This window comes from Ochotona curzoniae, unplaced genomic scaffold (assembly GCF_017591425.1).
Source record: "Ochotona curzoniae isolate NIBS_2020 unplaced genomic scaffold, NIBS_Ocur_1.0 contig_46, whole genome shotgun sequence".
Classification (NCBI taxonomy): domain Eukaryota; kingdom Metazoa; phylum Chordata; class Mammalia; order Lagomorpha; family Ochotonidae; genus Ochotona; species Ochotona curzoniae.
The window spans coordinates 4,037,603-4,178,142 of NW_024466340.1; the positions used below are offsets into that span (position 1 = coordinate 4,037,603).

General features: G+C 52.8%; 4 protein-coding genes across 4 annotated transcripts; all 4 read right to left on the reverse strand.

Moving 5' to 3' along the window:
- Positions 1 to 8,797: 8,797 nt before the first annotated feature.
- Positions 8,798 to 24,244, reverse strand: OAS2 (2'-5'-oligoadenylate synthetase 2). Its single transcript, XM_040986959.1, has 10 exons — positions 24,065 to 24,244; positions 21,024 to 21,294; positions 20,034 to 20,212; positions 16,131 to 16,366; positions 15,573 to 15,714; positions 13,578 to 13,751; positions 12,914 to 13,208; positions 11,286 to 11,476; positions 9,348 to 9,586; positions 8,798 to 9,134 (listed from the first exon to the last, which is right to left on the reverse strand). Exons 1-10 carry the CDS (start codon positions 24,242 to 24,244, stop codon positions 8,966 to 8,968), a joined length of 2,076 nt encoding a protein of 691 aa, XP_040842893.1. The 3' UTR covers positions 8,798 to 8,965.
- A 1,749-nt stretch (positions 24,245 to 25,993) lies between these two features.
- Positions 25,994 to 42,423, reverse strand: OAS3 (2'-5'-oligoadenylate synthetase 3). Its single transcript, XM_040986958.1, has 16 exons — positions 42,245 to 42,423; positions 40,849 to 41,131; positions 38,904 to 39,079; positions 38,231 to 38,469; positions 37,387 to 37,540; positions 36,754 to 37,101; positions 35,187 to 35,469; positions 33,622 to 33,797; positions 32,737 to 32,969; positions 32,242 to 32,386; positions 30,444 to 30,617; positions 28,968 to 29,253; positions 28,302 to 28,477; positions 27,740 to 27,978; positions 26,963 to 27,110; positions 25,994 to 26,767 (listed from the first exon to the last, which is right to left on the reverse strand). Exons 1-16 carry the CDS (start codon positions 42,407 to 42,409, stop codon positions 26,756 to 26,758), a joined length of 3,237 nt encoding a protein of 1,078 aa, XP_040842892.1. The 5' UTR covers positions 42,410 to 42,423; the 3' UTR covers positions 25,994 to 26,755.
- Positions 42,424 to 46,520: 4,097 nt separating this feature from the next.
- Positions 46,521 to 53,629, reverse strand: OAS1 (2'-5'-oligoadenylate synthetase 1). The gene is made up of 6 exons (XM_040986960.1): positions 53,390 to 53,629; positions 52,294 to 52,576; positions 49,641 to 49,825; positions 48,532 to 48,764; positions 47,886 to 48,039; positions 46,521 to 46,910 (listed from the first exon to the last, which is right to left on the reverse strand). The coding sequence occupies exons 1-6, from the start codon at positions 53,567 to 53,569 to the stop codon at positions 46,776 to 46,778; spliced, it is 1,170 nt and encodes a 389-aa protein (XP_040842894.1). The 5' UTR covers positions 53,570 to 53,629; the 3' UTR covers positions 46,521 to 46,775.
- A 4,282-nt stretch (positions 53,630 to 57,911) lies between these two features.
- On the reverse strand, positions 57,912 to 87,730 carry RPH3A (rabphilin 3A). The gene is made up of 19 exons (XM_040986847.1): positions 87,660 to 87,730; positions 84,504 to 84,515; positions 81,819 to 81,965; positions 74,356 to 74,485; positions 73,133 to 73,219; positions 72,636 to 72,801; positions 70,876 to 70,914; positions 70,639 to 70,776; positions 70,061 to 70,147; positions 68,223 to 68,462; positions 66,238 to 66,317; positions 64,999 to 65,073; positions 64,355 to 64,464; positions 63,304 to 63,430; positions 62,618 to 62,674; positions 61,899 to 62,053; positions 59,612 to 59,693; positions 58,221 to 58,317; positions 57,912 to 58,042 (listed from the first exon to the last, which is right to left on the reverse strand). Exons 1-19 carry the CDS (start codon positions 87,728 to 87,730, stop codon positions 57,912 to 57,914), a joined length of 2,031 nt encoding a protein of 676 aa, XP_040842781.1.
- Positions 87,731 to 140,540: the final 52,810 nt, after the last annotated feature.

Below are 140,540 nucleotides of genomic sequence, written 5' to 3' on the forward strand. Positions count from 1 at the left end.
GGGGCGTGGGGTGCAGAGGGTGTCTCAGGGCTGGCCAAGGACCTGCAGCTCCAGACTAGTGACATTCGCAATGGGTACCAGCAGGTGGGTGGGCGCTGCCCAGGACTTCTTGGGAGCTGCTTTTACCCATCACAGGCCAGGGCTGGTACGCATCCTGGAGGCCTGGAGCCTCCCTCTGGGTCACTCGCAACTCTTCCTGGGCAAGCTCCCCAGGGTTAAGCCCACGCCTGTACCCCGGGCATGGGAGGAGGGGCAGAGGGTGGCCCAGTGGTTTTTGGCCAGTGGTTCTTTCGCTGGATTGGAAGAGCCGCCAAACGGAGAGGGCTGTGGCGCAGCGTGTTAAACTGCAGCCTTGTGACGCCAGCTTTCTCTATCAGAGTCCTGGTTCCAGTCCCAGATGCTCCAGTCCCGATCCAGCTCCCTGCTGAGGCACCTGGAAAATGGTGCTGCTGGTTCAAGTGCTTGGGCCCCTGCCAACCACACAGGAGTCCTGGATGGAGATCCAGGCTGCTGGCTTCTGCCTGACCCAGCCCTGGCTGCTCTGGGGATTTGGGGAGTGAAAGAGGACACGAAAGTTCTCTCTCTGTTTTTCAAGTGGATCAAAATACAACAAACTGTTTTTTAAAAAAAATTAGTAAGCCACATAAATGCTCCCCGCTCCCCGCCCCCACCCCAAGAACAAATGAATGAACACAGCTTCATTCCCACGGCGAACATCACGTGGCCCCCGGCATGTGGGAGCCCTGGCCACCCACGACGCGGGCGGATGTCTGACGTGGAACGGCCAGCAGAAGGCCCCGTTACATAAACACGAGTCCCTTTCTTCATAAAGCTGAAAGCAATTCAAACGATGTGTGCACATGCGCATACAATATGGCAAAGAAACAGGGAAAATAAATATGGGATTCGGGGGGGGGTGCGGAATCCCACTGGGGGTGCGACGTGGGGGTGGGCACCTTGCGGTTGGATGGAAGTTATCGTCAGGATCCCAGCTTTTGGAAGCAGCGCTGCGGAGAAGCCAGTTAAGTCACCGTCCATGACACCTGTATCCTATATGGGCGCTGTTTCCCGGCTGTTTCCCTTCCAGGCTGGCTCCCTGCTTGTGGCCTGGGAAAGCAGTGGAAGATGGCCCAAGGCCTTGGGACCCTGTACTTGCGTGGGAGACCCAGAAGTCTCGGGCTCCTAGTGTTAGCCTGGCCCACCTCTGGCCGTCGTGGCCATTTGGAGACAATGAACCAGCACTTTTGTTTATTTGAAGGTCAGAAAAACTGGGGGCTCCTGTTCTCTGGTTCATTTTCCAAATGCCCATGCCAGCCGGGACTGGGCCAGGCTGGAGTCAGGAGCCAGGAACTCCATCCGGGTCTCCCATGGGGCAGCAGGGCCCGTCACTCGTGTCGTCACTGTTGTCTCCGTGGGCACACGCCAACAGGAGGTTGGACATGATCGGGGAGGCAGAGTACTGAAACCCGGGGCTCCAGTGTGGCCTGTGGGTGTCCCAAGGGACGTTTCAACCTCTAGCCCCAAATATCTGTCCTAGTTAATGTAATGTCCTAACTAGCGAAAACCTGGGGAGGGTGGATTGTGGATTAGTGTGTATGTGTGTGTGTGTGAGAGAGAGAACCCAGGCTAAAGCACTGAGTAGGGGAGGGGTCTGTGAGTGTTGGGGTGTGCTTGTGGCTTCCATCAGCTGTCACTCCTGAGATGCCAAGACACCCTGGGGATACGTGGGACTGAGTGTGTCAGGTGGCGGGCAGGGCAGGTGCAGAGGCCCTGCAGTGTCATCTCTGGGCCAGCAAAGGGGTGGGGTGGCCACCGGGCTAGGCAAGGGGGTTAGTCCTGGAGGCAACAATGCAAAGGGCAGGAGCGACACAGGTACATGAAAGAACGGGAGGAGAGGAGGAACAGGCCCTCAGATCCAGGGGCTCCTCCCTGCCATGGGCTGTTCTGCCTTCCCTTGTGCCCACGTGGTGGTCCAGCTGCCGTGGATGGTTCAGCTGGGTTTCCTGGACTTGTATGCCTGTGAGATATACCCAGCGATGGTCACTGCCCCTGCAGCTGAAAAAATGTGAGTTTCAGATCGCTCTAGAGAAAATAGGAGCTGTAGGCTCCCAAGATGGGTTGTGTGAGTGTGAGCGACCGCGTGTGCATGAGTGTGTGCCTATGTTGCGTGTGAGTGTGTGTGCGTGTACCTAGATGGAGCTTGTCCACCTAGGGGAGGCGGGGCGGGGTCCAAGGTTCATCTCCAGCCCCGGCAGGCAGCTGTGAAACAAATGCGCATGGGTGCAGCGCGCCCTCTGGTGGCCCATTTTGATAGGTTGGTTACCTTGGGGTTTTCAGAAGGCTACTTTTTTTCCCTTTAATCACGGGGGATCTAAAAACACCTAAAAACTGTTGTTTATTCTCATTTGATTTGAAAGACAGAGAGAGAAAAAGAAGGAAGAAGATAGATAATTTTTTTTTAATCTGTTGGGTCACTTGCCAGATTCCTGTAACAGCCAAGGTGAAGTCTGGAGCCCGGAATTCCAGCTGGGTCTCCCACACAGGTGGCAGGGGCCCAAGTACTTAAATCACCACCTGCTGCCTGCCAGGGTGCACTTCAGCAGGAAGCTGGATGGGAAGTCTGTGGGCATCCCAGGAAACACACACACACACACACACACTATAGGCTCCATTCCTCTGATGCATACAACAGCTCTGTGTGTGTGTGTGTGTGTGTGTGTGTGTGTGTTTCCTTCCTCCCTCCCTCCTGTCTTTCCTCGCTGGTAGTTGAAGTCCATGACAGACAGCTGGCAGGAGCAGAACCCGCAGGGCAGGCTGGAGACCCGCCAGGGGCTGCCCTTACAGCTTAGTGGCTGAGGCAACCTGGGCCAGAGTTCCCTCCTCTTTGGGGGCCTCTGTCTTTTGTCTCTCGAGGCCTTCACCTGGTTGGACGAGGCCCACCACCTCATGGAGGATCACATGCTGACGTAAGGTCCGCTGATTCACATCTGGGCATACCTCCACCGCCATGCCCACCTGCTGTTGGTGCAGATGTCTGGGCTCTGCAGTCTGGCTCAACAGGGACTGAAGATGAATCCTCCCAGCCATTGAAAATCCTTGATGTGCTTGGACTTCAGCCTTGGCGTGGCCACCTGCAGGACACAGGAGGGCTGCTGGGGCTCCAAAAATCACTGTCGCAGACAGCTGTGTCCTAAGAGAAGGTGAGAGAGAAGAGTTAGAAGGTCAGTCTCTTTCTTGGTGTTCCCAGAACCTCTTAGCAGACTTTCCTTTTTTCTTTCAAGATTTATTTATTGCTATTGGAAAATCAAATCTACAGAGAGGAAGAGAGACAGAGAGGAAGATCTTCCATCTGATGGTTCACTCCCCAAGCAGCTGCAACGGCTGGAACTGAGCCGATCCGAGGCCAGGAGACAAGACCACATGGGTGCAGGGTCCCAAGGTTTTGGGCCATCTTCTACTGCTTTCCCAGGCCATAAGCAGGGAGCTGGATGGGAAGCAGAGCAGATGGGACATGAACCTGTGCCCGCATGGGATCCCAGTGTGTGCAAAGCGAGAACTTTAGCTGGTAGGCTATGGCGCCAGGCCCAGCAGATTTTCTTGGTGTTGGCTGGTCGGTCATATGCTCCCTTCAAGTTCATTCCTTGGCAGGGGACACAGGATGCCAGGACTGGCTTAGACCTGTTAGGACCCATTTCCTGGGACTGGGTAGAATTTTGGGAACAAGGACAAAGGGAAGACTGACCGTTGGATCGGCAAACATGAGAGCTGGCACCTAACTCGTCACAAAGATTCCGTCAACCAGTGGATGATGGAAGCTTGCAGAGCCAGCAAGGCCAGCATGGGTTGGTATGGGCCCCCTTAGCAGAATCAACTCGCAGGGTTGGGTTGCCCAGGGACCTGGATGCCTCATAGGCTCCCTGGGGGATGTCACCTGGCTGGGGAGATGGGGTCACCTGGCTGAAGTGCAGGAAGTAGCTGCCGCCAGCTGCTGTCCTCACCGGTGTGACGATCCGGGCTTGTCCCTGGGCTCCTGGCCTGGGCTCTGGTCAAGCTGCTGACACCTGGCCAGCCATCTGCTGTCCGTCTAGAAGCTGAGTCTGCAGGGAAATGGTGCAGGACACGTGGGGAGATTCCTCAGGCAGATGGGGTGCAGAGAGAGGGGAGGGGGAGGGCTCTAGAGTGCAAACTAACCTCTAGAAAGAGGTCAAGGTCATGTAGACTTCAGTTCTGCCTGGGCACACACTCACCATGCCTTGGCACAGCTGTGGTTCCAGTGTCCCCAGCGGCAAGTGCCCCCAGATTATAGAGGAGACAGTGGGAGCCCCTGGAGACCCCAGTGTCTTTGCCCACTCTGGGCAGCTGTACTCCATCATAACCTTGTGCCAGGTGGCCTCACTGTGGTCCTTGCATAAGGATGCTCGGCGGATCTCAAATGCGGCTTGGCAAATGCACGACCTTGGCTACGGATGGGCCTGGCATCACGTAGCCAGGACTGGGCCAGGCAGAAACCAGGAACTCAGCCTTGGTCTGCCACACGAGTGGCATGGACTCAAACCCAGCCCTCCCTTATAGGATGTGGGCGTCTCCAGCTGCACCTTCACTGTTGCACCAAACACCTGCCCCGGAGCCCCATTCTTGTTGCGGCTGAGCGGGGTAGAGACACACCACATTCTCCCTACCCATCCACTAGCTGATTGTTTCCACGCCTTGGCTGTTGTGGCTCACCAGGCTACATCCCCGTGTGCACAAGCAAGTGTCCCTGTGTTCAGCTTTCTGGGGGTCTATACTCAGGCCTGGTCTATACCACGGCTGGGAACAGAAAATGTCTGTTTAACTTTCGGAGGAGCCACCAAACTGGGGTTACATCCTGTCGCATTCCCACTGGCCGTGCAGAGTTTCATGTTTCCCTACTTCTTTCAATCAGTTGGTAGCTTGTTTTACAACTGTAGCCATGCCACTGGGCGTGAAGTTGTATCTCATTGTGGTGTTCCTTATTGGTTGATGGTGTATCTTCTTTGTCCAATCCCAATGTACATGCTGTGTTGCAAGTGGAATGTGAAGAAGTTCTTATATTCTGGATAGATATATGAACCCTCATGGATATGTGACTTGCAGATAATTTAATCCTACACTGTGGGGTTCTCTTTTCAGCTATATTAATAGTGTTGTTGGACCCAGAGTGATGGATCAATGGTGAAATTCTCACCTTACAAACACCAGAATCCCACATGGGTGCTGGTTCATGTCCCAGCTGCTCTACTTCCCACCCAGCTCCCTGCTTGTGGACTGGAAAAACAGTTGAGGATGGCCCAAAGCCTTGGGACCCTGCATCTGCATGGGAGACCCAGAAGAAGCTTCTGACTTTGGATTGACTCAGTTGTGGCCACTGTGGCCACTTAGGGAGTGGACAAGCAAATATAGGAGCTTTCTCTCAGTCTTTCCTGCTGCAGGGACCCAAGCCTTTTCAGTCTTCCACTGAAATCCCAGGTGCATCAGCAGGGAGTTGGATCAGACGTGGAGCAGCCAGGACTGAAGCTAGTACAGTGAGGGTGTTGGCACTGCAGGTGGGGACTTGGCCTACACTGCCACAATGTCTTCATTATGAAAAAGGAGAATGATTTGAGAGTGCAATGACATAAACCCAAATTTGAGAGATCCACGGGCGACATCCATTTCTCAAATACACACACAGCGTGATTTCGGAAGAACCGCATGGGGCTAGTTCACCGAGAGTTGTTCCTGAGCCGGGGCTGAGTTTGTCCTCCTGTCCTCCATGAACAGCCATGGAGCAGGATGGGGAGGGAACAGGTGGGTTTCGGGCATCTTCCTCCCTGGATCTCGGCTCAACACAAACCTCTGTTCCCCGATCACAGCCTAATGACTTGACCCACGGGTAAGCAGTTTCTAGAACTTTCCTGCTGCCCACTCAGGCTGATTCTATTCTCTCAAATGCCACAGGAGGGCAGCAAGCATGGGGCGGCAGAGAGCACAAGCTCAGGAGACAGTATGTTAGACAAGGGGGCGGTGCTGAGAGGAGGAGGGCTAAGCAAGGATGAGTGAGAGCAGGCCGTGGCTGTGGGGTGCACCTGCTTCTCCTCCCTTCTGGCCCTGTGGTCTTGGCGAGTCCTTCCACCTCGAGGCCGGGTTGTTACAACAACGACTAAATGACACTTACTTGTATGGAACCACACAGTGCACACCGACAATTAACTCTCCTAATTTCCTTAGGAAGCGGGTCCTAGGCTTCCCCAGCTACCTTGTTCATCTGCTAGGTCTTTCCTAATGAGATGCCCTGGGCTGGGCAGCTTTGATAACAGGACTGGAGCCTGAGGGTCCAAGGTCACGGGTTCTCCTGAGCCCCCTTTCCTGGGCTTGTAGGTGCTGTTTTCTTGTGGGATCCCTGTGCACACATTTCCTGTCTGCTTTCTCTCCTTACCCAGCTTAGAGACCCTATCCTTTTGACCACCTTAATCTTAATTGCTTTAATTGCCTTAATTGGTTTAAGCATAATGATCTTAATGACCTCTGTAAAGGCCCTATCTCTAAAGGCAGTAGATTTCTAAGGCACTGGGAGTTACAGCCTTAATATGTAAATGGAGAGGGGAGGTGCAGGGAGAGAGGGAATGTCTCCAAAGAGAAAGGGCAGGTTAAAGAATGGCAGGCATTTGCCCAAGCCCGTCTGGCAATCAGGAGGCCATTTCCACTTAAATCCATCACAATGAAATGCGATTTGCAATCTGACCCTTAGCTGTACCAGCCGAGCATCCTGTGTGCTCGATGGCCAATGCGGTCATTGACTGCTACAAATCTAGAACGTTCCCATCTCTGTGTCTTGTCGGTGCTCTTGGTCGGTGCTGCTTCATGGCCCATACTGGCACCCCCACCCCTGGGAAGCTCTGGTCTGCACCCGGAACTCAGGCATGTACTGTGGGAATCCAAGGAGCCGACTTCCCGGAGAGTCCAGTAACCAAAGAACGCGGCTTTGAGTTCCTGTTGTAACATTAGCTCCCCTACCTGGAGTCCCCTCTACTTGGGGTCTCCCCTGACTAAGGTCACCCCTGCCTGGACTAACTGATAAATCCCCTTTGGCCATCATTGAGAGGTCACTTGATTGTCCATAGATCAGAACCAGCACTGAGACACCTGTCAATTAGCTGCAGATCAGAACTGCGATTCCTGCAAGCCAAAAGCATTTGGAGTTGTCTTTCTTTGGAAAGGCTCCCAAAGCCAGGAGGCTGGGTTTAACTCAGAAGAGGAGGAGCCTGAGAGAAGGACCCGAGGCGGTGCTTGGCACGACAACACCCCTCCCCCCGCCCCTTGACTGAAGGGCGTGTGGTAGGGAAGCGTGGGGCAGTGGCTGGGAGTCTGCAGCAGACCCGGCTTCCTCTGAGATGACAGCTCCTCTGGCTGGAGTTTCTATGAAAATGCGGGTGCCGGAATAGGTGGGAAGGCAGATGAGTCACATGGGAGAGAGTCCCGAAAGAGACCCAACAGTAGGGAATTGAGCATATGTTAAAGGTAGTACATCTTGCCTGTGGGCAGGTGGGAAGACGTGAAGGCAGCCAGTCAGTCATTTGGAAATAAAATAGAGCTGGGCTTCCATGTGCTTTCTTAAAAAGCTCCAGATGGATAAAAATATGAAAATGTAAGAAGTGAAACAAATAGAGCACTGGAAGTGAGACCTCTCTCAGCATGACTTAGAACTCAAAGAAAAGGACCATTTAATCACTGGAAGGAGGACCCTCAGCAAGGCTGTAGAGAGACTGGTCTTGTGGCACAGCTGACTAATCCACTTCCCATGACACTGGCATCTCACAGTGGGGCACTGGCTCAGGTTGTGGCTGCCCTGTTTTCCATGTGTTACAGCTCCCTGCTCATGTGCCTGGGAAGGCAGTGAGAGATGGCCTGAGTAGTTGGGCCTCTGCTGCTCCACCTGGGAGATTTGGACAGAGTTCCAGGCTCCTGGCTTTGACCTGGCCCAACTCTAGCTGTTGTGTGTCCATTTGGAGAGTGAGCCAGCAGATGGAAGATTCTGAGTTCATCCTGGAATCTGGGAATCTGTCCCCTTGCAGGCAAATGGGGCTTTGTAGCAGTGATTACGGGTTCTGAGTTGGGGCGTTTAGCCTGAACTGGGTGGGTTCACTGTACACCCAAGGACCCCAAGGAAACAAAGGCAGAGCAGCCAGAGGACGTGTGGTGATGGGATCAAGAGGGTGCAGCGATGCAAGGATGAGGGCACCAGCCATGGCACGAGGGCAAGGAAGGCAGGGAGACGCTCATGGGTGAGGAGGTCAACCCTGCTTAAAAGGACCCTGGCGTGGATGAAGAAGTCCAAAGTGCACCTGGTGGGATACACCAAATGCAGCTTGGCAGCAGGGGGTGGGGCAGACCCTGTGGGGTACCAGATGGAACCTGCCTCAAACCATCATCTTTACCAGGTCACGAGTAGCTGGCGACCGTTCTGGGCAATGCAGTGGAAGAGTTTGTGAGATGAAGCTTCTGGTCTGTTGGTTTATCCTGCTGCCCGGAGGAGGTGCCAGAGCAGCTGCCAGGGCTGTGCCTACCAAAAGGAATGACCGTAGAGGGTCCTCAAAGCCAGAGGGGGCTGTGATGCCCTCCACCTTCTGTCTCCCAAGAGGACCTCTGTGGTTGTGACCATGGAAGGGGTAGATGACAGACATGCAATGGGTAGAGCCCAAGAGTGCTATCCTGACAGTTCCCACACCAGGGGTCCACACCAGGGGCCCACACCAGGGTCCCCCCCCCAGAGGTCAAGAGTGCCGAGATGCTGGACAAAGTGTGCCCCAGCTGGTGCTGGCTTCAGGATCACTTTAATGAGGGAGGGAGCAGCCAGTGGTGTGCTTCCTGGGGCTCGGGGATTGGTTCTTTGTGGGCTGCCTCAATGCTGAGCTGCTGCAGGAGGTGCCCGGCCCTGAATCCAGGCTGCACCTGGAGGGCTCTGCTCTTACACCACAGCCACGGGCACTTTCCATGGCTGGACTGGCTGCCCGGCCTCATTTTGGAAGCAAGGGGAGTGAAACCACTGTCTTGCTTCCTTGGCCAGAAGGGGCCAACACCAGCGGTCTCCTCCACCCACATCATGTGTGGGCTCGGCTGGGTCCAAGATCACGGGCCTGAAAGAAGAGTTAGGGGTATGTGAGAGGGATCATTTTCAGAAAACTCTTTCTCCTATCTCCCCCAGATGTCTGTCCCTAGCCACTGTGACAGTTTGGGCTGGCAGCACAAGGAGTCCCATGCCCAGATGGGAACACACACATCGCCCCCAGGACTGAGGGGGACATCAGGTTACCCAGGTGAGGGGGATGAGGTGGCTGGGTCTAGCACACCTGGTTTTCTTGAGCTGGGCCAGTAGGAAGGTCTTCAACGGGTCCTTCTTGAAGCTGTAATTGACCTTCCAGAACACACAGAGGTGTTGGTACTGTGTCACCAGCTCCAGCACCGTCCGGAAGCCTTCCACAGCATTGAAGTCTTCCTGGCTGCCGGCCTGCTCCCAGGCGAATACTGTGAGCAGGTCCAAGGCATACTTCGGGGGCAGAGAGCCTGCAGATTTCAGTTTCCTCTTAAACTGAGGGAAGAGACAGGAGAGCAGTGTCTAAGGTTAGACAGACAAGTAAGACAGACAGACAAATAAGACAGCCAGCCTGGGGGACCAACCGGGCAGGGGCAGGATGGCATTTCACAGCGCATGTGTCAGTGAGGTTGTAGGGGGTGGGGGCCAACACACACAGGAGCTCTGCCCTGGTAGGTGAGTGCACCTGGCAGCCGGAAAGCTGCCACACCAGGTTTTTCATTGTCTCTGGCTGCAGGTGCTTTTCCAGAACAACGATTCATATATAATGGCTCCCCAGAACACACCAATGGGCCTTGAGCTTGCGATGCCTGCATCTCATAGCTAACTTTGAGTCCCAGCTCTGCCTCCAGCTCCAGCTTCCTGCTCACGACACCCTGCCAGGCACTGATGAGGGCTCCTGCCACCCACTGGGGAGACCTGGGCTGAGCTCCCAGCTTCAGTCTAGCCAAGCTCGCCACTGTGGGCAAATGGAGAGTGAACTACCACATGGATGCTATCTCTCTGTCTCTTTCTGCTTTTCCAATACATAAAATAAAGAAAAATTTTAAACAATAAATTATAGAAAATGTCATCATGAAAAAATGATGTATGCATGAGGGTCTGGCATGTAGCCTAGCAGCTGAACTGCTTGTCTTGCACATACCAGGATCGCATGTGGGTGCTGGTTCTAATCCCAGCAGCCCCACTTCCCATCCAGCTCCCTGCCTGTGGCCTCGGAAAGCAGTCAAGGAAGGCCCAAAGCCTTGGAACCCTGCATTCACGTGGGAGACCCGGAAGAAGCTCTTGGCTCCTGGCCTCGGATCGGCACAACTCCAGCCATTGCAGCCACTCAGGCAGTCAATTACTGGAAGATCTTCCTCTCTGCCTCTCCTCCTCTGTATATCTGATTTTTCAATAAAAATAAAATAAATATTTTTTAAAAACCTTGCATGGATTTAAAACAATTTCTTTTGCCCCCAAATAAACTGATCTTTTAAATTGCATTTAAAAATTAAGTTTCTTAAGTACTTTCCCAAGATCACAATTGACCAGAAGTCCCATGCATGCCAGTTAGGGGTCCGGGGTCTCTCCCATGTGACCCCTTAGTTCCCACCGAGGCAGCGTGGGCACCATGATCTCTAGGATCTGGAGGAGGATGCTGGGCTCTCGATGTGGCATGATGCACCAAGGTCTCTTCATAGCCCTCAGCCCCCAGGCTACCTGCTCCTTTGCTGGAGGAAGACCACCACACAGCCCAGACTTCTCCCGTGGGCACAGAAAGACATCTCGGGAAGCGCTCACACTGAGCTTGATGTTCACTGTGGGAACACCAGTGTGCAAGACACTGGCCACTCATGCAGGGAGGTCAGGCATGAAGGATGTTGCAGGGCCAAATCCCACTTGCGGCCTCTGCCTGCTGTGCTGGACGTGGATGGCTAGCAGCTGGTGCCAGCGCCTTGCAGGCATGCAGATCCAAGCTTGCACCCCATCCCCCATGGGCAGGATGATTTGGTTTTAGCCATTGTGCTGGCAGCTCTGCAGCTGGATTAGAGATGGGAACTGTACGGAGAGGCCACATTTGAAGGAGCAGGTGGTTCCCTAGAGCAGCTCCACCAGTGGGCACAGGGCATGGGAGCGTGGTTGGCTTTGTGGTCACAGCTCACTGGGGGAAGATCACAGCTAAGGGCTGGGATAAGCACCCCTGGGCCCGCACCTGCTGGTACCAGTGCTGCACCAGACGAATCAAATCCTTCAGCTTGGCAGGCCGGGATGTGATGAAGTTGCATTGTAGCTCGGTGAAGCAGCTGGCGAACTCTCCACCCAGGAAGGCAGTTGGGGATTTATACAGTTGGAGGAGTTCTGTGTAGACTTGGGGGTTGGGCGTGGTGCCAGCATTCAGTTGACCTAGCGAGGGAATTCCAGGGGGTGAGAGGGAGGGTGAATATTTCCATCACACTTATGAATAGCAATCCATTCTTGTCACGTATAACATGATTCTGAGAAACGACTTTAAGTGGTATTCATGTATTCACATTACTGATGAGCATTGCAGAGTGAGGAGATGCTCAGAGAGGGAGAGAGAGCATCTTCCCCTACTGGTTCACTCTCCAAATGCCTGTAATAGCCACAGCTGAGCCAGGCAGACGCCGGGAGCCTAGAACTCTATCACCCATAGGGACCCAAGTCACCACTTGCTGCCATGAACCACAGACTTCAGATACTCTGATTTGCAACACGGGAATCCCACGCAGTGATTAAGCCACTGTGCCAAACACCAACACCTTTACGCTTTGCAATATTTATTTTTGTTTAAAAGGAGATTTTTTTTTTTTTTTTTTTTTTTTTTTTGCGTAAGATGGAAGGCAGATGGAGTTGGCACAGTGGCTCAATAGGCTAATCCTCCACCTTCAATTGCCAGCATCCCATATAGGTGCTGCTTTGTGTCACAGCGGCTCCACTTCCCATCCAGCTCCCTGCTTGTGGCCTGAGAAAGCAGTCGAGGACGGTTCAAAGCCTTGGGACCCTGCACCGCGTGGGAGACCCAGAAGCTCTTGGCTTCAGATAAGCTCCACTCTGGCTCTTGTGGCCATTTTGGGGACCATTTGGGGCTATTATGTGTGGAAGATCTTTCTTTCTGTCTCTCTTTCTCTCTGTCAATCTGTCTTTCCAATAAAAATAAATACGTCTTTAATTTTTTTTTTTTTTTGGTTTTTATTGGAAAGGCAGATATACAAAGGAGAGACAGAGAGGAACATCTTCTGTCTATTAATTCTCTCCCCAAGTGGCCACAATGGCCGGAGCTGAGCCGATCTGAAGCTGGGAGCCAGGAGCTTCTTCTGGGTCTCCCACACTGGTGCAGGGTCCCAAAGCATTGGGCCGTCCTCGACTGCTTTCCCAGGCCACAGGCAGGGAGCTGGATGGAAAGTGGGGCTACTGGGATTAGAACCAGCGCCCACATGGGATCCCAGCGCATGCATGGCAAGGATTTTAAATGCTAGGCTACTGTGTCTGCTGTTGAATCCCTCCTACTTTCTTTCTTTGCCTTCTGTAACACATTGACAAACACTTCGTGAGCACATGCAGAGGTGACCTTGGGCAGACATGGCGGATGACACCACAGGCCTGCCACAGGGGGCTCCTGGTCATCTTTGAGACCCTTTGACTGAGAAGTGAGAGCAAAAATGGCACCCTGGTTGTGATGTCAAGGCCATCATCAGTGCTGCCGATGACAGCTGCTGGCCCCAGGATGCAAGTCATTTCTATAGCCTATGATCAATTCATGTGTCCCTGCCAACAGCTGCCACCTCCCTCTTCTGGGAACCCAGGTCCCGGACACCCTACCCAGTGCGTTAAAAGCAGGCAGCAGGTCCACGCGGATGTATTTGTCAAGTTTTTCGGACTTCAGAGAAAAGCTCAGCATCCTTGGGTTCTTCCGTTTGCAAACCTCCAAGGTCATTTCCAGCTGCTTCTCCAGCTGCTCCTGCTTTTTGTAACTCTGCAGCTGCTTTTGGATCTCCTTGAGGACTGTGACCTGCTCAGTTTTCTGGAAGTTGTAGGTCTTCAGCAATTCTGGGAACACAACAAGGTTGGCATCCAAGCTGTTCTTCAGGGCCGTGCCTTGGGCCACAGAGCCTCCCTAGGGGAAAGAGAGGCAGCTTGGGAATAGAGCCTGTGTTGGGGGCTTTGTAGCCTGGCTCCTTGGGGCTGGCACCTGCTGGGCCATGGAGTAAGGTCCATGTTAGAGTCTATTAGTGGATGATGTGTTTGCCAAAGGTAGTTGATGACTGTTCTGGACACACACACACACACACACAAAACCGACAGGCCAGGTTGAAATGATCTCAAGCAGAAGGTGGGACAAACACAGCAGCAGAGGTCACAGTGGGAATCCCTGAGTCCAGGGCTGTCCAACCACAGCCCCTGCTGGAAGCCTGAGTCCCAGAGGGTGACCGTGACTGCTCAGCTCCCTCTCTAGCTATTCCTCCCATACAGGCACCAGGCTCACCTTGATGATCTTCTGGATCTTGGTGCTTGAGCTGCAGAAGCAGTTTTCTTGAAGGAACTTGCAGATGAGCTCAATGGCTTGTTCAACCTGATCCAGGAAGCGCTGGTTGGGCTGCAGGAAGTCCTTGATGAATTCGTCCAGCAGGTGGCTTGGGGTCACGAAGAGTGACTTTGACTGCCAGAAGCAAGGAAGGCATGAGACCCAGGGGTGAGCACCCCCCTAGCCTCCCACCGAAGGCTTCATTCCCTGCTTGTGTCTGTTCCTCCACTAGCCCTGAGGCACCCACCCAACCCATCATGAGTCCCTGTACAGACACAAGAACACGCCTGAGAGTACAGGGTGGGCCCTAGCCCCTCCGAAACAAAACCTCTCCTGGTTGTCCTCCCTAATGCTCCTGAAAGAGACCCAGGTCCTCCTCCCAGCAGGCGTGTTGGGACCCTAACCCCACGTGGCCCTTGGGTTTCCACATCCACTTGTGGCATCTCCTGCAAGCAGGCACCAGCACCTCTCGGTTCTTCCTTCTTGCTGGTTGCTTCTGTGTTTTCGCACTCACGGCAGACAGCATGGATTTTGGATGACCACGCCTGACCCTTTGCCAAGGCCAACTTATGCTAAACTCACAGTCGTGGCAGCTTCCTGTGGCTGCTGATTCCTGTGATCCCCAACCCCACGGGCTCAGTAGGTATATTTACATCCTCACTGACACCCCAGAGTTCTGCTCAATTGGCCCACACTTTTCTGTACGAATGGAATATGGAGCCCACCTCCCGTCCCTAGGAATATGGATTCAGGCCATGTTGGTGAACGGTGGAATCCACCTGGCTGGCTTGGCTTCCCACAACATACCTGTCCCTATTCTGGGTTCATCGCTCTAACCTGGGAACAGACACCTTGGCTTGCTCTCCTCATCCCTCCCCACAAACAAGCTCTGAGTGTAGGAAAATCCCACATTGAGAGCTTCCCTTTGGGGCTTGAGGGTGTGGGAAGGAAACGGGGAAACCCTGTGCACCTGTTTCCCTTGAGTTTGTGCCCCTACTTCGGCTTCTTTATCCTTCTTTTCCCACACAGCTGCTGAACGAGCTCAGAGCTCTCACTGCACTTGTGGGCATGAGCCCCGCCCACTTGCTCTGGGCTCAGCTTCTTTCAGAAACAAATGGCAACATCCCCTCTCGCCATGCCCCACAGGAACCCCTCTTGACCTTTGCTCCCTTTTGTACCCCATAGTCATAAGAAGTGGACACTGTGTGCTGTGTTGGGAGCTGGGCTGTGTTCACCTGAGAGACACTGGAGGTGCAACCTGTTTGTTCAGAAAAGGGGTCTCGGGCCCAGCAGCGTGGCCTACCGGCTAAAGTCCTCGCCTTATATGTGCCGGGATCCCATATGGGTACCGGTTCTGATCCCGGCAGCTCCCCTTCCCCTCATGCCCCCTGCTTGTGACCTGGGAAAGCAGTCGAGGACAGCCCAATGCTTTGGGAACCTGCACCTGCGTGGGAGACCCGGAACAAAGATCCTGGCTCCTGGCTTCGGATCGGTGCAGCACCAGCTATTGTGCCCACTTGGGGAGTGAATCATCGGACAGAAGATGCTCCTCTCTATCTCTCCTCCTCTCTGTATATCTGACTTTGTAATAAAAATAAATAAATCTTAAAAAAAAAAAAAGAAAAAAAGAAAAGGGGTCTTTGCAGAGATAATCAAGTTAAGGTGAGGTTGTGAGGGTGACATTGAACCCATGATGGGTGTTGCTTGTGAGAGAAGAGATATGGAGACAGACGTGCCCAGAGTGAAGATGTGAATACCACGGGCCGGAGGCTGTGTAACAAGCAGGTGCTGCCCCAGAACTGCGAGGGAGTGTGTTCCTGCCATAGAAGCCTGGTTTCTGGTATGGGCTGCAGCAGTCACAGGAAACAGAACGGTCAGGGATAAGGCTTAGACTGAGCGTCCGGAGGAACCCTGGGGGCAACCTGAGACATACTGCACTCAGGAAAACCCACTCACCACAACATTCCAGGCTGGCACCTCCGAGCGCAGATTGGGAGCAGCAGCCAGCAAGGATTGGGCCTCCTTAAGGAGTGGAAACCATCTGTTGGAGTCTCTGATCACATTGTTGGTGGGGTCAGTTGGATCCAAGATGACTGGCCTGTGAATTGTATTAATAATAACCCCAGTTGAGCCGCTTGTGGGACAAGACACGTGCTTGTGAGGCAGAGGCCTGTAGCAGGCCCCTGGACTCAATGCCTGGGCTCCTTGCAGGTGTCTGAGCCATCTGGTGTCCTTGGCCTGCCAAGCTCTGCTTTATTGAGATGTGAAAACAGCCAAGGGCTCTTTTCTCCCTGTCCACCCCCTTTCTTCCCTTGGCCTCTTCTTTCCACACAGAGGAAGGCCCTGGACAGAGCTTGTGTTAGGGACCAAAGAACCACAGTCCACTAAAAAGGCCTTGTCTTTCAGACAGATGCCCAAAGCAGCTGCCATCCCACAGGTGCACTGCTGGGTGCGTGGGCCCCAGGCTGGGGGCAGGGGAGGAGGGGCCAGGAGAGGGCGTGGGGCGCTCGGTACCCGGTAGCCTGCAGCTGGTGCAAGAGAATGTTCCTGATGGTTTCATCCTCAAAGTCGTAGTTGACTGTCCAGTAGACACACAGCCTCTTTGGCTGCTGGATGAGCCTCAGCACAGTCTTCACACCTTGGGCCATATTGAAGTCTTTTGCTCCACAGCCCTGCTCCCAGGCATACACGGTCAGCAGCTCCATGGCATACTCAGACGGGAAGCAGTCATTGTTCCACTTTTCTTGGCACTGTGGGAGAAAGAGGCAGAGGGCAGAGGCACCTTGGGGACCCCATTCCTCCTGGTGTCAGGAAATCAGGAGTCACAGTGCCCCCAGCTAGCACGTTTCAAATTTCAAGTGTGGACACTAGAATTCTCTTACACAATGGATCTTCAACAAGGTTATGGGAAATGCATGTTAAGAAGAATCTTGTGTGGATTTCAAAGAATATTTTTGTCTAAGAGGAATTTTATATTTAAAAATTAACTGAGGGTGGGTCTCAGGATGGGGTGTCTCATGCCTGGATCCTGGACGGCCGCCATGTGCACATGGTGAGCCGTTCCCGGGCCTGCTGGGTTCTGGGGGCTGCTTCCTTCGGGGTGAGTAGACCGAGGGGGGGAGGCCTCCGGGACTGGGCAGGTCCGGGACCCACCTGCCACCTTCATGGGGCAATGAATGGGATTGGGGAGGAGCGCGACCTTGGGCCTGGGTTATTTAAACCTCCAGCAGCCTCCTGGGAGCTGGTGGGTCTCAGGACGGGGCGTCTCATGCCTGGATCCCGGACGGCCGCCATGTGCACATGGAGAGCCGTTCCCTGGGCGGCCAGTGCGCCATTTTGTGCCAGGCTCCGCCTGCTGGCCACCCGGCTGGGGAGCTCTAGGGATTTGGTTCTTTGAGTCGCTACTTAATTGGCTCCAGGTTGAACCCATTGTGATTCTTGGACCTGAAACAGGCAGTAACTCTTCCTTTGTAAAACTTGTAATCACTAATAATGCTGAGCACCAAATATCAGTCCATGCAGAAGCTATGGCTTGGGGCTTGTCCTGCAAAAGTAGTTCCAACAACTGGCTAATGTGTCAACTGGTAAGGGAACAGAGTAGATTAGGCAGGACTGAGCAAACCTTAGCCCACAAGTAAAACTAGAAACCAGGAGGGAGCAAAGGTCATGCCAAGCTAGGCTCTTGTACTGACTGGTCTGCGGGAGCCAGGGATGCTAAGCCACAGTGTCTAAGGCAGAGGTCGGGACAGGGGAGGGGCTGTGCCAAGCTGAGTCAGAGCATCCATTGGGAGGCAAGTGATCGATGGCTGGGAACAGAACCGGTTGGGGAGCAAAGGGGACAACCTTAGCTGGGCTGAGGTTCCCACCAAGAGGCACATGGCCTGGAAGGGGAGCTGTGTTCTGATCTGGATACAGTTGTAAGTCTCCCTTGGCACAAGTGTGGACTGGGATTGAATGCACCAAACCGGGCCGGACCCCAACATTCCCTGGTGTCCTGGAGGACCAGAGCAGATGTGGGATGGACTAGGCAAGGTCTCAAACCCCTGCTGAGCCATGTGTGAGCCACATATGGGTACGGACAAACCATGGCTGGGCTGGAACATCCAACAGCAAGAACCAGATTGGGTGGAAGGCCAGTCAGGAAAAGCCACAGTTCCTGCTATGACAGGAGGTGGACTGAGTAGGGTTGGCTCATGGACCCACTGGTAAGCGTGAAACCTGGCATTGGGAGAGGTTCTGATGGAGGAGCCTGGGCAACTCCTCTGGCAGGACACAGACCCAGCAGGTAAGCGCAAGAAGCATGACAGGAAACAGCTCAGAAAAGGCCATGGAAAGCTACCCACTGGCATACAATTGGCAGACGTGGGGGCAAGACCATGCTGAATCTGTCCACATCATCCACTGGCAAATCCAGGCACCAGTGTGGGTCGAACCAGGTTCTGTCATGACAAAAACCAGTGCACAATATGGAATGCCAAGGTGAGGTTGCCTGTATCGGAAGGGACCACAGCGCCCAACCAGCCTGAGAACAAGAAAGGAAGTGGGCAGAGCCAGCAGGGGAATAAGAGAGGGTTCCTTTGCTGGACAGCTACTTCCGCAGGAGAGCATGGGCTGGGATGGGGGCAGACCAGACTAGGCAGAGCTACCACACCTGTGCACCTCATGTGGACTAGATCAGGGAAAAGCCGGGCTGGGCGGATTATTCCTACTGGTGCAAACAAAATTAAAGTGGACGAGGTTTGTTCGGGCTTAGATGCAGCATCAACTGGAATCTGGGAGTGGGAGAGGCCTGGGAGGGAAATAGTGGGCTCATCCCTCTTGGCTTACCACTTCCACAGGAGGACATAAAACTAAGACAGCGGCTGGGGTGGAATGGGGTGTGGGACAGACTGGATTACTGCTACACTTACTGGCAAACCAGGGTAGGGGGCGGGCCTGGTGGGGGTTATTGTGGGTCGCTCCAACTTGGCTGCAGCTCCCACTGGTTTATGTGAGGGCCAAGTATGTGCTGGGCAGAACCAGGCTGGACTGCAACACCCATTGGTTCCAGTGGAAGTTGGGAGTGCAAACAGAACCAACCCAGCAATTGCAACCACCAGCTGATTGGAGCGATGGACGGTGCCAGGCCCTGTACTTGTTAGCACATACAAGAAGTTTCTTTGGAGATCTTCCTAATCTAAATGCTGGAGTCAGAACCCTAACCAAGAAAAGAGAGAAGACAGAACGGGTCAACCAACCATCTCAGCTATGATGGACTATGTCAATCAGTGGATTTTTCAAAGACCTCATAGTGCTTGGAGTGGCAAGATTGACAGCGATTCATATCTGTGGCAATATCAAAACCACTTGAGCAAGAACCTCAGAGCATGCCCTACATCCGGGACCTGGGGAGGGTGGGAAATTGGGTGGGCCTTCTCCCTTAATACCCCCCTTTAAACATGAAGGTAACAATATGGAAAACATATTAGTATTATCTACTTTCCTGTAGCCCTTGAACCTTCTTGCCCTAATTAACTGTGTAAAGAATGTCAAAATAAATTTTATAAAAAAAAAATTAACTGAGAGACAGCTGGTACTTCTGGCTCACTCCCCAAATGTCCACTATAGCTGAGGCTAAGAACCCAAACAGTCTTTGCAAAAGCCGGCTGGAGGGGACCTATGGACTTGATGTGTCACTGCTGCCTCCCAAACTTTGCATTAACAGGAGGCTGGAGTGAGGAGCCACAGCTTGACTCCCAGCACTCTGCTGGGAATGCAGGCATCTTAACTAGGTCAAGGACTCACCCCTCGCTGTATATTTTCACTCAGCTTCCCTTGAACTTTGAGGTCCCTTGATCTTGCTCACAGGAGCCTAACTTGGTACCGTCATTTTGGAATGTGATTTGGCAGTACTTATAGCCATGTGGCTGTGCATATTGACATGCATGTCATAGCTTATAAACCAGCCATTCCAATCCTGCATTTACCCATGAGACATGAATGCTCATGTACTCACACACACACATCAACCTAAACCATAACAGTTCCAATTTGACGTCAACATCAAGCAGTAGTAGAATGAATAAACACGTGGAAGTTGAACACAGTGGAGAACCACGCAAGGCAAACCTGCCATCCTGAGCCAAGAGCTCAGACCCAGTGTCAAGTAGGCTGTGCCTCGTATGGTTGTATGTATACCCTTCCTGAATAAGTGACAGATTCTTTGGGAGGTTTATGGACTGATGCGTGAGCTGGGGTGTGAGAGTTGCTCCCTGTTTTGATAGAGGTGTTCCTGGTAAGGATGCAAGGAAAATTAGCATGGAGCTGAATATCCACAAATGTTTCAAGTTTGCTGGATGTAAGAGATCCCAGTCAAGTAGAAGTGAATCGTCACTATCATTATCATCACCACTGTCATGTTTACAATTTGAAAATTACCTTTCGATGCCAGTACTTTACCAAGAGGATCAAAAGCTTTAGTTTCCTGGGGTAATTGTTAAAAAACCTCTGCTGGAGTTCCGTGAAGCAGGCTGCGAACTCGCCGGGATTGGCTTGTGTCTCATCCAAGCATCTTTTGAGATCTCGGTAGACGCAGGGGCTGGGGTGTTCGGCAAAACCTGATGTGACAGATACAGGGATGTTGGAATCATGGCCCCTGGTCCCTGAGACTCCAGGGGTGCTCAACAGCAAAGGTCAGGTATGCTGTGATGGAGAACATGCATGTAGCTTTTAAAATCCCATTTTCATTACTTTCTGAAGCTCCCTCACTTTCATGTAAAAAGGTGTTGATGGAAGACATTTGCCTTGTTGGAGAACAGAATGTAGCCTGAAGTGACCACGAAGGACACGGTATGTTGTGGACCTAAAACGTGGCTTTAGAGATAGACAGCCCAGGCTTAAGTGACTGGCAGGACTGTTGGGACACTGGCTGAGACCGGAGACCTAGGACTGGGATCTTTGCTAGACAGCTACCTGTCTGGGTGTTCTGGCAGCAGGCAATGGGACATGTTTGCACTGTGACCTCCCGACCCCACCCCACCCCAGGTGCTGTCTTTTGTCTCTGCAGCTCAAGCCACCATGCCTCTTTGTCAAGACCCTCAAAAGTGGTTGGTGGTCCAGCAGGAGTCTGGGCTCTGGCGCAGGCATCCTGTCTCTTGGCCGGGCTCCAGGTGACTTGTGAGCCAGTTACAGATGGAGCACCCCTGGGTGATACTCCAGGTCTCCAGTGCCTTCTGGAGGTGGGGCAGTAGCTCCAGGGCAGAGAGGAGGCCTTCCCTAGGGACACCAAGGGTCCCACTTCAGAAAGCCCTGGGGTCTCTCACTCCAGTCTGGAGTGCCTGCCTGGCTCACTGGTGCCCCCCCCCCCCACCATGGGGCTTTTCTGCTGCACCCCTCACCCTTCCGTCAAGCACCCAGAGCTGAGCTCACCCAGAGCATTGAAGGCAAGCAGCATCTCAAAGCAGATTCTGTGATGCTTGGTGAACACCTCGACGAAGAACCTGCCCTTGCTCTCGATCACCTTACAATTGTTGGTAGGGCTCTCAGAGCTTTCCAGTTGCAACTTCAGCCAGTTTGCGATTGTTTTGAGGTCGTCTTGGTGCTTTTTATAATCCTGGAATTCTGTCAAGCATTTCAGGAAGAGGACGAGGGTCCCACTGGAGTCTCCTTGCAATACTGTCTTTCGGCCGTAAGACCCACCCTGCCAGCAAGCGAGAGGCACATGTGAGCTCCTGGCCTCCTCCAGGTCTGAGGCTGTGGAGCCTCTGTCATCATGTGAAGGTCAACAAGGTGCCCATCTGTTGGTCTGAAGACCCACAAGCACTAAACTGGAGGCTGCTCAAATAGCCAGGAGCAAGACCCTGGACAGATGGTGTGTGTTCACAAGGTGGGGTACGATAGAACAATGAAAGTTCACATGGGAAGTCCCACATTCCAGAAAAAAATTCCTCCCAGGCAAATGGGGATGGCAATTTACTATACATTTCTATAAAGCCAAATAAAACAAGACAAAGCAAAACAGGGCCAGCTTCTTGGCGCAGTAGGATAAACCTCTGCCTGCAATGCTGGAACCCCAGTACGGGTGCCAGTTAAAGTCCTGGTGGCTCTACTTCTGATTCAGCTCCCGTCTAATGCACCTGGGAAAAGCAGCAGAAGATGGTCCAAGTCCTTGGGCACCTGCCACCCACGAGGGAGACCTGGATTAAGTTCGGGGTTCCTGGCTTTGCATCAGCCCAGCTCTGGAATTTGTGACCATTTGGGGAGTGAACCAGTGGATGGAAAACATCTTTCATTCTGTAATCCTTTCAAGTAAAAGAAATAAATATATTTTTTAAAGATTTATTTTTATTATTTTTTTTATTGGAAAGGCAGATATACAGAGAGGAGAGACAGAGAGGAAGATCTTCCGTCCGATGATTCACTCCCCAAGTGAGCGCAACGGTCGATGCCATGCCGATCCGAAGCCAGGAGCCTCTTCCGGGTCTCCTACATGGGTGCAGGGTCCCAAAGCTTTGGGCCATCCTCGACTGCTTTCCCGGGCCACAGGCAGGGAGCTGGAAGGGAAGCGGGGCTGCCGGGATTAGAACGGCGACCATATGGGATCCCGGGTGTGCTAGGCGAGGACCTTAACCACTTGCGCCACCGCGTCGGGCCCAGAAATAAATATTTTTTAAAAAGCTTTAAAAAAAAGCCGGACCTAGCATGATAGTTAAGATCCTCGCCTTGAATGCACTGGGATCCTATATGGGCACCGGTTCTAATCCCGGCAGCTCCACTTCCCATCCAGCTCCCTGCTTGTGACCTGGGAAAGTAATCGAGGATGGCCCAATGCATTGGGACCCTGCACCCGCGTGGGAGACCCGGAATGAAGATCCTGGCTCCTGGCTTCGGATCGGTGCAGCACCGGCCATTGTGCTCACTTGGGAAGTGAATCATCAGACAGAAGATGTTCCTTTCTATCTCTCCTCCTCTCTGTACATCTGCCTTTCCAATAAAAATAGTAACATTTTAAAAAGCCAGGCAAACTTCCAAATCAATGAAATCTATAGGAAAGCAGCTGCCTGGGACTAAAGGCTCTAATTGGCTAAGGGCCCACGGCTCTTGTGGGTGCTGGGCATGCTGTGTTACCCCATCTGGGGCTGAGTTACACAGTAGTGTGTGCATTGAGCTGTGTGCTTTTTCTTCTCACTCATGTATTTAAAAGTTTGCTGCTTTTCATCTATTGCAAACAAGAGGGAGAGAGAAATCTTCAATCCCCTAATTTACACCCCAAATGCCTGTAGCAGCCTGTCTGGAGCCAGGCTCAAGCCAGAACTCCTCTGCATATCCCATGTGGGTGGCAGGTACCTGTTCCTTGCTGTCTCCCAGGGCGTAGAGTGCAGGGTGAGCAGCAATAGGAATTTGGCATTAGGTGGAGCATGGGCTTGAACCCCAGGACTCTGCTGCAGGATGTGGGCGTCCCCAGCAGCCAGTGCCAAGGCCCGCCCTCACTCCTCTTCTCCCCTTCAATGGGGAGAAATTCTAATCAGGAGATGCAACAGCGTTGACTGGAAGTCAAGTATGCAGGCCGGTCACTCCCATTTCCCGCACTAGCTATGAGACCGTGGGACCTGCTCCCACAAGCCTCATCTGGGCTGGGACAGGGGACGAAGAGGTGTGGGTGGGGACAGGCCCCTTCTCTGCTGAGCTGGTTAATTTCACACCCACTTGGGTAAGATGAAGAACCCAGACTTTTGGCTAAATTTCTGTGAAGGCTAAGGGGTTTGTGGAAGGACAGAAGCAGGACCCTCACTCTGCAATCCTGGCACCTTCCAATGCCCCCATCTCCTTGCAGCATCATCAGCCCTGCCCCCTTTGCTGTTGAAAAGTCGCAGAGCAAACCTGTGTGGTTTTACCAAGGTTCACGGGAGCCCTGTGCTGTAGCAGACTTCGCCTCTGCCTGTGATGCTGGCATCCCATCAAGTGCTGATTCAAGACCTGGCTGCTCTACTTCCAATCCTGGGAAAGCAGCTGAGGATGGCTCAAACATGGAGCCCTTACACCCACCTGGGAGACCCAAAAGCAGCTCTGGGTTCCTAGCTTCAGCCTGGATCAGCCCTTGCTTTGAGGCCATCTGTGGAGTAAATCACCAGATAGAAGATCTCTCCCTCCCTCTCTGTCTCTACCAAGGTCCACTAGCTTCAGTTTATCCTTTGTTCCATGGAGAGCATGGAGACAATCCTGGCAGGAGATTGCAGCTCAGGTCTGGGCATCAGCCACATGCTGGAGCTGGAACCTGAACTAACAGTACTGCAGGCTTAAGCCCCGCGGCACGCCTCCATTGCACAGATTCAAACACTGAGGTTTCAGGTACAACAACCCGGTCTAGGCTGGCAGTAGAGCTGGGGCCTCTGCCAGCTCACCTAAGGACCCAGGCCTGCCCATCTATGGCCGTGGTCCCTCTGGCTGCCCAACCCCAGCCCTGGACTTACCATGGCCACATCCCGCACAAGAAGGGAATACTTGGGCTTCTGCAGGATGGTACAGATGTGCTTCACCAGCTGGTTGATCTGATTCAGGCACTCATTACAGGGCTTCAATTGCTGGACAAACTCGTCCAGATCCTGATCAGGTATAATGGGCACAGGTGTAGTGGACTCCGAGTTCCCCATTGCTGTCTGCCAGCTGCTGGGATAGCCGCTAATGGAGTGGAAGTGAACAGGAGAGGCTCTCTGCTGCCCTCAACTAGGAAACAGAAAGTCAAATTTAGAGGCTTTGGCTCCGCCCCCGCACCCTGAGGCTGAAGAAACTGAAACTCAAGTTTGGCAAGCCCACTCTTGCCCTACCCATTTGTGGTCACCCTCGGGACAGTGCACCCAGGAACTTCAGGGATGCAACGTGCAGCCCCTGGAGTCATGAGCCCAGGGCCCAGCTGTGCAGTCTTCACACCTGTGAGATGTGTGTGGCCTCGAACTACGGCCTGTGCCCGTGATGCACGATTTCCCCAGCTGTGGGATGGGAGGCGATGGACCCAGCCTGGCCAGGGTGGCAGTGACAATCACCGAGGACGCATCTTTACAGGCGCTCACTGGGCAGCTTAGATTTCAGAGAGGGTGAACTCTGAGGACCTGTTGGGTCGGGGGAGCAGGGCTCAGACTCGGGGAGAGCCACAAGGAGGAGGTTTCCAGGCAAACCCAGGCTCTGCAGTGACCGGGGCCTAGGCTTCAGTGCACACACACCTGCAGGGCCCCTAGAGGCCCTTACCCCACCTGGCAAGGATGATATGCGCAGCTGCCACACTCACTCACACACAAGTTGTGTCCCCAGGGGCGGCCCAGGATCCAGCCCTTTTCTGCTGGGCTGGGTTGGGGGGTTTGACTCCCATTTGGTTGAGATGGGGGACCTGGAGTTTGGGCCACGTATATTACAGATCTTTTGTGTGAAGTTATTTTTTTTTAACTGAAGAAGAGAATTATTTATTTTTATTGGAAAGGCAGACATACAGATAGGAGGAGAAACAGAGAGGAAGATTCCCCGTCCAATGACTCACTCTCCACACGGCTGCAATGGTCGACCGCTGGAGCTGCACTGATCCAAAGCCAGGAGCCAGGAACCTCCTCCAGGTCTCCCATGTGGGTTCAGGGTCCCAAGGCTTTGGGCCATCCTCAACTGCCTCCCCAGTTCGCAAGCAGGGAGCTGGATGGCAAGTGGGGCCACTGGGATTAGAATTGGTGGCCATACGGCGAGGGCTTTAGCCGCTAGGCCATGGTGCCGGGCCCTATCCCATGGACTTTCAAGTAAAGTACATTTTCCTCCTGCATGTGGTGGGCCTCATCTAAGCTGTTGAAGGCTCTAACAGAAAAACTGGTGACCTGCCCCCAGGAGGTGGGGACCCTGCCAGCTGGTGCCCATGGCCCTTGCACAGCCAATTCCTTAAACTCAATCTCTCTTCGTGTACATCTGAGCCCTGCTGATGGTCTGAGAGCCCTGACTCATGCTTGTGTCCATTAAGAGTCTTCCCTGTCCTTGGCCAGTGTGCACCACCACACCGAGAGATGGGCAGGCCGGGCGGCAGTCCCAGGGCTCAGAGAGGTGCAGACACTTGGCCAAGGTCACACAGCCAGCAAAGTGTCTGGTCAGGTTCCACTCCAACTTACTGCTTGACTCCAACGCCCATGGTTCACTTCTCAATATATATATATATTTTAAAACAAAAGGCATGTCTTTATTCCATTCTCCTGCCGTCTGCTTTAGCAGGACACAACCCAGGCACCTGAGCCAGCGCCTCAGTCAGGAGCTCAAATATATGCTTTTTGTTATTAGGAAAAAAAATGTTTTTGAATGATAGAAAATTTGTCAGTTGAATATGAAGAATTCCCCTACACCCGTGCAAAACATTCAACATACTCTGTTCATTCTCTTTCAAATTTTTTTAAAAAGTTATTTTATTTAAAAGGCAGAGTTTAAAAAAGTGAGGGAGAAAGTGGGAGACAGATCTTTCCGACTGCTGGTTCATTCCCCACATGGCTGCAAGAATTCCACCTGGAACTCCCATGTGGGTCTGGGGTCCAAGCACTCGGGCCACCCTCTGCGGCCAAGCCAGCTGATCCGCATGCCCCTCCGGCTAAGTCTCTCAGCTGACAGGTCCTAGGGTGCCCAAGATGCACCCTGCAGACTGCTGGGTACCACTTCCCCCCTGCATCCAGGCCAGGCGTTTGTAATCAGTCATTTCACATACTGTCTCACGGCAGACATCACTAATCGGTTGGGTCATTTTTCTCAGCTGAATGCGCACCTGTCAGAATCCTTCATAGTGGTGCAGGTGGTCACTGCAAGTGGAGGGTGCTGGTGTGGATGGACAGGGGGATGCCAGGGAGCAGGGAGGCATTCTCAGCAAGGAAGAGGAGAGGGAGGTGATGGAGAAGCTGGAAACACAGGTGGGTATCCAACCACAGGACCTGGGCCTCAGGGTGCAGGCCATGGAGGCTGCTGAGGTCCCCGATAACAGGTGATGTTTAAGGCAACTCCATGGGACTGAGGGCCAAGCTGGGAAGTGAAAAGGTCAGATGGAGCAGAGCAGCAGCCCTCCCTGCTACATGCACACTGAAGTGCAAGCCACAGGGCACACTGCACCTTGCCCACCCCAAGGGCCGGTGTCCGTCCAGTGCAATGGCTGACAGTCTTCACACAGCGGGCTGGGAGGAGGAGTCAGAAAACACAGGGATTACTCTCCGACCTTCCTGTAGGAGCTGAGCCCCTTGTACCACCAGAGATAGGAAACGGAGCCTCAGGGGCACTCCTGGAGGGGTGCCTGGGCCCCTGCCCACTCAGAAGGAGCATGCCCCTCCCCTGTCCACATTGCCCATTCCTTTCACATCACCATCTCTCACCTTCACTGGCCACGGCTGGATGGGGGTGCCGTCCCTGTCCGTACAGCACAGGGAGGACATGCAGTTGGCCGCCTCCTGGGCCAGCAGGTCCCAGCGGTCATTTTGGCCCAGGATGCCTGTCGGGTCGGCTGGATCCAGGATGATGGGCCTACAATTCCCAAACATGGTCAGTCTCATTTCCAGTAACTTCTGGGCATCTGTCTGTTGTTGGCTGAACTATTTTCTCCTCTCACCTAACATCTTACAGGGGCTCAGGGCGGGACTGAGAGAACCCTCGGGGCTCCGGATCCACACTCGGGCAGGGTCAGAGAAGGAACTACGGTGAGCCACTTTGTCCCATGCTGCACCCACACAGACATTTTTAATCCATCACAGCACGGCTGCTCACCCTTTCTGCATGCAAAGCAGTCATCGTTAGTCACTCCTAGCATTGGTTCCCACAGGCCCTCACACGAACTGATGAGGGTTTTCTTTCCAGCTAAGTGAATCATGACCTCAGATTCCTTTCCAACACAGCCTTGTGGAAAGCTACCGGCCGCTGACTGGAGCCACCAGCAGGAATCCACAAAAAGTTTTCCTGTTATCTGGGTACCTGCTTCAGGGGCGGACTGAATCACCGGGGCTTGTACTTGGGGTCCTGTGCTTGGCCAGGTAACCCTGATTTGCAGGAGTGCAGGGATCTGGCTGCTCCTCCAGCCCTGAGAAGAGGGCATGGGCAGGAGGGAGGGACCTCAGACGGGAGGGGCTGCACATGGGGGGGAGGGAAGGGGTTCGAACCTAGGCTTCTCCAGCTGCAGTTTCAGGAAGTCGCTGATAGCCTGATCCTTTGGGCTGTAGTTCACAGTCCAGTAGATGCACAGCTCGCGGTACCGGGTGACCAGCTCCAGCACGGTGCGGAAGCCCTCGGCCATGCTGAATTGCACATCCCGCCCAGCTTGCTCCCAGGCGTACACTGTCAGGAGCTCCAGTGCGTGCTGAGGGGGCAGGGCGCCCCTTCCCTGGAGCATCTTTTCGCACTGAGGGGACCAGGAGAAGGAAGAGGAGGTATTGAACATGCAGGCAATGACAGGGTGTGGGCAGGAGGACCCCTCTCGCCTCCCCTAGAATTGGCAGAACAACCTCTACCATATTCCATGTGTCTTGTTATACACTGTCCTGGGGTACATGGCTACGTCGCCCCAATTTCCAAGTAAGAAAGCTAAAGTCCTCCAGGCCGGGACAGAAGCCTCTTCCTGCTCCACCAAGCCAGGGTCCAGGCATGTGGTCCAGAGGCGGAGCCCGGGGTCCCTGTGCATGCGTATGTGTGTGGGGAGGGGCAGGGGTGGTCCCTGAGCTGCACCTGCCGGTACCAGTGCTTCACTAAGCGGATGAGGCTCTTGAGCTTGGTGGGCCGGGAGGTGATGAAGTCACGCTGCAGCTCGGTGAAGCAGGTGGAGTACTCGCCCGGTTGGTTGCAGCTGCGGATGAGGTCTGTGTAGACCTTGGAGCTGGGCTTCGAGCCGGTGACCATCTGGCCTGTAGAGGGGAAGAGGGGGGAGATTACTGCCACCTCCCTCTTTGCTACAGGGGCCCTGGTGGGACCAACTACTGGATGACTCCTGGCCCCTTGCACTTAAGGGTGGTGTGCGCCCCCAGAAGCCCAGAGGGTGTTTTCAGGAGGCACACAGATGTGGCACAAGCAGAAAGAGGCTGATACCTGGTACGTTCAAAGGGCACCGGGCACACAGAAGGTGCCTTCATCGGAGGAGTGAAGAAACAGGTTTGTCTGGGCAGGTGGCCCAGCATGGCGGGGTATTGCTGGGACCAGAACCAGAAGCACTGCCAATGAGCAAAAGGCACTCTTCTTCTCTCCAGTTACTTGGCGGAAGAGTGGTGCTGCGATCCCACATTCCCACATCCATAATGTCCACCGGGGGAACAGGGTGGCCCGGCTGTGCCGTGCACAGCCACCCCATAGTTTCTGCTCAGACTTCCCCTGCTCAGGACCGGGCTGAGGCTCTCTCACCTAGCGCATCAAAGGCTGGCAGCACGTCGAAGTCCACGCTGTGGTCCAGCATGGTCTTTGACGTCAGCGAGAAGCTCAACACGCGGGGGTTCTTCCATTTGGAGATCTCGAACTTGACCTCAAACTGCTGCTCCTTCTGGCAGGCCTCCAGCTGGGTTCGAATCTCTGAGATGATCTCGGCTCGCATTCTCCCCTGCTCGTTGAACTGGCTGAAGCAGCTGAGAAACACCACCAGGTCGGCATCCGAGCGGCCCTGCAGGACTGTACCTTTGGCCGAAGAGCCGCCCTGGAAAAGACACGGCAGGCAGTTTTGAGCCCTGGAGTCACGGCCCCCTGCCTGTGGGTTCTGGATGCCAGAGTTAGCAATCTGCTGTGTGACTTGAGGCAGGTCCTGTGCCATCTCTGGTCCATATCTCTAACATGGCATGATGATGAGGAGGAGGAAGAGGAGGACGTTTTGAACCCTTGGGAAGCACAGAACTTCCCATCCTGTCATGTATGGAGGCTGGAGGGGGACTTTGGAGTTTTCCATTCTTTACTATTTAGTCTGTGGTTCTCCCAAGCCTGTGGCAAGCTTTCAATATGACCGAGTGGTTGGCCACCTCCCCAGTGGCCATGACTGACTGTTCGCTGGCATGGAGCTGGCACAGTTGGGTACTTTCTAAGCCCCTCTGTGAGTCCTGGGTAAAACTGTGGTGGAGGACTGTGAGCCAAGCCCCGTCTCAGGTAAGGACCAGGGAGGGGAAGGTGTTTGCCTGGAGCCACACAGCCGATGGCAGGCCTGAGTCTCTTCGCCCACCAGAGCTTGGTCAAATTCTCACCAGAGCTGCCCTGAGTCTCCCTGGATCTCTCCAGCTGTGGACTGGGATTGGGGCTAGTGCTGTGCCCCCTGGGTTGAGCTGCCTGGTTTTCTTGGTGGGAAACCTGTACTTCCCCCACCCTCTGCCCTGGACATCTGAGAGGGGCATACGCTACCACATGACTTGGGCATGGCCAATCAAAGGCACTCTTTGGTTCAGGACCAATGAGATTTGGTTCCAAGACTGTTGAGAAAAAACAAATTGCTCCTGATGGAAGCTTGGAGCTTCCCTGGACTACAGGCTGCTAAAAGTTTGTCCAAGCTGAGAACTGCAGAGAACAGCTGGGTCCTAGTGACCCTGCATGGCTCCGGGATCCAGCTGTGCCTTTGAAGGCTGAGCTAGAACAAGGGTTCCCATGGTGCCAGCCCACATGTGGCATTGCTGCACCTTTTTGGTGAGGCATCACTGGTAGCAAACCAGCCCTTAGCAGCTCCCTAGCACCAGGCCCTCTGTCAGTCAACCAGGAGCACGCGGTAACCACTTCTCTATGCCTAGCCTTGCACTGGCTGTGAGAAGGACCAGACCTCGGCCTGGCCTGGGGATGGGGGGTGGGAGGGAGGAGAAAGGACTGAGTCATGAACTTGCAGGACCCTGCCTGGCAGCAGGGATTCCTCACCTTGACCACCTTGAGTACTCTGGTGGACGAATTCTGGAAGCAATTTTCCCGCAAGAAGGAGCAGATGACATCGACGGCCTTGTTTACTTGCGCCAGGAACTGGCGGTTGGGCTGCAGGAATTCATGGATAAACCTGTCGAGGTCCCTGGCTGGGGTCTGGTAAAGCTGAGCTGCCTGGAGAGAGAGAGAGAGAGAGAGAGACACCCAGGAGGTGTCTTGAGATTGAACTCCCAGCATGCAGCCAAGCCCTGCCCCTCTCCCTGCTGTCCCTCAAGGGTCAGGCTACTACTGTCATCCCCTTTCCAGCCGGGTGGCAGATCCCAAAGTTGCATCCGAGGGACCAGCCTCAGTTTCCCCATTTTTAAACAGCACGAAGAGGTCTTGAGCATTCAACACTAGTTAGAAGACCCCACTGGACAATCACAGGTGGTTAGGACGGCACTGGGGCACCCACGTCCCACACTGGAGCTCTGGGTCCTAGGCTTGGCACTGCTCCTGCCAGTGAGCACCATAGGAGGCAACAGGTACTCATGTGTCTCCAGATGGAGTTCCTGGATCCTGGTTCAAGCCCAGCCCAGCCCTGCTTGCATGTATTTGGGGAGTAAATTGGTGGATGGGAGATGTTTTTTTTTTTTTCTCTTTCTCCTTCTGCTTCTCAAATACACAAACATTTTCACAATCATTTCTGCTATGACCTGGATGTGGTTAGTCCAACAGGGGGTCTCATGTGTTGGAGACTTGGTCCTGGGTATGTCGGGACCTTTAAGAGGCAGAGCCTAGCCTTCTGTCTCCTGGCACTCCAGAAAGAAAGACAGGTCACCAGCTGCCCCCTTGGAGCCTCCTGCAAAAATTCAGCCCCAAAGACGCTGGCTGCATTACACAGGGCCAAGTGATTTTTCTGGAGTAGATTCTCCAAGATGCCAACACTAGGGAAAATTCTGCCGGCTCTCTGTATATCAAGGGCTTAGACTTATGGGGAAGATTGCCAAGAGGGGGTGCCTAGCAAGAAGTCTTCGGGGCTCCTGAAAGGTGGTTCTTTATTTGGTTTCTAGCTTTGCCTTTCAGGATTCACTCCATGTTGTTTTCTCCACATCAGCCATGACCAGACTGGATGCTACTCACGGGGCCACCTGATCCTGAACCATACGTACCTTCCCAACTGTCAGCTGTCAGTCAACCTTTCCATTCTCAAGAAGCTCCTCCCAGGGGCCCGAGCAAATGTAAGGAAAGCAGACGCCTGCCGGGCCTGCCGGGCCTGCTGCGCCCTGCCCTGCCTGCCCCGCCCTGCCCTGCCTGCCCTGCCTGCTGAGAGCTCCGGAACCATGAACTATAACTTTTCCATGTAAAGTTAAGCTGCTTCAGGCATTTCATAGTAGTAACAGCAAACAAACTGGAGCTGCCCATGGCCTAGGTCTCAGGTGGGTTTCCCTAGAAGCAGGAGCGACGATGCTCAGGCTTGTGAGGAATTGCAGTAGTGCCCACAGGAGAAGGGCAGGAAGGGGGGCAAAGATGGGGGTGGCTAAAGAGGGTGGGGAACAAGCTTGGAGAGGTTGGGAGCTGAGCTGAGCAGAGCATCAAGTGCATCCATCACAGCGCTGGTCCCACCCTGAGACAACACTGGGCCATCTGCATCCCCGGCTGGCCCAGAACCACCTTTGTGTTTCATGCAGGTCTCTAAAGAAACCAGCAGCATCCAGTGCTTTCTGCAGCTGCAGAGTCAGGCACCAACAGGCAAGCGGCACCCAGGGGAGACGCACCAATAGCTCGCACCACTCCAGGACCCCTGTCCATCGCTTACCATCACATCCCAGGGCTGCACAGCCGTCCCGTCTCTGTTCATGATGCAGGTGTGCGTCCTCAGGGCTGCTGCTTCTTGGGTCAGCAGCTCCCAGTTGCCCTGGGCCACATTCCAGGTGGGGTCAGCAGGGTCCAGGATCAAGGGTCTAGGGACAGAAGGATGGGTAGGGCATGTGGGAGTCAGCAAGGGAGCATGGTTGGGGTGGGGGGAGGCAAGGGAGGTGCAGCAGGAAGGAGTGTGAGGGCTAGGAAAGGTCTTAGGGCCTCAAAGTCAGCTTGGCCAACTGCAAAAGGGGCCTTTATCAAAGCTATGGCTGGCCCTTTAATTTGAGAGGCGACTTTGTGTTGGGCCAAGATTTCCTTGAAGTCACGCTTCCTCAGCACAGTATTCAAAGGGGGTACAAGAGTGTCCCTTCTGGACATGCTGACTCCAGGGTAACGGGTGGAGGGAAGAGGGGGACAGGGATGAAGACAGCCAACAGGAGGATGTCTGCACCTGGCCTTCCGAAGCCCGCCAAGAAGGTGGGTTTGCACAACCGGGTCCTCAATGCTGTAGTTGACCATCCAGTAGACACACAGCTGCTGATGGCACTGGACGAGCTTCAGGACAGTGCACAGGCCCTCGGCCATGTTGAAACTGTTCTTCCGGCAACCCTGCTCCCACGCAAAGATGGTCAGGAGCTCCAGGGCATAGGCTGGGGGCAAAGCGGAGTGGTCCTTGGCGGCAACCTGCATCCCCCAAAGCCCAAGTTCAGTGGTGGGGGAGGGGATAGCAGCTAATTATCTATGGGAATGGGAGAGGGTGGCAGGTGCAGCAAAGCCACAGAAAGAAACTTGTAGATGAGCTAAGGGAGGCTTATATGTCAAAGGTCATTGCACTTGGGGGGAGGGTGGTCATGCCAGGTCACAGGACGAGCCAGGGCTCACACTTAGCTCGTGCTTCTTGGCTTCCTCTGAGGATTATATGGGGATGCTTGTACAAGAACAGAGGTGTGCAAGACACCCCTCTTGGTACCCTGACACCCATCCTTCCAGTTAGCAGTAGTGGGTGTTGACTGGGCGTCAAAGCCAGTTGGTATTTGGAGTGGCATCTAGGAAAGGAATTGTGAAGGATGCCAAGGACTGAGCAAAAAGCAGAGAAGAGCAAGAGCCAGAGCTTGAGGCTAGGGAGGGGCAGGCCCTTGGCTGTGCAAAGACTTGGACTGGCAGGTGAGAAGGTTCTCTCAGAGGCTTCCTGGGCTGAGCAGGAAATGGGGGCTCCCACTGGGGGTGGCCAAAAAGAACCAGCAGGAAGGAGGCATCCAGGTAGGCGAGGAGTGGATTGGCAAAGGCAGTTGCCATGGAAACAGCTGCTTCCGGGGAGGAACAAGGAGGCTCTGACCTGGCGGTACCAGTGCTTGACCAGCAGGATGAGGTTCTTGAGCTTGGCCGGCCTGGTGTTCACGAAGCTCCGACGTAGCTCTGCGAAGCAGGCCGCGTGCTCGCCATCCTGGCAGCCACTGCGGAGCAGGTCGGTGTAGACCTTGGGCGCGGGTTTGGCACCAGCACGGAGCTGCCCTGGGTGGGAAGTGTGACACACATGGAGTGTGTGAGTCTGAGGACCCCCACCCCCATTGTCATCCACCCACCATCATTGTGCGATTCAACATTAATTATGTCCTATGGCAACCAGTGACCCACGATAACGCTGAGAGACAATCAGAACTACAGTTTGTTAGCATCAAATATGAACTGGATGCATTTTTCAACAACAAATTCTCCATCTCGTCCTGAGAAAGCTGCCTTGCATGGTGGCCAGGGATGAGCTGGGTTCAGATGCAAGCTGTGTGGCTTTGCTTCTCTGGGCATGTGGGTCTCTCCTATGTAAGCAGGCTCACCAGCAGCACCTGCCCATAAGACTGAGATGAAAACCATGTGCCAAGTGCCAGAACCATGGCTGCCATTGATGTCACCTCCCAGGAGAAAATGCCAGAGCAGAGAAAGGAGGCTGTCATGAGACTGGGCTTTTCCAAGAAAGGTAACTTCTAAAGGTCACCCCATAGCAGAGACGCTGACCCAATGCTCTGGTGGTGGGATGGGGTGCGGGAGCAGAGGGGAGGGAAGTTCCAACCTGTGCCTGGCTGGAACTGGGGCCCCGATCCTGCACTGGCTGTGGCTGTGAAGCTGGAACACACAGTGTCCGTGCGCCCAGGAAAATGGGTCTGGGGAGTGACAGCATGAAGTGCCCGGAAGATGAGTAAAAGGCATGGAACACAGCTCAAAGCAAGACATTATCTGTTCAGAGGCCAATTTCTCCAAACCAGCCTCAGGAATATCCCCAGAAAAGGGACCAAAAGCCCAAGTTCCCTACACACTGTGGAATTTACAACAATAGCAAAGACAAACTGGAGCTGGCAGAGGGTTAAAGTCCCAGACGCCAGCATCCCATAGCAGAGTCCAGGCTGCTCCACTTCTGATCCAGCTCCCTGCTAATGTGCCTGGGAAAGCAGCGGATCTTGGACCCCACCAATGTGGGACATCCAGGTGGAGTTCCTGGCTCCTGGCTTCAGCGTGGCCAGGCCCTAGCCAGTGAGGCCATCTGGGGAGTGAACCACAGATGGAAAAAAAAAAATTCTTTCCCTCCTTCTCTCTTTGTAGCTCTCCCTTTCAAATTTAGAAAATAAATAACCTCCAAATAGTAAACACAGAACTATCCAGAATGACAAGGAGAAATGGAAGAATTTCCATGGAGGCAGGAGGTTTCGCTGATAGAAAAAACAAACACTTAAAAATGCATTCCTAAGTCACAGATATCTTGAAGGAAGATAGGATTTGATGGTGATAATTCAGATTTCTCTAAGGTTGGTCAAGTACAGGACTGAGGACCACAAAGGACAGCAAAGGCCCCTGCGTTATGGGCTCCCTGGGTCCCTGTCGCCCCCCAGGGCCCAAGCAGGGCGTTCTTACCCACAGCATCAAAAGCGGGCAGCAGCCTAATGCCCACGCAGCTTTCCGGAGCAGTGGACACCAGCTGCAAACACAGAGCCCTGGAGCTGTTCTGCTGAGGGAAGCGCAGGCTCAGCCCGGGCCCCAGGTCCCCACACCAGGACTCCAGCTGTGCCCGCATGTCGGCCAGGACGCCTGCACAGCCAGTGCGCTGGTCTTCATAGCCCGAGAGGCAGTTGAGGAAGATGACGAGTTCCACGTCACAGTCACCCTTGAGGTCGGTTCCCCGGCCGAATGAGCCCCCCTGTGGAGAGCAGCACAGCTCAGAGAGGGGTCAGGACAGCCAAAGAAGTTCATCAGTCCATCACCCTCCTAAAAACTTATGCTGGGAGTGGGGCCTCAACAGGGCAGCCTGCCAAGGCTCTGCATCCAGGTTGCACCTGCCTGCACCTGCCTCCCGATGTAGAAAGTCTGAGCAAAGTCAGGTGACTGGGTAAGGAAGGGGATGTGGAGTGGCTACCAGGCATTTCAGCTACACGTGCATAGCTGCACCGATCGAGGGCCAGAGGCACACGGGGCTTGCAGGTGCTCTTTGCTGAGCTGTCTGCAATGATCCATGAGTTGCAGGCTCATGGATGGACCCAACAAATATTTACAAAGCACTGACATACTTGTCGCAGGAATGAATCCATGGATGGGCAGAGTCATGTGCCATGATATACGTGAGCGGATCAAAAGTTTCCGCTTACCCTCCAGCTGGGGGAAGGGAAGCAGGGCCAGCTAGAGGGAATGAGAGGGGTTGATAAAATGCTAGAAGCAAACAGAGCAGGAAGTAGGGGATGGTTGTGCAATAGAGACTCAACTAGAGCTGGTGGCCTCCAGAGAAGCGCCAGTGCCTGGGGATTGAAGAAGGGGGGAGAGCTGAGCAGGTGGAGAAAGAGAGGCACAGCAAGAGGAAACAGCCAGACAGGAGGCCTGGATTGTGCTGAGCAGCCCGGGGCCAGCGTGCAGGAAAAGTGGAAGGGAGCCCAGGGCTGTGGCGAATTGCATGCTGGGAAACTGGGGAAGACTTGGAGCCGAGCAGGAGAGGAATCTGATGATTGTCATAATGGCTTTAAAAAGCCATTTTTAAAAAAGTCCAGGGGCCTCCATACACAGCTGGTCCCAATTTAGGGTTGTTTGATTTTTCCAGTGGTGCCAACGTGGGACGCTCCGTTGAACGTGCAGTGAATGACTTGAGCTACTCAGCAGGCCCAGCACGGTGCGCAGGCCCTGGGCCAGGCTGAAGGCGTCCCGCCTGCAGCCCTGCAGCCAAGCTTGACCGTGCCCAAGCACAGGCCAGCTGGGTGGATCTGTGTTCTGAGCACGTTCTCTAAGGCTAAGCCATAGCGTTTAGCAGCTGCAGCGTTTGGGGTGCATTTTCGAGTTCAGATATTTTCGATAGACCACGGGCTCACTGGGATGGCAGTTCACCTGTCAGCATCCAGGCAGCAAAGCAGGCCTGCAGCAGCAGCAGCATCCACGCGACCTCACCACTGCCGGTCCTGCTCCCCTCCTACCGCAGTCCCCACACACCTGCCACACTCACCTTGCTCACCCTGGAGGCCTTGTGAGCACACTTTTCTCGCAGGCAGCGCAGGATAGAATCAATGGCCTTTTTCACCTGCTCCTGGAACTGCGTGCTTGGCTTCAGGTGCTCCTGGATGAAGCGGTCCAGCTCCTTGGAGGGCACCTGGGACAGATCCCAGGCCAGCCCCGCGGTGGAGCAGCGGGTGGCACCGGCTGCCTGCGAGGGGCCTGGAGCTGGGCCGTGGGGCTGCTTGCTCCTTGGCATTGGCTGTACAGCACGGACGCTGTTGCTGACCTCAGGCGTCCCTTGATCAGGGTTGCGTTGGATGGGGTGGCCCAAAGCTGAGCACCCGGCACTCGGAAGGTCCTGGCAGGGGATGGGAGCCACTGGTCACCTGGCTTCCACATCTACCCAGGCTCAGCCCAGCACTCCCCTTCGTACAAGGAAGTAAGTGAGGCTAGAGATGGGGTTGGGAGAGCCATGGCTGGCCCCTACAGGGTACCTGCAAGTGGACCACAGAAAGGCGCCTTTCTAGGGGTATCTAGAAACTTCTGGAAAATGCAGGTGCTCTGTCCCTTGGGTCAGCTAGTGCTGACCTACCCCCCACTGTTCAAGTCCACTAAGCATCGCAGAGGCCCTGCCCCCACTCACTGGCACCTCCCAGGGCTGCACAGGGTCTCCATTCGCCTGCAGAAAGCACGGGTGGTGACAGCAGGACTCCGCCTCCCGGGCCAACATGTCCCAGCACCAGGTGATCCCGCTGCCCACATCCCACGTGGGGTCGGCTGGATCTAGGATGACAGGCCTGCAAGCACAGAGACATAGGGGGTTCTGCTTGGTAGGAGGGTCAGATCGAGGGGTGCTGGGGGCAGGCAGGTCGACCTGCTTCCAAGCCGGACTCTGTGGCTTCTGAGCAGCGCCCTGGGGGGACGCCTGCCTAAACAACAATTCCTGTTGTGACCGGCTGTCCCTCAGTAGTTCATGTGGAACTGTGGTCTCGGTCCTGACACCCAAGATGCTAGGATTGTCTGCTGGGGACTCGGGTCACACCCAGGGATTTAGCAGTGTCATTCCTAATAACATCAGGGCACTTGGAAAGCCGCATGGAATGTGAGTTAAAAGAGGAGTTTGTGGGCTTGGCGCTGTGGCAGAGCAGGCAAAAGCCACTGTCTGTGGAGCCAACGTTCCTATGGGAACGGGTTTGAAAGGTGGAGGTTCCACTTCTGATCTAGCTCCCTGTTAATGTGCCCGGGACCCAAATGGGATGTCATTGTCACAGGTGGTAGCTTAACTTGCCATATCACAATGCCAGCCCCACCTTAGTATGTTTTAAAGGAATCTTTCAGGTGACTATTCTACCATGGGTCTGGGCTATACTGTAGGAATCAGATGTGCACACTTCCCCACCCCGCCACCTGAGCCCTGGGCCAGGAGGGATGAGTTCTCTGTCTCCAGGTCCAAGGGCAGCAGCGCAGGTTGGGGCTTCAGTAGGTACCTGGGCCTCTGCAGCTGGCTCTGCACAAAGTGTGCCACTGCAGGGTCCTCTAAGCTGTAGCTGACCGTCCAGAAGATACACAGCTGCCCATAGTGCTGCAGCAGGCCCAGCACGGTGCGCAGGCCCTGGGCCAGGCTGAAGGCGTCCCGCCTGCAGCCCTGCTCCCAAGCAAAGATGGTCAGCAGCTCCAGGGCGTAGGCCGGGGGCAGCGGAACCCCCCCTGCCACCTGGGGGAACACCTGGGAAAAGGCGGGGCCTGAGGTCAAAGGAGGACGGGGCAGGAAGTTGGGGAGCTCCCTGAAGCCTCAAGGGGGTGGTTGGGGCTGGGGCGGGCCGGACATTCTACAAGATGAGCCTGTATAGGCACCCAGAGTGCCCAGGGTGCCTGGCCTTTCTTTGCTGTAGGAACTCACTTGAGGGGACTCAAGAAGGGAATCAAGTTTCCACCTGCAGCAGGGGAAGTGTCTTGACCCATCCTTCCTGTCCCTCTGGCCCCAGCATCCCCACACGATGCTCTTCTCTGTACCCTGTCCTGGAGTTTTCTATGTACCAGGGGGGACTGACTCACACCATGGCAAGCAACCCAGGTCTCGGGATAGGTGGGCAGCTAGGAAGTGGACATGTCCCCCTCCCTGAAGGCGTCTCAAGCCACATGCCCCCAGTGGCATCTTACCTGGCGGTACCAGTGCTTGACCAGCAGGATGAGGTTCTTGAGCTTGACCGGCCTGGTGTTCACGAAGCTCCGACGTAGCTCTGCAAAGCAGGCCGCGTGCTCGCCACCCTGGCAGCCGCTGCGGAGCAGGTCGGTGTAGACCTTGGGCGCGGGTTTGGCACCAGCACGGAGCTGCCCTGGGTGGGAAGAGCGCTGTGTGGGGGAGGGCACCGAGGAGGCATGGTGTGGGGTAGCATTGGTGCTGAACTCAGCTCAGGGCTCTTGGAGAGAAGCGGCAGAATCTGGGTTCAGTGCTGAGAGGGGAGAGCCTGGAACTTTCCAAGGAGCAGCCAGGAAGAGCTGCTATGCTGAATCCAGTGGGGATATGATGGGTGTCTCTTGCTCCTAAGGCAGGCAGCTCCCAGGGACCTGGCCACAGAGCCATCAGGTCCTGAGGGCTAAATGGAAAGGATGTTTCCCTGGTGACTCGGAGACACTCCGACCTGGCATCGACCTTCTCCCAGGCTCTGCAGGGTGGCCGTGGAACACTGCTCTGCAGGCCCTATGGTGCAGGTGCCATCGGGAACAGAATGCTGGAGAGACACGAGGCCAGCTGATCTGATCTCCTGGCTGTGAGCTGAATGTCCTTGGAGCACTGGCTACACTGGCAGGATACCATGCTGAGTGTCTGAATACAGCTCCCCCTGTTGCGTTTCCACCATCACTCCATGAGGCAGACATAATTCTTTGTCCCACCGTTCAGTTGAGCAAGTGGAAGCCCAGCAAAATTCCACGATTTGCCACACAGTTTCATAACCAGCAAGTGCCGGTGGCAGGGTAGGTGTTCACAGCCCCGTGGGCAGTGGGTATCTTTCCCTGTATCATGCCCCAGGATGTGGTTTTGGGAAAAGTTAACACTCCCCAAAAGACCCTGGGTGGCTACCACCCCAAACTGGCTATGTGGCCCTATACATCTCTGTGCTTGCCTCATCACAGCTTTCTTGGGGAGAATCAATGAAAAAAAAAAAAAAAGCTATGTTCCTGGTCCTAAGTCCTTGCTGAGCAGGCGGGGTCTGGGAAGTTTTGAAACTTCCGAAACTTTCTGAGCACCTGCTCAGACGTGGTGTCAGGTGGAAAACTCCACATTGTGCATCATACACAAAACTATTTAGCCTGCAGGATAATCAAATCACCTCCGGGCTTCATGTCTGGAAGTGTAGAGGAAGCTTAAGTAACTTTCTGTTTAGACTCAGTCCGATCGCCATATTCTGCCTCCCACTGCAGCTCCTGAGCACGGGGGGAAGCAGCAGGTAACGGCTCGGGCACTTTGGTCCCTGTCATCCGCAGAGGAGACTCCGACTCAGTTCTGGGCTCTTGGCCTTGGCCTGGCCCAGCCCCAGACATTGCAGGAATTTTGGAACTGAACAAGAAGAGACTTGGGGAAATCTCCCCTCACTGTCTTTCAGATAAGTCATCAACTGCAAAGTGGAAACACTATAAATAGCAGTGAGCATGCAAATAACCCTTCTCCTGCATTAGATATGCTAACAAACTTGTTCCTCATAGTAGTGCATTTAATTCGGACCCTATGAGAATTTGCTATCATGTTCACTGTCTCTCCTGGCCGTTTACATATGTCATCGCATTAAATTAAGCAGAGACATATTACCAAAGAGAATGCAAAAATTCTCTTGGCATTAGGAGATAAAAAATACAAGGTTTTGCTGGATTCTGCTTCTGTCCCGGGATCCTAGCTGCTGGCCGTAAACATCCACTTTGTCTTTGACAGAAAGGCTGGTGGGACCGCCCTAGGCAGTGGCTGAAGGAAGACATGAGATGTTGGGTGAGGGTCAGGCAACAGCATCAGGACCACAAAGCCATCGAGGGCTGGGGGATGCTTATTGAATAATTGGAATCTGAAGCCCCAACCCGCTTCTGACCCTGGGCTGGGTTGGGAATCCCTAACCTAGTGCGTCATAGGCAGGCACCAGGCTGACATCCATCCAGTTTTCCAGGTCGGTAGAGGTTAGCCGGAAGCGCAGGACTCCGGACACATTTTGCGTGGGGGACTCAAATCTCAGGCCCTGGCCTGGGTCCTGCCCCCATTGAGTCAGCAGCACCTCCAGCTCCCTGAGCACCTCGGCACCATGGGCCCTCTGGTCTTCGTAGCTCTTGAAGCAGTCGAGGAAGATGACAAGTTCAGAGTCGCAGCCACCCCTGAGAGCGGTGCCCCGGCCGTAGGAACCTCCCTGGGAAGAGAAAGTGACAACTTGGTATTCTCTGACCTAAGTGCATGGCCCGAGTGGGCTGCTGGGCAACTGGAGTGAGGTGTCACGGCTGCGTAGAGACTGCAGCCACACAGCAATGTGGGCTCGGGACAGCCAGTCTAAGTGTCCAAGACAGATGATCTTCTGTAAACCCAGGCCTTAGGAAAGTGGATAGTTAAACTTGAACTCAAGCTGTGGGATCATTGATGCTCTGGGTTACAGAGCCAGTGTCCCTGACTTTTGCAGCGATCAGGGTCCTTCTGCCCAGGGAATCCATCTGCCAGGTGCCCAGCTTGAAGTTTTCAGAAAGAAATTCCTAGGGCAGCCTAGGGTGTCTGCCACCTGCCGCTTGCTTCTGGCCTTGGTCAGAGATGGGGAGTGGCCGAGTGAGCTACACAGTGTTAACCCAGGAACAGGGTTTTCTGGGAGCCTCTTTCCTTTCAAATTGGGACACCCCTGATGCCCCCAGGTGATGGTGCCAGGCCCTTTGCTCCCAGCTCCCTGCCCCCACTCCTTCCCGGAGAAGCCTCAGCTCTCCACCCATCTCCTGATTCCTGCATTCACTCCTGGGACCCCTGAGCTCAGCCCAAACCTACCCCCACGGAGCTTGAGTGACACAACGGTGACCTGCATCAGAGATTGAACTCTGCCTGGCCTCTGTGTTCCCATTCAGAAAATGGGCGCTGCCCTCACTCAGTGCCAAGATTAAATGAGTTACCAGCCATTTAACGAGCCACTGCCGGCTTTCACCTCCCAATAAACTGGTATGTTATGACCACAAGAGAAGAATCATAACCTAGGGCCCGGCAGAGTGAGAGGTCAGTTTGGGTGTGAGGGGGAGCCCAGCAGTGAAGGGATGAGAACAGGTGCGGGCACAGACTCCCTGCGTGTGAACCTCGGCTGAGCTGTCTGCAAGGTTCAAATATGCTTCAAGTTCCCCAGCGGTCAAGGCCAGCTGCTGTGAGCCAGCAGGGCTGGTAGGGGCGGCGTGGGTCCGAGACACCCAGGGGGGTAGCACGGAGGATGCTACGGGACTCCGCCCCACGCCCAGGATGGTGCCACTGGCAGAAACCCTCTCCCGATTCCGGCTCTCACCTGAACTGTTTTCCGTACCCGCAGGGACGGAGGCCCCCGCTCCCGTAGGGTTGCTGCGAGGTTGCCTAGGGCACGCCGTGCGAGGCCCGTGAAGTTGCTCAGCGGTTGCAGGCTGCCCACCACCAGCTGGTCCAGGGCGGCGGCTGGCGTGCCGTACACGTCCATGGCTGTGGGCGCTGGCGCCTCTGGCATCAGATACTGGGGCGTGGGCGGCGCCCGGGTTTTCTGCTTTGCCCACTTTCGGTTTCATTTCTCATTCATCTCTTTTCCTCTTGCTCCTCCCCTTTTACCTCCTTCCCTTCTCCCTCCTCCTGCCCTCTCAGCCCCAGCTCACTGGAGTACAGCACGCCCAGACAGGGTGCGGCCACACAGCTATCACAGCCTGAGCTGCCCAGGGCGGCCTCAGGGGCGAGGGGGTCGCGGAGAGAATTGCGTAAGCCGAGCCCCTCCTCCCGTTCTTGCTGAAGGGTGTAGGCCCAGTCATAGGGTGTGCCTGGGCATGCTGTCTGCTCTCTGTCCAAGCCTCCCGGCAACCGGGTAGCAGGCGCTGGTACTAAACGTGGGGAGGCTACCAGGTGGAGGAAAGAGTTGGAATTCAGCCCAACTCCCAGCCCTACCTGCTACTGAGCCAATTCCATCTCCATAGTTTGTGCATTGGATGCAATTCCAAGAAAAAAAAAATCCAACCATTCCCATAACACTGACAACAGCCAGGGCTGCCTGGAATCCAATCTGGCTCTTCCAGGTGGGTGGCAGGGACCCAAACACCTGGGCCAGCATTGCTGCCTCCTGGGATGGACATCGAAGCCCAACACTCCAGGAGGGCCTGTGGGCGTCACAGGCATCTTCATTGTTAGGCCAAACACTGCCTGTAAAAGAAGCTGGTTTCTGGGTTAGCTGCTGTACAGGGGTTGAGCTGTGACCTTCCGGCGTGGCCATGAATCCAGTCATCTTCCTGATTTGCAGGTCACACGGGGGGCACCTTTCCCTCAGGACAGACAGGGATCAAGTGCACCCTTGAGGTCCTGTTGAAAGGACACAGAGCTGGGACTGGTACCATGGCTCAGTTAGCTAATCCTTCCTTCGCAAGCACAGGTAAGTATCCCAAATGGGCACTGATTCATGTCCCGGCTATTCTGCTTCCCATCCAGCTCCCTGCTTGTGGCCTGGGAAAGCAGCAGTGGATGACCCAAGGCCTTGGGACCCTGCACCCGTGTGGGAGACCCAGAAGAAGCTCCTGGAACCTGGCTTCAGATCAGCTCTCTTTCGGCCATGTGGCCATTTGGATCACAACAGACCCTGTTGTACAAACTTTCATCTCGCATCTCAGACATCTAGAAAGAAGAGACAGGAACATTTACTAATGCTGCTTGGATACCCCCGAAACAGGTAATGGGATACCCCAAAACAGGAATCCAACATGAAGTGGAAAGTGGGCAAGCCCTGCCAGAGACGTGAGATCAGACAAAGGGGCACTTGCAGCGCAGCATGCTGGAACCCAGGCAGTCTGCTCTGGAAGATGGCCGACTCAAGTGGCAGCCTGACATCCTGTGTATAACTGCCCCTCCGCGGACTTCATGAAGAGCCCTCCTATTGCCCTTAGCTGGTTAAATTCCCTCTTTGGCTGTGAAAACTGGCAGCTTGCTTCCCCCCAATACCCCACCAGAGCTTAGATAAGTGATGACATAGTCATGACAACTGGGACCATCTGGAAGCAGCAGCCTGACTCTAGAGTGCCTGGGCTGTGACCTAACTGAGGGCTGGCTGGCTCTGGGGAGGGGCACTCCTGCCCACTGCACATTGCATCTCACAGACAGGAGTGGGCGTGGCAGGGGGAGGGGAGGAAGGGGTCTCTCCCTCAGGGTGACCAGGCAACAGGTGCATCACTATTCTTACCACTCCCTGGCACCCACCAGCTGTGGGACCCCAGTGGAGAGTGAGGCGGTTGGAGTCCTCCCCATTAACTTGTGTGCTCCAAGTTCTCTCTCTTTCTGCTTCTGGAACCACCCTGACTTCCTCTATAAGTCCCGCCTCATCTGAGCAAGCAGTTTTCTCTGAGTTTCGTTTCTTCAGCAGGCAGGAGCCCAGAATGGATGGAGCCAAAATTTGGGGGTTGGGGAAGACTCAGAAACTCAGCCGCCTCTATTTTACTTACTTCAGAGAGAGGGAGAGTTCATTTGCTGATTCTCTCTCTGAATGCCTACACATGCTTGTTGGCACCAGTTAAGGCCAACATGGGGAGCCTGGAACCCAATGCAGGTATCCCCAAGGGGGGGAAAGGTCAACTGCTTGGGCTGCCACTTGCTGCCTCCGGGGGCCTGCCTGAGCAGGGAGGTGGAATCGGGCGGTGGGCACAGGGCTGGGCCTCAAACCCAGACACTGAGACAAGGGGATACAGGTGTCTCCAATTGGCATCTTAGCCACTGGGTCAACAGCCTGTCTCTGGTTGCCCGTTTTGTTCTCTGATCCTTTTCAAGGGATGCATGGACAACAGCCAACAGGTGCACCAATAGGGAAGCAGGGTGCTATTCGACTAGAAAGATTCTGTCCAATAGAGGGAAAGGCCAACAGGGGGAAAAGGCAGGGATGGAAAGGAGAACGTAAAGCTATTCATCTGACAAGGGGGTAATCTCCAAAACATACAGGGGACCCTGGAAAAGTGGGCTGGGGGCTCAAGCATGGACTCCTGCCAAGAACACGCACAAACGGCCAACCCGTACACGAAGAGGTGCTGAGCTCCCCTTGACCTCATGATGTAGAGAGCATCCCTTGTGGACACAGGGCCAGCACGGTGGTGCAGCGGGCTAAGCTGCTGCCTGTGATGCTGGCATCTCATACTGGAATGCCTGTTGGGAGTTCCGAGGGCTCTGCCTCTGTTCCAGCTCCCTGCTCATGTGCCCAGGGAAGCAGCAGATGTGGGTCCAGGCACTTGGGCTGTGGGATAGAGTCAGAGGCTCCTGGCTTTTGGCCTGGCTCAGCCCTGCTGGCAGCCATTTGGAGAGTGGCTCAGTGAGTGGAGGACCTCCTTCTCTCTCTGCTCTCTCCTCTGCCCCCGACACTCAGTCTTTCGAGAAAATAAGTCATTGACAAAGACTTATGGCCACCTGCAGTTGTGCAGTTGGCACACAGAACCCCTGGAATACTGGAGCAGGCCTGTGTCACTTACAGGAAACAAAAAAAGACAGAGAGAGAGACACTTGGCAAAACAGTCCTGGATGAAGCTGATCGTGTCATCAGTGGGTTGGGTGGCACCTTAATTAATTGCTAATTAATTACTAATTCAATGAATACACTGTTGATTTGGTGCATTGTAGCATTGTCTCCAAATAGGAAGTACTCAAGTGGGCTATCCATGTGGGAAATGCAACATAGCCCTATACAGAACTTCCCTGTCCAGGTGGAGTGTGCAAGGGTGAGCCCTGTGGCAACTTGACTGGGCTAGTGAGTCATGTCTGCACATAGATGGGGTTTGCAGGTGTCTGGGAGAGACGGACATGACCATTGGAGACCATGTCATCCTGTCTGTTGAGGGCACAGGTGTGAACAGGAACTCTGAGTGTGGGCCACTTGCTCCAGGGTTGGTCGAGGACATTTATCTTTACTGCCTTAGGAATTTGGTGCTTCTGGCTCTTGCAGAAGCCCTCAGTACATGAGGAGGCATGAAGACCGTGTGATCCAGAGGGATGGGGCTTAGGGTTCAAGTCCAGCTGACCCTGATCAAGTGTCCTGACCTCTTAGAACCTCTGGACCCCAAGTTTATCAGCAGAAGGACAAGAAAACACACCTCACAGGGATGTGGGAATTACATGGAGGAGTAGTCATGTGGATGAACTAAAAACTGCCTGCCAGGAGTTTCCTACCTGGGTGGCAGCACTTGGGGCATCCTCCACAGCTTTTCCAGGCACATTTGCAGTGGGAGCTGGACCAGAAGCAGAGCAAACAGGACTCAAACTGGCTGTCATTGGATACCAGCATTCCAGGTGGAGGCTTAACATACTAAGCCACCATGCTGGCTATAGTTCTAGGATTTTTCTGGAGATACGGATAAAGAATGGCCAAAGGCTGCTCATCTTAGGATTAGTAGCAGCTAGAAAAGTGGAAGGGTCCTAAGCTGTCACATTTCATGCAAGGGGGTGGTTATCTGCTCTGTCCATTGCCATGTTCCCAGCAGCCAGAAGCATGGACGTCACAGAGCAGGTGCTCAATGGCATTGCTGTGTTGATGAAAAGGCACACACATACTCACACACACACATTCATAAGTACATGACACATGGTCATTGCTGTCATTTTTATTGTCATTGTTCCTAACCCTCCCAGGGACCCAGAAAAGAGAGGCAAAGGATTGCACTCCTTTCTATCCACTTGTCATCTCCTTGTCTTGTGACAGAATGGGCAGGACTTGAGACAAGGGCCTTCGTGATGGGAAAGGGAACTAGGCAGTATGCAGAGGGTGGGAGCTAGGAACCTGGGATTCCCTGGCCCCAGGGGCGTAATGGAAACTAGGGGCTGCTCCGGGGAGGCGCAGGTGCTCAGAGGATGATGCAGGTCCAGCTGTCCTCTTTCTGTGGAGTGAGCACTGGTTGGTGATGACAATCCACGTCACGGTACGTCCTGCTAACTCCACTGCCATATCCCAGTGTTTCCACGGGCACCTCCACTTCAGGCTGGAAGGTGGGACACACAGTCAGGGCGGGCAGCTGGCTCCTCCCTTGCAACTGACCAGAGTGAGTGTTTCTACTGGGTCTGCCTCTTTGAGCACAGGCTAACAGGTGCCTGATGCTAGGTCAGGGGCCAGCACTCAGCTAGCAACTTGACGGAGCCCATTCCTGAGCTGTCTGCCTTCCTGGCTGGGGCAGGACAGTATCCGAAGAACAGTGCAGGCCCAGAGCTGGCCCCAGGGTGGGCTGAGGTGGCCATTCAGTCTCCATCCCTTCTGACGGCTCCCCATGGCATCCCCTCCTGGCTCCAATTGGCATTGGCCTCAGACATCCTGTGCCCCCGCCCATGGGACTCCATGCCTGAGCTGATCTCTGAAAGACCTCCACCCGTGAGTGGAAAGATCCAGGTCGGGGTCCAGTGCGACACAGCCCCGTTTCTCAGCTCCCCTGACCTCCCTCCCATTAGCCAGATGTAAAGTGGGGTGCCAGTAGGCAGACTGCTTTGGGCGGAGAATTGCATACTGATTTTGGCATCCATGAAATGAATCCAAGCCTCCCTCCCCACTCAGGTGCCCTGGAGCCAGGGGGCTGCCTGCTCTGAGCCCCCTTTACTTATCAGTAAGATGTGTGTGATGGGAAACCTGCCTTGCAGGGTTGTTGCAAGAAATCAATGAACTCATGAACATGGACTTCAAACTGTTCATGAGCATTGTGAAAAACTATGCTGGCATTTAGGGTAATTTTTTTTTTTACCCAAATAATCTTTTCATTCCCTTTTTCTTTTTCCCATGAACTTTTTTCAGGTTTTCCGTCACAGCAGGTGCTCAGAAAGTGGCCACCATCATGACTGACCACAGACGGCTCTTAGTGGGAAGAACTCTGAACCACAAGAACCCTCTGGGAAGCTCTCAAGTGGGGGGGACACAGCCTGTGGCTGCGGAAGCAGGAGTGGTCGTGAGCTCGAGGGGCAGAAGGTCTCACCGACACGTCCCAGGAGTCCACGGGGGTGCCATTCCATTTTCGAAAGCACGGGAAACTCAGCCATCGTTCAGCTGCTTCTGCCAGCCACTGCCAACGTTCTAGGTTTTCACCAGCCGCGTTTCCTGTGGGGTCAGCTGGATCAAGAATCACAGGCCTGGAAAGCAGAGTGCAGACAGAGGTGGTGAGGGACTGGGGGCCTGCCGGGGAGTCTGGCGCAGGCTGGGACTCGGGTGGAAGCAGGGCAGTGCTCTCTGAGGATATGGTGGGCAGGCGGGGAGAATCGAGGGCAGGCACGTCACGCTGGCCTGACTTCCGTGACAGTGTTGTAGGGTGCCTTTATCTCTTACTGAACCCCCAGGAACTCATGTTGCTGAAGTTGTTTTGGTTGATGGCAGCTGTTTTACCTTCCTTCTCTTAGAATCTGGACCAACCTCTTCTCATTTCCAGACAAGCCCAGAACCTCAGTTTACTCATCTGGAAGATGGGTCTCATCAAGCTCACTTCATGCCTCCACGAGAGGGCAGCATCTGGTATAGCAGCAGGTCCCGGGAGAAGCTCAGGATTTGTGGGACCACACAGTCCTTGCATCCACAGGGCTGCTCCTACATGCCAGGGGAAGAGTCCCTTGCATGGGGATTCAGGGTACCTGGATTTGGCAAGCTTCTTGGTCAGGTAGGACTTGATCGTGGGGTCACTGAAGTCGTAATACTTTTTCCAGTAGATACGCAGGGACTGGTACTTCATGACCAGCTCCAGGACGGTCCGGAAGCCCTCGGCCATGTCGAACTCTGTTTTGCCACTCCCCTGCTCCCAAGCATAGACTGTCAGGAGCTCCAGGGCATACTGTGGTGGCAGCGACTTCTTAAGCTCCTTTTTACACTGAGGGCAGAAAGCACAGATAGAAGAACGGGCTGGCTGAGTTATCCTGCAGAGCGCCCACCCAGGGCCAAGCCCAGAGCATCACCCTCCTTTGTCAATAAAGTTTTTCTGGAACACAGCCACACCTATGATTGCTTTCTTGCAATAAGGGCAGAGGTGAATGACTAGACACAGACCAGGTAGCCCGCACGCAGTGTCTGAAGGGGTCCCTAGCCTGTCCCGTACAGGAATGGGCTCTGGTTAAGACCTTGAACTCTGCACTCCTGCTAATGTGGGCCCCACTGCTGGCTCAACCATGGCTTGCCTCTGGTGATGGCCCAGGCTGCCAGAGCCTCATTCTGTTGTATCTGGCTGACACAACAGCATGGCACCTGCCTCATAAGGGTACTAGGGTACGTGGACGGAGCAGTGCTCCTGGCCTTCCAGAGACCCGCACAGAGGCAGGTAAACTTCCCTCTGGAGGAACTCGGATCATCCAAAACACCAGATGATATGTCACAAGTGATTTCCAAGTACAAAGAGCAGCGCGTGCACAGGCATGTGAGGAGAGTTGAGATCGGAAGGGAGAGAAATACACATGCAGCAAACTGAACATGTTGAAAGGCTGAGCCCTCCTTCCCTCCCATACCCCCTCTTCCCTTTCCCTCTCCCTTCCCCTTCCCTCCCCTCCCCTCCATGCTTCCCTCCTCTCCCCTCCCCTTCCTTCCCTTCCTCTCCCTTCCCTTCCCCTCCCTTCCCTTCCATACCCCTCTCTTCCCTCTCCCTCTCCCTTCTCCTCTCCTCCCCTTTCCTCCATGCTCCCCTCCCCTCCCCTCCCCTCCCCTCCATCTGCTCTCCCTTCCCCTCCATGCTCCCCATCTTGACAGGCAGCCATACCGTCTGGTACCAGTACTTGACGAGGCGGATGAGGCTCTTGAGTTTGGTAGGGCGTTGCTTCAGGAAGTTGCGCTGCAACTCTGTGAAGCAGGTGGAGAACTCGCCCTCCTTCCCCTGGGAGGTGCACTCCTTGATGAGGTCAATGTAGACTTGGGGCTCGGGCCTGCAGTTTTTGGTTATCTGACCTATTTGGGCCGGAGTTGGGGGGAGGTTCAGAGCTTGAAGGTGACAGCATTCCCTCAAGGCAGACTCAAGATGCAGTGCCAACTCCTCCCTTCCTCCCAGCTCCCTGGCCATCCCGCTGTCCCAGCCACCCTGGACCTGCTGGCTCCAGCTTCCCAGCAGTTCAGATCCTGGGAGGCTGCGGGAATAGTGCACGTCCCAGCGCTCCCATCTGAGACCTCCCGAATCATGTTCTTGGCTGCCGGCTCCAGCCCCGGCTGTCGAGAGCATTTCAGGAGCCAAGCAGCAGACAGTTTTCTGCTTCCATCTCTCAAATAACTAAAGAATAATAAACACATCTAGCGCAGGGCACCCAACATCATGCACGGCGCCCAACGCTGGCTGGGTGACTGTGCGCCTGTTTCAAAACGGCGTCAGGCTTAGCGGTTCACCACCGCTCTGACTGCCTGCTGCTCTCCTGGGCGTGGGCGACTCTCTGGCCACTTGGTTCTTCACAGCCCTGTGAGGGCCAAGCAGAACCTTCCTGATTCACACCACCCAGTCCAGAGGTGCAGTGAGCCACACCGCTGGGTCTGTGTAAGCGCAACAGACGCTCAGAACCAAAACAACGGGTTCTGCAGCATCTGACTGGTCCCTTTCTGAGCCCCTTCCTCCTCGCCCTCACCCGTCCCCACCACTGGCCTCTGCCTTGCAATTCCCTCTGCTTGCAGCGACTACCCCAGCACCCAACACAGGAGGTGACAAAGAGAAGGCAAGTTTCTCACTTCCTGGTGTTCGCAGAGCATCTATCTGTCCTGGGCTCCCCTAGGCCAGGGAGCGGTTTCTATGGACTTTTCACTTTGATTGTGGTATTCCGAGGTGCCTGTGCCTCAAGTGGAGGGACGGCTCTCATTTTTAATGACCTACTATGTACCAGGCCCTGTGCAAGGCTCCAAGGTCTTCTACAAGCCTTGATGTGTACTTCTGTGATTTAGACAGACATTAAGCTGTCTGCATCTTTCGCTGAGGGTTGGAGTACGGAGATAGGCATTCCAACCCTCACAATGAAGGGATGACCATGAAACCTGTAGTAGCTGTAGGCCAAATTGATGTGGCCTCCTTTTTTAAAATATATATATTATTATTAATTATATTGCATTATGTGACTCTGTTTCATAGGCTCTGGGATTCCCCCAACCCCTTCCCATACCCTCTCCCCATGGTGGCTTCCTCCACCACGTTGTTTCAAACTCAGTCAAGATTCTGTCATTACAAGCGTATACCAAGCATAGAGTCCAGCATCTTATTGTCCAGGTAAATTCAGCGGTTTCTTGGGGAGACCATTTCTGGTCTGAAGGCAGAGATGGCAGAATATCATCCTGATCAATTTAAAGCCACAACATAACATCAATGACAATTTACCACTTTATGGAATTAATTGACATAGTATTGAATAACTAATATGTTTTAAAAATGCAAGTTCTTAACCACATCCTGTGACTATTTCATTGACATTTCAATTTTAGTTTATACACAGAACCGGCTGCTATACACCTTAAAATGGTTATAGGGTACTATTCAGCTGTCTCGTGTCTATTTTCATTTTAGTATTTATCAGTTTATAGTGTTGAAGCATAATTTTGCTGAACTTGGCAGATTTTAAGATAGTCTAAATTGGCTTATAACTCTAACAAGGCACATGTCAACGATTGAGATGCAGAACAGTTTTAGGAGGGGTGTGCAGAGAGACCTTTAATGCCCTAGTGAGGAGTAACTAATCTTTGTGTCCTACCTAGTAAGGTATGTGTGAGTCCATGCTGACCGTTTCCTGTGTGGTTCTAAGATTTCCTTGTTGTTCTCTGTCTATCTATTCTAATGCATGTGTGTGTGTGTGTGTGTGTGTGTGTGTGTGTGTTTGGCGGGGGTGCTCCGGAGCAACCCTGATGGTCATTGCAAGAGAGGGTGTGGATCCAAAGTTGGAACTAAGTAAGGACCAGAGAAATCTCCTCTCCCTAGTCCCGAAGGAAGTTTATTGTTCCATTTCTGTGGACCACCCAGGGTTCCTGGCTGTTGTTCCGATGACCTTGGATTCTGCGAGGAAGGATTTGGGCTTCTTCCATCCCGTATGATAGATCCAAACGGAGGTGGATGACCTCAGAGTTCTCGGCCTCCAAAGGCACTCCAATCCCCGTGGTCTCTTTGGCGGCCCCCCTTTTTTTTTAAATTCCACTGGCTTTGCCACTGATGGGACTAGCAAGCTTTACGGGTGTTCTGTAAGTGCCTTTGGCCTGCCAATTGCGCCTCTTTGCTGTAAAAGTTGAGGTCCGGATTTGGGATGGGATGAAGATGATACTTAGGACAAGAGATGCTAGGCCCTCCCCTTCACTACACCTGTTCTGCAAGGGTGCTTGTTTGGGTCAAATGCAAACTGCGCCAGGGGCTTGAGGGAGGAAAGGGGGAGGGGGCTGTGCCGTGGGCACAGGATGCTCACCCAGGGCGTCATAGGCAGGTAGCACGTCGAACTCCACCTCCTCCTCCAGCTGGCGGGAACTCAGCACGAAGCTGAGCACGCGGGGGTTGTCCCACTTACTGATGGCAAACCTCACTTGGAATTGCTCCTCTCTCTGGCAGGCTTCCAACTGTGTCTTAATCTCCGTAATGAACTCGCCCCGCTTGTCTAGCTGCTCACGAAAGCTTGTGAGGTTTGTCAGGAAGACCACCAGGTCAGCGTCAGACCGGCCCTTGAGGGCTGTGCCCTTGCCCGAGGAGCCACCCTGATGCAGGAAGAAAAGGAAAATATATTTTGGTATGAAAACTTAGAGACATGGTTGCCCAAGAGATGTCTTCCCCAAATCAGCAAAAATGCATCCTGTGACCAATCATTCATTCAATTGGATTTAGAACACACCGCCCCACCCCTTGCTCCACCGTCAGTAATTTTCTCCCCCAAATAGCCACAATGGCCTAGGCTGGGCCAAGCCAATGCCGGGAGCTGGGAAGCCACACCCACCTGAGTCAACGCCTGCTGGCCTCCCAGGGTCAGTCTGCCTACCCGGAAGCTGGACTTAGAGAATTCCTTGAACTCAGGTGTCCAAGGAATGTGGGCCCCCGAGGGACCCAATGCCAGTCCCTACACTTCTCTTTTAATTCCATCTTCCAGTCCCCCTGCATTATTACCCTGTCCATGCTGGGTGATCTTTATGCATTACTGAATCCTCATAGCCCCATGGCATATCAGGAGTCACGGGAAAGAAAACTGGGCCACGGAGCAGTGCTTGCCCTGGGTCTTCCAGCCAGCAGGTGCCACCTGTCTTCAACATGGGCTTTGTTCATCAGCTCCTGAGACTTCGGGAATGCACCATCCCAGCCTCACAGCTCAGCCACAAAGCATTTACCAGGGCTGTGCCTCTCTGATTTGGATGTGGCTTGGAGCAGAGGTTCTTGGGGGGCTCACTGGGGGCGGGGTGCTTGTTAATAACAGAGATGCAGGACTCACCCCAGAGCCCATTCTAACATGCTGTAGAGGTGGACCCATCAGGCCCCCCACGCCCTCTCTCTGGGACCCGTCACCCACCGCCTGGCCTCACCTTCACCACCTTTGACACCCGCACAGGGTGGGAGGCTCCTCGGAAACATCTCTCCTTCAGGAACGAGCAGATGATGTGCACGGCTTCTTTGACCTGCTCCCGGAAACGCGTGTTGGGCAGGAGCTGCTCTTCAATGAACTTGTCCAGGAGCTTGGCTGGGGTCTCCTTGAGCTCCATCATGAAACAGATAGGAAGCAGAGAGTGGCCAGACTGCCCTTGGAGCTCCGCGAGCTTTATGTTTTCCCCAAGTGGAGTCTGGACTGGACGGTGTCCAGTTTCGGTTTCTCTTCTAGGAGGAGCCGCAGCTGTGACCCTAGCATTTCCTCTTAGGGGAGTAAACCCTTGTCTGACCTTGCTGTGGAGTTGCACCTGTCTCAAACTTCCTCTTTGCTGTTCCACTAACAGCCTAGCCTTACTGCAGATGCTGACGACGTTGCTTGCTCACCCCCCAGCCTCACCCCCCTGACCCCGGGGAGGTCAGACAAAGCAAATCTTGTTCTGCCAACAGTGTGGCCGGCACTGGAGGTCCAGGCTGGGCCTCATTCCTGCGTGGGATAGGAGGAAGTTGCTTTCGGAGAGGATGGGGGAGGGGGAGGCTGCAGGGAGGATGGGGAGGGGTCCCTCACTGTTGGAATCTGACAGGTGAAGCACGCCTGGCATTTCGTGATGAGAACGTATCGCAAAATATTTTAAAGAAGTGAGTCAAAAGAAAGGATTTTGAATGCTTTCATCTTAAAAAAGATAATAATAAAAGGTGGAGGAGATGCGTGTGTGTGCCCCGATTTGGGCTTGGCAGGATGCAAACTTGTATCGAAACATCACACATGCCCTATGAGTATGGACAACTTTTGTAGACCAGGTGTAAAGACAGATTGAGGGGAATTCTTGGTTGTTTTTTTATTTGTTTCTTTTTTGATGTTGATAATGTCATAATATTCCATGATTTTCTATAACAATACATGCATGTTGAAAAAAACACACACACACACACACAAAAAGAGCAGTGGAACCAGAAGTGAAAAGATAAACTGGGGGCTGGGGTGGTGGTGGAGGAGCACGTTAAGCCGCTTGCCTTGCTGGTGTCCACAGATAGCTGGCTTGAGTCCTGGCAACTCTGCTTCTAATCTAGCTCTCTGCTACTGCACCTGTGGAGTTGCTGGGTGGTGGCCTCGGGTCCTGGGTCCCTGCCATTGACATGGGAAGCCCAGATGGAGTTCCTGCTTCCTGACTGTGGCTTGGCACAGCCTTGACCACCGTGGCCATTTGGGGAGTGAACCAATGAACGGAAGAGCGTCGTTTGCGCTCTCCCTGCTACTTTGCCTCTCTCTCTTTATTGTTTTATTTTAAATTTTTATTGAAAAGTTAGATATACAGAGGAGAGACAGAGAGGAAGATCTTCTATCTGCTGATTTGCTCCTCAAGCGTCTGCAACAGCTGGAGCTGAGCTGATCCGAAGCCAGGAGCCTGGAGTCTCTTCCGGGTCTCCCTTGCGGGTACAGGGTCCCAGGGTTTTAGGCTGTGCTCGACTGCTTTCCCAGGTGACAAGCAGGGAGCTGGATGTCCCTTCCTGAATGCCAAGGGCTCTTCATTGGTTATGCCCTGGGGACAACTCTGAAGTGTTTGTGATTGGACCCATTTTCCAGATGAGGGAATGGAGACCTAGGGAGGTGGCCAAGCTTGTACAGGCTGGACTTTCCCCCAAACCTCCACTGGTCCCCAGAACTTTATTTCAGAGAAGGAAAAGAAAAATCAGAATTTTTTCAGCTCGTGGCTGCTAAAATGTGTTTATCTCAGTCTGTTGGGGGCCAAGATGGACTATTAGCTTTGTTTTCTATTTCAGCGCACGACTGATGGTGGCCACCTGCAGCCCTGTAGGAAACACCAAGTATTGATTAGTAACACCTGCCCTAAACACAGGACAGAATGGCAGTGCCCAGTGGCTGAGGCCACCCTGTTCCCAGCTGCCACCTTTCGCCACCTGGTGGCAGGTAGCTGAACTGCAGGAGCACCTGATGCACTTCGTGTAGGGTGGCATTATAGAGAAGCCCACGACAAGGACCCGACGATAAATCTCCCAGTTGCTTCTGATACACTGCCTTCTGCAAGCAATGTGGAAAACTACACGTTAGGGACTGAGAAATTGTCTCCGATTTGGTTGGAAGGACAGAACTGATGCTTCTTTCTGGGAAATGACCACCAACCCTGCCCACATGCCCAGCCACGAGATGAAGAGGCTGTGTGGACACGAGTGCCCATCAAGCTCACTTCCAGAATGCAAGACCCACCCCAGCGAGGCCCCGGAAGTGGAGCCTCCTTGCCGGCTGGCAGGTGCTAGACCACAAAGGAGGTGACCTGTGCTGTTACCCCACAGACAGGAGCCCAGCTGGGCAGCTGCTGGCCTGGCACTGCCCATGCCTGATGTCTCAATCCTATGATACCTTTTAGCCTTGGCTGTGCCTGATACTACCGCCCTTGGGACATGCCCCAGAAAGGAAACAGGTATGCCCTCAGATGGGTAGGCATCAGCAGAATGTAGTCTCATGGGAATGGGGACGGTCAGGTTACCCTGAACCCACCTACACTCACACCTGCTCAAGAAGAGGTCTCCCCAGGGGGCAGGCTCCATGTGGACCCCCCTGCTGCATCTCCAGTGCCAGCAACATAGTAGCTGCTCAGTAAGTACCACCTGAATAGCAGTTAAGTTAGGGCTTGGGGGCAGGCACAGCTTCCAGACACCAGAAAGGAGGGATGGAGACCACCGCTTTCCTGGATGTTCCTACTTTATTGTTGACTATGTCATCACAAAGAGAGGCCACTGTACATGCACCACAGGGCGGTGTGTGTGTGTGTGCAGTCTAGTCAGGGGGCTGTTACGTTTGTCGGGGAAAGCGCGTGCCCAGGCTTGGGGCACCGGGAGCTCACTGCATGCCGATTCCAGCGCCAGTGCCAGCGTTGGGCCTGCGTGACAACAGCCAGCATGCAGTCCCCTATGGGCCAACTGTGGGGGCAAGGAGGGCCGCTGAGACGAGAGCCCACAGGGGACCAAGGCAGGAAGACAGATGGGGGTGCGTGTCGGGGCACAGCGGGTTCAGCCGCTGCTTGCTACGCTGGCATTCCATATCGGAGAGCTGGTTGACTGCTCTACTTCCCATCCAACTCTGTGCCAGCACACCAGGCAAAGTAGCCAGGGACAGCCCAAGAGCTTGGGGCCCTGCATCCCCATGGGAGACCCAGAGGAAGCTCCTGGCTTAGGCCTGGCCATTGTGGCCGTCTGGGCAGTGGGCAGCAGGTAGACGGTCTCTCCTGCTTGTCTCTTTGTGAATCAATCAATCTAAAAGCAAGGCAGTTAGCAGCCTGGCAGTTCCTGCCTGCCCCAGCGATGGTAACGGGCGTATACCTGGAAAGTGACCGCCAGGGGGAGAAACGAGTCCTTCAGGGAGCAGGTTGGAGGCGGGCGGGGGAAGCTGTAACTCGGGGCGGGAGTTGTGTCAGCCCTGGTCTGCTCTGCCGGCTTCTATAGAGAATAGAGTGGACCGCGGGGCGGCCCTCCACGGAAAAGGGGTGGGGTAGTGGAAGGGAAGCCTGTTCGGATCCAGCCTCCAGTTCATTGCAATTTGTGAACCGCCTGCAGCCACTGATGCTGGGGTCTGAGCTCTACGGGGCGTTATGTCCTAGGAGGCAGGGCAAAGCGGGTACAGGAGATGGAGACAGAGACTTTGGGGGTTCAGAAGGTGGGATCAGGCAGGGACGTCTGCCTATTTAACTCGTGTGAGGTAGGGAAAGTGTCGGAGCTCAGCCTTCCCCCCATCCCACATTCCGGGGGGACTGGGGCATAGAAGCCCCTCCATGGGACGTCTGCAGGACCCCGGGGTGCTCCCTTGTAACCCTCTGGTCCTGTCCCTGGAGGGGAGCTGACTTAGGAGGCTTGGTGCTTGAGGTTCAGGCTGGTCGGATGGGGTCCAGGCCATGGTGGGCGCCCCCTCCTCTTCAGGTATTGTTGGGACTCCCGGTGGGAAGGAGAGCGTGGCGAGGGGAAGGGTGGATGATGGAGAAGGGACACATCAGGGCGCTTAGGAGCAGACGGCCCGCGGGAGAAGGTGACAGCGGAAGAGGCGGGTGATGTCCTCCCGGTGAGGGGGCAGGGGGTCACCAGCTCCTCCTGGGGGCTGGAGGGGAGCAGGCTGCTGAGCCCTTGGTCTCTGGCCCTGCCCTGGGGGTGTGCTTCAGGGGGTGCAGTGGGGACCCACATATACTCGCCTGGGGCCTTCAGCAGACATGACACACGGAGGGACACTGGGCAGTTACTGACCTCTCCCTTCCCCATCCCTGCTGCTCACTCCCAGGGACCAGAGAGGCGCTGCAGGCCAAGCCTGGGTGCCAGCATCGGGGGAGGAGGGTGGGGAGCAGCAGGTCTTTGGCAGCGGAGCCCAAGGTGGAGGGCGGCTGGGCACGGCAGTGGGTGAGGGTAGGAGAGGCACAGAGAAAAGGGGCTGGGGCTAAGGGCAGCTGGGGGGCATGGTTTCTAGTCGCTGGCCACGTGGTTCTCATTCTGCAACTGGTGCCAGCGCTCGATTCTCTTGTCCTTGTTCTTCAGACACTCGTACCAGTGTTTCAAGCGCTCGCCCTTGGCCGAGATCCCCAGCTGGCAGCCCCCTGCGGAGGGAAACAGCAGAGGGGGAGTGGAGCTCAGGCTGCAGCCACCTGGGGTTCACAGTCTAGACCTCTGCGGGCGGGGGTGTGTGTGTGTGTGTGTGTGTGTGTGTGTGTGTGTGTGTGTGTGTGTGTGTGTGTGTGTGTGTAGGGGGGGGGTCTCTGCGGGCGGGGTGCTCACCGATGTAGTCGTTGGACTTGCCAATGTCGTAGTCCCAGACCGAGATGTCCAGAGATTTTTTTGCCAGGTCGCTGTGTTTGATATCATAGAAAAACTCCTGCATGCAAGCAGACATGTGATCACCAAGAGGTCCCGGGCAGGCTGAAGCTGGGTGTCTGGAGCCAAGGTGGTCCCCGGGAAGCCCCATCCAACACAGGGTCTGTGGAGCCGAGCCCCGTGGCTATTGTTGTGGTGGTGCCAGGGAATTCTTGGAAACCAGCCAGGGCGGCATTCTAGGACGGCCGGCCTGCTCTGAGGCAGCTGAGAGGACTCTGCCCTTGCTTCCAGGAGCTTCCGGAGGGGGCCTTGCAGTTTAGGGAAGGAAAGCAGGCAGAGCTGATTGAGCCCTCACTTTCCAGTATTTTAAAGAAGCAACTTTTCTGCCAAGTTACAACATTCATTTGTGTTTGATGTGGGAACAAATGGGAGCAAGGAAACCTCCTACAATCTACCCCAGGACAACCAGCGGCAACACGGGCCCATGTGTGCAACAGGTGCAGCAGACAACTGCAGCCCGAAGGGGCACTAAGCGTGGACATGTGCAGGGCAGTGCGTCTGTAGGGGATGACGCTCAGCTGAGTCCTGACAGAGGACTGAGAGTTCACCAGAGAGGAAAGAGAACTGGGGGTGGTCCCGGAACAGGAACTTAGGGACCTGAACGCAGCTTCGGGGTGCCCGAGGTGTGTATGTGTGTGTGTGTGGTATGTGTGACACGTGGACGTGATGCCGCTGAGGGCTGACCATCCCATGGAGAAGTTGGAGAGTCCCTGGGGAAGGGCTCCCGCAGGGGAGTGCCAAGGCAGATCCGTGTCGCACGGAGCATCCCTGTGCTCAGAGCAGGTGCAACTCCCAGAGACGCAGGTCTAGGAGTCTACTGCCATTTTTCAAGCTTGAGATCCCGGGGCCTGGATCAAGGCAGCAATGACAAAAACACACAGGAAGAAGTGCACCCACGGGAGACGGGATGGGACCTTGTACAGGACACGATGCACTGAAGGGACACGGGACGTGAGGGACAAGGCAGTGTGGCCGGGTGGATGGTGTGGGCGACAGGGCCATTGTTGTCTCTAGGAACCCCCAGCGTGCTAGACTCTGAGCTGGCCGAGGCACCGGGGACGATTTAACTCCAACACAGCTGTCTCTAGCCAGAGTCCTCCTCTGTGGGCTTTCATCTCAGACTTGATTCCCTCCAGTGACAGGAAACTCACTCCCTCTCCTATAGGGAATTCAGGCTGCTCTACAGCATAGCGTTTGGGGTGTGATTCCCAACATTCTAGTAGGAATTTGTTTCTTTCTGAGAACCAAGGCATGACCATAAAAAGGAGCCCGAGGTGGTGGGTGGGCAGTCTTACCTCGTTAAATTCAGGATTCAGAGTTTTCTTTTTAATCTGCGTCTTGTGTTTGGCCCTCTTTCCCATGTCTGGTTTTAGCCAGCTGGTGAGAGACACACGAGGCCATTAGGGACGGAGCTGGTGACCATGAGAAGCCCACCCCCGCCCCCTGGTCCCAGAAGCCCCAATGGTATCAGGGGAGTGAGTAACTGGCACAGATCGCAAGTTAAGCTGACATCGATAAAGACTTGTATGTGTCAGAGCGTGGGCTTGGTTAGGGCTCACGCTGCATGCGGCCCCCTGCGTGAGCTTGGTCCTCACAGCAGCCCTGGATGGCCACAGCCAGGCCCCCTCATTTCACTTATACAGAAACGAGGGCCCAGAGAGGCTGAGCCACATGCCCTGGGCACACAGCCTCACGGACCGCATTGAGGGCCATGCAGGTGGCGTCTGGCATACAAAGCTTTCTGGCCTCTTGGGCTGACCTCCCCCCTTGGGCAGCTCCTGGGGAGCTGCTGGACATGAGGACAGAAAGGAGAGGAGACGGAGTTGATGGCTGTCACTCCCCTGCTCCAGAATGTTTGGCTTCCCTGTGATCAGGTCAAGTTCGAAATCCTTAGTGTGGCCTCAAGACCCTGAGGCTGCTTGGGTCCCTGGTTTGTCTGGGCCTCAGTCCCCTCTGTCCCCCAGGGCCTTTGCACATGTGGCTGCTGCTGCTTGCCAGGGTGTTTCTCAGAGCAGACACAGGGCATGACGCACAGTGGGTGCTCAGTCAGTATTGGAGGATGGGGAGTGAGTCATTGGAACGAGGCTGGAATGTGAGGATTCTGATCTGGGCTTTTCCTGAGAGCCACCTGTCACATGGGCATAGCCTCGCCATGTTTCAGGTTCTGGAACTACTAGGGGGGCAAATATTTCTCTCTCCTTCACAAAGATGAAACTGAAATTTTTACTAAGTGTCAAGCAAAAATAAATGACCTAGAAAATCAGAATGACCTAAAAACAAATGTGGATCTGATTGGAAGCCGCTTAATGGCTGCTTGTCCTTCACAGCGGCAGCAGCCTGCAAGCCGTCCCACTCTCGGTTTTCTGGGAGGGCTGCATGGAGGGGCGAGGGGATGGGGGCCATGGTTTACCGCTTTGCACGGGGCTGAGCGTTGATGGGATGTGGCACAGTGCTCTGTGGGTCAGGTTCAAATCCATATTGCTCCTAGAAGCTGCCTCCTGCCTGGCGTGTGTGCTTTGTGAACTAAATCCTCACTTGGAGGAAACCTTAAGCCTGTGTTGGGCTGTCCATTAGCCACTGGCTTAAGCGACAAATGCTCTTTTCTGCCGTGGGAGGCAGAGAGGGAGGGAATACCGGGCAAGAGATGGCATGCTGGCTGCTTTGCACCATGAATTAGACCAGGGGTGGTGGTGGTTGGTCATAGCTATTGCAGTAGATGCTTAGCGAGCACTTATCATGTCCCATGCCCCAGGAATAGGGTATCTGTCCCAGCTCAGGCTGCAGGGGTGATGCTGACCGATGCTGCTCCATGTTGTCCAGGAGGCTGTTATCAGGGACCCTGGGTAGCCCCAATCCTGATCATGGGAGATACAGGGCTCCTATCTCCTACGAGGGAGGCTTTGTGCTCCTGGACCTCCTGGATTGAAATGTCTGTCCTGCAGCCCAAGACCCTCGTTGCTCACACTTCCTGTCTTCCCTTCCTCCTCCACGTGGCCCTGGCCTGCTGCAAGGTCCACATGGTCCCCTCTGAGCTTTCTCCTGGCCCTTTCTGGTGCTCCTTGCAGGCATTTCCCCCAGCTTGCCATCGCATCCCCTCTGAGGGCTGTCTCCACTCTCTATTTTATATCGGGGCCCAGAAGGGTTATGCTGCAAGCATAATCCCAAATCCAAAAACACTTCCAGGGTCAAGCATTTTAGGCAAGTCACCCCTGAGTCTCTTGGGATCAGGGAATGACTGTATGTGTCCATTGTGCCAGGGAAGGGAGCGAGGAGAGAATAAGCAAGGAGTAACACTGGCGACCAACTCCTTCCTCCTTGTATCCCCACATCCGAGTGTCTCCCTGTGGATGCCCATGATGAATCCCAAAATACCAGGATTCCCAGGGCCAGCATCAGCAGGCTGCAGACAGGACACAGCCATCGGATCGACCAAGCCTGTAGCCTCGGATGACCACCTCTGAACCCCAGCTCTGCTGTGTGACTTGGGGCAGGCTCCTTCCCCTTTCTGGTTGTCAGTGTCTCGGGGACACTGGCCGCGGCTCTCTCTGGGGCCCACATCACGGACACGAGGCATCGACTCACAGCTTGACGAATGGGTCTGAGTAGCCGTTGGCATCCATGGCCGCCAGGTGCACGCAGCGTATGATGCCCACGATGAGGCCACCCTGCTGAGTGCTGTACATGAGGGACACCAGGATCTTGCCTCGTTCCTCTATGTCCCCGATTCGCTCCACCTGCTACATGAGGATGAGGCGGGAAAGGAAGGCAGTGAGGGTCAGGGAGGCAGGGGCCGGGTCTTGTGGGTGGCGGGCATTAGGGAAAAACTCCTGGAGCTGGACCAGCTCCACTGTGAGTAGCACCATGGACAGCAGACAGCCCAGCCTCTGGGAAGCCAGGAGGGCCGGTCTGAGGCATGGGACAGGGCTTCCTCCTGTCTGACCTGATTGACCCAGGCCTGGACCTTGACCCTGGCCAGGGCTGCACCCTGGACCTGAAGCTTAGTCAGAGGCCCAGGCTGTTTGCTTGATCTCTGGCAGACACAGCTTAGCTCAGACAGCTGGCCTGTGTGTCCCCCGAGGGAGCTGCTCCAGTCACTAGGAACCCATGGGCGTCCTGGCTGCTGTGGGAGGGTGAGGACGCCCCCCACCTGGGAGGCCCAAGGGGACAGTGAGCCAACAGGTGGATGGTGTGGGAGGAAGAGCAAGGCAGGGGTTGGGGGCAGCAAAGAAGAGGGAGACGGCAGGGCAGCCGGGAGGCGGCACAGACCATGACAGTGACTTCCAGTCCCGCCCTGCACTCACCTCCTCCTCATACAGGGCCATGCCGCGAGCCGAGCCGGTGGTCCCCGCACGCTTCATCTTCAAGGAGGGAAAGAGAAGGCAAAGGAGAAATCACCTATGGGGTTCATCTATCTACCCCACGCAGCCCACCCAGCCCACCCAGCCCTCCTGCTCCCAGCATCGGGGCTGAGGTGGGACAGAAGGGGTGTTCCCCCTAAGCTCCCAGGACACCCTGTATGCCCCTTTTCTGCTAAGAAAGCTATTCTCAGCCCCCAGGCATGGTCTGCTTCACCTGTTCTGGCTGAATGGCACAAGCGCCCAGGAACCAACCCACCAGATGGGCCTCTCTGCATGGTGCCTGGGAATCTTTGGTTGGACTCAAGGCTCTGAGGTCTGAGAAGCATAGTATGAAACCAGCCTGCTGGCTGCGCTTTCACTTTGCTACAGAGAGCTTTGCCACTCAGACCAGCACTGGTCAGGCAGGGCTGGTGGAAGGCCGAGGGAGGCCACAGACCCCATACTCCAAGCCAGCATCCGTCCTCTCCCCTCCATAACTCCCATAGCCTTTTGGTCGCTCTCCCCCTGACACCCCACATCCCTGACCCCATCCCCGACCAAGCTCAGACCAAGGCAGGGCAGCGCCCGGGGCAGGCAGGGCAGCGCCGGGGACAGGCAGGGCAGTGCCCGGAGCAGACAAGGTCACTTACGGGGATGACTCGCTCCAAGCAGATATTGAAATTCTTCCTTTGGTTGGGTTTCAGCTTCTTGAGGGAGAATCTGGTCTCACCGATGAACTCATTGTGGCCAAATTTGTCCTCGTCACAGACTGAGATCCTGGCACAGACCCGGGGGCAGGGAGTGGAGGTGGGGAGAGAAAGAGGAAGTGACACTGAGCCAGTGTGGTGGAGGACGCTGGAAGGAACATTTTAGCGCCAAGGTTCTGGGTACGGCTAAGATCAGGGTCAGAATTAGGGTTAGAGGTGGACAGAAGCTTAGGGTTAGAGCTGAGGCTGGGGTGAGGCTTCAGTTTAGGATTAGAGCTACGTCTGTGGATTGTGGTTAGAAATTGGAATAAAGCTAGGGTTGGGGTTAGGGTTTAGAATACAGCTAGGTGTAGAGTTAGGTTTAAGGTTAGAGCCACACCTAGGGTTAGGGTTTGGCTAGGACATAATACTAGCCAGATTATGGCTAAGGCTAGGGTTAAGACAACTGTTTGGGTTATGGTTGGCATTAGGATTAAGGTCTGAATTAGGGTTTTAGACCTAGGGCTGAGATTAGGGACACACACACACACTAAGGTAAGGGTTGGCCTGCTGGTGTTGGTTTGGGTCACTGGTAGACTTAAGGATTAGGGTTAGGGCTGGGGTTAGGTTCAGGACATTCAAATGACTTCAGGGTTGTCACCTCTCTTTCTTTGCTGCAGTCACTCGCACACAGCAGGTGCACACACCCATAGCCTGATGGGCCTGTACTACAACCTCCCTCACAGTAAGATACCAGCACCCTCAGCGCCTGCTATGTAACCTTCCAGCTACTCCTGACTCGCGGACAACGGCCCCATCCAACCTCTGGCCCCAGCGAGTCTGGCGCCTTGCTGCTTCCGACCTTCTTGTGAGCAGAGCCACATGAAGGAGCACACACCCTATGGATAATGGCTGTGTTCCCCTAAGTTTCTTCTGGAAGCATGCACTGTTTGTGGAAAGCTAAGGCAGCAGCTCTTCGGAGGAGCGGGCCCTGGCAGCTGCGCCCCCGGGGTACCTGAGGGTCTTCCTTTGCATGTCCTCATCCGTGATGCCGTGGTAGACCAGCGTCTCATTCCAGACAGGGTTCCGCGTGTTGCGCAGGGTTTTGGTCCGCAATTTGTTGGACTGGAGCCCCGGGAAGAGGGACAGGCAGATGTTGGCCTCAGTGGGGAGCCCGTCCTGGAGCCCCAGCCATGAGCTGGGTTTTTATTTGGGGGTGGGAGGAGGCGAAGGCAAAGGGGCAGGAGCATCTGGAGTATGGCTGCCCCAGGGCATGCTTGGAGAAGGAAGGGGCACCTTTGGGTAAAGTGGTCAAGGCGGGCTCTGCGTCCCCCAACCTTGTACACACAGTCCCTGCCGTAAGCCCATCTGGGAGGTACAAATCTGAAACCCCTTCCTTTGAGGGGAAGAAAATCCCTAATTGAAGGAGGTCTGAGTCCCAGGAAGGAGCTGGGAGGGTGCCTTCTGATGCCCCAGGAGCACCCCCATTGCCTGAAACTCCCTGGAGGAGACGGAGTGTTCCTCGTGTCCTTGGAGTCCCTCCCAGCTCCTCCTTAACCACAGCATGGGCTCTGCCCCCACACCGGGGAGGGGAGCAGCCCTGGAGCAGGTTCTGTGCTCAGACCTTGGGTGCCTGCCAGGGCGCAGACCACGCAGTACCTTGCTGGCTCCCGGCAGGAGGTGCAGCTTCACGTAAGGATCGGCCAAGCCGTTGGAATCCATGGGCTTCAGTCCCTGCAGGAGAGGGCGGCAGGGTGAGGGCCCAGGGCTGGCAGGCAGTGGGCATAGCCCTAGTGTCGGCTATGCCCATCGGCCCACCCCGGGAGAAGAAGAGGCTGCAGCACTGTGCAGAGGGTCCTGGGAGGAGGCAGAGAGGGCCGGAGGGGCAGCCCTGACCGGCTGTGCCACCTCGGATGAGTTCTCAGCCTCTCTGAACCTGAAGCCCTGAGATCTGTCTCCCCATCCAGCCCCCCGCACAGTGCTGCATTTGCACTGAGGCAGATGTGGGGTGAAGGTGGGTCATTGCCCTGAGCCAGCCCCTGCCCCAAGTTCCTGGGGCTCACACACACTCTGTGCACACATCTCACCACGGGGCTCCCCCCAAGCCCTGTCCCCCGTCTTAGCACAGACACCATGGGGGGCCCTCAGAGGATTGAATCTGGTAAGCCAAGTGACCTCAGGCTTAGACTTTCCAGGCCTCGGTTTCTCTGTCTGTATCATACGGTGGATGCATCCCTGCCTCAAAGATGCCCAGGCAGACAAAGTGGCACTGGCCTCTGTGTGTCCCTGGAAGTGGGGCATCATGCACCTGCTGGGATGGCTGATCCGTGGCAGGTGCTCAGGCATGCTTGAGGAAGTTGGGGCTTGGTACAGGGGGCTAGGTGTGTGGCGTGAGGTGTTCCCTGCTCAACTGATCAGCCAGACCTGGCCATCTGAAGAGCAAATGAGCAAGGTCTCTCTCCTTAAGATTAATTTATTTGAAAGGCAAAGTAATGGAGAGGGAGAGACACAGAGAGAGAGATTAGCCAACTACTGGTTCACTCTCCAAATAGCCACAACAACTAGGACTGAGCTGAGCCAAGTCAAAGCCAGGAGAATAGAACCCCATCCAAGTGTGGGTCCAGACACTGAGCCATTCTCTGCTGCTTTCCCGAGCACATGAGCAGGGAGCTACATTGGAAGTGGAGCAGCCAGGAATTGAACTGGCACAGAGACGGGCCTTTAGCACACCGGGGACTCATTCCCCAGGCACTCACTATAGCTACCAACTGTCCTCTTCTTCCCACTGTCATGGTCACTGCCACAGACAGACAAGGTCCAGACAGGCCAGGCAGACAAGCTGGGCCTCCTTCAGAGATCCCGCTACCCCACCAGCCAGGCCCCCTGGCCCATACCCACCTTAGCTTTAATGATGGTGCATTGCAAGGAGCTGTTGTCCTGGTCATACAGTAAGCTGAACTCCAGGGCGCCCAGGGTGGCTGCAGGAACCAACAGAACCCTCATTCAGTCACTCAGCACTTCCTGAGCCATGAAACTGCGCAAGACGGGGGACTCCATGCCTGCCCTGGGCATCCATCCCAGCACACCTGGGTTCTTCAGCACACCTGGGCCCCTCAGCACACCTGGGCCCCTCAGCACACCTGGGGCCCTCAGCACACCTGGGTCTGCTCATCATTGGTGCACCTGCCTGCTGAATGGCTTCCTGTCCTGCTAGACTGGCAGTGCCATGAGGGCGAGGGCTGGCCTGTTGCATGGCCTGCTGCATTCCTGCTGTGTGCAGTGCAAGGCACGCAGTAGGTGCTCACTGACAAGGGGTTTTGAGGAGCTCACGGAGAGCTTACATGACCTTGCCATGGCACTTGCTGTGAGTTTCACAAAGCTGACTTATTTTGCAGAAGGGATACATGAGGCTTAAGCTTTGCTGCCCACTCTGCCAGCAAAACTCTCCCCCTGGGTCCTCCTGTGGCTGGCACCTTCTCGTGCTGCTTCTCCAGCCAAATGTCTCCTCCTCAAGGAAGCCCTCCCTGATCTCTCCATCTAAAGCAGCTCCCCCACCTACCCATCCTCATCCATCATATTTTATTTCCTCCATGGTTCTCTATTTATTTGAAATGAACTTGCTGGTGTGTTGTCTCTGCTGCAATGTTAGCTCAGCTGGGCATTTTTTTTTTAAATCCTGGTGTTCCTGATGGTGGGAGGAGAAAGCAGCATGGGATAGGCTCATTAACAAACTGCCTGGCTAAGCCATGAACAGCATGAGGGTAAGAGGGTACACTCCGTCCACTGGGGTGCGTGGGAGGAGTAGTGGCTGCAGGCCCAGGGTGAGGACCAGGATGAGAAGAGATGGGGAGGTACCTGCAGCGCAGAAATGAACCACAGTGGGCGGAGATGAAAGGGGTAGATGTGCCCTCTCTCCTCCAAGGCTGCAGGACTGCTGCTCCAAGGGCGAGCCCAGGGGGCAGAATGGGCAGTTGACACCTCACCTCTGACCCTATGCCACAGGCCACATGAGCTTGGGCAACTCCCAAGAGCTCTCACAGCCCATGTCCCAGTCTGCAAAGTGGGAGCCGCCAGAGCGTCTCTTCCCAGGTGCCCGTGGAAGACCCTGTGAGCTGCAGTGTTGTACTGTCCATCTCCCAGCACGGTCCGAGGGCTCAGCAGACCCTGTCCCTGGGAGCCGAGGCTGCAGGGGTGCAGAATGCTGGCTGACACAGGCATTCTGAGTTTTGGAAACCTGTGCCCAGGAGGGTCTCAGTTTGCCCTCTGCTGGCACCAGAGCTCCTAAGCTGCTTTCCAGTGGAAAGGGAAGACGTGACGATTGCAGTCATGGTCATGGCTGACAGTCTGTTTCTTCTGGGGGTAGGGGCGTGTTCAGACTGCTTCTGCCCCGATGCACCTGCCAGCCCCACCTTCCTCCAGTTCCCTGTGTGGTCACCAGCCACAGCGGGGGAAGAAATATCTGGTGTGTGTGTGTGTGTGTGTGTGTGTGTGTGTGTACAGGAGAGGGACCCAGTATAGGACTCAAAGACACATGCAATCACGTAGTAAAAGGCCAACTTTGGGAGGTGTGTGATAAAGAGTTGCAGGTCTAGGAAAGCATGTGCACCCAGAAGGTGACCTGGGAGTCCACTGCTATCTTCTGACAGCACAGGGAGGATAGCGCACAAGGCCACCGAGCAGCACACTCCACGGCCACTGAGGCAGCCACGCTGAGGTTAGCAGCATGTTCCCAAAGCACTTCTGCTCTATGAATCTCACAATTGCATTTTAAGAAGGGGTAATCGGGTAATTGGGCTTACAAAGTGCAGCAAAGCAGGAGGTCTAAGAGGGCAGCACTGCCCCGGGGTGGTCCTCAAAGTGACTTTTCCCAGCCTGTCACCTACTTGCTTCATCCGAATCATAGCTGTTGGTTTCCTCGTCCTCTTCCTCCGGGGGCGGCTGTTGGCGGGCAGGGGTCCCAGCAGGCTGTGGGACTGCGGCAGAGACCTGGGAATGGGGGCCCGGTGGATGGGCTGCTCGCTCGTCCCTGGCTCCAGCTGCCGAGAGGCCCCCAACTCCTCCTGTCCTCTCCTCCCTGGGTGGGGCGGCGGTCCCTGCAGAGCCAAGGTCACCAGGCGTCACCTCTACAGGGAGACAAGGCGACAGGAAGGAGGTGGCTGAATCCTGCATCCTCAGCCACAATCAGAGAAGCTTCAAAATGCAGGTTTCCAGGCTCTTCCCAGGGCCCAAAGGTCACGCCATGGAGCTGAGGCAGACACGGGCAAAGTCAACCTCTCAGGGGTGTGGTTCCAGCCAGTCTGGGCTCAGACCTCAGCTATGTGGCCTGGAGCAAGTTCCCTAGTGTCTCTGAGACTTGGTTTTTCTCAGTCAAAGAATGGGAATGATCTGAACGCTCTCACAGTGGACAGTATCATCTTTAAAAAGTGACCTGAGATGCCCAGCATGGTAACTTAGTGGTTAAAGTCCTTGCCTTGCATGCTCCAGGGTCCCATATAGGCACCAGTTCTAATCCTAGTGGCCACACTTCCCATCCAGCGCCTTGCTTGTGGCCTGGGAAAGCAGTCAAGGATGGCCCAAAGCCTTGGGACCCTGCACCTGTGTGGGAGATCTGGAGGAAGTTCCTGGCTCCTCCTGGCTTTGGATCAGCGCCGGTCATTGCGGTCACTTGGGGAGTGAATTATTGGGCTTAAAATCTTCCTCTCTGTCTCTCCTCTTCTCTGTATGTATGACTTTGCAATAAAAATAAATAAATCTGAAAAAACTGACCTGAACAGAGCCTGGCTGGGGCCAGTTTTGTGGCCCATCCACTTGCCATGCCAACACTCTGTTTCAAGGCACAGGTTTTTGTCCCGACTGCTCTGCTTTTTTTATCCAACCCCCTGCTACTGCACCTAGAAAGGCAGCAGAGAATGACTCAAGTGCTTGGGCCTTGCACCTGTGTAGGAAGACCAAGATGGAGCCCCTGGCTCCTGGCCCCAGCCTGGTCCAGTGCTGGCTGTTACAGTCATTTGAGGAGTGGGTCAGTGGATGGAAGATCTCTTTCCTTCTGACCCTTCATTTCATTGTCAATCTGCCTTTCAAAGAAACACACCCAGTACCTGGTGCATTAGAAAGCCACATACCTGTCATTGCTATGATTAGTGGAAACTATACATGTGGTCCCACTGAACATAGATTTAACACATTGCACATGCTATGAGGCAGGTCCTGGTATCATTCCCATTTTATGGATAAGGAAATAGGGGCTCAGGGAAGCTCAGTGACTTGCCTGGGGTCACACCACCAGAAAATCAAAGAGCAGGACTTGAACCCAGGCACCTGTACTCTTCAACTCACATCCATTTGGCATTTTCTCTGTGTGCCATCTAGGTGTGGGGACTACCTGGAGTTCTGGACTCAGGAGTAGGGAGTGACATCCAGGCTTCACTTGGTGAATATCAGGGCACAGGCTGAGCTGAACGAATCCTGGCAGCTCCCAGGGCGGTGGGAGACGGGGGCCAGCAGGCAGGCCAGGTGGGTGTGCTGGGTAAGACACTCCCCACCTCCTCGGGCTCCTGCTCTGCCCCGTCCAGGGACTTCCCCATTCTCTGGGTCTTTGAGGAGCTTAGCGCGAAGGCCCAGCTCTGCCCTAACACCCAGGGCTCTGCACACAGGGCTGGGAGGTTTGGGGGTGACAGCTGAGTGGCAGTGTGGCAGGTGGGGACTGGGTGGGAAGAGGCACCTGTCTGCCCTGGCTGAAGTGGTGCTGGGCTCTGCACAGAGGCTGGGGCAGGTCTGGAGGCTTGGACTGAGTTGGCGCGTCTTAAACCTGCAGGGGAAAGACGGGAACGGAAATGGTTATGACATGACCGTTCCACGCACGCACACAAACATAGCAGGAGGAAGCGTGGAAGTGGCTTGGGGGAGAGGGCTTCACTTGGAGGCAGCACTGCCCTCCATCCCCCCAGCTCTGTCCTGTCTTTCTAGGATGCCGCTTCTGGTCCATGCCAACAGTGCATAGCAGAAAATGACATTGCATTGTGTATCAAAGAAGCTCCCAGAAAGGATTTGGAATGTTCTCATCACAAAGAAACCCATGTTTGGAGAGACAGCAAGGCTGACCCTAGTTTGCACAATGTATAATTATATGGGTACAGAAATATCACATGGTACTCCACAAATAGCTACCATTAGGATACGCTAATTGGAACCACTGAATACATATTCATATGTAAATTTAAAAACAAAATGCCCTGCCTCCCATGCTCTTTCTCAGTTCTTTTTCCAGCACACAGATTGGGATATTCCCATCTTTCTTACCTGCTGGGCTGCAACTGGCATCTCCCGCAGTCCCGGGGCCCTCCGTGTCTCGGCCGGACGAGCTCATTCGTGCCTCGGAGGCCCTGCGCACTGGAGGCCCATAGCTTCCTCTCCCAGGAGCAGAGGCCGCATCTGGGCCTGGAAGGAGACGAGTAAACTTAGTGGAGAAAGGGCCATGGAGGGTGGGGATGGACAGATCCCTGCTCTGGGGTGTATGACAGAGCCAGCGGATCCCACGGGGCTTCAGACCTGGGCCGCTCCTTTCTTCAGCATCACCTGGGAGGACCACTGAATGACAGGATGCCCTGGCTTCCCAGCATTTGCAGAGCCATTCCTTAGGGAATGTCCCTAAATGGACTCATCCATCATGACCAAGAACCACTTGCAAAACCGAGGTCTCTCCACTTCTGTTTTGATCTGACTCCTGTTTACAAACCCTTATTACTTCCTTAGCACACCCACACACACAGAGAAGATTAGAGGAAGTGCAGCTGGCAGTATGTTCATCCTGGTCTACAGCGAGAAGGCTTGGCCGGGAAAAGGGACTGTCTGCTAGAATCCAGGAACTTGCCGGGGAATGCACTGTTGCTTGCTGGCACTTTGGTGATTTTCTGCAAGAGCAGAGACTATTCAGGCCCAGGCAGGAGGACAGCTTGGCAGAATGCCTTTCGGGTGCCAGGCCCACGGTGGGTATCTTGGGAAGTCAGCTGACGGGAGACAGACTTGGACACTTCAATTTGGAGACCTTTCACTATGCAGAAGTACTGTCTATATTTCACCCTGCAATCTTCATTTAGAATAGAAAGCTGTCAGCATTCATCGAAATTATTGTAAGGGTTTTACTGGATCTTAGTGGTCTGTTTCAATTGCAGTATGTTTCATTGTGCTTGTTTTTTTTTTTTTTAACAGCTTTACTATTCCTTTTTATTCATCATCTTAATAATTCATAATAATAGCAGGATCGCAGAGATGCTATCAATAGTAATTGTATTTTTCTTTTACTAATTTCCTTTCTATTTATCTTTACTTTTAATTTGTCCAGCACAACCCAGGGCTAGAAAGGAGCTCCCAAGAAGCCCCAATTCCCCCAGGTTCTGCTGTATAATTTGGTGGTGGCAGTCTCTATTACTTTTTTAAAAATATATTATTTATTTATTTGAAAGTCAGAGTTAGAGTGAAGGGTATTTTCCATTCACCTGTTCACTCTCCAAGTGGCAACAATGGTCCAGGCTGGGCCAGGCCAAAGCCTGGAAGCCAGGATTTTATTTCTCACATGTGTGGTACTGACCCGAACACTTGAGCCATCCTCCATTGCTTTCCCCTGGTCATTAACAGAAAAGTACATCAGAAGTGATCAGCCGGAGTATGATTCGGTACCCATGTGGGATGCTGGCGTTAGAGGTAGTGCTGTATCACTGTATCAGTGCTGTTTTGTATTGTTAGTTTTTATTTCTATCACTGTTATAGCCCTAGCTATTCCACCAGGAATGACCAAAGCCTTCTGACAGCTTTTGTCACACCTTTCATGAGAATTTACGGTAAGCTTGAAGAGCACATAAGACTCCAATCCTAGGTCCACCAACCTAGTTATTGAGGGCCAGTGCTGTGACATAGCAAGTTAAGTCTTTGCCTGTAGTTCTGGCATCCCATACAGGCATCAGTTTGAATTCTGGTTGCTCCTTTTCCAATCCAGCTTCCTGATAATGTACCTAGAAAAGCAGTGGGAAATGGCCCAAGTCCTTGGGCCCCTATATCCACATGGGAGATCTGGAAGAAGTTTTTGGCTTCTGGCTTCAAACTGGCCCAGCTCTGGCTGTTGTGGTCATTTAGGGAGTGAACCAGTGGATAGAGGATCTATGACATTCAAAGAAATATAAATAAATCCTTTTTTGTCCCTTCATTTTTAAAAAGACAGTTGTGAGTTTTAGGCATCCAGTAGGGAGACCGATTGCCTGGGCGCCGTCCTTGGTGCTGAAAAAGACTTTGCATTGTCCTACCTCTAGCTGCAACACGTGCAGAGGGCCTGGGTTCGGGGGCGTGCTGTTCAGAGCCAGCAGATTCAGGATCAGGCTGCTGAGGTTTGGTCTTCTTTATAGGCATAGGCTGTGGGAGGACCTGCTTGGGGAAGCCTTTGAAGAACCATGCTCCAGAACGCTTCCAGACCTGAGGAAAGAGGAAGTAAGGATGCTGAGAGAGGAAGACACAGAAGGTGAGGCATGAGGACGAAGGGAGACTGGAAGCTAGACAGTAATGCATGGAGGAGGAGGAGGAGGATGAAGGTGGTCACAGACTCTGGGAGGACTTTCCTTCCCTCCATACCAGGTCATCCTGCTAGCAGTCACAACTGGGCTGCTTCCTTTTAGACTTTTTCCTCACCCAACACCCACCCAAAACCCCTGGTCTCCAAGCACCACCCACTTCCCAGATTCCAAGCAGAAGGAGCCAGCAAAGAAGAGTGGATGACTTGGGAGCCAGGTGGGCTCTGGCTACTTACCTCTCTCTGCTCAATGCAGATTTTGCAGAGCCACACAGGATGCGGACGGTTGTTGGAGGTTTCCACTCCACATTTAGTGCAGACGTTCTGGGGGCAAAACACAACCCAGCATTCACTCAGGTGGGCCATGCTCCGGGCTTCCAGGGGTGGGGAAAGGGACTCGGAGGTGGGGACACTAGCCAAGCAGTCCCTTCTGTCTGGGCAGATGTTCTGACTTCTTCTTCCATAGGCAAGGACAAGGAGGATAAAATGCTAATTTGAGTCATATTTCCAGTAACAAGAATTGGAATCATTCCCAAGAATGGAATGAAGGGTCCAAGTTTTCCAGAATTTACACAAAGAGGTTCTTAAGAGGAAAGGCCATATATCCATTTTGTTGGTTCATTTATTTCTTTCTCCAAGTTCTCTGAACCAACTTTCGACTGTGACTAAAAATCCAAGTCCCCAAGGATAAGGAACTTATCTGTGTAATACCATGACTATGTGGTGGAACATTGTATTTTTGGCTGCATTTCCTGGCAGTCAAGGCAAATTAAATCTAATTCTCACTCTGGGGTTGACTTCAGCATGCAGGTTATTCAGGAAAGGTAAATGTTCCCCAGAATCCTACTCTAAATGCTAAGTGGGATGACAGGCAGGAGCTGCAAAGTGATATTAGGAATGTATCCAGCTGGCTCCATCACTTGAATGGACCCTGTTTCTTGGAAACAGACATGGTGATAGTTGCAATTCTGCCCTGGAGTTGTCAATTGCCGATGGTTTAAGAGGAGAGCTGAGGGTAAAGAGAGAATATGGAGATTCCCCTTCAAGAGCTGGTGCGCTCAAATTCAGCTGGTTCTAACTTGGCTTGAGGGAGGCTTTATAGGGGTTTTGAATCATAACCCAAGGCAAGAAAACGCTATAAGGATTCTGCATACACACACACACACACACACACACACACACACACACACATATTCTCATTCCAGGCTATTCTCAGGATCAACTATGGATTAGGTCCCACCCTGGGTTTCATCCTGGGGTGGAGCTCAGGTCTAGGAGAACAGAGTGTATCAAGAAGCTAGGGTCAGCATTGCTTGGGAAGCCAGTTGGATATGGGTGCATCCTAACAACCACCCTTTGGAATCCAGCTCCACCCCCACACACATACCCATGGCCCCCAAATTGTAGCTCAGGCCTTCGGCAGGTGCTGAGCTAGGAAGTGAGGCAGGGGGTGAGGATACCTTCTTACAGTCCTCACAGACGACACAAGCAGAGCCCAGCAGCCCCAGCTGTTCTCCACATAGAATGCAGCGGTTCACCCCATCTCCAGCCATGTTCTTCTTCATGTTCTCCAGGCGGTCCACCAAGCGCCTGAAAGCAGAGGTAGGGCATTAGAAACTGTCTTGGACTGGGTACCATCAGCAGCTAGGTAGATGGTCTTCACCATCTTGGAGTCACTAACCCTCAATCATATGATCACAGCCACAGACCTTCCCCAAAGGCATGTGGCCATGGACTTCAGGTACAGCTTGGGAATGTGAAAGAAAGACCCACTTTCACATCTGTCCAAGTCCACCTGTTCTGCCTTCAGATGACGAACTGCATCTGGTCCTTTTCATCTCATGTCATGTCCCCCAGGGAATCTGCCTTCTTGGCTCCAAGCCTGTCGATCTTATTGTCTGCATGTTGCTGTATTGGTGCCAACTCTGATGTTCAAATGGCTTCTTTGTCTTTGGTGATCTCTCATCCCGTTTCCCAGCAGGGTTGTTCCCATTGTCAGGAGCTGGCATGACCACTCATTCATTCACTCACCCACTCACTCACAAACATGGCTGACTTTCTAGACCCCTCTCCCTCTGGCATTCAGTGATCCAAGCAAATCATGGTAGCCTGCTACACCTACCTCCCTCACATTTCTGGAATCTTATCACTTCTCTCCAATCCATCACCATCTCTTTCCTGGGCAGCTATAGCAACCTTTTAAAAGGCTCCCCGTGTTCATCTAGATCCTTCTACAATCTGTTCTTCTCACCACAGCCATGGAGATATTTCAAGCACACAAATGGGATCATTTCATCTCCATCCCACTTAAAAACCTTTGTTTGGCATGATGGGTGCTGTGGCCCAGTAGGTTAAGTCACTGCTTGTAACATTGATACCTGATATTAGAGTGCCAGTTGGTTGCATCTGATCTGATCTGCTTCTGATCCAGCTTCTTGCTCATGTGCCCGAGAAAGCAGCAAAAGATGGTCCAAGTATTTAAGCCCTTGCCACCACGTGGGAGATGCAGATGGAGTTCCAGGCTCCTGGCTTCAGCCTTGGCCAGTACTAATCATTGCTACCACTTAGGGGTGAACCAATGGATGGAAGACTTATTTCTCTATCTTTCACATAAGTCATTCAATCTCAAAATGGCAATGTGTTGGGTTGGATGCTGTTCCACATAGCTCCTGTGGCCCTGCCTGTTTTGGCCCTGGTTGAACCTTGAGTCCCTTTCCCTCTTGGTCTTGCCTTTAGGGTTCTAGGGCTGTGGTTCTCTGGTATATCGCTGCCAGACCGGCAGCAGCGGTGCTCGCTGGGCACTTGATAGAAATGCAAGCTCTGGGGCCTCCCCTCAGCCAAATCCAGTAGTGGAGCCCATCAGTGTGTGTTCTACAATATTTTCTTGGTGGTTCAGATGCATGCTTGAACTTGAGAATCATTGTCCTGGTAGTTCGTTTTAGATCCTGTGTCTGCCTCTGTTTCTTGTACCATGAACGCAATCATAAGCATGTACACACTTGCTATCTCTTTATACTATATAAATGATGTTGCTATCTCTTTATACTATATGTGCACACACACACACACACACACACACACACACACACATTCATACTTTCCCTGCCCAAATCTTCATCCTTTAGAGTACAGCTATGTCCCCTTTCTCTGACCGCCCACCCTATTTTCTCTAACAGGAACTTGCTTCTCCATATGCCCTTGTCAACAACTGTGAGATTCTCTGCATGAGGTAAGGAGCTGATTGGGAAAAAATCTCTGGCTCCACTCCCCCCTTCAACTCTGATTCCCCTGGGCCAGGGACCTTGTCTTTCCTCTCCACATACCTCTTCCCCCACCCCATGTGCTCAGTGCCCAGTCAGGACAATCACACATAATGCCTGAAGCAGTGACTGAATGAATTATGGCCACTTACTTTCCCATCCCCAGGTCCAACCCAACCAAGCATGGTCCGGAGTTCTCCAGCCTGAGGAGGCAGACACAACTGTGCCATTTGGCAATAAGGAATGAGAGGCATGAAACTGCCCAAGGCCACAAGGCTGGAAAGTGCCAGGCTCAAAACCAGAACCCAAGTTTCCTGTGCACGATACCAGGGCTTCTGGAACTTCATGTCAATTACAGAGAGATCATGTGAGAATGCAGAGTCTGGGGAGAGGGCACTTCTAAGTTTGCACATGTCTAGAAAGCTTCTAGGGGCTGCTGCAGGAGGTGGAGGGTCCCTGGCTACAGCCTGGCTCACCAGCCATGTGACCACAACACCTGCAGGCATCCTGTTTTCATCTCAGGTGGATTGGTTGGCTTGTTAATTTTGGTCACTTGTACCGGCTTGCCCTTCCATCAGATGAGAACCTGGATTTCTATTTCTAACACTACAGCGAAAGTGGAAGGACTTTTCACTTTTTCCAGACTGCTTACTCCACCATGGCAGGGGCTCTACTGTGGACACGAGGCTGAGGGCAGGGTGGGGCAGAGAGCCTAGGGGAGGGCATTTGGGCATCACAGCCTTCAGAGGGTCTGAGGCATGTCTTCCCAGCAGGCATCTGACACCAACTCTCCCCTTCGCTCCTGCCCAGTGCTCCGGATTGCAGTGCTATAAATAGCAGCTCTTCCCTCCGTGTGCCATTCAAGAGAAGAGCTGCTGTGCCCAGTGAAGAACCAAAACCAGCCTGCAGGCTCCGGAAGCTCCGCTATGACCTAGATTAGGCAGAATGGCTCCAGGAAGTTGGGGGCGCTGCACTGCAGGCCGTATGCCTTTCCCTGGCTGCCTCTACCCTGTCTTTGTCTCCCTTCCCTGGAAATGATTCCTGTATGATGATGGCAGCGGGCAGTCGCCAGCAGCCAGCCTGCAGTCCGTGGTCTCAGAGCTCCTAGAATCCCATGAGCAGGTGCTGAGCACTCCCCGTGTGTCCAACCACATCAGAAGCGAAGAACTCCAGATGGTCCGCAGCTTCGTGATGCTTTGAGTGACAAGGTGTCAGCTTCATGATGATGTGAAAGCAATCCACCTTTGGTACACGCTGCACTGTGAACTGTGCATTTGGGTATTTTCCCAGGGTGATGATATGTGGTCCCACCTTCTGTGTGATGCTGGGTACCATCAGCAGCGACTGCAGCTCCCAGCCAGGCCCTGACATCAAGAGGAACAGCCATACTCTGCCGTGTGCTGTGTTGGTAAGCATGGTGTTCACTAGGTCAGGGGAATTCTATGCTTTTTTTTTTATTTAGAGTGGGCTGAATGGGAGGCAGCCAGAGGAGCAACTGTAGTCTTTTTTCCAGGTACTGAATGAGGACAAAGGAGTATCAGAGGGGTTACGTGATTCGCCCAAGTGACACAGTTAAGAAGAACAAGCTGGGATGGCATCTGTGTGATCTGACTCCCAGCCCCACACTAAGAGCCAGCACCAGACCGTGCATGCATGGCCACTCAGCTGGTTCTGCCCCTGGCCCCCTCTCTCTCCCACCTGTACTGAGTTAAAATCCTCCCCAGCTGTTCTGTGATATTGCTTCCATAAAGACCTTCCAATGTGGGCTTAGAAAATCCAGATGTTGCTTAACCATGGTTCCTGCCTCCCTGGGCCTCAATTTCCTCATCAGGAGGTGCTGGGCAATATTTGTGTTGACCAAACAGTGCTCCATGGAACCCCAGGGGTAGAACTGAGTCAGCTAGAGTCCGCCCACCCTCCGTGGGCAGGCTTTCCAACCAGAACACAGCTGGACAATGCGACTGTCTGTTCAGGCTGCAGAATCCATTTTCCCTTGGAAGGCTGAGTTCCAGGATTTAAAGAAGCTTGAAGTTGACCAGAGCAAAGTTGACCAGAGCAAAGATGCCGTTCAAGGCCACAGAATAACATACAAGTTGGGCTCATGGGTGCAAGGGGTGAGAAATGCTCACGAGACCTTTCTTTTGTGCCCAGGCTCGCGTGTACCTCTTTTTTTTCCCCTTCTACTGTGTTAACCAGAGAATCAGTAGTCTTGCTCCCCTTGGTTCATACCAGGTGTGTTAAAACACAGATGGTGAGAACCTAATGTGGATCATGCCATCAGGACAAGACACCCACAGCCAACAGTCCTGCCTGAATTCTTAACCCAGAGAGCCTGATGCTGCTCTAAGTTGCTAAGTTTTGGGTCTCTTGTTGGAGAGCAACAAAGAACAACCGAGTTTTCTTTCTGATAAGCTGGTTGATGAATGTAGCCATTGGGAATGCAGGATAGAGGAGAAAGAAGAGGCAAACTAAAGCTGTTTAATGAGTCTTCTGACTGTCATCTCTCCCTTCTGGGAGGTTGGAGACAGAAGGGCTGGGCTACACATGGGGAACAGAAGTTTGATTCCTCCTGGGCAGAATCAGCCCTGGCTGGCTGCCCAGCCTGGGGCTCCCTGGAGCTTCCAGCCCAAGCACAGCTGGCCCCAGGAGGCAGTGCCTTCTGGCAGGCCCCCGGAGGGCTCTTCTTCCTGGGCAATGTCAGGACACAGCAGCCTGCAAGCCAGCTGCAGCACCTGTGGAGTTCTCACAGACAGGTTCATGCAAGCATAAGGAAATCGCGGGCTGGCACACAAGGTGCTCCAGCCCCCAGCTCCCAAAGTGTGCCCCCTACCCCACCCAAACCTAAGTCTCTAGATGAAAACATCTAGGTGCTACAGGAGTCAGCAATCTGGGGAAAGGCACTTGGGAAAGATAGCCCCCAGGGTTACCAACATCATTCCACAATTTAGCCAGACCAGGAAGGTACACCTTGCCCCTGGGACCTGGGACAGGTGACCGAAGCCTTGGATGCTTCCCTGTTAAACAGGAATGATGATGGTTACTTGGTAGACTGAGAGCAGCAGCTCATGAGTTAATTTGGATGAGGTTTGCCGCGAGTTCAGGAAGTGCTTGCGTCTAAGATGGCAAACCTTCCTCACATTTATGAGCCATGACTTCTCACCCCTCCCTGATTGCTGTCACTCAGCTAGGGAGCAAGGCGGCTCAGTCTCACGGAGCTCGAGGCTGGACTCTACAAGGGATGCAAACGCAAGCATCTTTCATATAGCATTGGAAGGAACTCACTTGCCTGGGAAGGCACAACCAACAAGAAGGAACTTGCAGGGGGTCACCCATCACAGACCCCCAAGTGCTGCCGAGGTCCAACAGAATGGACCCTGCAAATCACACGGATTCATCTGATGGCTGGGAACATGAGACCCCAAAGGACCATCCCCTCCCTGAGAGCTTCAGATTCTGCAACAGGACCCACCCCTTACAGACTCCAGTTTCAGTCCTGCTCCAGGTCTGATGTTCCCCTCGGCTTTCATCCATCTGTGCTCTGATCCTTTCCCTGGGAAGTGTGGGAGGAACAGGCATTCCAGCAGGTTCCAGCAAATTTGATACAAATAGCATAAGGTTTGCCTCTGGCAATGCTGCCAGCGAGGGCGGCTACCTGGGTGCGTGCTGGGGAACAACAGCAGCTGGAAGCTTCCAGGACTGTCCTCTAGGGTTCTGGGAAACCAGGCAGAAACCTTGGCATCACATCGGATCTGGGCCATGCTTCTCAAATTCTGCTCAGGGAAAGCCAGGAGCCACTGGAAGTCCAGGGTTTGCCAAGCAAGGCATCTTGGAGCACAGTTCTAGGGCAGGTTTTATGCTTCCTTGCTGTCTGGAAAACTTTACTGTTCAACAACCACCTTCATAGTGAGCATGGCCAGGCACCAGGGCATCCTTGGTGTGCTGGTTCAGCACTTTCTGAGAAGCCAGGGCTAATGCTACCCCCATTTTATAGATCAAGAAGTTGAGGTACAGCAGGATAGAGGAGTTGAGGTCACACAGGCAAGTCAGAGCTGGGATGGGCCCCTTTGATGTGGGGGCCCAGCTTTGAGCCTTTAGACCTTCCCCTGATCCAGCAAGTTTGTAGGGGGAGGGCAAGGCAAAGACAATCACCCCCTCCCCACCCCGCAGCTGGCCTATTATAGAACATTCAAGCTGAGACCTACTCGGTCCACCGGGGTACCTTTGCCTTTGTTCCCAGACAGCCCAGGGTCTAGACCTCTGACTGCAGCTGATTGGAGGAGCCAGAGAATCAGAGCACTTCCCTTGGGCGTCTAGACCCCAGGAGATTCTTAACTCCCCAGCCTCCCTGGCAGGAGGCAATATGGATAAAAATTAGGGGCAGCCTATAGGCCAGCGTTTGCTTGCTGCTTCATCCAAAATGACACAGTCTCCCTGGTATGTCCCAGGCCCCTCCAGCATGAGCAAAATACACACACACTCACACACACACGCATCTATGCAAGCACAAACACATCCCTCCAGCCTGCAGAATCACCCACTTCTGAGATATGTTGTTAAAAAGCACATCAGAAACCCAAATCTACAGGCAAGTCCCTCACATTCAACCCTTTGGTGACCTGCCAAGGAAGCCAAGGAAGGGTCCGGCATGAACCCACCATGGCAGGAAGCTGACATTTGTCACTGCTTCTCTAACCCTAACCAGACTGGCCCCAAGTGAAGTCATCTCAGAGGTATTGCAACCAAGGCACCTACTTCTGGCACCCCTTGGGCCCCATTTCCCTTCCCAGGGTTCATCAGTCCATGCTGAGGGGACACAGAGCAAGGTCAGGATGGTCGCTGTCCAGTTGCTGGGCCGCTGGTAGTGGCTGTCCTTGGCACATGGGCCGGGGAGGCTTTGGGGACAAGGTAGGCACTTGCTGCCTCACCCCCATTTCTCACTGGTGATCCAGTTCTGGGGGCCACATGCCTGGTCTCTTTGCACCCGTGCCGAGCTCTCGCTCCCTCCCCCACTTGCCCTTTCCTGTCTGTGCCTCCCTGACATGCACACCCTGCCTTTCTCACTCCCTTTCCTGTGTGTGCACCTGTTCACACATGATCTCGCTGTCTGATGCACACAGCCCACAACTTCCTTACCAGCCCTGCTCCTCTCCTTCCAGCATCTTCCTTCCACCTACCTAGCCTCGGAATCTTTCTCTTTCCTTCCCTCCTCCTGTTTAACCCACCGGGCTACAACCAGAGCCTGGGGCTTTGCCAGGTCCCAGAGGGCAGTCACTGCTTCCTCTAGTCTCCCAGGGGGGACAAGGGAGCTCAGGGAGGCAGACAGGTGAGGACCCCTGGGGTTTCTCCAATTCTCTTTGCCTCTCCCACACTCACTCTGTGTCCTCCAACTCAGCCTTGGCAGGCCAGGGCATAGCTCCATGCAGCTGTGGTTGGCTGGAACTCTGCGCTCTCACCCACCCCACCCCCTGCAGCCTCTACTGCCCTCCCACGAGACCTTCTCCTCCCCCATCTTCATGGCACTGTCCACTCACAGTCCCTACTCCAAGTAACAAGGGTCTACTTGGAGAGAAGGTGGGGGAGTCACACCCCCTACTCCTCACACCCCCTTACTCCCCCTGCCCCAGTGGCTCCCAAGTTCGGGGCTGGGGACCCTCGGAGCTCACCCAATCCGTTCCTGCTCCATCTCCTCCATCTTCTCCGCTCGTGCGATCACCCGGTTGATGATTTCCTTCTCCTCATCCGTCAGCTCTTCCTGCTTCCTCTGCCTGTCGTGCTGGCCCCCCGGGTGCATGGACCAGCCCGCCTGGAGCCTGCAAGGCAATGGGGAAAAGTATGAGTCTGGACAGGAGCCCTGTAGACAGCGTGGGGAAGCGGTGAGGCTGTGGCCCCAAGAGTTTAGGAAGGCCCAGCTGTCTGGCTAAGAAATTCCTTGGCCTAAGTCATGGCTCTCAGAGCCAAAGTCTGCTCAGCGACACACTGGGACACACACATACACACACTTCCCTCTCGGGGTTCTGGTGAGCTTGTGTTTATTGCATGCTTACTACGTGGTAGGCAGTCTATAAGGAACATTTGCAGGAAGCTTGTGGCAACCTGGAGAGTGGAGGTCTAGAGAAGATTCTAGAGCAATAGTCTTCTACAATGGGGAGAGGAATGATTCAGGATAGATGGTTGGAAGGTCTGGGTCCTGAGTCAACCCCAGCGCCTGCCTGACACAGAAATTTTTAAAGGCAATTTGAACCAGTTGCCACCAACTGTTATAAAATCTCTGGGTTTTATGCAAATGTCTGAAATCCTAGCTCTGGAGGATCCTAGAGCTTTTGTCTCTTTAAAAAGCCAACACTGACATCATCAGCCACATCAGCTACTCAGCTGTCTCATTCTGCCCACCACCTCACAATCCCTCACACAGCATCCCCACGTCCCTACACAACCTCACGGTTCCTCTTCCCCATAGAGCAGGTCAATCGTGCGAGTGACATGCTACACCTGGGCTGTGACCTGTAGGTCAGAAGCAGGGAAGCAGGGCCTGCCCACCCTTGAGGAAAGTCCTCAACACTGGGGCATGGGGGTCCTTTAGCGATTGCCTGAGTTTGTCTGCCTGGGCCTCCCAGCAGGTGGCCTGCCCACCTTGCTGAATGCACCCCAGAGCAGGGACCTCACTTGCACACAGAGTCTGCCAAAAGATGTCCTCTAGTTGCCCGCTCTGTCTCTCATTGCTTTTAAGAGACGAAAAAGAAACCTGTAGGCTAAAGCCCACTGCCCTCCCTTTCTGAAGAGCCCTGGGTGCGACCTAGCCCAGCCACCTGCGTGGGTCTCTGTAGACATGGGTGTTTCGATGGCCTTCCCCTCACTTCTGCCCCCCGACCAGGTCCTTTTCCTCGCTTGCTCTTTTGAACACCCCCACCCTGCACCACTGACTTCCTGCTTTTGCAAGTAGTCTCATGACCCAAACCGAACAGTAGCAAGACTGGGCCTGGGGCCTTGGAGACCCTCCAAAGCCCACAATCTGAGTGTGTCAGACAAAGGACAGCCTGCAACCCACACCTCTGACCCATCCCCACACAACTGTATGGGAAGTGCATGTTGCTGGACACGCCTGTGCTTCAGGCCTGAGCCAGACAGAGAGCCCCTAGGCAGCCCTGCCCAGGACAGACCTCTGCCTCACTCTGCAGGCTGAGCAGAAGGCAGCAGAGGCTGCTGGCTGGCATCTGTCCAGACCCCACCCCCATGTTCTGTCCCATAACACATATGCAGCTGACAAACAGCTCATCCAGCGCTGTCGAACGTCACCGATTGGTCTCAGCGGGCCACTGCAGGCCACCTGCAGATTTTCATGTTTTAATTCCAGCAGTCAGCACAGGGAAATGAGATGGGCTTTTCAAATCAAAGCCTGTGCTCCCAGGGGACTGAACGGGCTGTGCACCAGCAGGGCGTGGAGAAGCTTGACAATGGGTCCTTGGGACAAGCCAGTGGCTCCCTTGCTCAGGGCTCGTGTGCACTGCATGGCCACTCCGCGTCCCCCTGACCAGTGGCAGGATCTTATTAAAGACAGATGTTATTTTCTTCAGGCTAGCTCCTTAGAGGACTGCATTCAACCCAGCAAACTCCTGCTGGGGGTCTTTAAGCCCCAGGCCTGTGGCGTAGAACTAGGGTTTCTCTGATGTCACAACTGACCTCTGGCTGGAGAGGGGCTGGACCTGAGCATCCCACAGCCTGGCTTCCTCTCCTGGCTCTGCCCAGGTCTGGCTGTGTAAGCTCACACACGTTACTCTGTGTGTTCCACTGTGACCCCAACCAACGAAAGACACAAAAGTTAGCAAGGCCAGGAGCTCCAAATCTGAGGAAAATGGGGGTGACCTCAGATGAGGTGCTGAGTCGCAAGGGACAATACACGCTGTCCACAGGGTCAAATCTACTCACCACCATCTCAGATGAGCACGGGCTATCACTGGGGCGGCCCAGGAAAACCACAGCAGAGATAGGACCATGGAGCGGTCAGGAGTCCGCTTGAGTCCCAGGGTCATGGCCAAGAACCAACAAGGGACCCTCGAAGGAACATCTCCTACTGCTTTTTCTTTCTATCAAACTTGCAGGGTTTTTTTTAAATCTATTTCCTGCTCCCCTCCCCCCCCCCGCCCCCAAGATGTGTGTACGTGTGTGTGTGTGTGTGTGTTTAAGTAAACTTGGCATTTTTTTTTTCAAAAGGAAAAATTTGCTAATTTCTTTCTTTACCTAGCGTAGACCCCCATGGGTCTAGACAACTCAGTCTTTGAAGCCAGGCCACCTTGAGCAGAAAAAGTACATATACTCAGTTTGTGGAAAAATAAGCATCAGAAAATACTCACTGTTCTTTATCACTGAAGGACAGCAAAGGGGAGAGAAAGGAAAGAATGAACAAAGTTAGGAAAGAAATCTTATCACAACACCAACACTGGCCTCAACCACCACATCGTTGGCATTGTGGTCATCTATTTCTACCGTTTTCAGCCGGTCTTTAGGCGACCTTGGCACATCTATAGCTGGGATAGTGTAGTGCCCAACTTGGATGAGGTTGGTCAATCAGTGTTAACTCAAGAGTACCTCTGTATTTGAGTGGGGCTTTGGGGAATTAAGGAGAAATCACCCAAGGATAGCATGGTCACCATCATCCTTAGTTTCTGTTACATCTGATGCTGGGGGAGAAGGACCACGCCCTGAGAAACAGAACCATTCAGTGTAGGGAAGCAGGCACCACCAATCTTAGCACGGGGATCTGCATCTCCACTTATAGACATGCAACCACAGGCAGGAAGTACCCTGTGTTTGTGCCTCAGTTCCAACTTTCCCTGTTTCCAGTCTTAGAATAGCAGGTGTGGGAGACCAGCAGCACCTCTTCTTGTATTGTCCCAGTGTGGGAAGCTGAGCCATCTCTCTAACCAGGCAAAGGGCAGGTGCAGTCACTCCGTCTCAAAGTCCCTGCTACCAATTTTGGACACAACCATTAGCTTCAAAGAGGCTGGGAGAGGAAGACATTTGAAAAATCACAAAGGCTGTTAAGTATATCTGGCTGGCCTGCAGCTAATCAAGTAGATATCTCCGTTTATGGGGGAAAGACTAGAGAAATGGGTGTCTTAGCACAACCACATTGCCGTAGAGTGGGTGGCCTGTGTGATTCGCCCATTAGCATTTATTAGGAAAGTAATTGTAATATCGCAAGGAAGCGCAGCGGCCGTCAGGCCAGCTGGATGTGCGTGGAATGCTGAAGAGCACGTTAATGAACCGCCATCCAGACGGTTGGAATAGCTCTAATGGAATTGTGAAGCAAATTGTTTGGCTTCGTGTCAACCGCAGGAAACTCTGACGGATGAGACTCTAATTAAGTGACATTTCTTAAATGAAATAAATATTTTACCCCAGCCACCCTTCAGGCAACTGTTTATCTTGTGGAGACACACTTTTTAGTTGACGGACTAGCCTCTGAAAATAAAGTTTGGCTCCAAGAAGAGGTGGTGGGGGGGGGCTTGGGAAATTGGGATTTTCTATCAAAAGTGAAACCGGCTGGAACCAGCACAATGGCGCATCACGTTATGCCTTGGCTTGCGGTGCCTGCATCCCATAGTGGGAGCACCAGTTTGAGTCCCACAGCTCTGCTTCTGATCCAACCTCCTGCTAATGCTCCTGGGAGACAGCGGATGGCAGCCCACGTCCTTTCTGCCTCCAAAGCCGTGATCTCAGTGAACATCTTTTCTTTGTAAGTAAATGGCTTCGGGTCTTTTGTTAAAGCAATAGAGAGTGAACCAAAGCTCATATCTTCATTGCAGGGATGGTGATGGGTATCTACTTATGCTTAAAATGACCAAACTGGGCTTTAAATTACTTTAGAAGCACACAGCTGAAGGCACATTAAGTGTTATCTCTTAACGTGTAGAGAAAAAGGAGGCCGAGTCTAGAATAGGGAGCTATGAGCAGAAAAACAAGGCAAACGTGAACTCTGTGTCCCAGAGGCCAACCAAGAAGCTGAGCCCGAGACCACCTCCCCTGCCCGCTTTAGCGGGCCCCTCGAGGGGAGCTATTATGATCCTGGCCAAGCAGGACACCTGACTCTTGGCAGAAGAAAGAGAACCTCGAGAGAGAGGTCCCTGGGATCTCACAGATGGCACTCACACACAAAATGAGCAGGCGTTCAAAGAAACAAATCATTATGACTGAGGATTAAAGACAACAGATTTCAATCATTGGGAACTTCAGGCCGTGGTGGGCCAGTAGCTGCAGCCAATTTCCACGGGGTGTCACTGGATAAAAACCTGCGAGGAAATACATAGCAGTGCACCATTTTCCACAGCACTTTCATGGTACATGTGCAAAAGAAATAAATATTACCATGATTAAAGCAATTGAAAAGTCATTAATTTTGAGTATTTACTACCTTTAGTACGATTAAACAATAAGCTTTTGGCCCAGCACAGTAGCTCAGTGACTAAAGTCCTCACCTTGCATGTGCCAGGATCCCATATGGTCACTGGTTCTAATCCTGACAGCCCCACTTCCCATCCAGCTCCCTGCTTGTGGCCTGGGAAAACAGTCAAGGACAGCCCAAAGCCTTGGGACCCTGCACCTGAGTGAAGACCCATGAGAAACTCCTGGCTCCTGGCTCCAGATCGGCTAAGCTCTGGCCATTGAGGCCACTTGGGGAGTAAACCAGCGGACAGAAGATCTTTCTCTCTGTCTCTTTTTCTCTCTGTATATCTGCCTTCCCGATAAAAATGAATTTAAAAAAAATTGTAAAGTTATTATTTAAATGACCAAAGATATAGAAGTCTTGATCTGCAATAATAAATGATCTTTGTTAAAAATCCTTCCCACCTTTAAGAGCAAATCTCTACCTCTGACATCTAGTCCTTCCATTAATATAACCGTATTCGCAATGATTCTTCCCAGAATTTAAGCTCTGACATCGACACTAAAATCCTCACTGACATAAACCCAGGGAATGGTGGAGACTGTAGCAAACTGGGAAACTTTCAGCAATCCACGGAGACAGACTGCGAGCCAACACCTGCAGACTCGTGGCATTTTGGTCCCCTGTTGTTTAAGAGAAGCCGTCGAGCTGCACTTTGACGTGACGTCTCAGCTCGAGTCCTGCTGGTTTATAACCTCTGACTTGGCCTGGCTTCCCCATCTGATTGCTATTGGAAAGAGAGAAAGAGCTTTGCCTTTGGTCTGAGCAGATCTGTTCGGGGCTGCAGCTGGGAACCCAGGCTAGGCTTTCCCCACCTGGTCAGTACCCCCACATTCCTCCAGGTCCCTAGATCTGGAGCAAAGAGAATTGGGTCTTCTCATCCCAAACTTGCAAAGCAGTAAGGTCAGGGGGAGGCTTTCGTGAGAAGCCTTGCAGCGTGTCCCTTCTTCCCTACCCTAGGGGAGGAAACTCCACTTCTCTCCTCGCTCTTCCTTCCTTCCTTCAGTCTTTCAACTGTGGTACAGCCAGGACCTCGCAGACGCAACAAACCCCTGAGACTTACTTGGATTGAAGGGGCCGGTCACTGGGGTACATCCAGCGGTTAGAGCTGTTGCTGACCACGGTGTCAGTCATGGTGCCGGAGTCCCGTGTCCCTGGAAAACAGCAACCCAGAAAGGGCGTCACCCAGCCATGTGGTCACTCCTTCCACCTCAGGTCCCTGCCCCAGGCCACGTGCACCGGGGTCTGCAGGTGCTAGGGGAGGAACCCTGCCCCACCCTTGGAAGGTACAGCTGTGACAAGCAGAGGACCCGGGCAGACAGCCCTCTGCAGAAATCAAGTCCTCCCTCCCCTGCCCCTGTTGCCACAAGGCTCCACAGCCTGGAGAATCGAAGTAAGAGTTCTCAGCTCGAACCCAGGCTTTCCTGCAGCCTGTTGCCTGAGTTCTTTCTCTGAAGTCCCTTCCCAGCATGGCTCTTTATCCTTAAATACTCCCTGCATCCAAGTCAGAAGAAAATCCTCTTGGTCCAATCTTCAGGGTGGACTTGGAGTCTGACCACGCTGTCAGCCTGCACGGCTGCCACAATGACCCAAACAACCACTACCCTGGCCTGCAGAATCATGGCCTCCTTGGCCACCTTGCACCTGCCCTAGATCTAGCCTGGTCTTGTCCACACAGGGAGAGATGTGCAGTGTGCTCCAGCTTACAAAAACAGTCCCACCATGATCAGAGACAGGGTGGTCACACAACACACCAACTGCCTGCCAAGGCATCTCTACAATGGAAATGAAAGTTCGTGGCGCCCATGCAGAAACTTGTGGGTGAAGGACCACAGCAGCATTCTTCGTGATAGCCGGAAAGCGGAAAAAAGCAATGCTCCCCAGCGGACAAATGTGTAAGCCAGATGTGGTGTGAGATGACGCTCAGCCCTAGTGCACACTACCCCGTGGGTGGGCACACCTGGGGACGGTGCAAGGAAACTATGTTAGACATGAACGGCCACGGGTGTAGGATTCCATTTCTGTTCAATGTGCAGGACAGCCATGTCTACCAGAGACGAGTGCACCAATGGCCACCCAGGGCCCGAGGGAGAGGAAGGGCTCCAAGGACTCTTAGGGCAATCATGAAAATATTCTATGACTGACGAGGATGCAGATGTAAGTCCAGAATCCACAGGAGGTCAGTGCGTGGCCCATTTTCCTTGGGTTCATTGTGTGATGGTGAGGAAAAGGGCATCATTGCTTTGGAAAATAGGGCGACAGCATCTATTAAAGCAAGACATTTGTTTGCTCAGCGACTGAGGAATGTGACTTAGACGTATACCCAAGAGAAAGTGTTTATGTTCTGAGACACACCTAGCCATGTTCATGAGCACACAGCTAAAAACCTGGCACCCTGGGCACCCCTACCTACATGCCCATCAAGAGGACGCTGGGTACCCCTCCCTGGCTTGGGAGGAATACTGGTCAGCAATGACCAACACACTCCTGCTGTCTAGAACAACAGGTACGGATCTCACATGCAATGTGCTTGGGGGAAAGAAGCTGGGATATTTATTTGAAGTTAAGAAAGGGCAGAACTCTTTGGTGGGATAGAAATTGGAGTAAATCAACTGCTGAATTTGGCGAGGGTGCTGATGGGGAGTGAGGATGAGGGGGGCTTTGTGGGTGCAGACCACTTTGTGGGTCTTCAAAAACAGAAAAAAGAGACAGCTCCCCCATGGCGAAGGAAGTATGCCGATAAACTCCCTGATGTGTCCTAGTGGTCTGTGGCAAGAGCTGAGTGGTCATGTCTGGGGCCATCAGGGCCTGTGTCCCCTAGGGTTGGGCCACCTCTGCCGCCTGGGATCTGGAAGCACTTGGGCAGCTGGAAATGTGCTGCCCCTGCTGAGGCAGGAAGGTCTGAGGCAAGGGAGACACCTGCTGGCAGGCTCTTTGCTCTCTAAACTTGGCAGTCCCCAGGCTGGAGTGTGGCTGGCCCACTGTTTGCAGCATCCATCAGGGAACACAGCACTAAGCCTGCAATGGCCAAACTTGGCTGCCTTTCAGGCCATACACATCTCCAGACTACATGTCACTCTAGACAACCCTGGTGCCTTCAGCTGCCTGGCCCCTCGCCACAGTTCTCAGTGCACTTAACACCCCAGGAGTGGACTCCTTGTCCAGCATTCACCCCAGTCTGCGAGGAGATGGAAAGGTGTGAGCAATGCAGGTGTGAGCGAAACAGGCCCTTTCCATGATACTGTTCAGAGAGGATTGTCCACCTGCTCAACATCACACAGCCACCAGGCGGCACGGCTGGGCTGTGCGGCTCCTCATGACTCTGCAGCACACGTTTCTGTTTGTATCCCTCCCTCGCCTTTGGGTTGCTAAGTGGTGAGGGTGACCTGGCCCCCTGGGCCTTGGCTGCATTCCCACCTTTCGGCTGCCCACCCGAGCCCCTGCCAGCAGAGCTATGCCGGATCACTCACTTCGGCTCAGACAGGGCCAAGGCCGTGCCTGATGCCCAGTGTCACAGCCTTCAACAGCAGGTTTATCTCCCCATCTGTTCTGCCTGAGCCAGGAATACTGGACGCGACCTGCAGCTTTTTGATAGTTGCGTCTCTAACGCATGTAGGGTCAGCCTCCAGGGCCCATGACCCAGGCAACCATGCAGCATCCTGGGATAGGAAAGTGTCCCGACTTAGGATGACCCCATACTCGGCCTCGCTCTGCCACGGTTGTCTTTTGGATTTTTAATTAGTTCTGAACAAGGAACCTGTTCTTTACATGGTCAATCTTGAGCCAGTTAGTATGAGCCTGGCATGGTATATGATTGGGAAATCTTCACAGAAGCTACAGAGCCCAGCAAATGTTGGGTGGGCACTTGGCTCAGTGGCTAGAATGCCACCCACATCCCACATCAGAGTGCCTGAGTTTGGATCCTAGTCCTGCTTCTTGGTCCAACTTCCTGCTAATGCATCCCCTGGGGGCAGGGGCAGTGGTAGCTATCCATCCTGGGGGCTTGGACTGTGTTCCAGGCTCCTGGCTTTGGCCCAGCCCCGCCATGGCAGTTGCAAGTATTTGGGGCGTGAACCAGTAGATGGAAGATCTCTCCTCCTTTCTCTCTGGACAGAATCCAAGCTAAAAATATGTCTGGCCCAGGCAGTATTGTTTAAAGTAAAACAAAGTCAGTATCTCAAAAGCACAGGGTTTAATTAAACATGAAGATTGGCAGCTTCTCTTTAAAAAATTGGAAGAATCAAAACACATTTCTATGCTACTTCTCATTTGCTGTGAGCCAGGCACCAGACTAGAGACATGGGGTACAGCATTAAAACCAACATGAAGGGACAGCAATGTGGCACAGTGGGCAAGGTTGCCACCTATGATGCTGGCATCCCACATGGCTTGGTGTCTGATCTCTCTTTGCTAACGTGCCTAGGAAAGCGGTGGAGGATGGCTCAAGTTCTTGGATCCCTGAATTCACGTGGGAGACCTGGAAGAACTCCTCGTCCCTGGCTGCACTGGCCCAGCTCCAGCCATTTATAAAAATATAAAACAAGTGAGGTGCTACTGAATGTATCACAGAAAAATGAAACAGAAAGGAATTTGGAAAGTATGGGGGAGAGGAAGAGGAGTCTGATTTTAAGTAGGGGGCTGGAGTGGACCTTTACGAAGAGATATTATCAAGCAAAGACCTTGTGAGGGGTAATGGACCAAGTCATGTGAATATCGGGGGGTAGAGATTTTCAAGCAAAGAGGAGAATAAGTGCAAAGGCCCTGGGGCAGCATGTGGTTGGCCCATTGGTGGCACAGCTGGTGAGGCATAAGCAAGGTGGGGGCTGAGCTCAGAGAGGTCGGGGGAGTAGGGAAAGCTGTGGTGGATGTCATTGACGTCCAGTGTGCAAGTCTTGGGGGCTACTGAGGGACAGAGAAGTCCATCAGTGGGAGGCACCAGAGACTGTGTTGCCAGGCACAGCCTTGCCTGGGCAAGGAAGGACACTTAGGGCAGCAAACAGGAAAACGACATTTGCTTGTGTTGTTTACGTTTGTTGGGGGAACTGAATGTTCTTTGGTGCCATTCCTGCCTGCTCTCTCAGCCCCAGCAGCCCTCGCACGCCCAGGCACATCCAGATGGTACAGGATGCTGGGGGCTTCTCCTGGCTCCCAGAGCCAGCTGGCCTGGAAAGCATGTGGTTCCTTCCATCCTGAGCTGGCTGCTGCCAGTGACATGCCCAGAGATCCACCAGCCTGCAAGGTGCTGGAGACAAAACCAAGCGGGCTGGTGGCCGACTGCTTGGGGCTCTCCCGTGGCCATGCAGCAACAACAGATGGCTCCTGCCGTGAGTCTTCAGATAATCCCACATGCTAGGCTGTGGGGCAGGCACGGGGCCACGCTTGCAAGTAGCATGGTCTTGGGCAGGTGCTTAATGTCCGTGGGCTTGTTTCTTCATCAATACACACTCAGTACTACCGGCCTCGACCTAATCACGACTTCAGATGTGTCTGCCACTGGGCAACATGAGGCGACCTCATTCGGTTCTCCGAATCACTCATGATGAAGGTCCTAGTACCTCCATTTTGCAGATGGGGATATTGAGGGAAGGGAAAGCGATTTGCCCACCCAGCTGGAGGTTGGCAGATCTGGGAGATGTATTCCCACAACACCTGTCACCAGGCACCGCATGCTTAATCACTCCACCATATGTTCTCTTGGATTGTGGTGAAAAGCAATATACAAAAATGCAGGCAAGACCATGCGTGCAGTCCTGGGAATGCAGCAGGTGCTCAAGAAATGCTCCTTGTCACCAGCACGACTGTCACCCACCCTTGCTGCAGAAGTGATCACATCATGGGAATGCGACTTTAAGGGCACAACACGGCTTGCCACAGTGCTCCCAATGACCTCCATAGATGTTGTCCCCAGAAAGTGCACCAGAAGGCCCCCTTCTATCTCCTCTAGGTTGGGAAAGAGTTGAGCTCCCTGCAGATTTGGTAGACTGGTGGCAAAAAATAGTGCCATTTCTGCCTTCTTGCATCCGTGTGCCTTTTAGCTCCTATTCAGAGATGAACTTTCCCTTTGTATGTGAGTTGGCCAGGATACTTTCTGTGGCTAAAAGGACACTACACAACAACTTACACCTAGTTTTCAGGGCTCAGAGCAGCCTGGGCTGGCCAAGTGGAGGGTAACAGATTACATGGCGAGAGGCCCAGCTGTCCCACTATGTATCGATAAGCCCAGGCAAGCTCACCTAAGTCTGGCTTAGACCAAAATAACCACTCAGCTGAACTCAACCCAATCACCAACCGGAAGAGTCAAGAAATAAAGACATAATTCTCAAAGCCATTCACTGTGGGTGCTTTGTGGAGGAGCTGTTGTGGTGGGACAATTGTTAATGTCAGACCCAGGGTCCCAGCATCCAACTCCAGCTCTCTTCACTCTCTCTATGATTTTAGCAAGTTTAGCTCATGTAACACAAGAATTCAAAATTCTCATGGATGGGTCGGCATTGTGGAGCAATGCATTAGGCTCCTGCCTGCAATGCGACCATTTCATATGGGAACCGGTTCAATTCCCAGCTGCTCCACTTCTGATCCAGCTCCCACCTAATGCACCTTGGTAAGCAACAGAATACGTGTTTGAGCCCCTGCTACCTACATAGGAGACTTGGAAGAAGCTCCTGGCTTCAGCCTGGTCCAGCCCTAGCCATTGCAGCCATCTAGTAAATGAACCAGAGGATGGAAGATTCTCTCTCTCTGTGTGTGCTTAATTCTGCCTTTTAGATAAATAAAATAAATCTTACACAAATTTTTAAAGTTCCCATGTCAGGCTAATGTTGCAGGGAAGCTGGGAACCGCTGAAGATGGCAGGTGAAGAAAGAAGGCTTCCAGGGAAACAGTGCAGGTCATGGTTAATGTTATTCAAGCACAAGGATGAGCAGGAGAACCAAGACCTCAATCCTGGTGTTTGTTTCAACTTGCAGTGCATATCTGCGGTAGATACCTCCCCCTTCTACCTGTCCAGTCTTTACCTGGACAGCCCTTTGGGGCCAACAGCAGCCTGGATTTTCTTCTGGGAAACCATTCCTCTCAGTACACTCTGTGACTCAGATGAGGGTCATTCAATCTGGTATTAGAGATAGCCCTGTTTAGTGTTAGCATGCTAGTTGGGCCCCTGTACTCGGCTCAGAGAAAGACACATGATCAATCTGGACCAATGAAAGCCTGCCCCAAGACTTTTGCTGGAAGTCATGAGAAGCATTCTCTTTCTACCAGGGTTGCTATGCTGCTGGAGCACAAGGCTAGAACTACCATCGCTCCTTCCCTACCAGAGGATGCGAGCAGAGCTTGAAGCTGCAGAGATGTTGACTCCTGATGACCAGGTTGGAATGCTACGTCCCACCATGCCTGCATGCATGCCATGACCTTTATGGTGTTTTCCTTAAGTCAAATCTGAACTGGGTTTCTGCTGTTCCAGCCCTCATGAGTCCTCCCTCCATCAGAGCACTCAGGATCCCAAAGGCAATCAGGACTAGCTGATGCCTGCAGAAAAACACACCCATCTTCCACTGAGACCCCTGCCTCCCCCACCTCCAAGGCACCACCATCCTAGCTCCTGGGAGGACAGAAAACATCCCAGTAGCATCCTCCCCCAAGGCCCGCTGAGACCCTGCACCGACAATTAAAATTCAGCGACAGTAAACAGCACTAATTAAAAGCAAAACAAAGTGCTTAATAAGACAAATGAGGTGGCAGTATTAAAAGTCAGGCTGAGAGAGTTGGCATTAATTAAAAACAAAGACTAATGTCATCCCTCTTCCAGACTCTGTGTGTGTGTGTGTGTGTGTGTGTGTGTGTGTGTGTGTGTGTGTGTGTGTTTCTGAAAATGGCTTGGATTCTATTCACGGGAGCAGTGAACAGCCAGGCCATGGTCCTGCCTGGAGCAGCGGGGATGTCTTCTCAGAAAAAGGAATATTCAAGGTGGGCCTTGAAGAGCAAGCTGGGGTGGGCGAGAAACAAATGACACAAAATGATGTGGGATAGGAGGAGGGAGCTGAGTGAAGGAAAGCTTTATGGCTGCAAGAGACCCACGGGGAATGGAAAAGCCAGAGTGATAGAAACTGGGGTATCCAGAAGACCTGAGAGAAACGGGGACCCAATGATAAACCCCAATGCCTGCGGGTTAACACAGGTCCAATGTGTACAGCTGTCTCTACTCAGCAGATTCAGGCCCCAAGATCCTATGCTCTTTACCCTCTAGTTCAGCAAGACATTGAGAGACTGGGTTTGGGGTCCAAGCCCTTTCCACCATCGACTGGTAAGCTGGAGCGTCTCGGGCCAGGACCTTTCTCTGGCTCAGTTTCCTCATCCAAGAAAAGGCCCCACCTGCACACAGACCTGCAAGGATTCGTGCAGAACACGTATGTGAAAGTCGGGACCTTGCCCAATGAGGGACTTCATTAATTGTTTACAATCTTACCATTTCCTAAGGAGACAGGAAGAGTCCATCCAGTCTGGGCATTGACTCTGGCCTCCTGAAGTCAGATAATGTCCCCAGAGGCCGATCATGGACAGCACAAGGTAACAGTAACACAGCGAGAATAACATGTTGGGTGCAGCAACCATCACCCACATTCCACGTGTAATGCCTCCCTTCTGTCTCCAGACTGGGCCTCAAAAACAGGGTTTTTCCAACACCCAGCCTCATGGACAGAGATTGAAGCCCAGAGGCATCAAGGCTGTGTCACAGCAGAGTACAAGTGCAGACTGAGTTCACGGAAGTAAACACGGGGCTCATGCCAACCGCATGGCAGCACGCCCAGGACTGGTCCTGCTGGGCAGAAGCTAGCAGAAGCCTGAGCTTTCATGGGCTTCTTGGGACCCCAGAGTACACTAGTCTAAATCCTGCACAGTGTCGCCGCTGCCAGTCGCTCCAGGTGCCGTGCACAGTTCGACAAATACTGACATTTGCCACCCCATGCTGAAGAAGGAAGACACGGAAACCTGGGCCTGAGACCCCATGCTCTTGCAGGAGCCCACAAACACAGCCGCTCAGGGCCCTCACAAGACAATGCGACTAGACAGGCCTAAGTATTAAAACAAGCCATTTAGCTTAATGGCCCCTGGCTGCTGCTCAGGCCCAGCCTGCAATGAAATTCATTCTGATTAACATCAGCTGAAGCTGTGTGAGTGCCAGCCGTGGATCTTACCATGCTCCAGAGGGCCACACAGCTGCCCCTTCCTGCATTTGGAAAGCAACGGTTCACGGTCATGGACTTCCCTCCTTACATGGGCTCTACTCACTGTGCCCACACTTCAAGCAGGGGGAACAAGCATCTGCCAACAAGGCGGAGAGCCCAAGTGCCCTGCCCTAGATGCCTACTGCTCTGGAAAACGACCTCCTTGTAAAGAAGAGGCACACAGGGCCTGGAGCAGGGCTTCTGTCTTCTTGTCACAGGAAATAAATGCAGAGGCCTATGCTTACATCCCCACCCTCTGTACAACTGCATCCCACACAAACATGCCACACACACACATCCCGATTCATCCCATGCCCACCACACCTGCACCCCAACTAGCTCCCTGCACAAATGCACACACACCACCTCCCACTCACCCCACAGTGCAAATTGCAGGTGGCACCACCCTGCCAGGACAGCCATGAGGAACCACACCGATCAGCCTTCCACCCCTAATCAAGCTGGCTGGGCCTGGGCAAACCACTTATCCACCGGGAGCCTTGGTAGCCACATCCATCAAGTGGGAGACATGATAGCACCTGCTCCATGGGGCTGTATGAGGACAGAAAGTAGCATCTGGTCTCCCGCCAAGCACAACCTCACCAGGTGTCACACAAGTGACCTTCCAAGAGCCCCCACCCCCAAAAGAACATGTCCACAGAGCCTCGAGGTGCAGGAAGGGCTCCTCCTGCCTCTCCCAGGCCACTGCAGCCGCGTCTGCCAGGCAGTGGATGCTGAGAAATCCAAGCCAGCTTCAGACTGAGCACAGAGCTTCTCTCAGTGCCCATGAATAATTGAGGCCCTGCCTCCGACAGCTGCCCTCCCCTGCCCAGCCCCGCCTGGCACCAGGTGAGGGAAGGCAAGAAAATGGGAATGAATCTCCATGGCCCCCTCCTTCTCAACTGCCCTCACACCAACAGATGACCAAATGTCAGGTGCAAACACGGAGAACTCAGCAAGTTCCCAAGCCCCTAGTCTTCATGCTCATCTGGGCAGATGAGCGCTCTGCACCTCATCGAGGCAGCAGAGAACAGTGGCCACAGTGCCAAACTGCTAAGGTCCAAGTCCCAGCTTTGCCTCCTTCTGGCTGTGTGACAATAGCACAGTTCACCAACCTCTCTGTGTCTTGTTTCCCTCCTATATGAAGCAGGGGTGATAATAATAGTGATGAGCGTACCCACACCACAGGGATGTAGAAGGATTAAATAAGTTGACTCATGAAGTGCCGGCTCCCGGCTACCCCTGCTGTCTTCTCTGGGATATGAAGGCTGTGGGAGCATGGGTGATGTTTTTATTACTCACTGTGTGCTAGGATCACACCAAGTGATGTGTGTGCATTGGTACATGGGAAGTTTGTGAATAGACACCACTGTGTGCATTTTCAAGAGAGAGAAGTTGGGACCAGTATTGTGGTACAACCTGTGACACTGGTACCGTATATGGGATTGGTCTGCATCCTCGCTGCTCCAGTTCCTACCCAGCTGTCTGCTAATGAGTCTGGAAAAGCAATAAAAAATGGTCCAAGTGCTTGGGCTCTTGCCTCTACTAGGAAAACCCAGAAGAAGCTCCTGGATTGGCCTGGTCCAACTCTCCTGGCTGTTGCAATTATTTATTTGAGGCAATGAACCAGTAAATGGAAAATCTCTTTCTTCTTCTCTCTCATCTCCCCCTCTCTCTCCTTCTCTAACTCTACTAAAAAAAAAAAAAAGCATTGTTCGGGTCCAGTGCAGTGGCCTAGTGGCTAAAGTCCTCACCTTGCATGTACCGGGATCCCATATGGGTGCTGGTTCTAATCCTGGCAGTCCCGCTTCCCATCCAGATCCTTGCTTGTGGCCTAGGAGGGCAGTTGAGGATGGCCCAAAACCTTGGGGCCCGGCACCCGTGTGACTGCAATGGCCGGAACTAAGCCAACCCAAAGCCAGGAGCCAGGAACTTCCTCTGGGTCTCCCACATGAGAGCAGGGTCCCAAGGCTGTGGGCCATCCTCCACTGCTTTCCCAGGCCACAAGCAGGGAGCTAGATGGGAAGTGGACCAGCTGGAATACGAACTAGCTCCCTTATGGGACTCTGACACATGCAAGGCAAGGATTTTATCCACTAGGCTATTGTACCAGGCCCTACAAAGTTCATTATAGAGCAGAAAGCTGAAGCACAAGTAAGTCAGGAGCTAGTCCAGCTGAAGTAATGGCAGAGCCAGTGTTCAGACTCCACGTGTCAGACACCACTCAGATTCCTTCTCCCACACACACAGGCTGGCTCCAAACTATACCCGCCAGGTCACCATTCATCCCCTGACAGCCACGTAAGGCAGGGACAGGGGCAGGTGCAGGGGGCAGCACATCAGAGCTACAGCTGAGGCTTCTGCTTCTCGTCCTTTCAGAGCCCCTCACTGCAGCAGGTGAGGGGCCGACATCTCACCGGGGCAGGTGAGGGACCGACATCACGCCATGGCAGGTGAGGGGAACATCATGCTCGGACAGATACAAATGCCCAACTTCCCAGGAACCATGTGTGCTGCTGAAAGTCTGCAGAGCCCTAAGCAAAGATGCAGAACTGGCTTTTGCTTGCAGTGGTGCTGCAGGCTGAGGAAGACGGAGACCTTCCAGCTAACCGGCTGCCCTGGTCACAGGCGAGAGACCATCTCATTCTCCCCAACCATCAAGGCTTAATTGAGTTACTGTAGCCACATTAGAGGCCCCGGGCAAGATCATTAGATGCATCAACAGAGCTGTGAACAGGTAACTGTTGTATCAAGGCTAACTTTGACGGTGACTTGAGATTGTGATTATGCAGCGTGGTTAACTGACAACGACTTCTGCTTCTTTACCTGTATCCTCCTCTCAGCTCTTTCTTCCCCACTCTCATCCCCAGAAGATGACTTGTACATGTGACCCCAGCTGGCTCCAGTCACCATTTGGACTTGTCCACAGGGGCGCTCCAGGGGAGCGTGGTTGCAGGGAACAAAGGGAGCTCTTCTCTGCAGCACCAGGATAGGCTAGCTGTGCCCCTCCATGAAGGTCATGGTCATGGGGCTGGTCAGGAGGCTCTCCCTAAACGGCACTTGCATCTCCCTTCTGACTCTGGTAATGCTACATCTCCCCGCATGTCTGGGGGTCGTAACAGCTCCCTAGTATTCCTGGTCCCAGGTGGCTTCATTACCCATGGTTGGCTTTCCCGACTCCTGTTCACGTCTCTGCCCCTTTTCTGAACTCTCCTGCAATTACACAATTTGAACTGCCATCTGTTCCCTGCTGGGACCCAGATCTACATGGGCATGGCCAATGGCACACATTTTCCATGAAGAGAAACAACAAACTAGAGTTATTCCTGTGCAGAACTGGACAGAAATCAGCCATGTGCTAGAGCCAAGGTTCAGGACCATAGACAGTGCCACAGAACCGTTTTCTTGTTGTCCCAGAGTTGAGCACTTTCCAAAAACTGGAGTCCCCCAGCCATGTACCACTTGATTGGAACTTTCCTCCCCAGGCTCCATCAGTGCAAGCCACGAGGATGTTATGGGTGATGCAACAAGCCTCTTCCTAAACTTGATCCTTTATTTAATCCCTGAAATCTAAGTGCAACTCTCATCCTCCCATACAGACTTCTCCAGTTACCCCAAACTATTTCTTCTCTGAACTTTTAGGGGACATGGAATTCAGAACCTACTCTAATTCACAGGAATCCTCTTCCTACTTAAAGCTTTGTGAGAGTGTGTGCAGTGAGGACATCGGCTCCCCTGCATCCTGCTACCAACACCCCAACACTATTTTAGGAAGCCACTGTTTCCCCATCTCAGCTTAGGGTGTTCTGATGGGGCTGATTTAGACTCTGCTCCAGGTGTGGTCACATGACCCCAGCTGCCCAATCAGTGCACTCCTCTTTTACGACTTCATATAACTGATTCAAAGCTGAGTGAATCCTAGAATCACCAGAAAGCGTTCCCACCTTTTCACTCCTCTCACACAGGCGACTATTCGAGTGGAACGGATGCCTGGCTGCTTGGTCTATTCTATCTTTCAGCATGTGGTGTAGGCAGGGGGCAGATAATGAAATAATTGATGCGAAGAGGCAATTTGGGAGGCAAAGCACCAGGGGCACACAAAGCACTGTCATTAGGGCTTGTTTCGGGGCCAACTTCTCCCACAAGAAACCCAGCGTGCGTTTCAAGCCGTTCACCTCCCACCACCTCTGTGCAGGCAGAGGGAGGTAAAAAAAAAAAAAAAGACCCGTGTGTTGGCGGAGAGCACGCGGATCAGCTCAGGATTCACCAGGGACAGAGAAGTTACAGGAATTATCATGTACACCACCCTCTTGGAGTCTGAGCAGATAATGAGGCAGGGCTGGGAGGAAATGGGTTTCTAAGTGTATTTTCCAACTCTAGCATCCAAAGGTTTGCAGCAAAGGACGAGCCAGTGTGTCAGCCCAAAGCATGCTGCCAGATCAGCATCTAGAGCACGTCGGGGGGCTGTGTCTAGGGGTGGGGCAAGGCCCCCATCTTTCACACGGAGGACAGATGGGGAGGAAGCTTGCTGGATTTCCAACTCACTCAGAAGTAAGGAATAATTAGGTCGGGGGCGGGGGGAGCGGTCCTTGCTCTCAGAGTTGGAGCTTTGCAGGGGCTGTTTCTGCATCGCTGGTTTTACGTAGCCATGCTGACATGTGAACATGAGGAAGGGAACAGACGTGTCCCCAGTCACCTTCTGGCCTCATCACTTGGTTCTTACTGATTTGGGGGTGTGGAAGCCTGCTATGGAAAACCAACTCAGTCAGGACACAGAATAGAGGTCTGTGTTTGGGCAACACTGGAGGGCTAAGAGGAACAGCAGGTGATGCTCCCAGGGCTACATCCTCAAGTGCTTCTGGAAAATCTCCAGGACTTCTCTTTTGTAATCACCTTTCCTGGAGGTGTTGGGTGGAATGACTAGGGTGCCACTATGGATAACTGTACCTGTTACTGGAATGCCTGCGTTTGAACACTGGCTCCAATTCTGCCTTCCTGTGGACGCACATCCTGGGAGGCATCAAGTGATGGTTCAAATGCTTGACCTGTGATATGCATCCGGGGTACTCAGACCGAGTCCCAGGCTCCTGGCTTCATCTGGGAACAGTCCGAGCTGTTACAGCCAACTGACAATGACTCTGTACAGGGCAATTCTCTCTTTTAAATTTTTAAATTAAATTTTAAAAATGCCTGTCCTAGGAAACCACCCCATGCTCAGCTTGGAGCACCTGCTTAATTACATTTCAGTGGGTCTAGTTCTGGCTCTGTCCGTTGCTAGCCTGTGGTCCTCCTTCCTCCCTCTGCACCTCCACGTCCTTGTCTGAAATGAAGGGACTCTAATCTCTCCCAGATGGAAGAATAAGATGAAGTGAGGCTGTACAGGGCAGGCCCCCAGTGCATGCTTACTAACTAGCTGTGCTCTTGAATCCTAATGATTCGAGCCTGAAGTCCTCATGGTCAACCACACCCTGGGAGGACCGGATTTACACGCATCTCCCCAGGCTCGTTTCTGCCTAACACTTGTCAAGGAGGAAATTCTGGGGAGGGTATCAGTACCTGCAGTCCCACCTGCTCAGATCCTGCTGCATCACAAACTTGAGTTTGCATCAGCATCTCCTGGGGGAGGCTCCAGGGTCAAGCTCCCCACCCCTTTCAGTATGTCTGTAACAGAAACCAAGGATTTGTACATCTAATAACTTCCGGGTGATACCGGCTCTATGTGGGGAATGACTGCTTTATGTGCTATTAGAAGTGGAAGCCAGAAGACCAGCTTTCCTTGCCCACACGTTCCTGTGTGCTGGTGGTACCCTCTTGCCCTAGAGTGGAGATGGTATCTCGGGGTACCGTTCGGTGCTGACTGTGAGCTGGGGAAGGCCAGCAGAGGGGGAGGGCTTTTTGTCTTTCTCTGCCCTTGCTCCTCTGCTTTCAAAAATAATCCATTATTTCACAGACTGTCCCTGAGCACCTGCCGCTGTTCTTTCCCTAGCAGCCCAGGTCCTCAGCCTGCAATGCAGCTCTTTCTAAATGTTGAATAAGTTGGCTGCTGCACCTGCTGCTGTGGCCAGGACTGGGATAACGTTGCTATTGACAAACGCTTCCTGTGATTAATCAGGCTAAAGAGATCAGGCTGCAGGACTGGTTTTACAGAAGAAGAAAAAAAAAAAACCCTTTGCTTTTTTTTCCCCACTGTCTGATTCCCTGAGGAAGTCCACACTTCCCCCTGCCCTCCCTCAGCCCTCAGAGCTTGGGGAGATTTCTTCCCTTTGTTACTGTGAATGTTGGATGATCCATTAGGTCAGTTAGGGTAGCCTAGACGGGGTGGGCGGTAGGGTGGGGGGGGGGGAGTAGTTTTTGAACAAGAACCAAGAGCACTGGTTGACACTGTCGGAGTTCATTTATTCTTTTTTTTTTCAACAAGCACTTCCTGAGCACAACCTGGATGCCAGACACAATGGGTGACAGTGTTTACACAAAACACATCATCCTGTTCTGGACGCTGTTGGACCAGTGGTTAAGCCGCCACACAGGACACCTGCATCTTGGTCAGTTGGCATCCAGTGAGGGCGCAGAGGGCTAAACCACCCCTTGTGATGTCGGCATCTCCCCAAGCTGCAGAACCCCATCCGAGTTCTCACTACTCTGCTTCTGGTCCAGCCCCCTAACACGCCTAGGAAGGTGGTGGAATACGGCCCAAGGACTTGGGCCTTTGCCACCGGCATGGGAAACTTGACGGCATTCAAGGCTCCTGGCTTCATTCTGAGTCAGCCCTGAATACTGCAGTCATTTGGGGAGTGAAGCAGTGAATGGACAATCTCTCTCTGCCTCTCTGTTTCAATAAGTAGATAAATCAACCTTGAAAAAAACTTTCAAATGAGTGAATGATTGCAGGTTGAGGGGGCGGTGGGGACACTGCACTTCCAACTGTGCATGTCGGCTCAAGACCTGCATACTGCGAGGAATTTGCTCCAGAAGCAACAGGACTGGGAACAACATGACTTAGACTCTATCACCAGCAGAGCTGGACCAGCAATGCACAGGGCACCTTGTGGGTGCTCAGCCTCCAGTCCTGGAGGCATGCAAGCCCACTCCCTAAGGAAGAATGAAGAACATGCACCCCCAGGGAGAGCAGCTCTCTCCCTCTATGATACCACAGAGCAGCTGCACCTGTGTCACCCAGGTACACGGCCCTGTACCGGTTCCTGGTGCCACCCTAGGCCTTCTGAACCCCAGGGATGGATCCCGAGGTTGTGTCTACTTTTTAAAAATGCCAGGAGATCCTTACACACACACCAGCTTCATGTCTAACGTGTTCCAGACATTTGGGCTCCTCAGATGAATAAAGTCCCCTTCTGAGATCAAGGCTATCCAATTTCATTGTTGTGGTTGTTTTCATTTACTCAAGAAGGGCACAAAGCAATAAGGAAATGTAGCTATCATCAACTAACACCAACGTTTCTTCTTTTTAAAAAAATATATATATAATAAATACAAATATAAACATAGAAATGGGGAAAGTGGAAGGGGAAATCCCTGAGCTTACAGAACTGTATCATGAAAAATAAACCTTTTTTAAAAAAAACATGTATATATATATATATAGTCTAACATTAAGCAGAAAAGACATTTCAGGCCAGAGGGAAATGCCTTCATCCCATCTGTAAACGCCTCGTTTGTCACTCTTCATCCGGGACATTAGAAACAGTCTCAGATCAGATCTGAGCATTCACAGGCATGATGCTGCAAAGCCCTCCCAAGTTGGGAAAAAAAGCAGAAGAAATGAGAGAGAGTTTGCATTGGTTGCTAAGAAACTCCATAGTACCTACGATTACTAACTGTATTGCCATTTGACAGTCAGAAAAACTGAGACACTGGAAGCTTTGGCAACTGGACAAGTCTATACAGCTAGAAGAGGCTAAAGTCAAGGTTTAAACCCAAGGAGTCTGGCTCAGTCACCAGGTATCAGGAGATACTAGGAGGGTCCCAAATGCCTGGTACATATACTCTCTTGGGCAGAACCAACCAACAGATGAGACTGGAAACCAGATAGCACCAGCATTGGCTAGGACACATCCAGGGTGTGGGAACAGAGACCAGAAGCTGGGGGCCTCCAATGTCCCCTTCCTATTCCCAGGTCTGTAGAGAGAGTGCTGCCAGCTGGCCAGGCATCCTGGTCAGGGCAGGGTGGCATCTGCTTATATCCACCTGTTAACACTCAGAGCCCGCACTTCCTCCTACCCCAGTAAGGCCTCTCTGGTCCCAAGTTGACTCTGCCGAGACCTTGTTCTAGTGCCTAGCCCACTCAACAGTCCTGGGAAATGGGAGCTAAGTTCCTTCATCCGTAAGCCAGAAGGAGTCAGTCCCACTCTGCTTTCAAGGGCTGCTATGAGACAACACTGAGTACAGAAGCCCTTGAAAGAAACTCTTGGCTCTGTGCAGTGATCCACAGCAAAGGCTTCTATAGCTTGCCACTTACTGGACACGATCTCAAGTGCTTACCTAGAGGGGGCCTCCAAAAGCTCATGGATTACATGTACTACAAAGAACTAGGCGCAGGCTTCAAAACAAGTCCACTGAAATACACTTGTCTTTGAATTCCACTTCCCATGAACTTCTGGAAGTCTTAATGACATACAAACTTAGGTAACTTTACAACAACTCTACAGGGGAGATACTATTATATGATCACCCTCTTTGTACAAGTGAGAAAATGAGGCCAAAGAAACCAGGTCACTTGTCCGAGGTCACCAGCTAGCAGGTGGCACGGGTGGCATTCCCAACAAGCAGCCTGGAGGCAGTTATACTCAAAATCACTGGGCCCGCGGCCTCCTGCTGGCCAGTGCTTCCAGCCTGTTCCTGGACGACTGAACCTCTGAACCCAGGCCAGAGGGAGCTGGGGACCAGAAGGAAGTATTTAGTTGACCTTCACAGCAATCCTAAATGGCACGTACAGTGGGGATGAGGGTCCCATTCCAGAGGGAGGAAGAGAGAGGCCAGACGGGTTGATTTCCTTTCTATGAAAATTTGACATGCAAAGTTCTGGATATTTCTGTATCTACTCCTTGCTGATTGTGTGACTCTGGGGAAGTGAGGCCTCCTTGGTCTGTGCAGCCTTCATGTTCTCATCTAAAACTTAGGGGTGCTATTAGTGCCTCCTTCCCCAGGCTTGGTGGGGATGAAGTGAGGGTCCCTGAGTAACAGCAAGCACAGGACTGAGCCCTTACATACCCTTGGTTCACCTTTCAGAGGCTGATGGAGCAAGCCCCCACCCCAGCTGCCCAGGGGAGAGACCCTGCTCCCACCCCAGCTCCCCAGAGGAGCACCTTCCCCACCCTCCAGCGGCACAATCCCCTGCACCCAGCTCCTCAGTTCCTTCTCCACTCTGCTTGGAAACCACCACTTGAGGACACAGCTACTTACAAGGTACAGCTGGAACTTGAGTACAAACATGAGACACTTCGTTTGAGGCTCTAACAAGAGGCTGATGAAGTGTGGGGTGCTGGTGGGAGCCCTGCCCTCACCAGGTATCACAGACCATCCTGCTGTACCTTCACTATCAGTACAGACAGGAAATGACAGACCCATGGGGGCCCTGGGATCAAGTTCCCATGTCAGACCTGACAACTAGAACACGAGCTGTCAGACCTGGAGACTTTTCCCAGTGCCTTCCCCACCTCCGGGGTCCCCCACTACCAACGTCTATGGAGTTTTATTCTTGGAGCGGGTTCTGAGCTAAAATGAGCCTTCCTACTGCCCCCAATATATTTCCAGCCACTCTGCTCCCTGCTCCCAATGAGTGTGACATCATGGATGTGTGTTGGGACACTGCAGCATCTCCCTGTACCTCTCAATCAGTAGACATCTCTAGAAGTGTGGCCCCACACCCCAAGAGGGCCAGGAACAACCTTAAGGAGCTGTCCAGGTTGCTGGAGATGAATGCAATTCAAGATAAACAGGAAACAGTACATGTCTGTGTCCGGGACATCACATGTAGAGACAAGATGGGATAACATTTGTCCCTGACATCTGCATGTCAGGGGCTGAGGAATCCAGGACACAAACTCAATCTAGTCATGGCATCTGCGAGGTGGGCGAGCCATGGAGAGTGCTCCTCTTGAGCAGGTCAATTCAAGTTCAGCCCAGCCCCTGTCTTTTCCCTCCACCTGGTCAACCATGAGATCCTCCCACACTTGCCGTGACTGGTCCTTACCAGATGCTGGACCATTAGGCTGCAGGACCCAACCTTGCCTTTCCCCAAGAAACTCCTCCAGGATATTTTAAAGATGAACACAGAAAAAAAAAAAAACAGAACAGATAGAGCCTCAGAACAGAGAACTCTGGAGTCAGGGTTTAGCCTCATGGTTAAGATGCTGACTGTGCATAGTGGAATGCCTGGGTTTGACCTCGCCCCCAGCTTTCCAGGAGGCAGCAGGAATGGTTCAAGGAGTAGCAGGGAGACCCCTGCCAGGGAGGCCCCTGTCACCCACACAGGACATCTTGGATGCAGCTCCTGATTCCCAGATTCAGCCTGGTCCAGCCGCAGCCACTGTGGGCTTTGGGGGGAGTAAACCAGCAGGTGGGAGAACGCATTCATGCTCTCTCTGTCTCTTTCCCTCTTTGCCCTTGCAAACAAATACATAAATCACTTTGTAAAAATCTTGAGTGAGGACATAAAAGCCAGAGACCTCAAAATCCACAGCACATCACTTAAACAGACTAAAATGTCTTCTTTTGATGGTGCAGCTAGCAACAAGAGAGACATCTGGGAACAGCACAAAATCAGCTTGTCTGTGAAGGGAGGGAGGTGGGGAAGAGGGGCTGGGACAAAAGGAGACAAATAATGGGAATCTGAGATGCCTGTAGGCATCTCAGATTCACTGGGAGCCAGTTTCCTTTGCGTTATCTCCCAAGGCCAGGCTTCTCCTGGGTGCCACTCACCTGTCCCAAAGCACTCACCCCCTGCACAGATCACACATGCCCAGAGCCATCTGCAGGTGGGGAGCTGAACATAGGCTAGCTGCAGGGGGCTGCCCTGGTCAGACGCACCCTTCCAAGAGGAAACAGAAAATCTAAAGAATGGCATTGGGTCCCTTCGGACAGGCAAGACTGAGGCACGCCACGGGGTCTCTCGTCTGCATCCCATGGATCCTGGCAGGCACCTGCCTCCTCTGCCAGGCTAGCCTGGCCGGCTTCCAGTACAACAGGTGGGACTCTAGCATGTAAAAGGGAGGCTGCAGAGCCAGGAGAGGGCGCCCTCTCACACAAGGCCCCTGTGTGCAAACTTTGCAAGTCCTCAGCCTGCCAGGGCTCTGCTGCATCCTGTCCTGTTGCATGCCAACAAGTGACTCTAGCCACTGGGCTTGGGGAGAATCTCTGGGCTGCCACCGTTGTCTCTAGAAAGAGGAAGACCCAGCCTTTTCTCCAGCACAGGGCCTGGCATTTGCCCCGTGGTGCCCGCCAAAGCCCCTGCGTATGTTCCCATGATCTCAATTTGCTGCTCCAAGAAACAGGGGACCACACATGCTTCACAACAGCCTCTCCCACTAAAACTCCGAGAAAGCCTCTCACCTCTCTCCCTCAGCAGCCTCAGCACGCCACCCGCCCTCAGCGGCTGGCATCCCAAGCAGCTTACATAATCAGCTTCCTGCCGAATGCTGCCTCCATTCACCAGTCACCGCCTAGCACTGTGTAAGTGCATGAAAGGGAAGAAAGGGAAGGAGGAGAGGAAGGAGCAAAGGAAAGGAAAAGGCAGATGAATAAACTCACTGGGTAGATGATACTGACAGGTAAGGAGTGCACTCCCCTCCCCCTGTCCAACCAAATCCCTCCCAAACCCAACATCGTGACGTTGCTGTCAGGTAAACTTCCTGTCATTGATGAACTGGTGGGGATTTGGCCAAAGCCCCCTGGCTTTCCAGGATACACCTTCTTGCTGCTAGCAGGATGACTCCGGGAATCTGTGAGGGCTCCGTTACAATGAGAATCAAGCATGCATTAAATCCTTATGGCTGACAACAGCAAGGCAACAACTTCTAGGAAACTGCGGTGACAGGGCAGGCAGCAGCCCAGTGCCTGGCACTGCTGCCTCCTCCATTGCCCCAAGCTCTTGGGCAGCAGAGCTGGGGTAAAAAGAAATCAGCTTCCAGTCCCTGACACCTCAAAGGTCTGGCCTGGCCGGAGGGATCAGCAGTACTTTGTTGGTGGACAACTAGGATTTCAGAAGAAGCAGTGACCCCTGGAGTTTTCCCAGAGGTGTTAGCACAGAAAGGGGAACCATAGAGTCCCTCTTTGTAGCACTCCTCCCTAATAGATTTCAATCTGTGGACAGCCACTGACTTATCTCTAGAGGGGACTGTGTGTTTGTTACCACTGCATTCACAATGCCCACCGCGGTGCAGGCATACCATAGGTGTTCATTAAGTGCACTATGTATGAATAAACAGCAACGAACGCTCTGGCAGGAGGAGAGGAAGCAGGTGGGAGAGGAGATCAAGTCCTCTCCAACCTTCCACCGATGACTCATCAGAATCAGCAAACACTGAGTGCCTACTGCATGCAGGCCTTGCGCTGGACCACGCTCCAGAAGCATCCCCCCAGACTGACTGTCCACTAGCCGCCAGTCAACTGTGATTTCAGTCACTTGGCAGGCCCTTGCTGAACACCAGCCGCGTGCTAACTCTGACCCCTAAATGGTGACAGTCCAGCCTTGCCCTGCAGCCCCTCAGGAGGCCCCTGGCAGGGGCAACACTTCCCGGGAGAAGAAGCCGCAGCCAGGACTTCTTGGAGAAAATCCACAGCTCAGTGCTCAGAGGTTGAGATGAGTCAGCAAAAAACTCCCAGTTCCTGGGAGCAGGAAACAAAGGTTCTGGGCAGGCAACGGGCAGCCTTCCTCTTAACCCCCGTCCTGTAGGACTGCCCGCCACCATCCCAGCTGCCCTGTGACTTGTCAGGAGCCACTCCAGCTTGTGGGAAAGGGGACATTACACCCAATTCACAGATGGAAAAACCAAGGCCCAGGGACCTGCAGCAATTGCACGAAGATCCCGGTAGGAAGTAAGTGGGGAAGCATGCCTCCATTCTACAACCCTCATCCTCTCTCCTCTGGGCCTCACAGCTGCACAATTGCCCTGCGGGCTGTGCCTTCCTCTCTATCGCCCCACCAAATTCTGATTGGGGCAACCCCGTAATTCCCAGCATCACCCCATTGCTAACGCTCCTTACCAGGTGCCACATTTCATGCCCCACAGGCATCAACCCCTAAGATTCTCACAACTTTATCATCATTCCCATTTTATGGCTAGGAAAAGCGAGGCCCAGAGAAGCGAAACAATGCAACCAGAAAGTGCTACCGCCACAGGAGCTATTCGTGTTTTCAGAGCCCATGTGTTTGCCCTGGATCCTGTGCTACCTAACATACCTGACCAAAGAGCCTGAGGCCCAGAGAGGCTGGGGACCTTGCCTGAAGTCACACAGAATTCACATTCAGGCCTTGCTGACCCCAGAGCCCCATCTGAAGCCCCTGGGTGGGAGGCACATGGGTAGGGAGCAGGACAAAGGGGCGGCCCCCCCACCTCTCCTCCCACCTCTCCCCGCCCCCCAGCTGCTGCACCTCCTGGACAGCTGTGAATAACTGAAGCTCATTGGCTCTGGCCCACCACTACTAGGTCCCAGATTTATTTTTATCTCAGGTTATAGCCAAGGCTTTTCTCAGAAATAAACCATGCTGTCTCCTTGGTGCCTTCCCATCAGCCCCAGAATCTTCTGCAGTTATGACCAGCTCCCCACGCCACGGGGACAGAGAGCCGGCCACAGGTCCTGAGTTGCAGACAGGTTTGCTAGGAAGCTACCAACTCCTTGGGGTCCTCACCCAGACAGGGAAAAGCTTAAATCAAGAGCACTGTCATGGCCCACAAGGGACACCACCCCTCGCTCCCCTACCCCACATTCCCTGTCCAGGGCACCTGTGCTGTTGGGAACACAGCCTGGGCCTCTGGGAACAGGACTGGTGGCAGAGCAGGCTCCAGGACTGGCTACCCAGGCCACCTTTTGGGATCATAGGATCTCTGGTCACTACCAGTGAGAAAGGAAGTGCCCACCCCTATCCTTCGACTGAGCTTCCCCATATCAGCAGAGGTTGGAGAACAGCTTCTCAAGTCCCTGCCCTCAGAATTCTGCCGTGGGGTTGGGCAGGGAAGGGGCCATTGGTGGGGGGGTCCTGGCAGGAGTGCCAGACCCATACCTTGGCCTTTGTGATGGAGGACCCAGCAGCTGCTGAGTGACCATGTGCTGGGTAGTCTTGGGCAAGTTTCTCTCCCTCTCTGGGCAACCCGTCCGGGAGGAGACGAACTTGATTAGAAGCCCTGGACTTGGGGTGTTTGGTAGGTACTAGGGGACCCAGTCACCGTGATATTGTATATCTGTGAGTATTGATGCATCTTGGCATCGTAGGGGGTCTCAGGGGATCGTTGCTCCTGCCCCAAGTCTTCGTAGGACCTTCAAGTGGTGCAAACATGGTGTGGCTGCATAGCTGAGCCATAAGCAGGGCAGAGAGCAGATCCCTCTCCAGCTGGGCAGAGGTGTGGTGACCCCCATGAGGTTCTCACAAGAGATGCCCCCACCACCAGCCAGATTCAGCTGCAATAGATTCTTACTACCCAAACACAGCGCTAACTGTTCCTAGAAACAGTGGCCACACGCACGCGCGCACAAACACACACACCCTGCAATGTTGTCATAGAACTTCAGAGTTGGACAGGGCTTTGGGGTCCTCTAGGTGGGGCATAGGTGGGAAAACTGAGGCTCCAAGAGGGGTGAGTGGAGGCGAGACTGCAGCCCAGTCTCCTGATCCAAGTCTGGGGATTTTTCCAGAAGCCTCCGTGTCCCTCTCCATGGTGCACTGTAATGCACCACTTGCAATGTGATGGGGAGGAGGGAGGGCGGCCTCCTGGATCCCAGCCATCTGTTAGGAAAGAAGGCAGCAGGGCAATGTTTGGGAGGAACCCACATCTGGACAACCTGGTCCAGGCTGCCTCAGCTGGACTGTGTGCCCTGCATGGCTGAACCAGCTGTCAAAATAGTAAATGTATATATATATACATATATAAATATGTATATAAATAAATATATATATACATATATAAATGTATATATGTATGTATATATATATTCTCTATGGCTGAGGAGGCTGTCCTGAGGTCCCTGTGGCTCCCTTGGTAACCATCCAGGGTCTCTGCAACCCTCCTCCCAATACAGCAGTTAAAGGGTTAACACTGTATCAAGCCCAGGACCCCTAAGCACTTCCCCTGATCCTCTACCCTAGATTCCAAAGTGCTAACCATGGCCCATTCTGATCAGCTGGGGTTCAAGTTCAATGTTTTACATAGCATGTATGGCCAGATCTGTCTCTCCTTACTTGAGCCACATCTTCTCCCATTCATCATTCCTACTTGAGGTTGCCATGGTGGGGAGGGACGTGAAGGGAGGTAAAAAAAAAAAAAAAACGGTCTCTCAAGGTCACCCAACCAGGGAAGCCAGGAGAGAAGTCAGGGGTGGGGAGAACCCCATCTTGGTGCCCATACACAATGACCCTCCCCATCTGCCCATCATTCTGCCTGCTTGGGTGCATGCCCCAGGACCTTTGCATCCCCTCCTGGCTCTGGGGCTGCAGAAAATGACTGAATGGGCCCTGTTGCCATTTCAGGCTTGCCCATCTCTGGGACAGGTGTTTCATTCTTCCCACCTCCCATAGCAAGAACCTAAAGAGGAAATCCTTGGGGGATCAGAAAGCTGAAGTGGCCCCCGAGATCATCACCAAGATGCTAAAAATAAGAGCGCTCCTTTCCAGAAAGGCAGATGTAATTAAAGCAGAGAGCAAAGAGAAATCCCCTCTGAATGGGTCTCAGATTGGCTGTAAGACATTTCAAAATTAAATGTAAGCTTTTGGATTCAGTCCCTCTTCTTCCCACTCACTAACAGGTTGGTCCAGGCTTACCCCAAATCAGCAGCCAGTAGAGAGGGAGGAGGGTGGCCTGTCAAGGTCTGAGGCTGGGGCCTTGGAGCCTTCTCTAGAATTTGAACAAGCCCCGTCTCTTCTCCCATGCCCACTGAGGCGGAGACTCCAAGCCAGTGCCAGGATGCACCACCCAGGTGATCCCTCACAGGTTACACCACCTGCGAAAATAAGCTCCCTTCTGGTCTACTTGACCTCTCACTCCAAGAAAAGTGCAGCCCTTTCGTGGCTCCCAAGTCTCCCATCTCAGGAAGCTCACAACAGCCAACCCTGCAGAAATCACCACAGTTGAATAACTCAACTGTCCCTGGAAGATGGCACAATTGAAACCCTGTCGTCCCCCCAGCCCAGTGTGCCCAGGCAGGGTTTAGCCTGTGATTCTCCTACGCAGAGCCTCGGTGCTCAATCACTAAGTCAGCAAGCAAAGCAGGACCCTCCCCATCCCAGACTGGCCAGCCCCCAAAGGGTTAACTCACTCAGAAAACTGCTGGCCACTTTCAGGAGCTCTGGCCCTGAGCAGAAGCCACAGTTCTGATGGCATCACCTAAACCAGGAGCACATTTTGCCCCCTCCTTGGGCACTGAGCCAAAACCTCATTTGGCTTTGGGGTGCCGCTCTGGTGACAAAGCACTGCAGAGTGTCGGCAAATAAATGTGACCGTTCCCCAGAACCCCTCCCCTCCTCAAGACCCCTCACCCTACCAGCTCCTGCATGCACAACTGGGTTTCCAACATCCTTAGCCCATTTGCACATCCGAGAGGAATAATACATCACTTACCGCGACAACAGAAGACTGTAGGGGGAGATGAGAGAGATAAATTCTTGCCAACTCCTGCCTTGGCTGCCGGGAGGGAAAGACGCTAACTCCCGATGACTTGGTCTGAAAGCTCAGCAGAGGTGCCTGAAAGAAAATTGTTCATCTGACTCTCCTGATCCCCCAGATCAAATCAAAGCACTAGTGTGCACACACACACACACACACACACACACACACACACACACACACACACACAAACTAAATCATGCAAGACCAACACAAAAAGAAATACCGCTGCTGACAGTCCAGTCTGAGAGTTGATGGACGAGGCAGATGGTGGCTCTTGCAGACTGCCCTCCTCATGGACGAAGGCTTATGCTCTGTGAACCTCTCTCCCCACCTCTCTCTCTGTCTCCCTATCTGCTCTCTCCCTCTCCTGTCCGCGTAGGCAACTCTGGGCTGCTGGCAGTAGACGAATCAATCGCTTCCCCAGCGCCCGATTTGGCGGTGGCAGCCACCAGTACTGCAAAATGCTGTGTGAGCAAGGTGGGGGCCGAAGGGAGGGCAGCTTCCCAGCACAGGAGGAAACAAACCTGCCTCCCACCCGTGATGTATGTGTGCAGAACCTAGAGAAAGCCAAGGTGGTAAGCCGGGAGGAGAGGCTGGGTGCACCCGGGATCGCAGTTGGTGGGAACGGTGGCAATCGGCGGCACTGGCCGTCAGCACCGCGGACAGCGCTAAAACGCAGCGGAGGAAGAAGCGATGGGCGGGCGTTGAACCCCAGGCGCAGAAGTTGAAGCTACCGGGAGGCAGGGCGGACAGCACTTGTCAACCTCACACAGCCAAGCCCGCAACAACCTAGCTACCACACTTTTGTGCTAAAACTGTCACTTACTGGCTGAGCAAAGGAGTTGTGCAGACTGCCTTCCCGACCCCACACTCAGACTTTTTTACTGCTTCTCCAAGCCCAGAAAGGAGTTTGACCTCAGTTTGAGGGTCTGTCACTGAGGCCCCTTGGCCCCCAACTACAAAGTTAAGCCAGGCTGGTTTGTTTTCACCCACATGCCTGCAGATCTCTGACCTGTGCCTTAAGCCTCTCAGAATTCCAAACAGAACAGACAAGGCACAGGAAACAGACATTTCTAAGCGGTAGAGTGGCTTAATTGAATAATGCCTTGACAGGCTTTGCAGAGCCAGAATCAGCCCCTTACAATCTGGGAGAAAAAGAGTTTAACGTTTTCAAGTCCTGTGTGTCAAATGAAGACAGGGAATATCATATTTCCCTACAGAGAGGAAACGACTGGTTAAAAAGACCACTCCACCCGCCCCGTTCTGAGCTGTTATGATGCCCTGATCTGTAACCCGTCCTCCAACTAAAATATTGTGACTGGGGAATAAAGGAACCGACAGCCAACCCAGCATGACACATGTCAACCTTCTTCCTTCAGTATGTGGTTGGAGTAGCATGAAGCTGGGAAATTTCAGGAATTTTAAATTAGACAACTGAGGCTTAGCTAGAGCCCCATCCCTGAAAGACACAGAATGGCTTTCTGAAATAAATGCATGCTATGAACACAGAAACAAGACCCGTAAGAAAGGGAATGTAGAAGAGGTGTGGGTGGGTTCCAGCTCCCCAGGGTCCTATTCCTGCTAAGGAAAAGGCTCCCATTGTTGAAAGGACAGACAATCTCAGGCAGACCAGGGTTGCTTAGAACATCTTTCTGAGTGAAGGAGACTCCTCTCCATTGAGGACTTGCCTGTGAGGTACCCACCCCCATCACTCCACCATCTGGCCCAAGGTGACAATTCTCCCCTGAGAGCTAGAACTTAACATGCCAGGATCTTAGAGATCATCTAGAGTTTCGTGTTGATGATACCGGTGATGGTAGCAGTGGTGGTGGTGATGGTGCTGGAAGGACTACAGCGATGATGGTGGGGATGACAATGGTGGCAGTGGGGGTAGTGGTAACAGCAGCTGCTGGGAAGGTACTACATGCCAGCCATCCTACTAGGAACTTCACATGTATTATTTACTGAGCCCTCATCTTGACCTTTGCAGAGTACTAGTAGTATCCTATTTTATAGACAAGGAACTTAAGAAATTAAATGCTCTGCTCAGCTCCAAGGCGGGGTCTTGGGGGGTGGGCACTGCAAGTGGTAGGCAGAGGATTCAAGCCCAAGATTTTTGGGAAGACCCTATTACTTCAATCTAGTGCTCTCATTTTACAGATTTTGAGACCAAAAACCAGAGAGGGGCAATGACTTTGCTACAGTCAAGGAGCTAGGTCTTGGTAGTATTGACAATGAGTGCCAAGCCTTCCAAACAGCTGCCAGCATGTGTATTGTGTACCTCAAACAGTGTCAGGCACACAGAAAGCTCTTAGTAGCCATTTGAAGAGTAATGGACGATGCTTACAGAGGGACAAAAATCGCACAGAATGCTAGTGATGGAATTAGAACCAAGTAGTAGCCATGTTCCTAGTTACAAAGAATTTCCTATCCCACCTACAGATATTCTGGCTACCGGACACACACTCTTAGAGGGATCTCTTATGAATTCAAGTCTTCCATGGGGGAGGAAACAGCTGCTACCAGGCAAATGTCTAGACACGTACAAGGTGTTGTTCAGTTTACTACCTCCAGCTACAGCAAGTGGGAACTACTGCTGCCTTGTCCTCAGACAAGAAGAGAGAAGTTCAAGCAGGCCAGGGGAAGCCCCCAAGCTCCCACAGCCAGCGAGAGGTGAAGGCGAAGCTGTAAATCCCAGGTCTATCTGACTGTGAAGTCTGTGTTTTCAACACCCTGTTAGTTTTTGCTCTAACCAGGCCCCCCCAGAGGCTCCCATGAAAGTAAAAAGGAGGCCCCAGTTGACCCCCAGCCTGGTTTCAACTAGAACAGTTGTGCTTTCTACTGTTTTTGCATACCGGGCATATGCCCAAGCCTCCGTGGAAATGAGGGCTTTGCAGCAAAATTAAAAAATAATAGTATGGTTGAAACCAGAGCTCTGCACTCCTCCCTGGCGATCACACAGTCTAGGAACTTGCCCCGTGTTCTCAGGTGACCTTGTCCACCCCCTCTCCTCTCCCTACTCACCCTCTGCAAACCCCTCCCCATCTTCAGAGCTCCCGGAGAGCTCTTTATTCAGAGAGCCAGCTGCTGCTCTCAGCTCCAACACCTTTGTAGTACTGCAGCGGGTACATGCCCAGAGACCAGACTCTGCTGCCCGCAGCCTTCACTCAAAAATGCAGCCTTGCACGAAAGATTCTCTGGTCCCTGCTTGGCTCCAGCCTGGTCCTGTTGGGGTCAGAGGCAGCTCATGAAGACACTTCTCCACCCCCAGGCTGGGAGGGTAGGGGACCATGATGGCAACCATAACTTTGACAACAAAAGCTGCCCGCCATGCTCTGGGTGGCTCCTGTGTACCGCAGTCCTGGGTTCAGATGGCAATAATGGTTTTATTTCCAGTCTACAAGTGAGAAAACCGAGACTCAGTTGCTGAAAGCAGCTAAGCCTGGGGGCAGTTGGTTCATGAGTGTTGCCTGGAGGTAAGGGGTTAGGGGTGGATTTGAACCAAGACCCTCTGGGTGTATAACCTTTATGCTCTATGGCATCCCTGACTGCAGAGATCTGTCCTATTTGCTTTGGAGGATTGTAGGTCACAAAAACAGTGCAATGAGGTTGTTACTTTATTTAGCCATGTAAACATAAGGAAATTAGACACAGAGAGTCCAGGTGATATGAACAAAGTAACACAGGCAGGCAGGGAGGAAAGCAAGGGGTGCATGTAAAGGTTTTGTTCTTGGGGTCCTTGGCTTGTTGTCCCCCAAGCAAGCAGGTACTGAAAGAGATCAGGAAGGACGGAGGTTGCCGTTGCATTTAGCAAGTGTGGCAGGATGAACAATGGCCCCTGAGATGTCCACATCCTTATCTCTAAAGGTAGACAATGTATTATATTAGGTGGAAAAGGAGACAGTTAATGAGCTTATGATTGGGGAGATTATTGGCGGGGGGGGGGGGAAGGGGAACTCCAAGCATGGACAGGTTATCTAGGTTGAATGTTTTCACAAGGCCCTTACAAGAGACAGGCCAGAGGATGGAAGTCAGAGACAAGAGGTGATGGTGGAAGAACAGACGGCAGTGGGCAGGGAGAGAGCAGGGGAAGAGAGGGGCAGGAGAGGAACAGGTACTCCACATTGGGTTTGAAGATGGGCGGGATGTCAGCTGCCTCTAGGTTCTGGGAAAGGCCAAAAAACAGATTGTCCCCCCAGAGCCTCCAGAAGAAACACAGCCCTGCTGCCAAAACCATGATTTTATGACTAAGTTTGTGGTTATTTGTTACAGAAGCAAAAGGAAACCAATAGAGTGAGTCAGCCAGGCAGCTTGTCAAGAGCAGTTCACCACTCGCTTCCTGGGATCCTCCACTGAGGTAAAACAGGGCTTGGTACATACTAAGTGGCCAACATATTAGCCACTACTGCTACTACTATGATCTGCTTAAAATTATATTATTACCCTGTACCAGATGCTAGAGATACAAGATGAGAAAACCCACATTCCTCCAAGCCTGCAGGTCAAGGGGAGAAATAGGGGGACGTGCCCAGTTACAGAACAACACAACAAGAGCTGTAAGGGAACTATAGAAGGCCTGGGCAGAAGGGTGCTCTTCCTGCTGTGTGTGCGTATATGTGTGTGAGAGAGAGAGAGGTGGGAAGGAGTGGAACGAGGCTATGTCCACAGAGACCATGAAGGCAGGGTGGAGGACCAGCCACATGATCCGCACCTCCCCCGTCCACCCTTAGTGCTTCTCCAGCCCCACTCCAGCACTTGCTCCAACATCTGGGGAGCATCTTCCCTCTAAGGAGATTTCTCCGCATCACACTTATGTAACCCTAACGCGACTCGACAGCTACCCAGCAGGCTGGGGAGAGGGAGGCGTTTGCTCTCTGCTAGTGGGCCAGGCAGCGAAAGCAATGGAGAAGGTCGGCACTGTGGTGAGGCCACAGACCTGGGATGTCACCAGGCTCACCAGTAGGGGCCCAGTCTGCCTGGTAGATGACCTGGCACTACTGTACCTCCTCACACTATGTGTGCAAAGCCTCGGCAGCCAGACACAGCCACCACTTGAGCAATGAAACTCCACCCAGGAAATAACCAGATGCATAGGCAAAGACGATCGTTGCTTGTAGTAATGTGACTTGGGAAGCAGTCGACTTGCCTAACAACAGGAGGTCACTGAAATCAACTGTGGTGGATCCCACACCAGGGGAGAGAGAGTAGCTGTAAAGAGAAAGGAGAAATCCTGAAATTCAGAAGAAAATGTTTATTGCTATGGTTTGATTCCATTCCTAATGGTCCTTGGAGAGGGTGCTTAGCCTACTGGTTAGGAACATCTGTGTCAAAGGCCAGTGCAGTGATACAGCAAGTAGAGCTGCCGTCTGTGACACCAGTGTTCCCCTGTGGGTTCCGGTTTGACTCCAGGCTGCTCTGCCTCTGAGGCAGCTCCCTGCTAATGGCCTGGCAAAGCAGTGGAGGACTGCCCAAAGGCCCAGGCCACTCTGTCCATGTCCAGAGCGGATGACCACCACTAACTGCTCATCGCCAAAATTTTCTCCCTGAAGGCGCTGGAGGACAGGCGCCCAGACCTAATGTATGACTGGGGCCACGGAGCCTCTGAATGCTTAGATGAGAAGCCAGTGTGCCTTTCTCTTAGCTCTTGTGCTGGCCAACAATCTTTGGTATCCCCTCTTTATGGACCAGCAAAATCACAACCTTTCCTGCCTCCCTTTCGCCACCTGTAAAATGGGAGGGGTGATGACAGCCAAGCTGAGCCATTAGCTAATCTAACAGCTATGGGCACACTACCTCTTCACCCAGGAGGGGCTCTGTGAGTGGAGCTGCTCTCTGAGGCAGCCGCAGAAAGCGCCCTACAGACCAGCAGCTGCAGTTAGCTTAATTGACTGCAGGCCCCAGCTGCTGCACTCCCCAATCCATCAGTGTAAATGAGGCTGCGCTTCCCACGGGCCGTGCCCAGCCAACAGTCAAGTGCGGCAGACATCCCAGAGCAGGCGTGACCCTGGGGGACAGGGGTCTCTGCCAGACACTGATACTCCTTGAGGCCTCAGTAAACCACCTTTTAGACTGTCCCATACAGCAGCTGCCCTGCCCTCTCCTTGCCCACCCCTCGGGGGCTGCTGGCTCCAAGCCAGTCCTGCCCCTCTCTGTTCCCTCCCATTAACCTTACCCTGACTTCAACATTGAGGATTGAGTCCCATCTCGGCGTCTGCTTCCTGGAGGGCTCACACAGGTATCTCCTCCTAAAGATGCCCCCTTATCTTGGCCAGCCCAGTACACATCCTCCCGTGAATTCTCTCTCCTTGCCCACAGTCAGTCCATGAGCTGCTTTCACTCTACATCTTAATCAGATCATCGCTCACATCCCCAGGCCCCATGTACACTAGCCACGCTGTTCTCTGAAACTTCTGCTGGTGCTCCTGGGCAAGGGAGGGACCTTTTTAAACTGAGGTCACCCTTCAGGTGGACTGAAAGCCTACAGCCTCTTGGTGCCTTCCTGCCTAAGACTTAAGTCTCCACAACAACAGAAATGTGACAAAATGATTCCTTATGCCCTTATTTGAGCACCTGGATCCAGCCATGCCTGAAGGTCCTGTTCTTTTCCCATCCATTTCTCTGGGTGTCCCCTCTCCTTTTTCTCTGCTGAAGGCTATTTGCATTGGGTCTTTGATACAGTTCTTCCAAGCGACAGACAAAGCAGCGTGGCTGCTACAGAACTACAAAGCCACAGCAACATCCACAAGGAAGGGAGCGATGGATTCCTTTGTTGCTGTATGGAAGCTGCTTGTACAGTGTCAGAGGACTCAAGAGACAAAAAAAAAGAAAAAGAAACAACCCAAGAAGCCTCCATGGGAGCCAGCTCAGCTTTAGTCTGCTTTTTCAAGAGTCCTCGCTGCAATTAGGATTTCCAAATATAATCCCTCGCTCGTTCGCCAGAACCCAGTACCTAGACAGCGACTTCTAAAAATAAGAGAAACTGAAATCCGTCTGTTTTTCTGATGAATCACAGCTTAGTTCATCTCTGGCTCTTCCTGTATCTGGGGATGGGACTCCGAAGGAGGTGTTTCCCTTCTTCTCACAAAATGATGATTTCATTGGTGGCGGTTGGGGGGAGGCAGAAGGGTCTATTGGTAAGTGGATTCTGCACTTCTCCCTAAATGTGAGTCTCTTCTGAGAATGCTGGCGCCTTCCACGTGCAAGGAAAAGTGATGGCAGATCTACACTATCCATTACTGTTGAAGTTTATCCTACATGGTTTTAAAAAAAAAAGGCGTATTGGCGATTCTTTTCGCAATAAAACAGGAACCCTCAAAAAATCCAACACTGCACGCTGCCTCTTCTTCCAGCTCCACGCAATGAGAATCAGTTCTGCTAAGATGTCTGTGTGTGTGTGTGTGTGTGTGAGAGAGAGAGAGAGAGAGAGAGAGAGAGAGAGAGAGAGAGCGCGCAGGGCAATGGAATTCAGTAAAATCGCAGCCTGCAGGCATTTCTGACTCGAGAGTCCCTCTCTCTCCCCTTTGGAAGTAAAATAATAAACCATTCAGGTTCAGCTGTGGGGATTGTTAATTAACAGGAGGAAACCAAATGTCGCCAAGTAATTAATTCCCTTTCTTGGGTTCAGACGGATGGTGAACAAGGGTCTGGCTCGCCGTCAAGGTCCTGCAGCCCTTGCTTCAGGTGCGTCCCCATCTCTGGAGCGGCTTGGATGGCAAGAGGCAAAGGCACCTCCACGTTCTTTAAATAGATCTCTGCCCTGGCTGCCTTGACAGCTAATGGCCAGAGGATGCTAACACACAGTGGCATCTGCATTCACAAAATCAAGGGAGTTTTCCATCAAGCTGACTTGCTCCTTTATCACAAGGAAACGCAATTGAGCATGCCAAAACAAAGGTAACTAGGGAATCTGAACCTTGGTACTGCCCTGGACAGACACATGGAGGAAACAGAAGGCTCAAATCAGTCATCATCATCATCATCATCATCATCATCGTCATCGTCGTCTCAGACAGCAGCAGCAACAATGGCTAGTATGCGCTGGGTACCTCCAACAAGTCTGGCTTATGAATGATAAGAGCCTTTTCTGATTTCACTGAGCTCTCACAGTTACTCCAAGGAATAGGTGCTAATGCTATCTATGCATACCTGGATGAGTTTGAGAGATGGGGTGCCACATTGACCCTAATTCTGCCTTTCCCGGGACCCATGCCACTTGCGATGTGACTTTGCAACTCAGCCTGTCAAGAGATAGAGTCAATTTCCCTGCCCTCCTGACTCGCATTTGGCCTGTATCTTGCTCTGATCCATGGCATGTTATGAACTTAGACTTTAAAAGGCCTCGCAGCTGGTCTATCTCTGTCTGTCTTTCTCTCAGTCCTTCCCCCCCACTCTCTCCCTCTCTCATCCCTGCCTCAACCATAACAAGTCCAAGTTAGCCTGCCAGGATGATGAGAAGTCATAAAACGATAGAACCATGTCCTGCCAGTTAGGGTCACCCTAGACTATCCAGCCAACTCTCCAAGACTGTGCAAACCTTGGCCAGACCAGTCTCCTCACTCAGCCAATACAGATGAAGAAGTGATAATCCTAGTTGACTGTTATACGCCCCTGGATCTTTGTGGCTGTTTCTTGCACAGCAGCGTTGAACCACCATGTAAGTGGCATGATGTGGAACGCCAGCCACAGAGACATTGAACTTAAAGCCATAGCAAATTTCTTAGCCCACAGTAGGAATTCGACAGGTGTTAGACAAACAAGCAAATGAGCAAACTCATGAATTGGAAACAGAGTCCAGACCTGTCTGATTCCACAGAGTGTTGCGTGATAAAGCAGTTGAGTCTTTTTTTAAGTTCGGAAGCCTGCACCCACATGGGAAGCCTGGAAGAAGCTGCTGATTTCTAACCTGTCTAGCTCCCACCACTGTGGCCTTCTAGGGAGTGAACTAGTAAATGGAAGATCTCTCTCTCTCTCTCCTTCTTCTTTCAGTAACTGCTTTTCAAATAAATAAATTTTTTAAAAATATGAGACAGATATATTCAAGTGGAAAGCATGCTGAGTATATAAAGCCAGTTGTGGCACAATATGAATAATACACATTTTTCTAATGCTCATTCACAAAACAATATATTAATGTAAAAATGCATATAAAATCCTCTGTCAATATAAATTCCTAACAAGTGAGAGGATATTTGAACAGCCAAAGGGCTGTTAGCTTTATTTACAACTCTTACCTTTCTAATAAAAATCTGCCTCTCTTTTTATTAAAAAAAATCTGTATTTATTTATTTGAAAGGCAAAGTGACAGAGAAATGGACAGAGAGAGAGAGAGAGAGAGATCGCACGTGCTGGTTCACTTCCCAAAAGGTCACAATAGCTGGGTTAGGGCCAAGCCAAAGCCAGGAGCCTGGGACTTCACGCGGATCTCCCACGTGGGTGCAGGGGCTCATGGACGTGGGCCAGCTTCTGCTGCTTTCCTCAGGCACATGGGCACAAAGCAAGATCAAAAGTGGAGCAGCCAGGACTCAACCCACACGCTGATATGGGGGGTTGGCACTGTGGGCAGCAGCTTTACCTGCTATGCCCTCATGCCAAATCTAGAAAACTGTATTTCTGTTTATTACTTGTATGATTGAAAACTTTTGCAAAAGGGTTCATTCAGAACAGCCTGGCTCAGGCCATCTGGTCGCCAAACTTCAGAGCGGTTTCCAGAATCCAAATTCTAGAACATGCCTCCCACCCAGAAGCTCCTTCCCCTCGCAGTTCATTCCTCATCTTGACCCTGAAGCCTCCCACCTTCTCGACCTCAAGGGAGAGCGGGACAGGACCTTGCACACCACTAGCAGCAGTGGGAGACCCTGCTTTAGGCTCCTGACGGAACCTGGTGTCGCCTGGGCCAGGGTAGCTGAGACAATGAACAATGAAACCTTCCCCCTGACTGCAGTACACAAATGAGCTTCTGCAGGCACGTGACAAAACTGACTTCATGACAGTGAATAATTCTACGGGGGAATCTGTTGTCTTAAAGGAGAGAACTCACTTCCAAGTGAGCAGAAACTGATTTCTGGAGCGATTCCTAATTACACCGCAAGGACCAGCTTACCTCTGAAACAATGTCCAGTAGGATCGGCTCAATGGGAAAGAAAAAAACAAAAAAACAAAAAAAGGTTGTCAGGGTAGGGTCAGCCAGAGACACACCGCTGAGGCAAGGAACACAATGAGACGTGTCCATGCCCACAGCCAAAATACTTTGAGTCTTTTCTAGGCACTGGGGACATTATCTGCCAATGGATCACGTCAGAGTTACAGAGGTGACCTTGATGTGGAGCTGGGTACAAGCCTACACAGTCCAGGAAACAGGAGTGTGGGTGGGTGAGCAGGGGGCACCAGGGTAGGAGGTCAGGGAGGATCTTGCTGAGAAGGTAATACTGAGGCCAGCACCGCAAGAAGTCCGGCAACTTCGAAGGAGGTGTTTGTTCAAAGCAGCAGCGAAGACAGGTGCAAAGGCCCTGAAGCAAGATAAGTGTGGCACGAGAAGCAGCGAGAGTCTCCATGGCTGAGGCAGAGAGAGCAGGAAGAACTGGGGGAAAGCCAGGAGGCAGACAGTGCGTGGCCTCGCAGGCCATTGCAAGGCTCACGGTCCAGGGGGATGGGAATCATGGAAGAATTCAGAGAACTGAACATTCCAATGAGGCACAAAAGAGAGGCTTTGGAGCGGTTTCTAGAAGAGACCGGCTGTTCTAGAACTTGTTCTAGGGAAGGCATGTTCTAGAACTTGGATTCTAGACTGAGACGGCCCCTGCGGTCATCTGGGAGGAAGACGTCAATAAACAAGATTCAGTGGAGCATCTAGAGGGGACTGAGGACAGGCCGTGGAAAAGTGGACTTCGGTGATGCGTTTACTGTGCTGCCATAAAGAATGCAAACCCCTGTCTCATTTTCCTGGAATATGCCTTTTCTGAGATCTTTCTCAAGACCCCTCCCCTACGCCCAAGACATCATCCGATCCCCTTAGCTCGCTCCTGCAGACTCCATTCTGCCCCTAGAGGAGTCATGTGATGTATCAGGAAGTTCCCCCACCCCTGACTTCCGGCCCTCACGTCACTCCGTTGGGACCAATCAGATTTCTGCTGCTAGGTTATAAAGGGTAGCTTGTAGCACTCAGGCCCTTTGCATTCTTTGACTGTCAGCATGCCTGCTGGCTGCCTTTTAGGGTGACACATGCAGAGACTGAAGTGTCTAGAAGTTCCTTTAAAGGATGACTGACTGGTGTGGGAGCATCCATCCACTCATCAGCTCCCTCACCTCCTACAAAGGCCAAGAGGCAGGTGTGACTTTGGCCTCCAGAGCTCTCCCTGCAGGATTAAGCCAATACTACCTCCCTGGGAACCACTAGGTACACACTCAACACGGCCTCCTTCCCATCCTTTGGAATACCCATTTCCCTCCTTCTTGTCCAGTTTCTCATGGAAACACTTCCTAATGTGTCAGAGTTTGAGTCTTGCAATTAACCTAACAGAAAAGGTGAACTGGATAATCATGTAATATAACCACTGAGTTAAAAATACATGTGTATTTGAGAGGGACAAAGAGAACTGCCATCCACTAGCTCCTTTCCCAAATGCCCACAGAAGCAGGCACTGAACCTGACTGAACCTGGGAATCAGAAATGCAATCTAGGTCTTCCAACTGGGTGGCAGGGACCCAATTAGTTGAGCCTCCGAGACTGCGTCCCTTGGTTTTAACAGGGAGGTGGAGTCAGGAGCTGGCGTGTGAAAGCCCAATACTCCATTGTGGAATGTACATGACGTAACTGTTGTCTTTACTGCTAGGCTCCGTGCCTGACCCAAACTGTCAGAAAGTTACAAGCATGTCACACATTAACTCCTGTAGCTCATGCTACTCCTGTGAGGCAGATGCTGTTGTCATCACCAACTGACAGAGGAAACAAATGAGGTCACGCAAGGACAGAAGCGTTGAGGGCAAGCCCAAGGTCACATAGCAAAAATTTAAACCCAAGTCTTGGTTCCCAACTGCTACAAGAGGCTGCTCTGGTGGCAGGGTGGACGGAGTTGGTGCTTGGGGAGGCCACAGTGGACCAGGTACCAGCTGACCCAAGAGGAGATATAGCACAGGCATGGGTAGGATTCCAAGCAGACTTATTGGTTGCACTGGAACCAAACCAGTTCTTGCTCTTGAGTTCTAAAAGACATCCTTGGTTCCATACAACCATCTCCACCTTTATCTAAGTTGACTCGATCTCTGCTCCTTGGAACTAGATCAATCTCCACAAACGCCAGGCACTGGCAAGTGAGATATGGCCCCTGCCGTACAAAGGTTTGTGGTCTCACTTCAGTGCAGTGATTTCAGTCGATGTTTATAGCAGGTTGCAGCAAATGCCACACTGAGCCTTTCAGGTGCATTGCGTTTTTGCAAGATGAGTGTTAGAATTAGCCCTGTTTTACAGCAGAAGAAACCAAGACTCAGGGATGCTAAGTACCTGATGCCAGGCCACAGAGCAGCAAGCACTCGAGCCAGAGCGTCAGCATGGTGGACAAGTTCTGCTGTGTGAGGTTCCTGGGGACTGTCGCCTTTCACATTTCTCTGAGACTCTTGTGAGTCTCAGGGTCACAATTTTGGGATACTCGTTTTTCTTCTGCCAAGGAAAGTGGATACACGCACAATGATGGACACATCCCTACATCCTCCCTGCCAGCTCTACAATCAACGTCTTTTCACTCCCCACAGGTAAAAGCCCGACTAGCTGGGACCATGTGGACGATTAGCAGGGGTGGGGAGGGGGGCTAAATGAATGGAGAACTTTTAGTGAATACAGAGTTCTGAAAGAGGTGATTTCTCTCAAACCAACAGCTGAAAAGCCTAAGAGCAAGCCAAAGTCTCATCACTATGGAGTCAGCTTGCTCCAAATGGTCTGAAGGCTGCAAAGGAAGCCCTCAGACAGGCTGTTAGCAGGCAGACACCAATCAGGCAAACAGACAGCACTCAAACAATGAGGTTGCATGTGAGGGATTGCTTTTTCCAGGGGTTGGAAAAGGTCAGAAGTCAAGAAGGCATGGAGAAAGCACCCAGAAGCTAGTCAAGGCAAGAAGCTACCACTGACCCCTAAAGACAAGGAAGTATTACCAACTCCCAGGCACCAGGTCACAAGGCAACAGCTGGGGCTCTGGAGGAGATGCGATGATTGCAAAGAACTCCCCTCCAGGCAGACATGGTAGGGAAAGGAGAGCGCTGTTAGGGAACCAGAGTCACCCCTGGTCTTCTCTCCCAGCAATGCTGTCACCTGACATGTGGCACACCTCAACTTCACGAGATCCCCTACTCTGATGGTCCAGAGCCCAGAGCGAGACTTTGAGTACCTTTGCCCTCAAGAATGACTGTGATGACACACCAGTGTGCACCAACTAGCGCTGATGCCTGGAACAAAGGCAAGGGTCTTCACTGTGTGGAAAAGGGTGCAGAGGGTTGTCCTCATAGTGTGAAGAGAGCAGGGAACTGTGGCTGATCAACAACCACCACGGGCACGGAGTGGAGAACACCACCACAGGATTTTCCTCTGAATGCAATGAGTACATAGCTCCTCCCGTCCCTGGATTCCTTCACCACTCTCAACACAACCCAGAACTTTCCACACCAAACTATCACTATGTTTGAGTGTCACAGTCTCTCCCATTAGACAGTGAGTTGCTTGAATCGGCAACCATTTGTGTAACCCTTGGGCCTCAGTGACATGCCTTGCAGGTCCTCAGTGAGTGTCTGAAGGTTATAGGGACCAGTAGTATTAGTAGTAACATTACAAGGCCACATCTTTTTTAAAGCAACTAGGATGCCAACTGATACGGTCCCACATTCTAGCACACTGTACATGGTATTCTGCCACCATGCCAGCACGGTGCTGAAAACAAGTTGATTTGCTATTGATTGCTGAAGGCTACCCCCAAACCTATGAAACAGGCTTTCCATCAACTTTGGTACTGATCTTTCCCCTGAACCCTGTAAGGTAGCTGTCAAGCTCATTTTACAAATAAGGACACTTAGACTTAGGAAAAGCTGTCCCACTTGTCCAAGGTCATGTAGCCAGTGAGCAACAGAACTGGGGTCTCAATCGAGGCCTCCGTGACAGCAGCTGTGGCTGGCAGATCATCTGTAGAGAAGAGTGGTGGGCAGGCAGGCCGTGATGACACCCACGCTTAAGGTCTAGAAGGTGCTGAAGAAAATGCATTTCAGCCTGGGGTTAGTGGAAGTCGGAGCTGAGCTGCAGTGGCTGCTGTCTGCACCATGCACACCTGTGCCACCCAGGCTCGGGCCTGCTGGTCCAGCCGGATGTGACTCTGCACCTGGAAACGTGAGCTGCTCAGAGCCTGCCCTTGGCTAGCTCACAGGCTGACCCTAAGGCATACCGGTTATCACAAGGGACTGAGTGGGATGCCCACAGCAACACAGGCGGCAGGGCATGCATTCCTGCTAGAGGACAGGATGCTGGCCAGACAAGGCTGTCACCCTACCAGCCCTTAGAAGAAAGTAGTCAAGCTGCTGCAATCCCCTGACGCTACTGGACCGGGATCCCCATCTATGCATACTCCCTCCTAGAAATAAAGGGTGACATAGGGTCATACCCTCTCCTTCCAGTCCCCAAGGTAACCCAGACTCAGTAACCTCTGTCCACACCCAAGCCCTGTCCCCAAAGAACCGCATGACCTTGGACAAGTCCTTCACTTCCCCATGTGCTCATCCATCAGGCGAGACTCACTAATTACCAATGCGCAACAGGAGGCAGACAACAGCCTGACTGCTCCCAGCAGAGGACCAGAGGGGTGACTTATGGTCCAGCCACACCAGGCAGCGGATGCTTTCAGAGAGGTGACACCATGCATGGAAACGGAGCCGTCTCCTAGCTTGATGTGGGCCACAGCACAGCCACGTGTGTGTCACACAGCGTCCTCGCCAGACCCGGGGAGGGGAACTCTAGAGGACAGTTACATGGTGTGGGAATTCTGAAAGCTTATATTTGGGGGGTGAATGGACAGTGAGCGGCCTGCCTTTCACTCTATGCCATTTGATTTGGAAGCTTTCAAAAAAACTGGTTTCTTTGGAGGCAGCAGATCAGCTGCCCCTTGTGACCCTGGCATTCTGTGACAGAGCACCAGTCAAAGCACTGACTGCTTCCTACTAATGTGCCTGGGCAAGCAGCAGAGGATGGCCCAAGTGCATGAGCCCCTGCCACCCATGGGCAAGTCCTGAATGGAGCTGAGGCCATTGTAGCCATTTGGGGAGTGAATCAACAAGTGGAATCTCTCTCTCTCTTATTTTCTCTCTCTTTGTGTCACTCTTACCTTTCAAATAATAAGTTTTTAAATTAACTTTTTACCGCTTAGTATTTTAAATGTTGTGATTACGAGAAACCTACATAGAATGTCTTCATGCACATTTATGCTGCAGAATTATGAAATCAAGCCAATGGGCTTGTCCCTCACCTCACTTGCTTATATATATATATATTTTTTTTTTTTTGGAAGAATCACATGGGAAGTCTACTCATGCAGCAATTCTGAAAGATGCCATATATTGCTGCCAGCTGCTGTCACCAGGCCGCAGTTCCCCCTTCCGAATCTCCATGCCTTTTGGCTGACTCTGCCACTTTCCCCCACTTCCCACCCTGAGGCTGTTCTGTTTGGTGTTCAATTGCCTCTCAAGCAAGTTCCAATGCAACAACAGTGATCATGCACACGGACTCAATGCAGAGCCAGGAAGAGCTGCAGGAAGATCAGCAACCCTGGACCCTAGGAGCTCTGGCTCCTTTTCCAGCTTTTCTGAACTTTGGTTTCCACTTTCTGCCAATGGCATTTAATCACGCCTGGGAAGTGTCATGTTCCTGCTTGCCTGACTTGGAAGGCATCAAGCGTCACCCATGTGTAAGAACACACTGTTATTAATATCCTCCTGTGCCTACAAAATACAAGAATGAGTCTAGGACGAGTCAGCTGGACATACTTTGGTGACTGTGGCTTTTGGATTTAGGAGCACTGGTTTGGAGCTAAGCAGAACCAGGTTGAAAAAACAAACTCGACCATGGACATGCGACTTAAGCCTCCAAAGTCGTCCTTATGGATGAAAGCGCAGTGCCTAAAATCACCTGGATACTGTGAGAGCTACGTGACCCAGCATACGCTAACCTCTGCACACAGAGCCATCATCTAGTAAGTGCTCAGGAAAGAGATCCTCCCAGGTTCCACCTGCCATCCTGGTTACAGAGTTGAGGTGCCTCAACCATATTGTGAGAGCAAGAGAGTTTACTTTTTCTCATAATCACAATTTCCCCCAGAACACAGAGCCTAGGACAAAATCATTCTGTCTTAATGCTCTCTTGGGGAAAGTGATGGTGGGGGTGGGGATGGGGCAGATAGAAGGAGGAGGGAAGGAGCACCCAGCTGTGGGGCGGGCTGCTCAGCTGCAGGTGTTTTCAGAGGAGCTGCACCTTGCACTCACCAGCGCTCCTCACATCTGATCAGAGTACCCTCCATGGCTGTCACCTCCACCATATGTCTCCATTTCCCACTGGTAGATTCCATGCTGCCTCAGACCTCACTGGGACAGAAAAGTTCTAGGGCAGATAAAAAAGGCTTCCAGGACATATCCTCGAGTAACATAAGAACCCCAGCAGGAATATCCAGAGAGTGTGCTGACAACAAGCACCATTCCCAAGATGCTGAGATTGGTACATGCTGCTGCAAGCTCCCCCGGCCAGAAGGTGAGACAGGTGCAACAGTTCACCAAAAAAACAGCTGAATCTGGAACACCTTCCACCCAGCTGAGAGCCCAGATCTACCTCCTCAAGGCTCATGGCCAAATACCAACTTGCTTATCTGAATCTAAAACAGACTCACTTCTGCCCACCTCAACAGCATGTGCCTTCCTGGGCCTTGGGACAATGTCTGGCCCTCCACTCCCACTGAACACACCGTGGAGGGCAGCACCTGGCGCTCCTGGGTGTCCTCAGCTCTCTGCTGCAGGAGGCTGCTTCCGAAGAGCGCATTACCTCAGCCTCCTGCAGAGCTGTCCATCAAAGAGGCATTTCAACAGGAGATTCTGAGCTTCCTATCAAAGAATCTGATGAGAAGCCAAAGCCACGCTACATCTATTCTTGCTTCTGTGGGTTTTATTTGGAATGTTGAGCCGTGTGGCATTCAGTGTCCTCTACCTCAATCCATTTTTCTTCATTCATTCATTCATTTATTGTGCAAATACAGATTCAGGGAATCGATAGGCAAAAGCATCTAACAAGAAGATAGCGAAAAGGTCATGAATAGTTTAAAGAAATACACAAACAGCTCTTACATATTTGAAAAGGTGCTCAATCTCTTGCACGTAAGAGAAAGGCAAATTAAAACTGCATTGAAATATCCTTTTCCCCATCAGCTGGGCAAAAATCCAAAAGGTAAATGAGGTGTTTTGTTGGCAAGGCTATGGGGAAATAGATACTTCTCAAACACCTCTGGTGGGAGTGTGATCTGACATCTATCAAAATTATGAATGCATATATTTTTTGACACAGCAATTCCTCTCCTGGGAATTTATCCTATGGAGAGGTTTGGACTGATGCAAAATAATGTATGAACAAGATTAATCATTGTAGAATTACAGGAGCTAGACACTGGTAACAACCTAGACACCTCTGGAATAGAGACTGGGATGTCCAAAGCTTCTATCCCAACTTTTAAAAAGTCTAATGAGATTTGCTGATGTAGGAAGATTCCTATTCAGAGGAATTACTAGTCTCATGATAATACTGCCCAATCAATCACCCCAAGCCTTTTTGAAAAAGTAGAAATGATTCATTCTCAGGTCCCTGGATCTAAAAGCCAGCTGGGATTCAACAGGCTAGGCTCAGCAGGGCGGTTCCTGTCCAGGCTGTAAACCTTCATCCTGCAGGCTGCTTAAGGGCCAGGAAACAGCAGCAACAATTAACCATGGTGTGCAATTCTCATAGAGGATCGTGGAGCACAAGAAGGCAAGACCCAAGACTGTCCTTAATATCCTATCAGCAAGGATCCCACTAGCCAAGCTAAGTCGTACAAGTGACTGCAAAGCCGATGGTGAGGAAGACCCTTGACTCATCCCAAGTCACTGCAGTCGGTGGGAGTGAGGAATCAGGACTCACAATTCAACCCAACATTACATACACACACGTGTGTGCGCACATGTATATACACGCATGTCAATAAGAGGGGGTCTTCAGAAATCTGGGAATGCCTGTTATGAAAAACTATGCATAAATTTCCTAGAGGTCAGATGTGAAAGGCAAGGCAGGAACTCGCGTGGGCTCTCCCCAGGAGCCCCAACTTTGGAAAAGGTGGACACAAAGGCAGGGATCCCTGGTCCAGGTTGCCATGAGAGAAGGCGCAGAAGGGTCCTTCTGAGAACGAGTGGAGATCTCTGGAACATGCCACGTGAACCGTTCTGTATTGATTGGGCCGGGCCATCAATAACCATCCACTGATGAAAAATGCTCCCCTAAGGACATGAAGATGGGTGGACAAAGGTACTCACCACATTGCCAGCAACCACATAGACACCAACCATCACCCAGCTGGCCACCGAGAGGGCGCAGAGAGACGAGCAAGCAGCCACGGGGCCGGAGAGCCATACGGCCATGAACAAAAAGCAGGACATGAGGACAGCAGGCCAAGATGTATGGCTAAATTTGAAAAAGCCAGTTGCAAGAGAGTTTATAAAATAAGGTCCCCTGTGGGAGGGAAGAAAAAGCAACAACTGTCACAGCTCATCAGCCTGTACATTTCAGAATCTGCCTTGATAAACATAAAAATCATCTCTTAGCACATAATAAACAAACAAAAACCCATGGTGTATAGACCCCAGTTCTTTAAGAAGCAATTATTTTCAAATTATTTTTGAAATTAAGATTTGCCCTCTCCTATACTGCAGCTTTGTATGCTCTGCTGCCTTTCCCGTGTTGGTGGGTTCAAGGGGGAGACACACAAGAACCTTGTATTTAGCAGATCTGGAAAAGAAATGCATGAGAAAAATGCAGAGGAAAACTAAAAATACACACATTTTGAATTTAGTAGTGAAGTAATAGGGCAAGCGTGGAAGGCACAAGAAATAAACAATAGATTGCTATAATTGGACTTTTGAAGGGAGACACATAACTTTCAGAATGAAAAACAAATAAAGGTTAAGAAAAAAAATCCTTCCTGTGAGCCATTCCTTTTGCGGGAAAGAGTGAAAACTCATCTTTTATTCAGGAAAATGTGAGGCATTTGAGTATCCAGCAAATCAGAAGAAAATGGGCCTTGCCGATGCTTTCAAAATAGAGCATCGTTATGTTTTTCTGACTGGGAGAGCAATGTGTGGGGTTGGCATGGCGGTGTTTCAGGTAAAGCTACCGCCTGCAATGCTAGCATCTTGTTTGGGCGTTGGCTCAAATCCTGGCTGTTCTGCTTCCAATCCAGCTCCCTAAAAATACACCTGGGAAGGAGGCAGAAGACGGCCCAGCCCCATACACCTTTGGGCTCTCACCTGATTACAGAAGGATCACTTTCTCGCAGTGTCGTTTGCTGAGTCAGCAGTTGCCATGTGGGCAGGTTCTGACCCTTGGGATCCCACGCTCTCTCCTTCCCCGGAAGACCCAGTAGCATTGGTGTTTAGGGAGCAGAGTCTCTGTGCCCACTCCCCTTCCCTTCTGAATAGACCTGCAAGATTTATGTTTCCATTATTGCCCAAAGGCAGACTCTGGAAACCCTCTCAGAAGAGGGCAACGTCTATCTTCTTATTGGCCTGGTCATCCCAAACCAACAGCTGAGCCAGAGGTGAGCGTACAGTCATAAGATAGTGTATGTGTTACATGGTCCCTGGCCTCGGTCCCACAGTGGTAGCCACTGAAGACAGGTGTGGAGGTGGAGAAAAGCTGGGTACCAGGAACACTGGTACAGCCATCTCTGGAGCTTTATCCCGCAAGCTATTCTTGCTCACAGGAGGGAACTGACATCCCTAGAGAGCAGCCTGCGTCCATTGAGGCCACAGTCAGTTCCCTCAGAGCCCAGCTCCCTCCGCCCTGGGCTGGGACAACTGAGCTTCCCGCCCCACCAGGACTTTCAGAAGTGCCCCCATTTCCCACAGAAGGACCTTCTCATCCAGTCCCTGCTCTGTGTTTCCTGGGGTCACATCTTCATAAGCCACTTTCCCCTCCCATGCCTGACCTGAGCCCTCTCTGGGGAACCCAAATCAAGACAAGGATGCAACCACCAAGTCCCCTACATTGGTGGGGTTTTGTTGTTGTTGTTTTGTTGTTTTGTTTTTTGTCTTAGACTTCATTCAGGCAAAGTCTACCTGCAGACTTCCAAGCCTGGTGATGGAGATGCCTGGGCTGGTTCTCCAAGCGGATGCAAACAGCAGCATCTACCTTCAGACCACGGCCTTCACCTGAAGTGTGAAGGAGAGAGGAGGTCCCCTCCCTCCGAAGCCACTTTACATGCACAACCACCTGAATAGCGACGAGAGGAGAATACATTAGGAAGTGTCCCAACGCCAGAGTGTCCTGTCGCCTCAGACATCTGGACGCCTTGGCCAGCTTCCTTCAGGACACACAGCGAGAGCCCAAAGAGTGACTCAGCCTGTGGTGAACCAGGGTTTTTAACATATTCTATCTGGGAGCATTTGCTATAAACAACCTATCCATCTGGCGGAGAAATAAAAAAGAACCTCTCCCTCAAAAGACGACAGGCATTAATGTTTAAGTTTGCCTCGAAACGACGTAATCTCGCCTTCTGTGCTTGTTAATGGGATTAGTAGGATGGTCATTTGTTTGCCGAATGAACTAAATGCTGTCCAGCCTTGCACAGCTGGGTGCAGCCAAGGCCAGTGACTGATTCCTATCTGGAAGAGACTGAAAGCACCCCTTTTTCAAGAGGGAAACTCCTGCACCCTGGTTACTGCAGCCCCACTCCCTGAGTGCAAGGTGGGAGGGGAGCTGACAGATGGAGGTAACACTTTTCACCAATGACAAGACAAAGGCCACACAGGAAATACGCCCGCCTCCAAGATGACCTAAAAGTTAATGCCAAGCCTAGGACAGCCCCCAAAACCTCAGGCCCCAGGCCAGAGTACAGCCCACTCTATGCTGCACTCCTACCCCAGAGCACAGACACAAGACACAAAGCGCCTTTCTGGTCCCAGGACACTGGGAAGGACGGCAGAGGTAGCAAGGGTGTCCAGCTTCAAATGTTCTTGAAAAGACCCAAAGGAGGCTGGGTCAGGGAAGATGGAGATGCTTCAGACGATGCATAGGATAGGATATACTTGGACCGAGACAGTCAAAGCTAAATGCCTTTTGGCTACAGATAAGCAACAGATGAATAGAGGAGGTAGGAGGTGGCCGTAGGGGAGAGGTGGGGCCTAGGGCAAACACCTGGGCATGTGTGGGAAACCCAGTGTTGCTGGATCATCTGACTTTTAAGGACAGATACAAGGTACAAACAAGTATGTTAAAAGCGATTTTTAAGTCTTGGCGATTGATACAGCTTTTTTTTTTAAGCCCCCACCCAACCCCAATATGTCGTCTCCAGTTTGTAACTTCTAGCACACCATCATGTGGTGGCAGGTGTAGCCGGTCACCCATTTATCCATGCATTTAGTCATTTCCTGAGGGTCAATGGCGGTGACTCCTAAATCCTCTTAGACATTAGAAACACCTTGGAAGCTTAAAAACCCAACATCTACATTCCATGCCACAGCCAGTACACAAGGAGGATAAGAATAGGAGCCAGGCAACTGTGCTAACATGCAGCCAAGTTTGGGAAACTCTGGTCTATCTTGCACCAGGCTGTCCGCGAGGCACTCTCCACACCACGCTGACCAGGCAGACATCACCCCTGCTCTCAGAGGGCACACGGCCCCATGAGGGAATCGAGCACGTGATCAGAGTCACAGGGTACCAGCTGCCCCCAAATCTATTCTCCCTATGTTCTAGGGCACCCACTGGACTACATCTCCCAGCCTCCCTTGCATCAGTGTAGTCACATGTCTGACACCTACCAACAGAAACTTGAGCCATGCATGTTACTTCCAGGTCTGTTTCTCTAAGCTCCTCAACCCCTCCCTCTGGCAAGAAGGGGCACCTGGCTGTCAAGGATTAGGATGACAGGGCCACTGTCAGCCCAGGGCCATAGGTTCAGGAATCACTGTGAGGACCCCTTACTGACCAGGGCAGTTACCCGAACCGTCAAGAGCCATATTCTCAATGCCTCTGGATTCATATCGCAATGTTGTTGCAGCAGCCTGACCAGGACATGAAGAAGTACTGCAGAGAGAAGCCCTACCATGGCAGAACAGTCAGATGCCATGGAGGCCCAGGCCCAGACCAGGGGAGAGGAGAGCAGGCCTCTTGTTTACCAACTCTTCTGCTCACTCAACAAATATTTACTGAGCACTTGCCCTGAGCCAGGTGTGTTCTAGACATCATTAATTCCATCAGTAAACAAGCCATTGTCATTAAAAAAAAAAAACATTAAAAGGCAACGAGGCTGCAGCCAGCATCTTGGTGTGGCAGGGTTGTCATGACAACATCCCATATGCTGGATGGAGTATCCACAACAGAAATGCACTTGTCACGATTTGGGGTCAAAGACTTGGCAGGCTTGGTGTGCGGTGAGGGCCCTTTTGGGGATCAGAGACAGCTGCCTCGGCACTGTGCATCACCAGGGGGAAAGACACATGGGAGTTCTTGGTGGGGGTGGGGTTCTGGGTCAGGGCACCAATTCCACTCCTGAGGGTTCCACCCCCTTCTAAACTTCACCACCTTGGGGATCCAGATCACAACACGAATTAGCACACATGGAAGAGATGACTCAACAACCCCTGTCCTTATTGGTTTAGGTTCCTTGGAGTATCAGGTGACAGGAAAACCCCCACACCCTCATCACCTCTCCTGGGAAAGGGAGCACATTGGGTCCAGGTTGGGGATCCCTCAAGCAACCCAACCTAGCTGGACACAGGAGTGATGGGGCAGGGGTAAGCCTCAGAGCTGGGGAGCCAGGTCCCAGAAGATGCAGACGGAACAGGGAGTCTGGGGACAGAGCAGACAAGGCAGATGGCAGGCAGGGACCACAGCACCATCCCCTCCTGATTCTTCGGGCCTGGGCCCTGTCTCCCCCTGGGAGCTGAATGTCTGCATTTCAGGTTGGTGAGAAGGGAGATATTTGATCTCCTGTTATTCCCCAAAGCTCTTCCTACACAACAAGGGTATCCTTTATTGGCCCAGCCCAATTTTAAGAGGGGGTACAGACCTTTGCAGTTTAAGTCACTTGGGACACCTCCATTCCATATCAGAGTCCCAGTTCCAGTTCCCATCCAGTTTCCTGCTAACATGTGCTCTGGGAGGCAGCAGAAGGGGCTCAAACAGTCAGGTCCCTGAGACCCACATGCAAGATGGAATTCCAGGCTCTGGTTATTTCAGCCCTGGTTATTGTAGACATTAGGGGAGCGAAATTAGTGGATGGAAGACCTCTCTTTCTTTCCACCTCTCTCTGAAATAAAATGAAAAAAAAGTTTTTAAAATAATTTTAAAATAAACTAGGAGAAGAATCCAACCATGAAAGCAGAGAACGCTCTGGTGCACCTAGAGGCTGAATGAAGGGGAGAAGCCACTATTAAGGAGAAAGTTCTGGAATTGGAAAACAGCCTCCCCATCGCGCAGTCCAATCGTCCTCTCCCTGGGATACTGCAGGACTCCCAGTAGCACAGAGAGAGGCAATGACAGGAGGCCTGGGCTAAGGAGAAAAAGGAACCTAGGACAGTCAGGGCACCAAAGTATTCATTGGCACCTGTGGTGTACAGAGGCAGCACCAGACACTATTCAAGTTATGGGTGCTGCCAGAGAAAGTCAGGTGCAAATCTCACCTGACCCCAGGCTTGCATGGCAGAAATTCCCCCCTCCAAGTCTTTACCCAAAGCCTTTACCTGCCCCACTTCCTGTGACTGGTCTTGTCATGCTCTTAGTTTACACCCTCATTGGTTCCCTATCACCCTGAGAATGGACTCAGAGCCTTGGAAACAGCCCCGTATTTACTGCTCCCCCAAACCACCCAGTCTGCAATTGCCGATTATTTCCTCCTAAGACCATGATGGTCACACTCTCATACGCTATAGGGTGAGGAATATTCTAGAATGTGTGGCAGCCTGGGGCTGAGTCTTTGGACTCCCTCCAAGGAGTAAACAAAAATGACAGTGGTGGGAGGTGAGCCCAAAGCCACAGAGAGATGGCATGGAGCATCCACATCCTGTAGTGGCAGTAGCCAAGGACAACGGCAATGCTGACTTCTGAATTTTAACTTACTTCCAGTTGTGTCTTGAACCAGGGTCCGGTCCAGCCATCCCCAAACCTCCAGTAAAAGTTTGCTGCGTACAGTTCACCTGGTTTGAACTGGTTTGGATGCTGGGAGAAGTGCCATAGTGGTACAAAGCAAGGAAAAGAGGTCACAGCGGCGTTGGGAGCCAGAATATCCCTGTGAATCCATGAAGAATTCCACATGCGTGGAGGCAGAAAGCTTCTGAGAATTCTCAGGTGTATCCAAGAAGGCACAAGGCCTGCTATGGACTAAGGAAGGGTGCTTGGCCCATTTTCACACAGGTGGGACTAGTGGTGCCGACAAGGTAGAGGAAGAGGAGTTATTCAAATGGTCACAGAGACGGCACCTCCAGACTCTGTACTTCAGCACTCCTGGTCAAGGACTTTCCATCAGAACGCAACAGACAGGCCGGAGTCCGTGCTGAACTGCAGTGTTAATTACATGTCTGCGAGACAGTCAGTGAGAAGGCTAAAATTAGCCGACAATCTGATCCGTTGACATCTGGCACCAGATGACTGAAGCTTCCCTGGAAGACAGGCTGGTCGGCGGAGCTTATGTCTCATGTCTACGGTCAAGTTTTCAGGGCTCAAAGAAATTCTCCAAGTTCAGCATTTCTACTGCACCCTCCTCTCTATGCATGGCACGGAGACCATTCCCGTGGGGACTCAGAACCATCCCTCCCACCGCCGTGGACATTCTGTAACTTATTCTTGTCTCACCCATGGAGCAGATCACCACGTGCATAGGCTCGGGGAAGGGGGTTACAGGGCTGGCAGCCACGTGCCCTTCCCAGTCTCCATGCCGCAGATGTCCTGGCCGTTCACTCAAAGCTGTCCTCAGCTGTCAAGCCAACTGATTGACGTTCAATGCCAAGCTGCTCCCTCAGAAGATTACCTGGGGATCTTGCAATCTGCTCATTCTATGCATTCTGTGTACATTTACCACGTGCTGGGACCCTGCTCTATTTTAATCAGAAAATTGTGTGTTAGGAAGGGGAGGAAAGCAGAAATCCAAATACCCAAGTCAACAGACCCATCTCATCGTGCCTGCAGACCTGGTATAATCCTTCAAGTTTAGACAATATCAGAAAAGATGCAAGAAACCACCATGATTAGGAAATGTGGGCTACAAAAGCAAGTTCAGCAGGAAGTTGCTGAACTGCTATGTTGATGGGGGAGCAGTCTGATCTGCACAGCAGGAAGCTGTTGCATGAATTTTCTATCTTGCTAATGGAGCTGGGGACCATGGCCCCCCACCAACTACACCCTCTCCGCACCAATGTAGTTGAAGCAGCAAAGGGTAGACCCATCCATGATGCTGCTACTTGTGATATGTAGGAGATGCTGGCTCTGTGTTGGACCAAGAAGAGCCCCTTGGGGGTGCATCTGTCGTGCAAACAGGTCTCTGCAGGTGGAATTAGGTCTGATGCAGTCATGTAGGCCAATAGTGGGCCCTAATGACTGGGAGCTGGCATTGTGGTTCACCAGGCTAAGTCGCCAGCTGAAATTCTATCATCCCATGTGAGCATCAGATCAGTTCTGGCTGCCCTGCTTCCCATCCAGCTCCCTGTTGATGCACCTGGGAAAGCAGCAGAGATGGTCCAAGTGCTTAGGTTCCTGGAAGATCCAGAGGGAATTTTCAGTTCCTGAGTTTGACCTAGCCCAGTCGCCACCATTGCAGCCATCTGGAATATGAAGTGGTAGATGGAAGTATCTCTCTCTTGTTCCATGCATCTGGGGCAAGGTGGAAGCCACGGATGCTTCTCAATATCTTGTAAGATGCCAGGGCAGCCCCCACAACAGAGAAATATCTAACCCCAAATGGGCACAGTTGGGAAATCCCAAGCTGAAGCAGCTGATGTCCACAGAGATTTGAAACAGGCTTTGAAACATGCATGCTAGGCAGGGGGCATGGCCTGTACATGGGAAAGGGCAAGGCAGGGTTTAGAAAACACACCTTGGGGCTGTCCCAAGGGGAAGCCACAGCACATCATGATGAATGAAATAAAAGGGCTCGGTGCCAGTGAGGCCCTCTACAGCCTGTAGGCAATGAGAGCCATCGAAGGTGTTTGAGAGGGTGACCAGCAGGAGGTGAGAACTAAGAGGAAGACAGGGAAGAGTCCAAGGCCCAGCCACTGCCCTCAGCCACTGCCCCACCCCAGCCACTGCCCCACCCCAGCCACTGCTCTAACTCCGATGTATTGCCCAGGGTCTGGCAGACCAAACTGCAAAGTTCCCAGACTCCTCTGAGTTCAGAGTCTGAAAGTAACCAACCTCAGAGGAGGATGGTGCCCTGCGGCTGAACACAGAACTCCAACAGGTGAGAGCAAGGCAGGATTCCCAATGCCCTGCCCTGGGTTCCCGTTGCTCTGCCGCGGGTTCCCAACGCCCTGCCCCAGCAGCTGTGTGGGAAGGCACGGATTTATTGCTTGGTTTAACTGGGTAGGCCAGTCGCTCTGTGAGTTTGCCTTGCGGGCCCACCCACGCTCACAGCTCCACTCCCTTTCCCTGGCTTCCTAGAACCCAAGGAGTGTTGGGACCCTGTGGGCACAGTCTCCCTGGCAGCCTCCAGATGCCCACTTACGGCCCTCACAGCCCCCCCAAGGGAAGCAGGATGTTCACCCTTCAGTCCCAGCCCCTATGATCTCTTCCCAGAGAGCCCAATTAACACACTTCACAGCAAGACTGGATGTTGTGTGTATGTCTGGGATGAGTGCTGGGATGTGCGGTCATGGGCATATGTGGGGTGTGTCACTGCATGCAGGGTGGGTTCCATCTTGCTTCTCTGCTACAGCACAGGCTCCCGACCTTGACCACCAGTCTTGGGCAGTAAAGGCTGCAGAATATGAGGTGCTGTTAAATAGCAGCTGCTGGGGAGCAGTAAGTGGGAGTGGTGGAGGTGGTGGGGTCGGGGGGTGTCCCAGTGTCAAGTACCATGCCAGGCTCCGTATAGGAACAGCTGATGCTTAGCTACAAGTCCTGGGTTATCCCTTTGCATCCTAAAGGGAGGACAGCATTCCCAAACTCCACCCTACATCTCACACTCCTGCCGCATGGAGGATGGACGGGGGCAGAGGACATGGACCTGACTATCTGGCTCAACTCCAGAGCTCCCTGCAGGGTCAACTGGAGCAGTCACTGGCCCCACCGTGCAGCTCAGCCTCTCCCCTGCCCACTTCCTTTCCTCTCAGCATCCCAGGAGAGTAGCCTGCATGGAGGGTAACCATGCCCTGAGCACTCACACACACACACACGATCTTTTGACTTCCCACTTGGATGCCAGCATTGGGTGGAAACTGCCAGTCCCATGGCCCAAGTGTGCTGGACTCCAAAGCCTGGGACTTTTCCATCTTTGGAAACAAGCACTGCTACCGCCACCTCCATAATGGGTTTCTGAAGCCAGCCCAAGTGACAACAGCAAAAGTCACAGTTCCCTGACTCACCGGTGCTGGGCTTCTCCCTTGGGGGTCACCCTGGGAGTCTTGGGGGACCTTGAGCCAAGAACACCCTTCGGA

Coding starts and splice junctions, on each gene's coding strand:
- OAS2 (XM_040986959.1), bottom strand. CDS start 24,244: ATGGGGAACTCGGAGTCCACTACACCTGTGCCCATTATACCTGATCAG. Junction 20,213..21,023: donor GCTTGCCTTCAATGCTCTGG/GTGAGCTCAGCT, acceptor CTGTCACATCAG/GTTTTGCCGAACACCCCAGC. Junction 16,367..20,033: donor TAAAGTACTGGCATCGAAAG/GTAATTTTCAAA, acceptor TTTCTCCCACAG/TGCCAAGAAAAGTGGAACAA.
- OAS3 (XM_040986958.1), bottom strand. CDS start 42,409: ATGGACGTGTACGGCACGCCAGCCGCCGCCCTGGACCAGCTGGTGGTG. Junction 32,970..33,621: donor TCAAGCACTGGTACCGCCAG/GTCAGAGCCTCC, acceptor TGGGGGATGCAG/GTTGCCGCCAAGGACCACTC. Junction 27,979..28,301: donor TGAAGCACTGGTACCGGCAG/GTGCAGCTCAGG, acceptor TGGTCCCCTCAG/TGCGAAAAGATGCTCCAGGG.
- OAS1 (XM_040986960.1), bottom strand. CDS start 53,569: ATGATGGAGCTCAAGGAGACCCCAGCCAAGCTCCTGGACAAGTTCATT. Junction 52,577..53,389: donor GGGTGTCAAAGGTGGTGAAG/GTGAGGCCAGGC, acceptor TTCCTGCATCAG/GGTGGCTCCTCGGGCAAGGG. Junction 46,911..47,885: donor TGGACTCCTGGGACGTGTCG/GTGAGACCTTCT, acceptor CCCACCTTCCAG/CCTGAAGTGGAGGTGCCCGT.
- RPH3A (XM_040986847.1), bottom strand. CDS start 87,730: ATGACTGACACCGTGGTCAGCAACAGCTCTAACCGCTGGATGTACCCC. Junction 70,148..70,638: donor TGCCAGTTGCAGCCCAGCAG/GTAAGAAAGATG, acceptor TTTCCCCTGCAG/GTTTAAGACGCGCCAACTCA. Junction 62,675..63,303: donor GCTTGGAGCGAGTCATCCCC/GTAAGTGACCTT, acceptor CCCTCCTTGAAG/ATGAAGCGTGCGGGGACCAC.